Source organism: Pieris napi, chromosome 17, assembly GCF_905475465.1.
Source record: "Pieris napi chromosome 17, ilPieNapi1.2, whole genome shotgun sequence".
In the NCBI taxonomy this organism is placed as follows: domain Eukaryota; kingdom Metazoa; phylum Arthropoda; class Insecta; order Lepidoptera; family Pieridae; genus Pieris; species Pieris napi.
In genome coordinates this window covers 7361443-7505621 of record NC_062250.1, presented here as the reverse complement: position 1 = coordinate 7505621, position 144179 = coordinate 7361443, and the positions used below count along the sequence as shown (strand labels likewise).

The 144179-nt window shown below is 31.9% G+C and overlaps 3 protein-coding genes and 2 long non-coding RNA genes across 7 annotated transcripts in view; 3 read left to right on the top strand and 2 right to left on the bottom strand.

Moving 5' to 3' along the window:
• Positions 1 to 14873, top strand: part of LOC125058048 (transmembrane protein 135-like) — a 20259-nt gene extending 5386 nt beyond the window's left edge. For both annotated transcript variants that reach the window (XM_047662056.1, XM_047662055.1), the window contains exons 2-10: positions 5143 to 5312; positions 6136 to 6269; positions 8960 to 9086; positions 10160 to 10311; positions 11218 to 11308; positions 11574 to 11726; positions 12837 to 12977; positions 13828 to 13994; positions 14659 to 14873. In XM_047662056.1, the coding sequence (XP_047518012.1) occupies positions 5154 to 5312; positions 6136 to 6269; positions 8960 to 9086; positions 10160 to 10311; positions 11218 to 11308; positions 11574 to 11726; positions 12837 to 12977; positions 13828 to 13994; positions 14659 to 14713 (1179 nt within the window). In that variant the 5' untranslated portion in view covers positions 5143 to 5153 and the 3' untranslated portion in view covers positions 14714 to 14873. The remainder of the gene's footprint in view (positions 1 to 5142; positions 5313 to 6135; positions 6270 to 8959; positions 9087 to 10159; positions 10312 to 11217; positions 11309 to 11573; positions 11727 to 12836; positions 12978 to 13827; positions 13995 to 14658) is intronic.
• Positions 14874 to 15766: 893 nt separating this feature from the next.
• Positions 15767 to 19722, bottom strand: LOC125058049 (BPTI/Kunitz domain-containing protein-like). Its single transcript, XM_047662057.1, has 4 exons — positions 19583 to 19722; positions 17926 to 18114; positions 17376 to 17530; positions 15767 to 16150 (listed from the first exon to the last, which is right to left on the bottom strand). The coding sequence occupies exons 1-4, from the start codon at positions 19689 to 19691 to the stop codon at positions 15980 to 15982; spliced, it is 624 nt and encodes a 207-aa protein (XP_047518013.1). The 5' UTR covers positions 19692 to 19722; the 3' UTR covers positions 15767 to 15979.
• Positions 19723 to 27397: 7675 nt separating this feature from the next.
• LOC125057715 lies at positions 27398 to 140668 on the bottom strand. Of its 2 annotated transcripts, none has more exons than XM_047661549.1 (6): positions 140639 to 140668; positions 47733 to 47941; positions 41533 to 41668; positions 31580 to 31713; positions 30542 to 30743; positions 27398 to 29227 (listed from the first exon to the last, which is right to left on the bottom strand). In XM_047661549.1, exons 1-6 carry the CDS (start codon positions 140640 to 140642, stop codon positions 29067 to 29069), a joined length of 846 nt encoding a protein of 281 aa, XP_047517505.1. In that variant the 5' UTR covers positions 140643 to 140668; the 3' UTR covers positions 27398 to 29066. The 2 variants fall into 2 exon arrangements, with proteins under 2 accessions (XP_047517505.1, XP_047517504.1); XM_047661548.1 differs by lacking the exon at positions 140639 to 140668 and adding an exon at positions 133810 to 133949.
• LOC125057717 lies at positions 102993 to 103624 on the top strand. The gene is made up of 3 exons (XR_007118252.1): positions 102993 to 103033; positions 103137 to 103389; positions 103580 to 103624. It is a non-coding gene; the product is annotated as an uncharacterized LOC125057717 (long non-coding RNA).
• On the top strand, positions 105031 to 106391 carry LOC125057716. The gene is made up of 2 exons (XR_007118251.1): positions 105031 to 105260; positions 106362 to 106391. It is a non-coding gene; the product is annotated as an uncharacterized LOC125057716 (long non-coding RNA).
• Positions 140669 to 144179: the final 3511 nt, after the last annotated feature.

Genomic DNA, 144179 nt, shown 5'->3' with positions numbered 1-144179 from the left:
CAATAAGACAATTTGAATTTTATTCAAGTCCATAATGTCATTTTAGTACGGAGATACAGAAATAATTTGAAAATATTTAATCTTAATTTAATCTGATAATATATCTGATATCTGAAGGATTAGCTTCTATTTGTTATTTATTATGATAAAAATATTTATATTTACTGAATTCTGATGCAAATTAGCTACCTAAAACTTGGTATTTGTATTTAATTACATTTCAAAGATAATTTTATTTTGTATGGATATTGAAAGATAAGAATACACATTTCCTATGTTTAACGCGTAACTTTGCCTTTTAGCACTATTTTGTAGAGTATTAACGTACCAAGGGATATTTATATAAAACCTTTTCCGCCCTTATATTTTATAGTAAACACATATAAAGTGGAATATGCCGGAAGCATACATACTCGTAATAGCTTTTTGGTGTAGAATCGTGTTATTGTAGGAAACATAGGGATGTTTAAGAAGTAAGTAAAAAAAAGATATAAACGCCTGATAAGAAATTCCTTAATTTTATAGCAGTTTTAGCCTCTACCTCTACCCCCACGCAATTCTATAAAGCATAAGGATTCTAGCTATAGCTAGCTTCACGCCTGGCGTTTTACCCTAGCTGAGAATAAATGGAATATATATATATACGTTATAAAAATACTACATATGTAACATGTATGGTCCAGGAATATATCGCGAGAAAACCAGAATACCTAAAATCCAAAAATCTATGGCGTGTGTCAGGCACAGAATACTGATCATCTGCCGGTCTTTAAAATCAAACGATTTAATAACTGGGGGTTGTAGCGTCACTTTACAGACAATAGTCTGTGATAATTTATAAAGTACTACACAACTTTCAAGTTATGTAGCCACCAAAATAAACATAAATTTTTAACGTTATAAGGATCGATCAAAATGAATAAATCTGGCGTCTATGATATTATAAAGAGGTGTATTTCTTTACCGCGGTATTCCTCTATCTTGTTTTACTCTACATTTGGATTTTTTAATGTAAGAGGAGGCAAGCGGGCAGGATGCTCATCTGATGTTAAGTGATTCGGCCGCCCATGGGCACTCACATTACCAGAAGGTTGACAACTGCGTTGCCGACCTTTTAAAATTCGGTACGCTCTTTTCTAAAAGGACCCTTAGTAGAATTGGTTCGGAAATACTTCAGTGGACAGCTTGTTCCACATAGTGGTGGTACGCGGCTAAACTGCCTTGAGAAACACTCAGTTCTGGAACCACGTCGCGAAGTGACGTCCGGATCCGGACGTCCGTATGGATGGTATCTTGTATTCTGCCTTGACGTCCGATGATGAAACCGCGTGAGGGAGTTTCTGTTAGTTCCGCACCTTCATATTTATTGAGGTGGGGGGAGTCTTACCGAAAAACAACGTGAACCCATTGCATCACTTCACGTTGGTTTTTTGAGAGACAGTATTACTTCCCCGGTCGTGCCTGCCCATTTGGCTGAAGCCCACAGCATGGCACTCCCACTAGATAGGGGTTGACTGATTGCGCTAGTGAGTGGCCGATGGGTCGTCACGTCCCGACGCCGTGAGATTGAATATAATATTTCATTTTATACAAACTTCCTCGAGTTCCTAGTATACAAGTTTTATGTTAGCGAACAAAATTCTAAGAATTTGCAACATCAGTTACTGAATTGAACTCAAGCTATTTACTGTAGATAACAAATTCTAGTTAAAGAGCTACTTAGCTTATAAACGTTTATCTACGATGTAGTCACTACTGCTTTATTTTTTTTTTTATATGCGAGGTAGAAATTCATTTACATATCCCCTGAGGATTTTATATTCCTCTTCTAGCTCTCATGGGGTTCATTGCACGCAGCCCTCTTACTGAGCAGGTTTCTTCTGGGATAGAATATTATAAATTAAAGTTAATTAATATGCGTAAATATAATTACTTAAGAAGTCATGTGGAACATGGAGTAATGGTTGCAGCTCCAGTGTAAAACAAAAAGCTTGGCGATTAAAAAGGGTGGCGGAGTATTGTCAGTTCTTCTATTCCGTTCTTGCTCAAACGCCCTTGATTTGAGAACTGGCAGTAAATGTAAAATTAGAAGCATTAACATGTATTCCTGTTTTGACGTTCATATGTGTACATTGTGTTGCCATTTTGACTTTTGTATGAATGGCGCTAAATACACAAATGGAGCACGATCACAGATTAGTAAAAATTATAACCAATTATAATTAAACCAATAATAGAAACTCCTATGTTATATAAACTTCGTGCAATTAATTGATACTCTTTATTTTAATAAACCTAACTTTAATTAAATTTGTTTGAGCTAATGAGTAAGAGCAAGAATTAAAAAAAAAATATATTCATAAGAATCGACTACAAATGTAAAATAATTATTTCCTGTAGAAATAAGTGTAAATACGACCAATGCTGTTTTTTAGTACCGTCAAAGCACCACCGGTAGAATGCGGAAACGTACCCGGGAGACTCTGAGCTACCCGAGGTCAAGCTGTAGCAGAGGTTTTATCTGTAGTGAATGGAAACGCACAGATTAAGAACGTCAAATGCCAGAATGATAGTTGCCATGTTTATTTATGATTGCAATAGTAATGCCACCACAATACTGAATCAAAATTAAGTATGTTGAAAATGTAAAGTCCAATAAAGCCTTATAATTGTAAAAGTCTTTTTTAAGTCCAACTTCACACAAGTTGTTTCAAAAGTATGCATGAATGGGATGTAGAATTAATATTAAAATAACCTATTTTAAGTAAAATGCAACACCCTCCTGAGTAGAAGAGAAATAAATTACGTCATTAAATTCAAATTCAAAAAAATATCTGTTTTGGTTCTAATTAAATACTTCTACTATCGTCTTTTTTTATTTCTGAACAAGGTCAAGATTTTCTTCGCCTTTTATATATGGCATATCGTTGATACTTTTAATTGCATGCTTTTCAAAAGAACTTGAAGAACTATCGATCTCAGTACGCACGCTTTAAAAGTGAAGTGCATGTAAATTAAGGCCACAACCTCGCTATTTTATTGCCCGGTTCGAGTGCACTTAAGACATTTATCATTTACGTCACTGTACATGGTAAAGGAGAGAAGTTAAGCTATCTGATATCTGTAACCATGGTAACAGAGATAGAAAATTACCGATAAATGTATGTAAAATGAAGCTTTTTACAAATAGATGATAGTGTGATGATAAGTATCAAAATAAATTACTTTGAACTTTATAATATTGCCAATGACTTCATGACATTGATGCGAGCACATGCGAACTATGTGAGCTATTTAATGATAATTGATTTGTTACATAATCATCATCATCAATAGCTATACAGCCCCTTGTGGCCTTAGCCTCCTCAATTATATTTCGTCATCGCATTATTTTTGGTGCTTCTTGTGTCCAACATCGATCCCCTATTGTTTCGAGGTCCTTGACAACGCCATCCCACCAGCGCCTCGGTCTACCGGGTTGATTTCTGTCATCCAGAATTCGGTGCACAATTCCCCACCACTTGAGCCTGTTGCATTTTATGAATTGGACGATGTTGGCGTTGTCAAGGATGTTGTAAAGCGAATACATTTGTCACACATTGAATATTATTTACATTTAATGTATATCCAATAAAAAATTTATTATATACCAATTTAATGTATATATCCTATTAAATTTTTTTTTACGCAAAAATTTATATTGTTTATATTATCGTCTTTAAGCGTTTAAGGTATAAGTTTTAACAGTTTTATTTAATATATTTTCAGTCCGAATTCCGTGAATTTTAACTTTTTCAATAATAAACATTAGTCAGCCTAGGCTTAACATTTAGAGTTTTACATTTAATAAAACTCAGCAATATGTATTATATTTTTATCACAATTTTTTTTTATAACAATATAATTAAGATCTTTTTTAATAAATTGAACAATCGAATATATCAATAATCTAGCTTGATTAACAATGACGATTAAAAATGTCAATTGACTTCGCACAGATTGAATCTAAAATAAAATATCAAAATACAATTTTATATATAGACAGACTTAAATATAGTTGAATTACATATAAGTTTTTAAGTTGTAAGAATTTCCGAAAGTACAGTAGCTATATAGTTTCCTGCAACTACTTTGGTACACAAAACTTAAATGTATTTACGATTTAAATGTATATTCCTATGTACCCCAGGAATTATATTATCTATTGGCTATCTATTGGTAAGTCTATGCGAGTAGAATTCTTCTCAAGAACAGGTAGTTAATAATGAATTTAAATATCCGCAATATATATATATAATATTCCAATAATATTATTGCACTAGAACTCCCGAGGCATGCACAAGTTAGCGGTGACCCAGATGTGTAATAGTTGCACCTACATCTTCGTTAGTTCAATTACTCTGATGGAACAATCATCCACTCTGTTCCCATTTTGCACACTTTAATGCTTACGAAAGTCTATGTTTTTAATTACATTTTTATAAAACAATTATAAAATGTATTATCCGCGCATTACTTAACTTAATTATAATATATTTTAACTAAAATTGTGATTCAACTGTATAACAAAATTAATTTTCGAGGGAATACTTTGTTAATATTGATCGTTAAAAATATATATTTAATAATCTTATAGAAATGTTTTACCAAACCATCAAATTTTGTTCCTCTATCAGATTAAACAGTGGACTTTGGATAATAATTATCAAAGAAAGATCACCATAGCAACTAGAAAAATTCACCTTGACAACCAACAAACGTCTAGAACATTTTAACAAGAGGAATTAATATTAATAGCAATAGAGTGACAATCTATTATTGTGATATGTCTTTGTCGAATTGGAATCATTTCTTAACAGTACTGGTGATTTCAAATTTAAGCGCGTAGTATTTAAAAAATCACAATTCGCGCGTTCTGATAAGTTTCGGTCTATGAAAATGTTTTACCTAGGTTTTTTTTTATTATTTCCTTAATTATTATTTATTGTCGCACAAACATGCAATTATGAAGCATATTATAAAAATAGTTACAAACTATTAAAAGACGTAGCAGAGCGATTCTTAAGGTCGAAAAATTTAGAGCCAGCGCCATCTTGTCATAGTTTTTCTCGTGATAATTTACAATTTTAAACTTTGTTTAAGGTAACCTGAAAATGGCGGAGATCAGCAAACACATGTTCGAGAGTGCGTGCCGGGACCTTCACTGCAGTGAGATTTTACATCCATGGGATAGAAGCTGCTGGTCATCATCAATACAGACATACATAGATTCGTTTATTGGTAGCGCTCGGTTTTACGCTGTTATACACTTGGTATGTACGGTTTTTCCCACAAGAACAAATTCTATGGTACCCCTTACATATTCAAAAAGTAGCCTCATGTTAGGAGTGCATCTGTGCCTTCAATAAATGGATATAAGAACAATATTAGCACTATAACCCTTGGTCTTGGCTTCAGATTTTTGTATGTGTTTCTGTGAAAATTCTAATAGGCAAGTAAGTGATTTTCCCTGCGATTCTGTAACTCACTTTTCGAACTCACACAGCGGTGTGAGCTGAGCTAGAGCGGTGTGATAAACAATAAACTACAAGCTCCCACCTTTTCAGAATGCCAAATCATAAAATGACTGCTTCACGACTGATTTGAGAGCGACCGCCGATGCGAAAACCGCTGTGTGAGTTCGAAAAGTGAGTTACAGAATCGCAGGGCTGCTTTCTTGCCTGCCACACGCCGTCGACTTTTTGGCTCTAAATTATGCCGCTTTTCTTCATTTTAAGTGTTAAATGTGCACATAGAAAGGAAAATCCCGGTGCAAACCCGGGGTTTGAACCTACGATCTTTGAAGTAAGAGGCGCACTCTCAATCATCTTGACCAACACTACTTCTACTGACCAGATGTTATTATAATTTTTCTCGTAAATAGCCATTCTCAATAGTAATGTTTTTTATTATTATGATTCATTATACTTAATTAATCAATGTAAAGAGAAATGTGTTTAGAATGTTTTTAGATGATTAGACTCCATAACAGGCATTATTTTTTCCGTATATAGTACGTAGGAATTACCAGAGCTTAAACCGCTAAGGTTTTATTTCTGTTTTAATGTTTTTAACAATTACATATTCTTATTCCAGGCTCAAAATGCTTTACGCGGAAAAAAGGTTCTGGAAAAGAATGAGCTGATAAAGGCTGGAGAGTATTATATTAGGTCAACGATATTAGGGGGTCTCATCAGTGGAACATGTATATCACTTAGCTGCTTTCTTAGGTAAGGTATATCTAATAAATAAAATTCTCGTGTCGCGGTGTTTGTGGTTAAACTCCTCCGAAACGTCTTGACCGATTCTCATGAAATTTTGTGTGCATATTGGGTATGTCTGAGAATCGGACAACATTTATTTTTCATCCCTCTAAATGTTAAGGGATTTATTTTTTTATGATACAGCATTAAAAAATACATACAACTCCTAATTTTCACCCCTCTACGATCAACCCCTATTTTTTATTATAAATGATAAACGTGGCAAAACGACGTTTGCCGGATCAGCTAGTTATATATAATATGCTAACTAATGAATGGGACTCGCAATGAAGTTTGTACTTATGTATGTTTTCTTATTTTTCTTTAACATCGTTTTATACTGGTGCTTAATCGACAGACCCACAAAGGTTAACAAAATTTAATACCGAATTTTCTTTTTAGTTAATAATATGCAAATATGACGTTTTCTATTAATTTAAAATAGTTTATCTATTGTTCTAATCATACCAACCTATGAATAAATATAGGAATGATTTAGAACGTAGAAACTTCGTTTCTTTATGTATTTCCCAAGTGAGTTTTCAGTATTAGGTTAAACACACACCCGTTTTATCCTGCGATACATTTTCCTATTTCAAAAAGAATCCGTGCGATGAAAATATTTTTCAAATAAAACATAAGAGGAAATTGATAACTAAAAATATAGCATAATATTACCATAAAAAAACTGAATAGAATCAATAAATAAAGATCAAAATATATGGCGGTCGTCATTTGCAAACGTTCGCTTTAACACTTTGTAAATGGGATAAAAATATTAAATACCGTTTTAGTATAGTAGTGTAGTAGTGGTATCGCCCTATACGGTTTCCTATTTAATCTCCGGAGAAGTAGGTCTTAAATAATATACCAGCATCCCTAAGGAGTATTGTTTTCTGATTTGTTAGTCTCATCTTGTCAATTGCGTAATAATAATACAGATGTTTGGAGAAATTTTAATGGATTTATGGTACAAGAATTACAGTGAACCCCGTTTTTCTAAAGACTAAGTAAAGTTTGACTAAGAAAACCGGCGAAGCCAGTGAGTTCTTTAACCGAATTCAAAAAACCCCAAGTAGTAGATTTTCAATACTACGAGGTTCTGTTTCGACGATTTGCTTTTGCTTTAAAATTTGGATAGATTTCATAGTATGTGAAATGTGAACGCTCTAGTGGCATCTCCGCTAGGCGTTGGGCGTAGTAATTCAGTTAAGAAGAAGATCAGATACAGTAATTTAAAGATTCTATAAAGTGCACTTTATAAGGCGTTCACTACTAACATAGCACCTAATAATATATTGTTACTAAGTAATAATAACTAAATAACTAGGTAATAACATAGATACACAAACATTTTATACAGGTACTATTTATAGGCCCCCAAGGGCCCCATTAAAATACCACCTACCTACCTAGATATTTATGCTATCGTAGTTTTTCCAAGGCTAAAATATTTTGGACAGAGCAATAGGTACTTCTGAGATAAGAGAAGTTACTTTTTCAGCATTGCTTATTTCACATCGTAATCACTATGAAACCTTATGACGAACAACAACGTTCCTACGTGTCTTTGAAATTATCGAATAAGGAACGTACACTACACTAAAAAAACTTAAAATAAATTTTAATAGTTCTACTGTCTCTTGTTTTAACAAAATAATTCCACTGTAGCGATACACAAATCTGCGCTTATTACAAATAAGTGCGATGACTTCATACAGTTAGTTAAAGTACATAAAGTTAATCCGGCTGCTAAGGATATGTACTACTTCTGGACCTTAGCCACTGGGGTTTACTCTGCACTACTCACTCCAGTGAGTTACCGTCCTGCCGACGCTATTTGCGGACGAAAGCCCATTCCGGCCCACCTACGCTCGCTAAAACAGCTTGAGCTGAGCTGTCAAAGCCCTTCAGACCAACAGCGAGATTACATTCCTAAAAAATTTTTTACCATTGGGGCCTTCGGGCCGGTCATTCAGTGGTTGTACTGGTCGGAGATCCTCCCTTTAGGCTGGAAGAACAATACACCTTCCTTCTTGGTCTAAGATCCCGATATACAACGACTTTCACCGAGATGCTTATTTAATGAAACGTATTTTATATTTAATTTAATATGACAATAAATATAATCCATATGGGTTGCCTAGCTAATTTCAGTCCAGAGTATTTTAATTAATATTAAAAAAAAAAATGTTTTAAACATTTCACCGATATGATTATTAGATAAATTCTATACCAATCGAAAGTATGAAGCCCATAGAATATGCAATCGTTAGGTTGTTTTTAATCAATTAATTATTTATGTGTATATTTTTTATGTTACACTAAAGTATATATACATCTTTAGTAAAAAAGAAAGTTATAGTGATACATATATAATACTACCCTGATTAAAAATATTGATTGAAAAAAATTAAAAAAATTACTACATGCAAATTATAAAAAAATTTTTTTTTTTTAAATATTAATTAAACATACTCTGGACTGAAATTTGCTAGGCAACCCATATGGATTATATTTATTGACATATTAAATTAAATATAAAATACGTTTCATTTAATAAGCATCTCGGTGAAGGTCGTTGTATATCGGGATCTTATACTATCTTCCACCCTACGAGTGTAATAAAGATATCACGATACAAATTTCTTTTTCAGATTACTAATGGGAAGAAAGATAAACTACTACACATATCTGATGATTCCTAACATGATAAACGGGGTATTTATTCTTCTAGAACCTCCATCAAGAAGAGGATTAGTTATCAATTTATTTAGTAATTTGGTAAGTTAATTTAGCAATTTTGACTTACATATATTATAACTTAGACTTAATTAAAAGTTGTTTCTAAAATATCCTATTGATATTATAAACGCGAAATTTTGTAAGTATAGATGGATGGTTGTTACTCTTTCATGTAAAAACTACTGAATGAATTTTAATGAAACTTTACAATAATATAGCTTATACATCAGAATAACACATAGGCTACAATTTATACAGATATTGTGTAAATTGGCCAAAGAAGAAGAAATATCAAGTAAACATGCGAGCTATTCTATGCTATGTAAACCCCGCCACAGTATATATCTATATCTTATGTGTAAGCCATTATAGCCAAAATAGTGAACCATACAATAAAATTTAGAATTTATTTTAAATGTACATTTGGTAGTAATAAATTGATTCCTAAATGATAATAGATACTTTTATCGCTTCTGGTATTTAAAGTAGATAAAATATGTCTTTCTACATCATTTGAGCAAATATTATTTTAATCCAGCCCTGCGATTCTGTAACTCACTTTTCGAACTCACACAGCGGTTTTCGCATCGGCGGTCGCTCTCAAATCAGCCGTGAAGCAGTCATTTTATGATTTGGCATTCTGATAAACAATAAACTACAAGGTCCCACCTTTTCAGAATGCCAAATCATAAAATGACTGATTCACGACTGATTTGAGAGCGACCGCCGATGCGAAAACCGCTGTGTGAGTTCGAAAAGTGAGTTACAGAATCGCAGGGCTGCGCAGACGAAATCGCGGGCACCAGCTAGTTATAGGTAAATATTTTTATATGATTGGACAATTCACACCAAATGACCTAGTCCCATTAAACTGGTGAAGCTTGTGTTATGGGTACTAGGCAACGGATATACATATATATTATAGAAAGATAGACATATAAATACATATTTAAACACCCAAGACCTAAGCACAACATCAAATGCTCATCACATCGATGTTTGTCTCAGCCGGGGATCGAACCCGGGACCCATGAATTCGCAGTCAGTGGTACTAACCACTAGACCAATGCGCCTTCAAATATATAGTAAGATATTCAATATATAATTTTCAGGTTATAGAGTACTGGCTACGGAGCCTTCAGCGTTCTGGATACATATCACTCGGTACATCTAAACAAATGCTTCTCTTCTCCTTGGGTAGTGCTCTCCTCTTCTATCTCATGCGTTTAGAAGGAGAGAAGAAGAATCGAACACCGTTACTTTGGTAAGTTATATAAGCTCATAAACAATTGTATAGGGCTGTGTTCATCGTCCACAATTTGTTCTCGGTCTGTTGAAATATTCTTCTATACTAATATTATAAAGAGGAAAGATTTGATTTTTTGTTTGTTTGAAATGAATAGGCTCCGAAACTACTGGACCGATTTCAACAATTCTTTCAGCGTTGGCAAGCTACACTATTCCCGAGTGACATAGGCTATATTTTCAAAAAAAATAGGGATGCTTACTAAAACTTGAATAATCTAACCCAGGTGTAAAAAAATAAACAAAAAACTTCCTTCAATCGCGTGCGCTGCGAAAACTATTAATGATAGAACAAAATGATGTATTACAATTTTTCAGGACACATCACTATCTATAAAAAAGCACGACACGACAGCATGTCTCTATCTTTTATCGTTACGTCACAATACCTTTTAATATTTTTTTTTATTAAAATACCATCGCTAGCAAAAGGCTCTTTATTCGTACCTAGGAATTGATCCTTATCAAAATAAATACCAACGTTTCACTTTAGCTACAATTTAATGGCATAACCACCAAAAAAGCATGGTGGATTGGTGTTCTCCTGCCGTTTCTCTTGAATAGTTTACTACTATGTAATATAACAAAAATCTTAGCCACAGCAACGCTTGGCCGAGTCTACTAGTCGTATATAATTAATTTGGTTTTGACCGGAGCTTGACTGTTACGGGTAGCATGAATTTTTGTTTTTCATTTAGGGTGGACCCTAAGGGCATAGAATTTTTTCTTTATGTACCTAAATTAGTGGTTCTGTTCTAAAATAAAATAAATGTTGAATTACCGGGAACCAAACACAGGACCTCAGCATACTGGTCATATCGGCATAGAATTATGAATATAATATTTAGACTGCTATCCTTTTTAGGTTATTTACACCTGAAAAAGTAAGAAGAAAAACAGATGATACAAATAATGTTTGTCCACACGACGGCCCGTGTTTGCAATATATATTTAAGGTGAGTTTTGTTAGAGATAAGAGAATACAATACGAACATTTTACATTTGCGTTTGATTCACGGCTATTCACCAACGCCTATGGCATGTCTAAAATTTAAAAATTAATAGCATACAAACCTGAACCAATACAGAAATGTTTAACTTCTATAATTATTTATATACAGCCAAAAACATAATAAACCTTCTACCTAATCGCAGTCAAAACATTTTCACGAATTTTGATATTAAAATGCAATGCAATACATTCTTAATGCATATTTTCAGGGATCAGCGAAATACTTCTCAGCCGGACTAGCCTTTACCTTTGCAAAAACAATTTTGCCGAAACTTCGGACGCCATTGAAAGCTCTGTCGGGCATTCGGGGCAGGCACTTTAGCATGGCCTTATTCTTCGGCAGCTATATCGGTATTTATAGAGTACGAAATATTTTGACTAGTAAAATAAAACTATGGGAGAGTTGAAATAAATGGGCTACTAACATTTATATTATATTTAACCTTATCATGCAGAGACTGCCTAGTGCCTCTGTGGATTCGTGGATAACAAACATAAAACCCCGTGATTCTAGTGTTGATTGGCCAAACAATCATTTTGTGATGAGACAGACACCGGACTCTCAAATTCTTAGAATATTTTTAAAAAAAATTATAATTTTCAAAAATATTTAAATCGATACTTTATTTATGTCATCGACCTACCTATAAACAAGAAAATAGCCCCAGCATTTTATATGAAAAGTCGTCGACTATAATTTAACTTTGGTATTATTTTCTGTTGGAACACATGTGGCTTCATAATAAACTGTCTCTTCAGACCCCATAAATATAATTCACGCGATAGCAGCCTCTAAAATATATATGAAAAGCTGTTATATAAGTATATACTAGAAATGTTGACAAAATATTTTTTAGTCTTCAACTAGATAATTTTAGGAAGCAACATCACGCATAGACTGGTTACTTATTGAAACAATATTTTTTTCGAGTCTAAAATATAATTAAATATTAAGTATTAATTGTCGTTTGTGGAATGTTAAATTTCGGTTTTCTTTTATTTTTTCTTTTTATATATTAATGTACTTACTTATGTTTTCTGTTTCATATAGTTTGTTTATCTATGTTATCTGTTTTGCCTTTCTATATTGTCTAAGCGTTTTGTTTAATAATATGTATGTTAGCTGTAAGATTACTAATAAATAAACAAAAGAAAAACATTAAAACAAACGCAAAGGTCTAAAACTTAATTTTCGTTGTATACCGAATTTGATTAGGATTTTTATAAATTAATTATTACATTTGAAATTCATTATTGTCAGTATAATATCTTGTCAGATAACTTAAATAACTTTGCAATTAATATAACAAAATTAAGGCATTTGACGCTTATAGTACATTACTTTTCACCTAATATCCGTAAACTTAAAATTTGGCTCCATCCAACACAGTTGGTAAATTTCAATAAAAATTATTTTAAAACTATTAGAAATTATTTTATTATAATATTTAATTGTAAATCTTCTATTACAGGCTGTAATCTGCTTCTTATGCCGTAAGCGAGGTTATGATTCAGCATTGTACGCGTTACCTGCCGGTTACGCAGCCGGCCTTTCGTTCCTCTTTAAACCAAACCTTGGTTTTGCAATTGCAGCTCTGACAGGCGCTTTTAAGGTAATAAAGTAAAAATCACTATAAGTTGTATTAAATATGGATATTGAATTCTATAAACGCGATTCATTATGGTTTTGCCGGATGAAGGTTTATATATACTCGTATATGAACATATATGTCGGAGAGTATATCGTCACTCCATCGATATGGATTAGCTCGCAAAATACACGAATTAATACAGGATTTAATTTAGATTGATTCGTTTTCCAGCGGGTTCAAGGCACCGATCTCACTTTTAATCACAATTTAATCAACCACAAATTACATAGACCCATCTCGGTTCAACGACTCATCTCCACAATGTTCCACTGAATACTCAATCAGAACTACCCTGCGTTCACTGAGCGCACTGTCCAAAGTCAAGATGGCGCCTCGACCCCGTTCAAAGCATTTGCTCGGCTCTGATTGGTCGTAACAATATTCGTACTTTTATTCGTTAGGTATTGATTCTAAATTATGAAACAATTAAATAATAACAAATCAAATCTAATCAAAATAAGTTATCATTATTTTTAGTAATAATTATAATAAAAGTAATAATTGAGATTCATTCTATTACGTTAAATAGAAGGAATCTCAATTATTAACCAAAGCAACAATAAAAATCAACGGTAAATTGACTCGATCAGAACATTTCCCGATAATCGGACCATTCCCTGACATATTTATTATATATATAATCCATAGTAAAACCGTAAATATATAAGCTTTTTCACGTGAACAATAGTCACATAGGTAATAATTCAGGCAAATAATCTTGGCAAAATACCCGAAGTTAAAGCGTATAAAGTTGGAAGCTAGTTTTTTAATAGTATTTAAAATGCTTTCTAAAATTTTATATTTTTTACAGATATACTCAACAACGTTATATGAAAAGAAAATTCTATCGGAAAAGTTACAGTTGCCTCTCATCATGTACTGTATTTGTCAAGGAATACTTTTCCATACGCGTTTCATGCACCCGGATGTGTGTCCGTCCTACGTGTTTAATCTAATGAAGAGTGTTACTAACGGACGGTATGTAGTAACGTTTTTTGGCGGTTGATCATCGCATACTAATAGTTCTTCTAAGCTTTAAAGTATTATTTGTTTGTATGCGCTAATTTTAGGAACTGCTCATGGCGCACCTATAAATCTAATATATAAAATTCTCGTGTCACAATGTTGGTTCCCATACTCCTCCGAACCGGCCGATTCTTATAAAAATGTGTATGCATATTCAGTAAGTCTGAGAATCGGCGACTATCTATCTTTCAAACCCCTTAAGGGTTAAGGGTGGGTCCACCTATAATTTTTCATTTTTATGTTTTAGATAAAAAAAATTGTTTTTACTTTTTTATTAAATATAAAAATACTCACAACTTCTAAATTTCACCCCTCTACGATCAACCCTTATTTTTTATTATTGTAGATAGTTATTTTTATTCAACTAAAAAATGTTTCCTAGAAATAATATACGTGGAAAAACAAACGTTTGCCGGGTCAGCTAGTTAACAATATAGCAGTTATTCATGTTTCTAAAATCAGTGTTCAACTTTTTTACTATAATCTAATAATTGATACAAATGTATCCTCAAGTCGCTATACTCGTACTTCGTACTCGTACTCGTACTCGGACTTGGCACAGGAAAAACAGGCTTTTTCCAAAATCACTTAAAATTATATCTATTTTTTTTTTCAGATCTGATAAAATTTACAAACGACTACTAGAAATATTGAAAATAGCTTCGGTGTGAGAATTAAGATTTAGCTTTGGATTTAATGGAATAAAAATGTACGCCTAAACATGGCGTATGGAAAATTAAGCATTTGTAGTTAAGTAAGTTTATGGTACATGGTAAGATAATTTGTTTTGTGCCCATGTGACGTACATTAAAGGTGACTGTGATAATGTTATTAGTTTTCTCATTTTTACAATAATGTCGAGTCTTTTATAAAATGTTTTTGCGTAATTGTGGTAATATCCTTGAAGCTGGGCTGCCGTTTTAATAATGGTGCACATACATTTCTGTTAATTCATTTTAATTTATACAAAGCATTTGGCTGAATGTTTGGGTTAAAACCGGGGAAATTTTAGTTATTATTAGTAATAGGATCAACGGCATATTAATACTTAATACTACTTAAAATTGTTACCAGTTAATCGGTTAAGCTAAGATTTTACGGACAAATATTGTAGTCAGACTGTTCATACTTCGTTAAGGCGCGAAACATACAGAAAAGGCGTAAGGTGAAGGCGCGGCGCAGGCGCAGAGCCGGCGTGAAACAGATAAGGCACGGATGCGACTTAAATTATATCAAAGAGGCGAAGAGACGGCACAAAGAGTCATTAACGCAGGCTGACTTTATCGTGATAGCATGTCTTCCTCTTCAGATGACGAAGATGCGCTCGCTTTGCTGCTACTCATTAATGTGCAGAGACACCGAAGATATTGGTGACGTGCCTGTGCCACGACGCTTGAGTATAATTAACAACGTGCCTACGTACGACTGTGTGTTTCGCGCCTAACACAATACTAGATGTATTAATAGTTAATTTACGTTAGAGTCATAAATATTTTTTATCCATATTATGTATTACATTTTCTCATCCGCTGTAGACCATTTGATTTGAAAACTGACAACAAATGTAAATGAAGAAAAAAAAAAAAAAGTTTTCCTGCATTAATAAAGGTTTATTCATTTCTACTCATTTACTTTTACATGTCCATACAAAATAAACAAATAATAAGATTAACTACGAAATTTAATAGAAATAAAATAAGAATTAGATCCAAGAAAGAACTGTAGTGTTTTTTATGTTTTGTTATGGATGACCCCAAAATACTGCGTGTTATTCACTACATTAGAAGAACATAGTATATTAGAAGAAAAAATAACTATAACACGATAATAGGCTTTGAAGGATTACAGAAATAGAAGCAAAGATGTTAAGACTTATTTTTATCTCATGTAATATACATTTCGAAGCTCCCTTTTGAAAATGATTTTCATAAAGTTCTTTATTGAGTTTTATTAGCTGTTATATTCAAGAGTTTAGTAGTACTTCGCTGAGACTTCCCTCGCTTTGATGTAGCTCCTATAGGGTTTATGATTAGGATTTTCTTAACTCGATCTTTCTTCTTCCTCTGAGTTTTCAAAACACCCGTTTGATAAGTGCATATCGATTCACACTGAAAAATATTTCATATACAGTAAGCGAACCTTCGAATTTGCCATATAAAAAAAAATCAATGATGCCTTTTATGTCTCGACCTCAGATTTCTGTATCTATTTCGTGATCATTTGTTTTTTGAAGTGAAACTTCTTTAGGCGCATGAGGGTAAAATTTTTACGGATGAATGATGAATGAACACGGTAATAATAATATTGGCATCACGAAGATGTGCAGCGTTTTTGTCGAAGAAAAGGGAGACCGATTAAGAGAGTGAGAAAGGCGAATTACCTTATAGAATTTCTTGATGGGAATTTATGAAATATTAGTATTTTATATTTTATGCAAAATAATTAATTGAAAGTGACAAATTGTAAATTAAAATGCCACGTCTTTTTATTATCGAAGCAATAAATAAAAAAATAAATTTTTTAATTTGTATTAATTTTCGACACTTTCAATATTTTAATGACAGTTAAATTCCTAACATAAGATATGTTTTCCCTCCTTTTTCCCTCCCTCTAAGTCTCGGAATTCTAAAGTTTTAGATTTTTATAAATATGAACAAGAGTTAAAAAATTGGTCTGCCAAAAAAGTTTCACTTGTGACATGTGTACTTTTTTAATAGGAGAGGTGATCAGCCTTCTATGCCTGACACGCCGTCAACTTTATGAGTCTAAGGCATGATATTTTATTTCACCCTACAAACGAATGCACAGTGCACACCTATACAGAATCCATTGGTACACAGCTGAGATCGAGCCTACGACCTCAGAGATATAACCTCTGAGGCCAACACTGCTCTTAAAATACAATATATAAATTAATCATTGTAAAAGTCTCGCTTAATATCAGCTATATGCAATCGCCATGATACCTAATTAACCCTATTTGTATTATTGCAAAAGCTAACAAACAATTTTGGACTTAAATGAAATACTAATGTATATTAATTAAAAATCATGAGAGAATGTGTTATAAAGCCTAACACTTATGTTAACATTCACTTGCAGTTCAGTTTTTGTTTCAAATTAGCACTATTTTTATAGTGGCTAAGTATATAAGTATACTAGGAAAATCAAATAAATTTTAACATATGAACATTGAACATGCTTGTGAACATTCATGTGTTGTAAATGATTGCTGCAATATAGTTGTTGGTCATGGAAAGTGGGCTATACAATGTAGCATACGAGAACGAGTAACTATAGAAAAATATTATTATTGAACTGTTTCTAACCCACCTGTTCTTTATTATAGAAGTTATTTCTATTTCCACCACAGCCCGAATATATTCGCTCTTTACAAACCTTCCAAATGGGATCATAATACCACCGCGTGAGGGATCCGAAACAAAATCCATAGTCAAACGTGAGGCTGCACCATCTCGGACGTTGTCCTGGAAAAAGTATGAAAACGTTATATTATGAACCGGTTTTATTTAGTTATCACAGCCTTGCGATTCTGTAACTCACTTTTCGAACTCACACAGCGGTTTTGGCATCGGCGGTCGCTCTCAAATCAGTCGTGAAGCAGCCGATGCGAAAACCGCTGTGTGAGTTCGAAAAGTGAGTTACAGAATCGCAGGGCTGCAGTGGAATTTATTTTAATGGATTTTGTTTGAATAAAAGTATGTTTATTTCGGAATATAGACCTGATTGTTCCATACTTAAACACAAATCTTTAAATAAAGTGAGGAATGCAACTAAGATTAAATTGTTTCAATATATCTTAAATTAAGCTTAATAATGTTATGATTTGTAAAATCAATCCAATATAAGTTTTAATACGCACGTCTACCGTCGGGAGCCCTCAAACAATTTTGAATGCAATCGTATCTTGAATCGAATCTATTTCCGTTGCCTTGACAACCACCCCAAAAAAATTTTGAGCAGTCTTTGGTTTTTGGATCAAAGTAGTACATAATGATTTCACCGCGACACGGCCCTTTGTCTGGGTTTAAAAGACATGTTTTGTCGATCACTGAAAATATACAAATTTATGAAACTTGGGTTCAGTCAATCATGTAAGGTTGACTGAACCTAATGAGTTATTGGAGTCGACTTCATATTCATTTCCTTACTTTAAATAAATAATAGTTTAGTTGCTCGATGGACGAAAAATATGGCACAGAGCGCCCCACGCTTTTTCACAATAATACCAGTATTTTTTTTCATTACCATTTTCAGCCTAAATTAGGAATTATTTTTCACTTTTTAGTTTAATGTGCTTTAAAAGCGTGTGTTCTAGTTTTTTTAAACAATTTTTTTTTCCGGATTATTGCATTGTCATCGATCTTTGACAGGTGCGCAAAGTTTGAATTAAATCTGCCCGTTAAAAGTGGGTCAAAATCGAGTCCGAAGGAGTCGGTTACATACATACATACATACATACATATCTACAGGTGAAGCTAATATAAAGCGCGTAAAAACAGGGAATCTGTTTATCATTAGTGGTTGTCTTACTATTTACTCGTAAATATATATTTTATTCTTGTTGTGCACAAAATATCGTCACTGTAAATCTTGTGTTATCTGACAGGGTTTCTGGACGCCGGACCCAGCCACATTAAGTTGAGTAAGGGGCTTTCTAGTCGTACGTATGTCCCAGAACAGATACAGAGGCCGTGGGGTAGACATATATTTACTTTTTTTATAGAACAGGGGGAAAACGGGCGGGTGGCTGACCTGATGTTAAGTGATACCGCCGCCCATGGACACTCTCAATGCCAAAGTAACACCAAAACCGTGTCTGTTTTTATTTGTTCAAATTAGATTAAAAAAAGAAAATACTTTAAAATAATGTTTGCCTCTAGTAGTGGAGGAGATAAATACCTACACGTAATTCTACTTTATGAGATGAAGTTATTTTTTGAAAGAGGTGATATAAAGATTTTTTGACGTGACAACGTCTTATAATTCTAGGGAGCCGGCTGCACGAAAAAGCATGACGCATGCGGCGTTACCTCGCTCTGAGGCGTTCTATTTAAAGCTTAAATTGCAAGCGAGAGCGCGGAACGAGCGACAAAGGCACAATCGGCCTCCGCGTTCGGCAGCGTTCGACATCTTTATTGTATATAAAGTATATATCGTATTATTATTATATTGTAATCGATCAATTCAATTGTGATTTCTATTTACCTCCTTCTCTATATCCATACAAAATATCTATCAAACGAATAAAATAATTTTTTTTTTTTAAAATGCATCAGTATTTTCCTATGACGTTGTCACGTTCAACTATCGTCAGTAAACCGACTTTACAGACAACCGATATTTTGCCAGTGCATTGGCGGTCTTTTCTTGAAACACTCTAAGTCCAAGACACAAGGACACCTGGGGAGTGAGACTATTAAACTTACTTTGAATCCTCGCTCCCATCCGAATTCAAAACACACTACTTTGTCAAAAACGTCTACTATTACTATTATTTATTTGTTATGTTACCTTACCTTCTGATACGTAAGGTGTCACACGTGTAACCGGTTCTTTGTACGTATGATATCTTTGTTTAAGCGCCAAAATATTTTGAATGAAAAGCGTTATTAAAACTAGCAACATTTTTTAACATTTCGTGCAATTGAGTTTATTGTTCGAGAAAATTCAAATAAAATTTTATGATTGTAACTATATTGCTTTTTATTGTTATAAATCAAATATTCATTCCTTGTATTAAAATACTTGTGACATTTTTGCAAATATAGGAAAATACATATCTATATATAAATAAAAATTAATCACAATATTTGTTGCTAAGTTCAAAAATCGAAGAAGGCTGGACCAAATCGAGTATTTGATAATATGATAATCTGCACAGATTTAATATAATCTATGTTATCTTGGAGGTCCTATATTTTTTGATACATTAATTTTTGTGACCTATTTTAATAGAGAGTTATTACAAGTAAGAATCATTATTCATGAAATGTCTTCCTAGGATATCGCCCATCATGTGTGGTGATTTCAACATGGGGAACTATAACTCAAGATAACGATAAAAATCTCTAATAAAAAAAAGTGCGTACGTACAAAGTTCACATGTCAGAAGTGAAAGTTCTTTGGCAAACTAATTTTTAAGTCTTGTTCATATTCATACAAATCTAAAACCTTAGATTTCCGAGACTTAAAGGGAGGGAAAAAGGAAGATATGTTAGGAATATAATGTATTTAATTGTCATTAAAATATTAAAAGTGTCGAAAATTAATATAACTTACAAATTTTATTTTTTAAATTCATTTCTTCGATAGTAAAAACACGTGGCATTTTAATTTACAATTCGTCATTTGAGGTTTCAATAAATTATTTTGCATAAAATATAAATTACAAGTACATATTTCATAAATTCTCTTTACTAAGTATCAATTTAAAAAATAGAATTTCTATTAGGTAATTCGCCCTTCTCACTCTCTCTCAATCCGTTTCATCCGTAAAAAATTTACCCTCTAGCGCCTAAAGAAGCTTCACTACAAAAATTAACTATACTATGAACGGGAGTTCGTTTTCACTTTAAGAAAGGATTGGTGAAAACTTAATAACGGCATTCAAGTATCTAAGCAACATTGAAGAACACACTTCATATGTTATTACACAAAGCAATTCGCTCGCGAGTTCTTGAGCAAATCTCATAATTTAGTCATGTGAATGTAAATTAAGAGAACCCGTGTAAAACCTAACTTTCTGCAAAGTTTTCTTTAAACAATGCGCGAGAATTAACTTTGTGCTCATAAATTAAGGGAGACGTGAAATAAGTGGTGTGCCCATATCTGATGTGGGTTTTGTAATATAAGACTGTTTACATAATATACCTACTAGTATCTACATTAATATCTACGAATAAGAAGTTTTGCTTATATTCTGGATCATAACCGTGGGTCTTGGGCTAGCATTCTGTAACTTCTAATAGTGATAGCGATAGAAATCCTTCCTTGAAGTGGCGTCCATGAGTTGGGTTACTAAAAAAATAAAACAAAATAAAAATGTATATTCATTTCAAGTATGCGTTATAATCATGGTTCCCAGCTCATCCATAACAAATATCTTTACAAGAATTTGTAGAATTTAGAAGAGTTGTCTCTCTCCCTACACTATAGCGAAGGGGTCGATGGCTGACCATGCGTCGTACTCGAGAATGGGTGCTACTTGTGGTGACTGGCCAAACTTGGATCGTTATATATACGGCTACGTATTATAATTTTTTACCTTGATATACATGATATAACGGTTGCTTACAAACTTTATAAAAAGGGCATTGGTTATTGTAAAGGAACGACTAGTGACGGAGACTTTATTTTCAGTTCTTCTACGTTCTGCGTCCTTGATTTGACATTAACTCACCTACACGAATAAAATATTGAGCTTTTGCAACCAATTTCGGTATAAATTTCTTCAATATCCACAGATAGTCATGATATCTCAGATATAGGACTAAAACCCAATATTGGAGTCTGGATATCGCTTTCACTTTTAGATCCGCCGCTGGCCGAAACTCCAAATTAATAGAACAGAATAATATCAAAAAATTCAATGAACGTAACCTGCGTGCATTTTTTCAATGCTGCAATCATTAAAGTGTTTCTGTTTATAGATTTATCGAGAACATTAAAAAGAAATAGCAACACAGATAGAAATAATTAATAGTATTCTAAAATATAAATAAGTAAAATAGGGTAATGAATATCTGTTAATTCTAAAAGGTTTTCCTCGGATTACCTCAGATTTCTGAATTAACGATAAGTTTTTCACATGATAATGGTCACTCTTATGACACACGCCATTGATTTCAGGTCAAAGTCCAACGTACGCCCAGCAAGCGTTAATTGCGTAGAATTGCCCAATTGAAAGTAAAATCTATTGGTTTACAATTGTTAGACGAACAAATAACCTATGGGGTTTTTCTGAGGTTAGGGTCATTGCTCTTAGGAATTTCATCGCAACAACAATATAAATAACTTTATATACTATCTTAAATGTATGTTTCCATTAAAAATTGTCTAAGAGTGTAAATTTCTTTGGCTTTACAGCTGAGGTTTCCTAAAACTCCATTACCATATGTATTCGGCATGAAATTCAGAACAGCGTGGTTACATTTGCATTGTTAATGTGTTGGCTGAACTTACATACGACGTAAGGGCAGTTTAGTACCTGCATAATATGTTTAATAATTGGCTTTGTGTAAGAACAACTTTGTTTATTTCATAGTGACGGAAATGGTTTCATGTTACCTCATAAATAATTGACTACTTATAGTATTTATATATATTATGAATATGAATTTCCGGCAACGCATTTGGCATTTCTTTCTTTGTGTATTGGAATGCATGTGTGTGTGTAATGTGCATTTGGAATGCTTTTTGTAAAAAACTCTCTTTGGCTTTAGAATTTCTCGTCTTGAAGGTGACATACGTATATAATATTTATTTGAGAAGTTCGTTAACTATTATACCCCAAAGTTATTCGGGTTATACCAGCCAACTTTTTTTTTGGTAATAATATAAAATACTTATAACCCTTAATTTTCACTCTACTAAACACCCCCATTTTTAACAATGATTAGTTCTTTAATAATCTCTAAGTTCGTTGTTAATAATCTTCTTGTAAAAGATAAATTTCCTTTGAATAAAATCAGTGGCGCTACAACCTTTTTTGGTCTGGGCCTCAGATTTCTGTCTGTTTCATGATCAATTGTCAATCTAATGATGATAAGGTGATCAACTTCCTGTGCCTGACACACGCCGTCGACCTTTTGGGTCTAAGGTAAGCCGGTTTCCTCGCGATGTTTTCATTCACCGAGCTTTTCCAAAGTTCATTGCTGCACAGCCGGTGATCGCACCTGCGACTTCAGGGATGAGAGTCGCACGCTGAAGCCACCAGGCCAACACTACTCATTCCCTAAACCACCTTCTATTTCATGTCAGAATAAGCTTTAACATTCAAACACCAAAATAACAATCCTCGACTCAAGATGTTTCAATAAAACGTAAAGAAATCCTAAAATAACCCATACAATAGCAAACCAAATCCGTATTTCTCCGAGCGAAACAATTCAGATGCCAATAAGGAAATCCAGGTGTCAAGCTGTATTTTGCAAACACCTGGAAAAATTTCCCGACGTCTTTTCTAGATAAATCTCTTTATTTTAACATAGAAATAAAATCCGAGGTAAATTCAACCAAGCTTTGACTATGCCGCGTTTTTATCAAAGAAATAGTAGTGAGGTAATTCTATAATTTAAAAGAAGAACAAAATATGCACTTTGATCAAATTCTATCCTCGATATTTAATTATTTGATTGCGTAAGGTTATTTATAAAGGGCAAACGCGCGCAATATTCCATTACTCGCAAAGGCGAAGCAAGCCAACTAAAATATGGCATACGTTGTAGCTGAAAATGTGCAAAGTAAATTTCATATTCAAAGCGATCGAAACCTTTCAAAGCGCAATGACCCACTCCAGGGCGAGCATAAAATTCTTAGCTGAACTTGTGGCATGCCGCGCCGGAAGTCGCGGCGACAAACTATGCAACTACGGAAGGAGCGCTTTTGCGTAGTGTAGGTTGTGGATAGAGACTTATTACAAATACAATAATTTATTTGATTATAAACTGTTAAACACGAATTCCCAGGTTCTAATCATCCATTGTGACTCCATAGTCGACCGAACCGTTTAAACTTTTGGCACTAGCTGATTCTGCAGAATATATTTACTATTATGTGCCTTGGTGTTAACCAGCCAAGCTTGCCAGAATTTCATGACTGCAGCAAGCCCTTCAACGTGGTGGCGATACTGTGAGAAGCTCGCAGACCATATTTGTGATTTCGTGTGAAAAAACTAACGGTGAAACGTGGGGCTTTTCATTTAATGACTGACTGATCATTTGTAGTGACGCAGGCGCTGCGGTAAAGCTAAGTCGTTAATATTTTTGTGCTTCGTGTGACGTCTCCTGTATTATGTACTTAATGTACAAACGTGACGCTAGTATCGAATAAACGAATTTAACTTTGTATCATCTCACGACACTGGCGAAGTACCTTGTGCCCAGTTGGCACAAATAAAAGCCATTAAAAAAAAAACTTTGTATTAGACCTGTCAAAACAAAATTTTGACTGCAACAGCCCTGAACTTGGTTTTGTCTTAATACGTAAAAGTACGTTACATTGTTAGAAGTTCGTATATATATTTTTTTATGTTTCAAAACGCTTTTTTTTAATATTTCATCTGCGTAGCTTTGTTTTAAGTTGCCATTAAAGTCATTGAGCATATTTAAAGAAATACCTCTGTAGTGAGGTTATCTTACGTCCTACAGGGAGCCAACTCATGGACTATGTTTGTTCATTAGAGGTTTAATTTGATTTTTCTAGCGCGCTCCTAATTGCATTGCTTTTATAATTCTCGGCTCATTTATGCGGAGACGCTGGGCACAATTAGTTTGTTCTATTTATTTTATGGTCCCTCTAAGAGTTCTATACTGAAAAATAAATAGTACTCCATAATTTATTTTTCAAACGGTTACAACTGGCGACATAGTGCTAATTTGAGATAAATTATTTAAGTTTTAAGGAAGAATAATTATTATAGTTATGTAACATTCAAAAAGTGTAAGTATGTATAGAACAAAAGTTTAATATAGTAGAAATATTTTTGGGTCTCAAAGTCCCTCAAAATTGTTCATTAGAGACAGATACTTAAACCGTTTGTAACAGATTTCAGAATAGATTCAATAGAAAACAAAAAGTCCTGAGTTGTACAGTTCATGATGTATATTTTTCATATTTTCTGATAGTTCATACTTTTAAAATAAATAATAAAAAGTGGGAAGCTCAACTTTTTACGCGTTGCAATATTGCAATTTTCGCCAATGCAATTGCAATCATGCTTTTTTTACTGAAAAATCTAAATGCAATAAAAACTGTACGTATTTAGTAAAAGTTATCTATTGTTTTGTCTTTTAGTATTTAGTAGAAGGATAAAGGCCTCCTCCACAACTTTCCATTTAAATATATGCAGATTTATCATCCTCATTTATCATCCCTATATAAAATTATATTCAAATTAAATTAAGAAATTGTATAAAATAAAACAAAGGTTCGTGTCAATTTTATTTATTTGCACTTAATATATTTACAATTCGATTTCTTAGTAATAAAGTTGAATTCCTTATTCAATAAAAAATCCATATAAAATTGCCATATATAAAAGATTCGTGCAAATCATACATATATACTGAGTGTAAACTACGTTGCATCTTAGTCAGTAATAAGCAAAAATTAAACGTTTTAAAAAAAATAAGTCAAAACTACATATCAAAATCACAGATAACATATTTTTCAAATGATCGTGAAACATTGACATTCATACATTGAAGGAATAGAAATAACTACTACACACATATGTAATACCTTCATAAGCTTATATGACGCTATTAAAGTCCCCAATTTATCGATTCCTAACCTAATGATGTCATTAAGGCTTCGTTGACGGAGTTGTCAAGTGTCATTCATTTTTATTAAGCATGGTTTTAAATTCTACAGCGCTATGATGACATTATTACAAGGTTTAACACATATAAACATTGAGAATTTTTGAAAAAATATAGTTAACTAATATTCTACTGAATAATAGGTACTACATAGGAATGTAAATAGGTACTACAATACTTATATAATCATAGCTTTTAAAAATCCATATATACTTAATACTCGTATATGACAACAAATGCAAGACACATACTACGAGTAATAGTATATTAAAATCCAAAGTAATATAGTAACCGCCTTCTAAGCGTTATTCACGTTGTTTCATTTCACAGGTATTTTTTTCCATGGGCTTGTAGTCTATAAATAATAATATACTTGACAGAGGCGTCATTTGTTTAAATTTTGTGAACTGTACGGAAATTTTGAAATATTCAAATTCAAATTCAAAAATCATTTTATCATATAGGTAACACAATGTACACTTATGATTGTCAAAAAAAAATGAAATGCTTTTAACTTTACATTTAGTGCCAGTTCCCAAATCAAGGGCGTAGAACGGAAGAGTAGAACTGGCAATAAACTCTCCGCCACTCTTTTTAATCACCATGTTTTTTTTTTAATTGACTAAATCCTAACAAGATGCAACGCACTTAACCAGGGGCATTAGGCAGTGACATAAGCAGTGAGTCGTTGGAACTTATTTCTAGAGATTTATAAAAAATACAAGCATAATTTAAAATTGTTTGTCTATGGCCGTTGACCTGCTGAATTGTATGGATTGTTACGCTAATGATGCATGGAACATACATTACTCCGTTTTCGTGTCACAGTACTCAAGTTAGAAACAATACGAATTATTATTTATCAGGAAAACAAATCCAGGACCTAAGTTTGTCAATTTAATGCAAACAGCTGACCCGGCAGATAAAATTTAATAGTGCCAAAATTAGAGATTTAATATTTTTGTTTCGACAAAGGGATGATGAGGAACTTAAGAGAACTCTTCTCGTACCAGGCCTACTCTATAAATAAATCATGGCGCTACAACTTTTTTAGGTCTGGGCCTCAGATTTATGAATCTGTTTCATGATCATTTTTAAATCTAATAGGCAAGTAGGTGATTAGCCCTCTGTGCCTGACGCACGCCGTCGACTTTTTGGGTCTAAGGCATGCCGGTTCCCTCACGATGTTTTCCTTCACCGTTCGAGCGAATGTTAAATGCGCACATAGAAAGAAAGTCCATTGGTGCACAGCCGGGGATCGAACCTACGACCTCAGGGATGAGAGAGAGAGCTGAAGCCACGAGACCAACATATTCGTATGTTGTATATGGAATTACGAATTTTGGTTCATTAGATATAATAAGTTATCAATTTCCGCCCTTTGAGTGTCAATAGAAGGGAATAATTTTAAATCGTTATCAGTTTTACAGAATAGCCCTGCAACCAAAAATCCCTTCTGTGTAATGCTAAAAAAGTATATGCCATAAATTCTTTAAAGGTTTCACGCACGCAATGTACATCGCTCAATTTTTTACGTCATCATCCCTTATAGTTAAAACATCAAGTCGACTTTAAAGGTATTATAAAAATTTATTTAACAAAAAGAAAATTAAAAATATAATGATAGCTATGCTACATAACCGTATCAAATAATAAAATTCCTTATTTAAAGAGCTTAACAATTTTTACGACATTATTTTAAAATTATTTCGAGTTTGAAGCAAGTATTTTGTATGATTTTCCAATTAGATATGCCCTTTGTGTAAATTATTAAAAACGTTTTTAATTTAGTCTGGTAACTTTTCGACCTTCAGACATTAATAGTAGACTCATTTTAAGATTTATATTATTTACGAAAATTACTGTACCTTAGTACCAATGTATTCTTACTGCAAAAGGCAAATCTTAAATTGTTATTAACTTATACGCTGTATTTACAAAATATGTACACCATTTTAAATTAAGAATCATTACACAGGATAAAAATAATAACAATATTTTGATTAATGTAAAAATCAGTCATCTCTAAACGTAAACTTAGAAATTACGGCGTAGTATACAGGCTTTGACAGTTTAGTAATATTTGTCTTCCAATAACTCGGTGCATAAGGTAATTATAACTTTTTTATTTATAATAGAGAGCGACCTGTGGACGTAGCCAACATACATAAAAGAAAACTACAGCAGCCTTTGGACTCCCATTATTAGTAGAGACGTAGTCGGCCGTTACATGTTTTTCAGAAAGATAAAGAGAAAACACGGAAGTGTTATTGTATACCTATTTGAGTTGCACTGTTCACTTATTTTCATTAGATATGTACCATTAAATAAAGTTTAATAGAGGACTCTGTGTGCATACGGCTGATTTATTTGTAGTTTTCGCTCTCCAGTCAGAATATTACTCTTAAAGACAAGTTTAAGTACGAGTTAGTTCGTGGTCAAAATTCAATTATTTCATTGGACGAAAAGTTTTTTGACGAAAAGGTAAATTAAATAATTAAATTAAAGATATATGCGATCAGTACACAATATTTATAGTTAAAAGTCAATACATCAATTAGGCATATACCTACGTCAGACGCGTCAGGTTTTCTTCCCACGGGACTGTCCCGGTCTTATATAAAATCAACTGTTCGAAACCGAAACCTCCGCAAATGGGAAATTAGGGGAATGAAGGATGTTCCATGTACGCCATAGAGATCGAGTCAAACTACTTTTTTTACAATTCTATTAGCATTTGCTTCTCAAACCCAAAAATTGGTGACATGTGTCAAAAACAGAAAGCTTATCACTTATTTTTTCTCTTAAATAAAAATGATTGAAGAGATGCAATTTTCGTGACCCATTTAACAGAAATATGTATACAATTTCGTTTGTCAAGAAATCTTAGCAATATTGCAGCCGGATCACGTTAATATATACTATATTTTGCCAGCCATTATACTACGCCAACTAATTTAAAACGTTCAATTAATATAGATACGATACAATGTGTTTATTTTTAATAATAGAAGACAATAATTGAAAAAAATCATATAATTAATAGTACATTCTGACAAAATTTCCAAACATCAACTTTAAGCGATTGCACTATATTGCGTTTAATTATCACAAATTAAATTGATGTTATTTTTGCATACTATTATCTTTTACACTGAGACCTTACATTCGAATTCCGTCGGTGTCATTTGTAAATTCATACTCTATACCGATATATTAACTCATTATACAGTATACAGTATTATTTATATGTGTGTGGTATTTCACAGACAGAAATGATAATTAAGTTCATTGAGGCCAAGATTCTTGGGCCACAATGTAATTGAATTTATGTAAAAAGGTTCATCATATTTCACCTTATATTGTGTGAAAAAAATCGGGTGATTTTTAAAAAATAATTGTGGTAATTTATCGCATTAAATCCGTAAAGTGATAATATCGTAAATAATAAGTTATATATTTATATCCCAAGTAAAGATACCATGGCATCGTCTTGATTAACATCAAAGTCCTCATAATATGACAAATCGTAGTCCTCCGCCATTACCATTGGAAGAAAAAAGAGCAAGATGAGTAGAAACCAATTTAAGAACGTCGTCGATGCGCCACCGTTGAGCGTTACTGAAACATAAATTATTTATTAATAAATATGTATTTATAATATTGAAATAACTAAAGTTAAGGATATGCATATGAATTAATATTATTTTAATCATACGATGAAAAAACTTATCATGTAAGTATTTATAATTTTTCCTATCGGTTGACACGACAGTGTTCATACATAAAGATCACTAACTTGTCTTAAAAAAACGAAATAGAAATGCGTCTCCCTCATTTAATTGAAGAGTTCCAAAAATACAATATTTTAAAATCCTTTGTGAAATTCAAGATTCAAGTAGCATTTGTCTAAAGTAAAATATGTGGTTATGTTCATAATAATACAAGAAAAGTAAACAACCTTATGTTAATAAAATTCTCCCTGTTTAGTTAGTTAGTTTAGCTTAAGGCCGATTTACATTATCTAAACACTAAGATAATGTAAATCGGCCTTTAGTGTTTAGGAGAGTGCTTTAGGATAGTACTTTAGTCGAAACATGTAAACGCTACTTGCTTTAGTAAACGCTACGCTAAAGAACTTGCCTTTCAAGTTGTACTAAAGCACTCTCCTAAACACTAAGATAATGTAAATCGGCCATTAAGTATAACATCGTCGCTTTGTCACATCAAATTGCAGAACTTTTATTTAATTTCAGCGCCATCTATGTCGACTTAGACGAACTAGCAAAAGCAACGTTTACCAAAATAATGGTTTAATTCGCAGTTCGACCCAACGAAAATGGGGTCGCATATATAGTACAACACATAAAATTACGATTAATAAAAGACCTTTGATCGAATGCTTACACTATGAATAGTGAATTTTTATCATTTTTCAAGGAAGATTTATTTATTTTAATATTACGTTATAAAATTGTTAAGCTTTTTAATTAGAGCAAATAATTAATATAAAATACCTGTTTTAATTTTTTTATAGTACCAAGATCTGTCAAACTATACTGATATAAGTGAAGTCTACATTACAATAAATTTAAGCACTGCTGCGAACTGAAATCCCACGACTCCCGCATATCAAAATCCCATACCTTTTTGCACGCAATATTACCCTAAGCTGTATGTTATAAATATATAAGATGTTAAAATTTCTCCTATATTTTATGTTTCGTGCTATAAAATCAAATTTGAAAGTCAAGAAGAAATGTAGTCACAGTTTGTTTGAAGTACAGAAATTGAACATTGTTCAAGACTAATATTTGAGGAATAGGTACATTATATTGTTTTTATTCGGTACAAAGATAAAGGCTATTATTACAAAAGTATAACAATACACAAAGATTTTGTATAACAAAAGCAATTAAATGTCCGTCAACTTACTTCTTTCTGGCCTCGGATCGGTCTCCGGTGTTAGAAAGTCCAGCTTGGCAGACTTATTATAAACGTTGTATAAAGTAGCATAGCATGCCAGCCTAAGCCGACCACCAGGGAACAAATCCGGGGTGATCTTTTGCTCTATATTCACTTTCGTTGTGAAAAGGCCGACATCTGATGAATGAAGGCTCGTTTCTGTTGCTCGAACCTGGAAAAGTTTATTTATTTATTTATTATTTATTTATTAACACTTTGTTGCTTAATTATATAAAAAAAAATTTAACAAAATTACAAGTAACGGAAAGGCAACTGGCGGCCTTATCGCTTTCGAGCGATCTCTTCCAGGCAACCACTGTGAGAAAAGAAAAAAAGAAAATTTATTAAATTACATGAGGTAGGCAAAAAGTGCAAAATACATGTATTACATATACTTGTAAAGAAAAAGAAACTAAACAGGAACAAAAAAAAAACAAACTAAACTAATAAAGGATACATTAAAAAAAACAAATTATACTAATAATAATAAAAAGTGCACATGAATCATTTTACATTTAATTTACGATCAGTCTCACGTCGGTTAGTTAGTATTATTAAAGTGTTTATAAATAAACCACAGATGAATGAAATGAATCAGATATATTTTAACAATAAGGTTTTGTTTCATCTAAGCGTTGGTACTTTTCCAGAAGACTTAAGTGAGGTTGCAAATCTCAATTCTTATCACTCAGTAAGAGTTGGAGGTGATTAAACCCTTGGCCTTGACTCGATGAAAGTGGTCCAGCACCTGATTTCCCGATAACCTGATCTGATTCGAACATTTTTGTCGCATTGGGCGATGAGAGCTACACTGTCAGCACCCGACCTTTTGTACTTTATTTTCTACATATAGCCAGTAGTTTATAGAGAATAGCCACCGGCGACTAATAGGAGGTAGAAAGAAACATAGTAAAGATTTAATCTAATATGTAGGTTACACTTATTCAATAGGTATATTTATTTTCTAACAATACAATTTATGGTAAATATTAGTTTAATTATACTAACCGCTTCCTCATTGACATATACAGTAAGGTTTGCAGAAGGTCTAGCAGGTGGTGAGGTACAGTTTGCTCGCAAAGTTTCTCCAGGTTGGTAGCGGTCCTTATCTGCTTTGAGAACTGGTATCGAAGTTGGCAGCGCTGAAATTATACATATTTTGAAAAAATTAGCTAAGTTAATAATTGACTTCAAAAAAATCCGTTTGTATAAAATTAACCGATCTGGATAGTTGAGGAATGCAAATGATTTAGATTTTCAGTTTAGACATAAGGTTTTATCGTTGCAAATACACGTTCTATATATCTACCCATTGGATATATTCTCCTTATAAGTTATATCATATATGTACAGGAAAAAATTGTTATTAAATACTATTTAGTGTATATTAGAGTATTATTTTTCTTTAAAGCAATGCATAGTAGGTACATATTTTCAGTCAGTCAGTTCCCCGCTATATCCACATCTCGCGGGATAGTTTTTATATGAATTTAGTACTGATTTAAAACTTATTTTTAAGTTTCATCCATTGTAGGTCCTAGTAGAAGACAATCCCTCATGAAGACATCGCAAACAAACCCTTTAAAACACCAAATAATTGTGAAATCATGACGATAATAATGTAACTGTTTCTTGTGACTTTTCGGTAAACATTTACCGAAAAGTCACAAGTCGAATCACGGCTCCACATTAAAACAACTCCAAATTTTTTTCTATCGTTCTTTACGACTTGTATGTGGGTACTACTTGTAGTACCACAGCCACGCGCTTCCTATATATTACTTGTAATATATAGGAAGCGCATGGCTGTGGACCTCTTAAAATCTTATAAAGCTGATAATATTACATTCATGATTTAAATGATATTATCTCAGTTCCGAGGAATCATTGGGTTAGGTTAATTTTTTTTTTTAGAGCCGTGATTCGACAAATTTACCGACTTTTCTATTTTGTAATAATGTATATTTTTTCCCTAAAACCGACTGTATATATAAGCTACTTATAAAATTGTGTTAATTGCGGTTTATGAAATAATGTTTTATAATAGGAATGCCTGTTGCGCGTAATTTACAACTGACATGATTTTTTGTATCTATCGAATAGGAATACGTCATTGACTTGTAATACAAATCTAAAATCCGAACATCACAAATTGTCCGTAAGTCATTGTGTAACAAGGTAGTTAGGAAGTTCGTAGTTCATTTGGAGATAGCGACGCTAACAATATTACTATAACTCTATTCTGTAATCAAGATAGTGTCTTAGTTCAAACGCAATGATTTGTACTGTAACTTGGGGGTAACAAGAGTCTTGACCTACCTTAATATAAATTACGATTTTCACCTTCAATTCCGCTTTTAAATTGGCCTTGACCTGTATATTATACATTTTATGAAATATGTGCTGAAGAGTTAATATAAATTTCTTTGAAATGTCGTCTGTAGGAAATATTTTTTAAAAAATAACAGTTTTTTGTATGGTTAATTTCTATTATCTTAGACTGTCTCCTAAGGAGTGATCTAAGAAAAATATTTTACATTAACTCTTCGTAATAAACTCACGTAAATAAATGATCGAATGCGTTATGCACTGAAACTTGAAAATCGTAGCTACAATTGCCATTTTTTAATGTAAAACTTTAGATTTCCGAGACTTAGAGGGAAGGAAAAAGTAAGAGAGATTTTAGGAATTTAATGAATTTAATTGTCATTAAAATTGTCGAAAATTAACACAAATAATTAGTTTAATTTTTTAAATTTATTCCTTCGATAGTTAAAACACGTACAAATCAATGCATAGGTACATTCTCTAAAACTAACAACGCTTACAAAATTGAATGATTTAGAAATTAAAAATAAATAATATTATAAATATATAAAAACACACATTGGTTAAAATATCGTCAACGATTCATCCACCATTGACAGTACTTCACTCTATCAGGAAGCACATCGCCTGTCAAAGAGATTGTAATAAGACTACAAATATTATATTTTATCTTGTAAATCATTATTTAGTTTTGTATCTATACGTATTGTACTTATACTTAATTATACTTTTAATGACACATTTTTGTTTCAGATAATTTTGAATTTAGAAGCATATTTTTTTTTACTTCCGTTAAAATTAATGAATTACGAATACACGAATGTAGCTGTATCGTCAGTTTCTTTTAGGACGACAAAAAATTAATAATAATTTAGAATTTATTAAAATTCATAATATTTATTCATTAATTATTGCTTTTTATTAGTAGGAGGAAATATTTATAGATGTTATTGTAAAAGTTAGTTATATATAACTACGTACGCGTATTATATTATTTTTTCAGTGTTACCATTTTAATTTCTTAAAAATAACTAGCAATGTGAATACGTTAATAATGTTTAATTGAAACATCTTAAACATGTTAATGTTATAATAGTTTTGTTTTAATTGTAATGGAGCGTTGCAGTTTTTACCAAGTTTGATCAGTTAATAATATGTATATATGTATGTATTTGCGATGCCCCTTGATCATAACACATTGTTTTTTATGTTTAGTAGTTTGTTGGATTAAAATATATTTGTTTTTGAAACGGAAGAAGAAGAAGAAGAACAAGAAGAAGAAGCTTTCGCAACTTCTTTGTATATATTTACAAATATTCAAATCAAATACGAATTGAAATCAGGCAAAACAAACAATAATTGACGATGAAAATTATTGTTGGCATACTTTTTAAAATAAAAACTAAAAAGAATAAAATAATTACTTCATAAACGTTAAATAGGCAATTGTAAACGTAATGAAAGCGTAAATAAACATTAAAAATAATAGAAAGATATGAAAGGACAAAATAAAGCATGTTATTATGCTTTCGCAAATATTCAGCAAATGAAATTTCTCCACAAAAGATACACATTTCTCTGTAAAGCATAAATTAGAAAAGGACATATTATTTTTAACAATGCGACGAAGGAGACCCACGGACAAAGATTTGTAAGGACATTATGAGTTTTGTATGAGAACGGACATTTTATTAAAAAAGTTTATTTTAATTATAATAATGCCATAAAGGCATACAAACTAGAATAAAATTGTTATATTGTTAACAACAATACTGTACTAAATACTTCTTTTTATAATTAAAAATTCGTGAGGAGATTTTACCACAGCTATGTGTGAAGTCTGTGAGTTCAGGGTCTGTTTTATTGGTTATTTTTGTTCATAGGCATAGAATAAAAAAAATAAAAAAAATATTTTTATTATGGAACATAAGATACAGGTATCACTTTTTCCACGTCATTAAATTTCAATCTGTAGGTATCCTTACTCATCGGCAAAGAAGACAGAGGGTGTAGGCAGAGAGAAATAGCCGGCGTAAAAAACTCTCAGTATTCTTTTAAAATAGCAAATCATCAAACAACACTAATTTTAAAACAAAGTATTCCAACATACGACGACAATCGTATAATACTAGGCTTAAAGTTATCTTTAACAATTCTTACTATAGTGAGGTTTGCGCTAAGATGCTCAAGGTAACTCCATCGACAAATTTCCGTAATGAACCACAAACTATAAAGGATGCGGCCGCGTCTGTATGCTTAGATCAGAAAATAGTATCTCTTTCTTAGTTCTTCATTCACCAGTTTTAAATAAGCATTTTTATTTTTATTGTTTTTGCGTTTATCTTTTATTTTATGAAAATTACAACTTGTAACAATGTTTATGGCAACACTAGACCTCGATCTTACCATGAACGTGTTTTAATCTACTTTGATACAAATGTATTCTGAGAGTGCGACAAAGGTTATCTGAATTAAAAATTAAAATGTGACGTCAACTCAAGTGAAGTTTGACCTATTTATTTTTGATGCATATTGATTAAGACTGCATGAAAAGCTTCAAAAGATTTCGCATAGTAACAAATAATATAAAGGTAATTACTGCAGATACGGTGACCTTTAAAATTATGTTTAGATAAAATGTTTTAATTAGGTAACTAATAAAGTAAAATTTGTAGTCGCAGTTTTAAGAGATGTTTATCTGATGAAATAAACAAATATAGCCTTTATTGACAATCTTGTAAGGAACATTTTATCTTATTTTTACATAGTTATGAACGAAATTTAGTTAAAGTAACTGTAAATATTATCTCATTATTTCCTATTAGACACCGGTTTCTTGATTGTCTTGCTTTTCAGCATAGGCCTCCCCAAGTGTTCTCCAGAAAGATCTATCTCTTGCTTTCCTCATCCATGTCGCTCCTGCCACTTAATATCTTCCCATCTACGATGTTGTCTACCTTTACTTCTCGTTTTATGTCAAGGGCACCATTCCATAACTTCTATGGTCAATGTATTTGATATATCTGATTCGAGGGCAATTAATAATCTGTTTAAAATTGAATCACCTACCTACCTGCTAATATGGTCTAAATATATAGGATTTTTTTTCGTCATACGGATCATCATAGTCGTAGCATAAATTACTAATTAATTAATTGTGTATGGGGCTGTTTCTTAGACCTCTCTGCCATACACTAGGGATGTTATGGAGCTCCGTAACCGTAACCGAAACAATCGGATATCCGAAATAAATATATATCCGTAACCGTAACCGAAACCGATATAATTTTATTCCTATATCCATATCCGTATCCAGATCCGAAATATCATATCCATAACATCTCTACCATACACCAATAAGAGGGGCCCTCGGTGTTCAAATCAAAATACCCAAGGATGATACATTATGCCTGAGTAACATAGACTATATTTCTTTCCAAAATATTAAAAATTGTCAACTGAAAGAACCTGAACAGGACAGCAAGCGGCCTCTCCATATACCTAGTCCAAATTTGCCACGAGGAAACGTATTATCAAAGTAAATTTAAAATAATTTGTTTTGGTTCTTAAGCGGATACAATAATAACAAGATAACGCGAGCACGTAGCGTTCTTAGAATTACTTCGTAGCACGTAGCATTTACAACATTGCTACGTTGGAAACTATATCAGAAATATTAGGTTCTATGAAATATAAAATGGAATTGAACAAACTAATATTAGTTTATTAGTTAGTTATTAGTTAAATATATTAAATATTGCAAATCATGTATGTTGTCTGAGTCTTTTAAGGAAAGGAATACCTAATGCAGTCATAACCTAATAGCGACTCACGGCTCTTAACATGTTCACTCATGTTTTAGAACCAAAAATTGTTGTATTGGCACAAAATAATTTTTTGTTGTCTATGAAGAATAAAAATCGCTTAAACAAATACAGATATCGATGCTCGTATTCGAACTTCGAATATAGATAGTGATATGACATGTTTGTATGCTATTTTGATGTAGTCATTTCTGTATCCGTGTAGCGCTGTCGCAAGCATGGTAGTCGAGATAGCAACGATAAAACCAATGACAAATCAATCAATCAAAATACGTTTATAAAATTTAGATGCGTCTTCGGGCATGCTTATGAATGTCAAAAACGTTTACAAAATTCGCGAAAGAGCAAGACTACGCCATCCGTTCGCAAAACTACCAAGAGGCCTTGTTCTGAGAAGTACGGGCAAGAAACTCAGCAAGTTTTACCCTTCCTCTACATTACAATTTTTCAAAGGAAAATGTCATAAACCACAACGTCATGATAGTTACATAAGTAAAAAAAAAATCTGATCTGTGATTTACCACATTCACCATTACACACATATTCACAACACTTCAAAGATAACAAATCAAATTATAAGAATATAATTAGAACTATTGCCAAGCGTTTTTATCTTCTAGGCAGTCATTGACTGGGTAGTACCCTTTACATTCTCGGTTTATCACCTAAAAATATTATTCCATCCATGTGAGAGTATATTAATTATATTTAATAATTACGCGTAGAAGAAAGGCACCCATTTATTCACGCAATAACGCCAACTGAAATTTAAATGCAATCAAATTTCGATAATATAAAATTATGAAGCATTAAAACCAATTACTGGCAGCTAAATGAAAAAAACACTGTTCAACGAATAATTTTGAAAATGGAACGTAATTAATTTGAAACAATTACATTACTTTCATTGTTAGATATTTGGTTGCAGAATTTTCATATTTATGTTATGTATTAATTTGAATGTATTAAGTTATAGAATTTATTTTGATATGCGTTTCCGTAACAATCTAGGTATTAATTCCTACTCATAAAACTGAATTCCATCACTCCTCGTTTACTGTGCAAAGTATCCTGCTGTGGAACTCCTTACCTCTTGAAAGCAGACGAGTTCAGTCTTTAAATTAATTTGAGAATCTCGAGCATTTCTCTTCTACCGTGTAATTAGCTACTTATATATATATTAATTTTAATTCAGTAACCTTTACTATCTTTAACTTTTCTAATATTTTTAGAATTTAGTTTAATAACTCTTGTGTAACTTGTAATTTTATTTTTTATTAATATAGTTTATCCACTTCTCAATAGGTATTTCTTTGTTTTTCCTTACTAGGGTTAATAGGAAGAAATCGCTTGTTAGCGATAGAGGTTCTAGTTTATGTAACGAAGTTTTTTATATGTGTGTTTAAGTGTGTCAATAAATGAATATGTTCAATAAACGATATTAGGAAAATTATGAAGTCCCATAAAACAAAGAAATATCTACTACACATTCCTATAGAGCATCAGCAGATTACCAATCAGCCTGTAGATTTCAACCCGAAGCAATTATTCTTACCGGAAATCGAACCTTCAACCTAGGGCTTAACCAACTTAGTAATGAAGGTGAAATTACTTAGGTATATTCTAGATAGCTTCTTTATCAAAACGAAAACACACAAGAAATTTAGGACTAAAGTTAGTCACACAGCTATTATAAGAAACTTATTATTATTACTATTATTCGCACCACCACTATGTGGAACCAGCTGCCCACTGAAGTATTTCCGAACCAATTCGACTAAGGGTCCTTCAATAGAAAAGCGTACCAATTCTTGAAAGGCTAGCAACGCACTTGCGAGCCTTCTGGCAGTGTGAGTGTCCATGGGCGGCGGTATCACTTAACATCAGGTGAGCCTCCTACCCGTTTGCCTCCTATTTCATTAAAAACAAATTGAACATTACTTTTAATGAATTCTCGAAAATTACCTAATGTACGAAACGGTACACACCATATACAAATTATATTATAAAGTACTATATTCTTAATCAAATAAGAGGACAACAATTACTATAAACAACACTTTGTGAAAATTTACTTTAACGAAAATATTTTTTTAAATCTCGCTATTAAGGGCCTTTACAGCTCAGCTCAGGTTGTTTTGGCGAGCGTTGCTTCGCCGAAATGGGCGTTTTCCCGCGACTAGCGCAAGGGCGTCTCCTGCGGAACTCGGGTATGGGCTTGGGCCGTCGCGGGGTGGTCAGTCGCCTGAAGGGCAGGACGGATGCTCACAAAAGTCAGCGAAGTACGTAGTAAAGGTCCTTTACTACGTAACGCACGGTCACTCCCTATCCGGTGAAGGCGGTTTTTTACCCTAATCTCATTTTAATTTTCGTTAGTACGTTGATTTGTTTGGACATTTCGGGGCCTCCTACGGGCCTTTTGCGGGAAGGGCAACAAAAATAATTAATCCTAAACATTATTCTATTGCATCATTTTGCTATTGCGTCTTTCACATGCACAACGCCATCTATTAATTAATAAATAATAAAAATGAAATGATGAATTTAGACATGTACTATAACTTTCAATAAACACACACGTCGAAATCGGTATTTGCTTCACTTGCTATGTTTACTCACATTAGTTGTAGATACGAGAATAATAACTAAACTTGGCACTAAAATAGCTTTGGGAATTTCACTGCTTAGATAACTATGAAACTGTTTACTGAAAACACTCTTAAAGTATCGAAGTTTGACTTGAAAATCAAAATGCTTGGAAATTATTGCTCGTATATATTACAAATCTTAAAATTTTTAAATAAAATTTAATGTTAGCAATAAAAACCAAGTGAATAACACGAAAATAACTTTACTATTTTTAAACAAAAAATAACTATTATTTGAACAGTAATAATAACAAAAGGTAACGTCTGAGTATCAATTATGATAACCACATTTTTCAGCTCAATGTAGTATAAAATATTCAATCTCTGTCGGGTTGTCTGGAAGAACCTTAGACGTAAGATGCCTATGTCTTTTTCTTTTCGACGTTTTATTATTACCTGTTTTGTGTTAATGTTTTTGACGTAAATAAATTGTTTATTGCTATTAAAATTTACGTATTACAACTACAAGAGTTAAATATATTACAAAATCTTGATCCTTGTTATATATCTAGTATATGCCATTGCATGCAGACTATTTTTTGATAATATCAGAATTATAACGTGATTCTGTATCTTGGGTCAAAGCTACTTCACGTAGCTCGGCTTTGGTTGAAGATAGATGTCTTCTCATCAATCAATCGCTGCGTTCCGCCTCACCATAGTTTGCGAGTGAATTTAACAGTTCACATTTACAATTGATCCCTTATACCCACAGTTTAGAAGATTTCCAATATTTTGCAATAATCGTTATCATTTTGCTCACTTATTTTGTATGAGATATTTTCACTTTTTAATTATTTGTTTGTACGAAGCATGCTGTATTGGCTTCTTAAAGGGTATGTAGGTAGTTTTTGTTTTTCATTTTGTTAACCTTTTTTAAATAAATATATTTAACGTCCCAAAAGTATACACATCTTTGGAAGATAACATGCCGTACTACTAATATGTAGTCCGATTGATAAATTTTAAAAATGTCGAGGCGCGCATGTACTGTGCCTTAAACATAACTCACCCATAAATTCACCGGTTCTATTAAAGTAAATATTACACCATAAATTTATTTTTCATAAACATTTTCTTCATAACTCATCGTATATATTATATTCTTTACTTAATCTTTGTGCGATGGAAACACTCGCATGCTGTCATTAAAGACATTTTCGTGTTTTGATTATGCAAAAGATTCATATATCGCTTGCCCTGGGGAAGAAAAACTACTACGACTGTTTTAATGTTTTGTCATTTTTGATTTCCTGGTGTACTATAACTGTAATATTTTTCAGAATTTTTACAAAACATTTTACTATAAAAAATACGAGGATGTCTTTATTCTTTTGAAATTATTTAGTGCATAATGTTCGCATACCTAATTTTACTTCCACTGAAATAGATCGCAACAACCATAAATATAGTTTTAGTTTAGATTGTAATTCTACCAAATAACGATAAAAAGCTAAAGCTCATTTTAACAAAGAATAAAGAGTGGTAATAATGGATCCCTGTTTACCAAGGTCATAATATTTCCGCGAAAAGAATAGTAATAGATTATTACGTTCTAATTTCTAAACTTTCGTCAAAATGTGCCGTCGTTATGTGTGGTAACTATGTTGTCCGTAATTATGTTTAAACAGTGAAACAATTGTAAACGTTTTTGATCTTCAGTCTAATTAGACGAATTACTGTTATTTACATTTAGTTATTTTTTAACTATTTACACTAAATACATAACAACAATTTTAAATCGTCGAATAGAAAGAATAAGCTTTCGTTTGATATTGTAATTAGTATCCTAGTAATAATCGCATTACCTTCTTTCATTTTTCCTGAACAATATATGATTTTGCTATTACGACTTTGTTCCCCGGGGCAAGCGATATGTTTATTATATTATCTATAGCCTAGCGGTCTTATTAAGTGGCAGCTAGATGAGGGGTAACGGGTTCGATTCCCGGTTCGAGGGAAAGTTTTAATTTAATTTAAAAATTTGTTCTCGGCCTTTGGGAGGGTTGTGCGGTACCGGGCGAGTGCCTAAACCGTACATGGAGGACACGGTCGAAGTTCTAAGGCAAGCACGAATTATAAAAAAAAATCTTATACTTGACGCTGGCTAATGCACAAACCGTGCCAGAGCCATAAAAAAAAAAACGATGACAATACTTACCAATTACATCAATATACTTCGTGGCAATCTGCGTTACAAAGGACGGCGAATCAGCTGTCACTTCACAGCTGAAGTTACCAGCCAGACCTAAATCCATTCTTCGTAGAAGAACTTGGGAGCCGTTTGAGCGGTTCATCTGAAATATTGTGAATAAAAAATCAGTGTTAAGCAAATTAGATTGGCCATACCATGGTATATAATTATAAAATAATAAATATATTATTTAATAATACATTATTATGCAGAAATATTAAATAATCTATATTTATTATACAGGGCGTCCCAAAGTTATGGCACATGAAGGGAAAGTACCTTAAATATCGTAGATAGGGTGTTTTACCGAAAGAAGACTTTATGTTATTTTTAAAAGTTAGTAATTCTTCATTCAAAGATTTTCTAAAAATTACTTGCCTCGTCTGGGAATCGAACCGACTTAAATTTAAAGAAAAACACCCCTACTTTTATAATGTCAATCGAAAGAATGGCCTTAAACTAATAACTCTTCTTAAGTAACATAGTATTTTAAAAGAAAGGAACAGCGTAAAATTAATCATTCACCCTTCATGTCCCATAACTTTGGGACGCCCTGTATATACTTCCTGTAAAACGAAATTAAATTCTTAAAAAAAACCCTTTTCAATAATTGAATGCATACTTATATGCCTGACATGCAATTGCTAGGTAAACTATAAATAAGAAGAGATACGGAAGCTAAAGCTACGAGAAAAATCTTTCGTAGCTTCACTTTATATTACAACTAGCCGTTTCGCGCCCGCTTTGCTGGACGAATTAAAATAAATTTTATGTTTCATTATTTTATTTTTTTTCATATTTTTATTATTCTTCTTTTTAACTTCCCGCTAAGAAAATTGAAATATTTCGAAAATCGAGTTTTTAACAGAAGTTGACGTTTAGAGGTTCTAGGAAGCCTCCCCGAATGTTTCCGCGGTGAAGTCCGTATGGATAAATTTTCATAAAAGTAAAACAGCAATAAAAAAATGAAGGAACGTTGGAATTTAATAAATAAATAGCCATAAACCATCTAGGAAAAATTCATCGCATCGAATGGTGGTAGTTTCATGTCGATACGATCAGTGGTTTAGGCGTGATTGAGCCTCAAACGAAGACCATTTTCATTATATATATATAGATACATGAGTGTTCCTGTAAGCCTAATGATGTCTCTAACATTAGCTTTGAGCAATATTTGAGCCAATAATACATTTTAGACCAATATTTCCGCGACACTCGAGTCGCAACCGAAATGTCAATTTCTTCTCGTATTGAAACACTTTGATCAGAAATTTGATACAAACCGTGGCAAAAGAATATAGAATAAAAGACCGAGAATATTTTGAAGGAAAATAATGTACTTTTTGCCTTTGAACTCCGCTTTGGGGTTCATGTTATGAAAATTCAATGAGATGTACTTTCAAAACTTATTTTTGTATGCCTACGCAGTTGATAAGTTAGTAGACATAATATACTTAATGCTTACGCTAGAGACTAAAATATAATGAAGATTAGGCATCGTTCAGGCTTACGCTCATGGTGTAGTCGCAGGTTATAGGTTCGATCTCCAGCTACATATTATTTTCAACGAGTTTATAGGGAAGGCTCTTCACCTGCCCTAAAAAAATAAAATGGCTAATGTAGCATTGTGTGCACATATTACTCAAAGTGATATTGAATATGTATGAAATTTTGAAATTAATTAAACTTGGTACAATAATAAGTTATTTTATTGTAAATACATGGTACTTGTATATTGGAATATGACAGCTAAATTAATTGTCTAGTCACTATTAAGTTACCAAATCCAATATGTTTTCAATTAAATTGTGTATATGCAATTATCATAGCACGTTAAACGTAATTAGGCAGTGTTACCGCACTTCAGTACAGCAGTTTTTAAAGTACAAAGAGGAAATAGGAGAAATGCACACCTTGGGAAAACGTGAAATAAAAGACAATCGTTGTTTTTTATTGTGATTGGTCACGGATATTACGAGTATAACACATCAAGTAGCATGTCGCGTGTTTACGAGTGTCAGACTAGAGATGCTGTTGACCCGTCCAACCACACAAGGAGCACAAACCTTTCATGACCCCAAACCCACACGAGTGCGTTATCGAAGAAAAATTTCAATTTTAGAAACATAATATAAAGAAAACACTTTTTTAACGAATTGATGCTATGTATTATTTTAAACTTATAATTATTTTACATAATTTTAAAATTTTCCCGACGTTTCGCGTGCCTTACAGCGTGCGTGGTCACGGTGACTGAAGACAAAATGGTGTTGGATGTCAAAAAGTATCACAACTGTAGAAAAGTTATATTATCTGGATTTATTTCACCGGAGTTGACATAATATAAATTATTATGGCTACAAAATTGTCGTTTACGTAATTAATTTTTTTCATGTTTAACGTAGAATACCGTCGCATCGCTCAACAATTTAAAATGAGTAAATAACGCTTTAAAAATACATGAGAAAACATTAAATAGCGTAATTAATGAAGAGATTAAATGTGTTTCTAATTAATGTGAATGCAGCTTTTATATTCTAATTTGGTTACATTTATGAATGTTGTACTAAAGTCAAGGTTTTAGTCCCTAAAGGTATAAATTAAAAGCAGTATTAGTTTAGTAATGAAGCATACGATTCTCGACCAGAGTTGTGTTTTTGCATCCAATGCATCATTATGTGGGACCATTGTGTGAAGAAAAATTATCAAATACATGCAGAAATCTAACGCTAAAACCTTTGTAGTAATAATGCATGTAATAAGTAAGTTTAAAAAGTAGTAACATAAGGATAAGTTTAAAATACTGGTTTACATTCATTATAATTTTACTAGATTTAAATTTCTTTAATAATAACATTTGCAGTTATGAACGATAAGTTTAAATTTAATGTATTACTTAGGCTTTCATGCGTCGAATTAATTTGCACAATTTCGGTCGAAAAAAGCTTCCAATAAAAGTAATAAAAAAAACCGAACACAACCTGTCTATTGAAAATAATGACGATATAATTTATTAACCACTACCTATATTGTACAAGGATAACCATATCTCAAAAACTAATAAAGCGATTTTTAAACTTGGACTGCTGTTATATTCTTTTTTTAATTGATATAAGTTTCCGATACATTTGTCAACAAACATATCTATATATACTTACACATTTAAGTTCACGTGTTTGTAATCAGTAATTTAACAGTGCATTTTTTTTTTCAATTTGGTAATTATTTTCGTGTTTTGTAGATTATGCATAAATATTTTGATGAAAATACAATTATATGCACATACTTTAATGAAAAGTTCCTACCTGAAATATATTAGATGGCGTTCGTTGTTCAATGTAAGACGCTATGATAGGTAAAATAAATATAACTAAATTCAACGAACATTTGGTTGTTTTCGATTGATTTACATTAGTTGAAGTCCTTAGGGCTGAGCCGTTTTGCAACAATAATATGTACCTGAGCCGAATCAATTCCTAAATCCCAATTAATGAAAACTTAACACAACGGACAATGCGTAGACATGCCTATTACACAATACGTGAGAGAAAACTTTACACTTGATTGGAGTGGTCATATACGTATTTTCGTCATCAACTTCCATTATTTCATATTTAATAAACCTAATAAATAAATAAATAAATATTTATGTTAATTATTTAAAACTTTACATTACATTACAATTTGCATTTATTCAAAATATTTGATAGTATGAAAGACCTGTTATTAGTATTCCAATACAATATTTTTATTACTAAATAAATAACATAAAGTCTCTCCTATTAAATCCTGAAACGCTATTAAGTTATAGTATCACTATAAACAAAGTTTATCGGTATCGTGTGTAGATAATATTGAGTCAGACGCTCAACTACTTACGTGGATATGCTATTTCAACCTATCCAGGCATGTCAGAGACAGGTATAAGGTAAAACTAAAGAATTCCTTTGTAAGAATTTAAATACGATTATCGTGAGAAACGTTTTTAAAACATATTGCTGCGTTGAATATACAAACACTTAGATCCGACGTTAAAAGCATTGCTGAAACCCAGGGTTTGATTGCGGGCGAATCATTTGACAAACAAAAAGTTAAAATTCTGTTTTCATTTGCAGTACAAACAGGAAAAATTATCAACTACTTGTAACAATAGAAGTTAATGTGGAGGTTGTACCTATGTAGTGTAGATTAGTTTTTTGAAGCATATGGAAACTTTGTGGTTTTAAAGTACTAAATCGTACCTCAAAAATGTTAATGTATAATTGTAATACATAATGAGACCCATAAAAACAAAATTTTGTATATAAATTTAAGTGTAATTGATTAGTTTTCATAAAATAAATTGAAAGCGATGATCAGTGTTTACGAACTTGAGAGAATTTCCTTTTAAAGCAAGTGTTGTTTGGTATGGCTTGATCAATGCGGGGTTTAATTTTACATAAATCGTTTTCAATTTTCATTTCAGTAGTAATTATTTTCGTCGATATTTGCACATTTTCAGGCAACTGGCGATACAATTGATACAATGACGAAATATCCTGTGTGATTTTTGTTCGTATCATCTTTGTGTCTCTCTGCGTCGACTTTTTGGGGTCTAAAATATACCGGATTTCTGACAATATTTTTGCCAAACAATGTGTAATATCATACATGGGGTATGATTACACAGCAGGCTAACAATGATCTTGGAAATCTTCAATGATAGAAATTCTCTTTTATTTCTTGAATCTTTTACTATTTAAAATATCATTTATTTTTATACGTAACACAATGTACGCACAATGTGTTATAAAGTGGTTTAGGAACGTTATTTATATCTTTTATGATTTGAGATAAGAGTTAGTTTTAACATCTATTTCATTAGTGTAGAAGTGGAAAATAAATTGTTGACGATTTGTTTTGTGAATTAAAATGGTTCGTGATAAACGATATAAAATCTTTAATTAAATCGCGAAATAGCTTACGTTTTCTAGAATTACTCTTAAATACCTTTGTTTTAGTTCTAATGCTTGAGTAATCAAAATAAAATAAATACGATTTAGAATTTTTATTTAAAGTTAAATTTTGTTAGCACCATAATAAGCTTTTAGCATAATTCAAGAACATAAAGAGTTTTAGTCAAATTCAATAGGAGGAATATATATTATATTACATTAAACTCATGTACACAAATATACCCATTGTGAGTTATATGTGAGAATAAGTGCTCACTAAGCCGTGTCAGGAGCAAAACATTTCACAATTTCGTGTAAGATGGAACTTGAATTGGGCTTTGTGGTTTAGTTCTAAGTAATTGAATAGTTCTTGGGAGTTGGTTGGGTCTTTTTCAAAGATTTTGGGTATTAAAAGAGTAACCCGATAGAATAGACAATTTCAAACGGTGTGTTATTTATTAATAAAAATAGCATTTGAAAGTAGGTTTAATTGTGAGAGGTGTTCTGACAAAATCAATTAAGAACCGAAATATTATGTCTATATATTGTATATGTGTAGGATGAATAAATAAAGATACTTAAAATTAATTCAGAGATGACCCAAACTATTCGTGTTATAGTTTGAGTAAACCAACACCAACCACTGCGAATTTTAAATTTATCCTATACACAAATACAAAGTACAAAAAAATTATTTGTTACGTTTCTATGTACAAACATCTCGATCATAATGAGGTTTATGTAGGACCCTAGAGATATCTTATTATTGTTCCAGCAACGGAGAGTATAATTGAGAGTAATCTTCGTTTTAAAGTTTATTACGTTGTACTGTGTACAATTTTCATTTGTGGTGGTATTTGAAATAGGACTGTATGCGATATTCTGATAGAGAAAAAGTGGAACAAATGGATAAGTTCGTTTACTTAGGCTGTGTGTTTCAAACGTATCAATGATTAGCAGCCGTTAGTTGGATATAGAAAGTAACCATGGATGGTGAAGTCGGCGTTTTCTACATACTAGAGAGGAGGTACTAGAGAAGGGACAAGTTAAAAGTACCCATCACCGACGAGCATGCATGCTGAATGGCACAAAAGTGTGTCATGACCAAGGTATGTCAGAAGCGTAGCAAATGGACATCCGTGGTTTCTACCTACCCCTTCAGAAAAAACGCGTATATAAATAAATAAAATAAGGCAGTGACGGGCAGTCGCTAGTATATTAAAAGATACTTACATCCACATATATCCCTGGTAATCCAAACACCCTGGTGTCGGGTTCCTCCATTGGTGTGAATCTGTAGAACTCGTGATTTCCTCTATACCATTTGACAGAGTACAGTGGCGCCCCCTGCATGTCTCGAGAGCAGATGAGGGCTGCTATACCGCCTCTCACCACAGTTGTGGGTTCTACGAGAAGTCGCACGTCTCGCAGGCTGGTAACAACTGAAATAACAAATTAAATCTAATATATAAAATTCTCGTGTCGCGGTGTTTGTGGTTAAACTCCTCCGAAACGGCTAGACCGATTCTCATGAAATTTTGCGTGCATATTGGGTATGTCTGAGAATCGGACAACATCTATTTTTCATCCCCCTAAATGTTAAGGGTAGTCCACCCCTAAATTGTTTTTTTTATTTTTTAGATATTTTTTTTATGATACAGCATTAAAAAATACATACAATCCCTAATTTTCACCCCTCTACGATCAACCACTATTTTTTATTATAAATGATATACATGGCAAAACGACGTTGGCCAGGGCAGCTAGTATTATATATGGATAAAGAAAATAATATAGAAGATATGAAGGTTTAGATAGACTTGAAGCAAGAAACAAATCAGAAGAATGGTTGCAGAAAAATATGTATTTAATTTATAAGAAACATTGCAATTTGTACTTGTGAAAGAACTTCGGGTTATAATAAATAAATTTTATCCTAATTCCACGGAAACAAAATGTTTAAGTGAGGCTCTCGGGTTGGTTTCGCAATTAACCGGGCCTTCAGCGATTTAAGTTATGTTGCTGCAGCATTCAAAATATTCGAGGACGAAACCTTTTCTTAGAAATTATGTAATTTAAGGAATACCAACAAATTATTAAGGAACCAATTTCTTACTAGGACTAGGACTAGGACTTCAACTCTACTTAATTACTTATTTGTTTGTACACTGGCTGAGTTCACAAGAGTTGCTTCCTATATTATTAGTTATAAGATTTAGGTACATAAATATATATTTTTTAATGTTTTTTATTTAGGTTAGGTAAAAATGTTATTATTAGTTTCTGGTTTAACAATATTTATAGCTGGGGTTTCAACTGTTTATGAAGTTGATTTAAAAAAAATAATCGGTGTGGGTAAAAATATTGTGTCGTTCTATCGAATTAATAATTACTGTAAAGATAGAATAATGATATGGGATAAATAAATAAATAAATAAATTTATTAACAAAGACATAAATAACGTAAATAGATACGACACTTAATGGCATCATAAAGGTACATCGTACAAGTGTGAGTTATTATTATCATATTCATTTTTAGATGGTTTAAGTCTTACACTAAAACCTTTACTACAATAGATTTTACAATATCATAATCAAAGTACTTATCATTTATCGACAATTAAATATTCACGTGGGCTCAGACAAAAGCTGACACTTTGATTAACCAGACCCATTAAAAGTTACTAATTATGGCTAGCAACTTTGTTATTAACCCATTCAATAACTCACATCTTTCAGCGAAACTCAAGCTTTACCTAAAAGCTATATCTAAAGAACTCTATTAAATTATTCAAACTTCAACCGCGTCTATTCATTTTACTGTGACTTTTGAGTTTGAACTTTAAAACAAACTAGGGTGTAGGTTTAAGTTCATTTTCATATAAATTTATCTTAACGAAGCAGCTTTAAAAAGCGATAGATTTTCCGTCGCTTACGAGTTATAATTATTATTATTTAGTATTTACTGAAATAATTGTTGCTTATAAACTTACTATTGTAAACGCTTTTGTTACCAAGTGAAGTGTTATAAACCTTTCGGGGCTTTGAATAAAAAAATTAGGTATACAAGTATTTTTATATAATACAATTATGAGATAATATAAACACTATATTAAAAACTAATTACCGTCTCCTTGGCCTAATGGATAACGCAGAAGCATCTAGTATTCGATTTCCGGAAAAAAAACATTTTTAATATATACCTACTATTAAAAACACGACCTTTTTACCCGTAAAAAATAAAAACAAATGAGATATGTTCGCTAAGCAACTATAAAAAAATAATAAACTATAATCTAAAAAAAACATAAATTATAAGGTTCATAAATCTTGATTAGTTAAGTAATTGTAATAATATAATATGTATAAGTAATTGGTTCGACAATACAATAAAAAAAAGAATAAGAAAAATAATATAATAGTCACAATTCTTGTTATATAGGATATATATATTAAGTCTAAGTCTGGTTCCGTTAATCTTAGACATAGCTCAGAATAATGCCACATAACTCAGATTCAGGATAGAATCAGACAAATCCTTTCTGGAAAGGTCTTATCTCTTGCGAAATTTGACCTGTAATAAGGATTTCCATAGATTTATAGAAGTTTTCTTGTTGATTTAGAATGTTTGGTATAAATGTGCATTAATAATTTTATAGATGAATAACTATTTTGTAGGGCAGTTCCTCATTAAAATAGTGAAAAATTTAAGCACTTATTAATCAATTTTATGTTTACCTGTGGGAAACAAATATTTGCTATGTACAAATCATAAATATAGGGACATTTTAAGTAAAAAGTCCGCTATATTTATATTAAAACTTGTTAAAAACGTTTTTCAGTTCCCTTTTAGGTACTAAAGATTTAAATATTGCATTCAAATGTCCCATTAAGATTTCTACGAGCCGTAAAAAGCGCAGATCGCAGTTAAAATAACGAAGATTACGGCATAATTTTCCCGCCACCAATTTCGCTGAAATAGTCGTTTTTTAGGGCATTTTTTTGTTGAAGATAAATATTGATTTTATAAAAATAATACAAAACACGATTCAGGCATTTGAAACAATATTTCATAATACAATTATAATTTAGAGGAAAACGGTTATAGAAAAGCGGAAGAGGAAAACTCTTCCACTTTTCTCAACATCTGAGACACCTTAGTGTAAATCTGTTGAGATGAGTATTGGGAGGCTATACAAACATAATCGCTAGAGGAAAATTCATTTTATGCTACATTACACAGGCGGTGTGGTTACCCCTGTGTGGAATACTTACGTGGTTCTATAGAGCATTGATCTATAGGACACGATTTATATTGAAAATCTCTTAAGGAAAATATTCTACTTTTATTATTTGAGTTTAGTTAAAATCTTTAGACTTGATTGAAGCCAATACAGGACATAAATAGTAACTAAAAACTTTAACTTAAAAACTTTCTAATCATACAATTTAGTTTAGTTACATAGTGTCAAATAGTGTTCAAAACAAATGTTGATATTGATTTAAAATAAAGAAAGTAAAATTAATTTTAAATTACAGTTTCGCTGTCCTTAATAATAAAGTAGAGCAATAGATCGATAAGATTCTAGTTTTTAATCTCGAGAAAATATGTCAATGATTCTACGCCATCAGAGCGTCAGATTAATACATATACAATATTACATGACTGATTAAAAACTATCAAACTTAATGCTTTTAACCCTCACAAAAATCTTCAAAACTTTATTTAGATAGTAGAACATTATAGCTAAAGGTAACATTGTTAAGCACTAAATAAAAATTTAAATCATTTTGAATATACATAATGAAGAGCGTTTAGAAAAAGCCGGAAACATACTCGTATGGCGTTGCAGGTGGCCAAAGGCAGTTGTAAGCATTTCTATCTAAGTGCTCACCTGCTCATTTGTACCCCGTCCCATAAAAAATATAATGGGCGCTACAGATAGGCATATATTTGCAGATAGCAATATCACCCCTCGTCCGTGGCTTAAAATAAAACCTACACTTAGGCACTTGATCTTTTCAACACCGTACGAGCCGTACGACCTCTAAATTTCACCAACATCATCTTGATGGTTGGAGGTCTTCCACAGTCCGTTTCACAAGGCATTTTCTTTTGCGAACTAGCGAACTGTGGAATCGACTCCCTCAGAGATACGACCTCCAAATGTTTAAAAAGCGAGTGTACTCCTCCCTCAAAGGCCGGCAACGCACCCACTAAAAATGGGTGTCTATGGGCTGCGCAGACTGCCCTTTTTGGTCGTCCCGCAAGCTCGTTTGCCCCCCTATTATATAAAAAAAAGGCAATATACGTAATATACGTAAGTATATTCTCTTTTTACTGATATCCCCACTTCATTCATTGTATATCAAAAACTTATAGAAATCGCTTAAACATATAATCAGCACTACTACAGACTTTAATTTGCTATTAATAGGATCAGCCAGTTACGGAATTTTTTATGGACTTCACAGACAAAAAACGTTAAGGCCCTTAGACGCGCTAAAACTGTGCAACGAGCTCTTCTATAAAAATAGTGAAATTCATAAAAATACCAAACCATCCAATTTGATTTTGTTGAGAGAATGACGTTTTAAAGTACCTCAAAAGCCTACTTGAATACATTTTACGATTCGCAAATTAAATTCGAAATTTAAAACAGACAAATTTTTACTTTTTGTACATTCAGTTTGTACCTGTAGTTTTGGCAGGAACAGAATAAAAATACGGGTTGACAGTTTGTAAAAAAATGGCGCAAAAGTTTAGTTTTTGAGTGGAGTGACTTTTGCCAAATGTGTTTTTCGTTTACAAACGTTAAATTTGGAGTGCGTCTAAAATTTGTTGAAATTCTATATACAAGTATCTTTTGTAGTTCAATCGTAACCGTATATGACGCGCTATGTTTGTCCGTAGGTTGGAATTACGGAAAATAAAAATATTTACAGATTGTTTTTTTAATACGTTGTGTAGCTATATTATTCGACAGGTAATATCCAATTTTGTTTGTTAATTATTTATTGTCTGCACAAATAATATCTTAATATATATAAATTACGTGTCACGTTGTTTGTCACGCTATGGACTCCTAAACTACCGAACCGATATCAATCAAATTTGAATACCATGTGCAGTTTGATCTAACTTAAAAGATAGGATAGCTTAAAATTTTAATTTATACCCGCAATATTATTTTATTGCAAAATATTTGTTTATTATTTTATAGTCACAATTCTAACAGATGGCGCTGTGTTGAAAGTACCAACTGTAATGTCCTGCTTCTTGGAGTGTTTTACGGCTCACCAACACCACAACACTTGTACAAACTTCCTACACACAACCGCTCCGTTCGGGTGTCGGATTACGACTGACAGTCTGACAAGTGACGTAGGCGCATGAGACAACCAAGCAACACTTTATTTAGTCAATACACTACATCCCTTTTTTGTTTTATTTGTTTTTATTGATTATATCTCTCTGATTACTCATTAATGTAATTTGGATGTAATGTGATGGATTTTACATGAATCAAACATAATTAATGAAATTAAAGTTTTATGCTGCTACACTAGGGTTAAGTTCCGACATTGATTTCCTCGTCGTTAACTTCATTTCTTTTTAGACATTCCATTCCCCTTGAACTCTTTTCAAATGTACAACGTCCCTTCTTCGAGTTTGACCGGTTTCATCGTTTCTTACCGTGATATCTCCTCCTTTCGTGATTTCCACCGTGTGTGTTTCTGGATTTATTTATTTTATTTTAATTTATTTCCTTTATTCATATTTTTATATACACTATGTCTCCTGGTATTAAATCACATTATCCAGCCTTCCGTTTATCGTATCCGATTTCTTTTCCCATTTGTTTTCTTTTTTTTTTTTTCTATCCTTAACCTCAGTGTCTTGTGATGTCCTCTCTATTGTATCGTTTATCATAGGTAATTTATCTCTAAACTTTTGAAGAAAAGTTCTGATGAGGTTCTTCCAGTAACAGAATGTGTTGTACATGGTTAAATATTCCAGTAAACTTTCCTTCCAGTCTTTATTTTCAGCTATACCAATTTTAAGACGTTTAAGTATGACACAGTTTTGTCTTTCGACCTCTCCGCTTTGTCGCAGCCAATATGGTACTGTATTGAAAAGAATAATGTTTATCTCTGTTAGAAATGATTTAAACTCTTCGCTGAGTAACTGTCTTCTATTATCTGCAGTTATTGATTTCCTAATCGATTCCTTTAAGTTTGGCTACAATTTCAGTAGAGGTAATTTTGCGACAAATCTTCACTTCTTTATAATATGTGGTCACCACTTGTAATGAATTGCAATATCAATCCAAAGCACTTCTGGAAACTCACGCCGTTTTATAGGGTTTGGTGGACATGGTGCAGATACAAGAGTACATCCTTTACAGGCTTTAACAATTTTATCAGCCTCTGTCGCATCTAGGCCACCAGACTTTCGTACGAAGTCTCGCCTTCATTGACACGATACCGGGATGTCCCTCGTGAGATGCATCCAAAACTCTTTTACGGAGTGCCGAGGGAACCACAATTCTCATTCCTCTCAATAATATACCCTCATGAAAACAAAGTTCATTTTGTAAGATTTTATACAACGTCACGTCGTCGTTCCATATGTTCCGATATAAACCCTCTTTCACGTTTAGTATTTCCCTATAGTCGGCGATATTGGTTTTCCCTGGTTGGTAAACTATTTTATAGTCGTAAGATTGTAAGCGCATAACCCATCTCTCTATCCCTGCATATGGTTTAGAATTAGGACCAAATATTACCTCCCACGGCTTGTGATCTCTTATAAGTTCATATCTTTTACACTAAAGGAATATGTGGAAATGTTCCACCGCCCACACGAGAATTAACGCTTCTTTTTCTGTCTGGCAATAGCAGCGTTCACAGTCAGTCAGATTTTTGTGGCCATATGCAATAATCCTGGGCTCACCTTTGGAATTAGTTTGAACTAAAACTCCACCTAAATCCACAGGACTAGCATCTGCTATGACAATCGTATGATCGCTAACATTATAATACCCTAAGCTAGGAATATTTGTCATGATTTCCTTCAACGACTTAAAATAGCCCTTTTTGTTCTGGTCCCCAGTTGTCGGTTAAATGATATGCCAAACATGAGTCTCTTGTATCTGAATAAGCCTTTACTGGTTATAAAGGTGGTTGTTTCTTGAAGCAGGATCTATTTCAAGTTGGTGAAATGCGTCTTTAATATCCATAATATTTCCTTTCAGCACCGGCACTACAGGGTGCCTATGTTTAAGTTCTTCTTCCTGTCGAAACGACCTTTCTTTTGTTCATGTCTATATTATTATAATATTTCCACTTTTCGCTTCAACGTCTGTTTCGTTCGGTAGTATTGTCTGAAATGCCCCATAAGACCACACTTTAGGCATTCTTTATTCCTTGCTGAGCATTTTGCATCATTTCCAGCATGTCTAGGTTTACCACATCTACCGAATCCATGTACAATTACATTCTTTAATTTATCAAAGTTCCTTTTCAATTTACTATCCATTCTGTTTACTTCTTGATTCTCATTTGATTTCAGTGGGTTTTTAAACTCGTCTAATTGTTTAATAACTTCAAGAGTATTTGCTTCGGTGATTACTTGCTCTAATGTAATTTCATCTCCAATCTGTGATATCGTTTTTCTCAGTTCGGGTAGATAACATTTTTTCGTTATTTGGTCGATAATGTTTTCATCTCTGTCGGCAAACTGACATTTATCAGCTTGTTTTCCCAGTCTCACCACAAATTTCAATTTTTTCGTCAGGTTCTTGTTTAAGGAGCCTGAATATATGTCTCTCGTATACTTTGTTCTGTTTTGGTGCAAAGTAGGCATCAAGTTTAGATATTGCTACTTCAAACACGTCTTTGCCTTCAGTTGCTTCGACATCAGCTTCAGGAATGTTGTAAAACACTTCCTGTAAGTCTAGCCCGCCGAAATGTAGAAGAGAGGCCCTTTTCTTTACGTCTTCGTCAATGTTAGACGCTTCGAGGTAAATGAATAGTGCTCGTTTCCATCGCTCCCATCGTGCACCCATTGAGGTAGATTTACCGTCACAGTCGAGCTTTTCCAGTGAAAGGAGTGACATCTTTGGGGCAGGAATTATCAATTTAATGATTCAGATATCTATGTATCTGCAGTTAGATTTGATCTCAGATGCTTCCATCTCGTATCAATTTAATGACCGGATTATATTTTTATCCGCATAAAGCTACTTAAGCCGTTCATCAGATTTTTAATCTGCTAAGTTAGTACCCACTAACGTACAATAATAATTTTATTGTAAAGCTTTTATTTTATTTATTGTTATCAATTTAATGATCAGAATTTTAATCTGCTTTTATTTTTATTTACTGATATCAATTTAATGATCAGACTTTTAATCTGCTTTTGTTTTTATTAACTGGTATCAATTTAATGATCAGATTTAATCTGCTTTTTGTTTTAATTTACTGGTATCAATTTAATGATCAGTCTTTTAATCTGCTTTTGTTTTTATTTACTGGTATCAATTTAATGATCAGACCTTTAATCTGCTTTTGTTTTTATTTACTGGTATCAATTTAATGATCAGACTTTTAGTCTGCTTTTATTTTGATTTACTGGCATCAATTTAATGATCAGACTTTAAGTCTGCTTTTATTTGTATATACAGGTATCAATTTAATGATCAGACTTATAGTCTGCTTTTATTTTTATTTACAGATATCAATTTAATGATCAGACTTTTAGTCTGCTTTTATTTTTATTTACAGGTATCAATTTAATGATCAGACTTTTAGTCTGCTTTTATTTTGATTTACTGGCATCAATTTAATGATCAGACTTTAAGTCTGCTTTTATTTGTATATACAGGTATCAATTTAATGATCAGACTTATAGTCTGCTTTTATTTTTATTTACAGATATCAATTTAATGATTCAGATATCTATGTATCTGCAGTTAGATTTGATCTCAGATGCTTCCATCTCGTATCAATTTAATGATCGTATTATATTTTTATCCGCATAAAGCTACTTAAGCCGTTCATCAGATTTTTAATCTGCTAAGTTAGTACCCACTAACGTACAATAATAATTTTATTGTAAAGCTTTTATTTTATTTATTGTTATCAATTTAATGATCAGAATTTTAATCTGCTTTTATTTTTATTTACTGATATCAATTTAATGATCAGACTTTTAATCTGCTTTTGTTTTTATTAACTGGTATCAATTTAATGATCAGACTTAATCTGCTTTTTGTTTTAATTTACTGGTATCAATTTAATGATCAGTCTTTTAATCTGCTTTTGTTTTTATTTACTGGTATCAATTTAATGATCAGACCTTTAATCTGCTTTTGTTTTTATTTACTGGTATCAATTTAATGATCAGACTTTTAGTCTGCTTTTATTTTTATTTACAGATATCAATTTAATGATCAGACTTTTAGTCTGCTTTTATTTTTATTTACAGGTATCAATTTAATGATCAGACTTATAGTCTGCTTTTATTTTGATTAACTGGCATCAATTTAATGATCAGACTTTTAGTCTGCTTTTATTTTTATTTACAGGTATCAATTTAATGATCAGACTTTTAGTCTGCTTTTATTTTGATTTACTGGCATCAATTTAATGATCAGACTTTAAGTCTGCTTTTATTTGTATATACAGGTATCAATTTAATGATCAGACTTATAGTCTGCTTTTATTTTTATTTACAGATATCAATTTAATGATCAGACTTTTAGTCTGCTTTTATTTTGATTTACAGGTATCAATTTAATGATCAGACTTTTAGTCTGCTTCTATTTTTATTTACTGGCATCAATTTAATGATCAGACTTTTAGTCTGCTTTTATTTGTATATACAGGTATCAATTTAATGATCAGACTTTTAGTCTGCTTTTATTTGTATATACAGGTATCAATTTAATGATCAGACTTTTAGTCTGCTTTTATTTGTATATACAGGTATCAATTTAATGATCAGACTTTTAGTCTGCTTTTAGTTTTATTTACAGATATCAATTTAATGATTCAGATATCTATGTATCTGCAGTTAGATTTGATCTCAGATGCTTCCATCTCGTATCAATTTAATGATCGGATTATATTTTTATCCGCATAAAGCTACTTAAGCCGTTCATCAGATTTTTAATCTGCTAAGTTAGTACCCACTAACGTACAATAATAATTTTATTGTAAAGCTTTTATTTTATTTATTGTTATCAATTTAATGATCAGAATTTTAATCTGCTTTTATTTTTATTTACTGATATCAATTTAATGATCAGACTTTTAATCTGCTTTTGTTTTTATTAACTGGTATCAATTTAATGATCAGACTTAATCTGCTTTTTGTTTTAATTTACTGGTATCAATTTAATGATCAGTCTTTTAATCTGCTTTTGTTTTTATTTACTGGTATCAATTTAATGATCAGACCTTTAATCTGCTTTTGTTTTTATTTACTGGTATCAATTTAATGATCAGACTTTTAATCTGCTTTTATTTTTATTTACTGGTATCAATTTAATGATCAGACTTTTAGTCTGATTTTATTTCTATTTACTGGAATCAATTTAATGATCAGACTTTTAGTCTGCTTTTATTTTTATTTACAGGTATCAATTTAATGATCAGACTTTTAGTCTGCTTTTATTTTTATTTACAGATATCAATTTAATGATCAGACTTTTAGTCTGCTTTTATTTTTATTTACAGGTATCAATTTAATGATCAGACTTATAGTCTGCTTTTATTTTGATTAACTGGCATCAATTTAATGATCAGACTTTTAGTCTGCTTTTATTTTTATTTACAGGTATCAATTTAATGATCAGACTTTTAGTCTGCTTTTATTTTGATTTACTGGCATCAATTTAATGATCAGACTTTAAGTCTGCTTTTATTTGTATATACAGGTATCAATTTAATGATCAGACTTATAGTCTGCTTTTATTTTTATTTACAGATATCAATTTAATGATCAGACTTTTAGTCTGCTTTTATTTTGATTTACAGGTATCAATTTAATGATCAGACTTTTAGTCTGCTTCTATTTTTATTTACTGGCATCAATTTAATGATCAGACTTTTAGTCTGCTTTTATTTGTATATACAGGTATCAATTTAATGATCAGACTTTTAGTCTGCTTTTATTTGTATATACAGGTATCAATTTAATGATCAGACTTTTAGTCTGCTTTTATTTGTATATACAGGTATCAATTTAATGATCAGACTTTTAGTCTGCTTTTAGTTTTATTTACAGATATCAATTTAATGATTCAGATATCTATGTATCTGCAGTTAGATTTGATCTCAGATGCTTCCATCTCGTATCAATTTAATGATCGGATTATATTTTTATCCGCATAAAGCTACTTAAGCCGTTCATCAGATTTTTAATCTGCTAAGTTAGTACCCACTAACGTACAATAATAATTTTATTGTAAAGCTTTTATTTTATTTATTGTTATCAATTTAATGATCAGAATTTTAATCTGCTTTTATTTTTATTTACTGATATCAATTTAATGATCAGACTTTTAATCTGCTTTTGTTTTTATTAACTGGTATCAATTTAATGATCAGACTTAATCTGCTTTTTGTTTTAATTTACTGGTATCAATTTAATGATCAGTCTTTTAATCTGCTTTTGTTTTTATTTACTGGTATCAATTTAATGATCAGACCTTTAATCTGCTTTTGTTTTTATTTACTGGTATCAATTTAATGATCAGACTTTTAATCTGCTTTTATTTTTATTTACTGGTATCAATTTAATGATCAGACTTTTAGTCTGATTTTATTTCTATTTACTGGAATCAATTTAATGATCAGACTTTTAGTCTGCATTTATTTTTATTTACAGGTATCAATTTAATGATCAGACTTATAGTCTGCTTTTATTTTTATTTACAGATATCAATTTAATGATCAGGTTTTAGTCTGCTTTTATTTTGATTAACTGGCATCAATTTAATGATCAGACTTTTAGTCTGCTTTTATTTTTATTTACAGGTATCAATTTAATGATCAGACTTTTAGTCTGCTTTTATTTTTATTTACAGATATCAATTTAATGATCAGACTTTTAGTCTGCTTTTATTTTTATTTACAGGTATCAATTTAATGATCAGACTTATAGTCTGCTTTTATTTTGATTAACTGGCATCAATTTAATGATCAGACTTTTAGTCTGCTTTTATTTTTATTTACAGGTATCAATTTAATGATCAGACTTTTAGTCTGCTTTTATTTTGATTTACTGGCATCAATTTAATGATCAGACTTTAAGTCTGCTTTTATTTGTATATACAGGTATCAATTTAATGATCAGACTTATAGTCTGCTTTTATTTTTATTTACAGATATCAATTTAATGATCAGACTTTTAGTCTGCTTTTATTTTGATTTACAGGTATCAATTTAATGATCAGACTTTTAGTCTGCTTCTATTTTTATTTACTGGCATCAATTTAATGATCAGACTTTTAGTCTGCTTTTATTTGTATATACAGGTATCAATTTAATGATCAGACTTTTAGTCTGCTTTTATTTGTATATACAGGTATCAATTTAATGATCAGACTTTTAGTCTGCTTTTATTTGTATATACAGGTATCAATTTAATGATCAGACTTTTAGTCTGCTTTTAGTTTTATTTACAGATATCAATTTAATGATTCAGATATCTATGTATCTGCAGTTAGATTTGATCTCAGATGCTTCCATCTCGTATCAATTTAATGATCGGATTATATTTTTATCCGCATAAAGCTACTTAAGCCGTTCATCAGATTTTTAATCTGCTAAGTTAGTACCCACTAACGTACAATAATAATTTTATTGTAAAGCTTTTATTTTATTTATTGTTATCAATTTAATGATCAGAATTTTAATCTGCTTTTATTTTTATTTACTGATATCAATTTAATGATCAGACTTTTAATCTGCTTTTGTTTTTATTAACTGGTATCAATTTAATGATCAGACTTAATCTGCTTTTTGTTTTAATTTACTGGTATCAATTTAATGATCAGTCTTTTAATCTGCTTTTGTTTTTATTTACTGGTATCAATTTAATGATCAGACCTTTAATCTGCTTTTGTTTTTATTTACTGGTATCAATTTAATGATCAGACTTTTAATCTGCTTTTATTTTTATTTACTGGTATCAATTTAATGATCAGACTTTTAGTCTGATTTTATTTCTATTTACTGGAATCAATTTAATGATCAGACTTTTAGTCTGCATTTATTTTTATTTACAGGTATCAATTTAATGATCAGACTTATAGTCTGCTTTTATTTTTATTTACAGATATCAATTTAATGATCAGGTTTTAGTCTGCTTTTATTTTGATTAACTGGCATCAATTTAATGATCAGACTTTTAGTCTGCTTTTATTTTTATTTACAGGTATCAATTTAATGATCAGACTTTTAGTCTGCTTTTATTTTTATTTACAGATATCAATTTAATGATCAGACTTTTAGTCTGCTTTTATTTTTATTTACAGGTATCAATTTAATGATCAGACTTATAGTCTGCTTTTATTTTGATTAACTGGCATCAATTTAATGATCAGACTTTTAGTCTGCTTTTATTTTTATTTACAGGTATCAATTTAATGATCAGACTTTTAGTCTGCTTTTATTTTGATTTACTGGCATCAATTTAATGATCAGACTTTAAGTCTGCTTTTATTTGTATATACAGGTATCAATTTAATGATCAGACTTATAGTCTGCTTTTATTTTTATTTACAGATATCAATTTAATGATTCAGATATCTATGTATCTGCAGTTAGATTTGATCTCAGATGCTTCCATCTCGTATCAATTTAATGATCGTATTATATTTTTATCCGCATAAAGCTACTTAAGCCGTTCATCAGATTTTTAATCTGCTAAGTTAGTACCCACTAACGTACAATAATAATTTTATTGTAAAGCTTTTATTTTATTTATTGTTATCAATTTAATGATCAGAATTTTAATCTGCTTTTATTTTTATTTACTGATATCAATTTAATGATCAGACTTTTAATCTGCTTTTGTTTTTATTAACTGGTATCAATTTAATGATCAGACTTAATCTGCTTTTTGTTTTAATTTACTGGTATCAATTTAATGATCAGTCTTTTAATCTGCTTTTGTTTTTATTTACTGGTATCAATTTAATGATCAGACCTTTAATCTGCTTTTGTTTTTTGTTTCTTTGGGGCAGGAATTATCAATTTAATGATTCAGATATCTATGTATCTGCAGTTAGATTTGATCTCAGATGCTTCCATCTCGTATCAATTTAATGACCGGATTATATTTTTATCCGCATAAAGCTACTTAAGCCGTTCATCAGATTTTTAATCTGCTAAGTTAGTACCCACTAACGTACAATAATAATTTTATTGTAAAGCTTTTATTTTATTTATTGTTATCAATTTAATGATCAGAATTTTAATCTGCTTTTATTTTTATTTACTGATATCAATTTAATGATCAGACTTTTAATCTGCTTTTGTTTTTATTAACTGGTATCAATTTAATGATCAGATTTAATCTGCTTTTTGTTTTAATTTACTGGTATCAATTTAATGATCAGTCTTTTAATCTGCTTTTGTTTTTATTTACTGGTATCAATTTAATGATCAGACCTTTAATCTGCTTTTGTTTTTATTTACTGGTATCAATTTAATGATCAGACTTTTAGTCTGCTTTTATTTTGATTTACTGGCATCAATTTAATGATCAGACTTTAAGTCTGCTTTTATTTGTATATACAGGTATCAATTTAATGATCAGACTTATAGTCTGCTTTTATTTTTATTTACAGATATCAATTTAATGATCAGACTTTTAGTCTGCTTTTATTTTGATTTACAGGTATCAATTTAATGATCAGACTTTTAGTCTGCTTCTATTTTTATTTACTGGCATCAATTTAATGATCAGACTTTTAGTCTGCTTTTATTTGTATATACAGGTATCAATTTAATGATCAGACTTTTAGTCTGCTTTTATTTGTATATACAGGTATCAATTTAATGATCAGACTTTTAGTCTGCTTTTATTTGTATATACAGGTATCAATTTAATGATCAGACTTTTAGTCTGCTTTTAGTTTTATTTACAGATATCAATTTAATGATTCAGATATCTATGTATCTGCAGTTAGATTTGATCTCAGATGCTTCCATCTCGTATCAATTTAATGATCGGATTATATTTTTATCCGCATAAAGCTACTTAAGCCGTTCATCAGATTTTTAATCTGCTAAGTTAGTACCCACTAACGTACAATAATAATTTTATTGTAAAGCTTTTATTTTATTTATTGTTATCAATTTAATGATCAGAATTTTAATCTGCTTTTATTTTTATTTACTGATATCAATTTAATGATCAGACTTTTAATCTGCTTTTGTTTTTATTAACTGGTATCAATTTAATGATCAGACTTAATCTGCTTTTTGTTTTAATTTACTGGTATCAATTTAATGATCAGTCTTTTAATCTGCTTTTGTTTTTATTTACTGGTATCAATTTAATGATCAGACCTTTAATCTGCTTTTGTTTTTATTTACTGGTATCAATTTAATGATCAGACTTTTAATCTGCTTTTATTTTTATTTACTGGTATCAATTTAATGATCAGACTTTTAGTCTGATTTTATTTCTATTTACTGGAATCAATTTAATGATCAGACTTTTAGTCTGCATTTATTTTTATTTACAGGTATCAATTTAATGATCAGACTTATAGTCTGCTTTTATTTTTATTTACAGATATCAATTTAATGATCAGGTTTTAGTCTGCTTTTATTTTGATTAACTGGCATCAATTTAATGATCAGACTTTTAGTCTGCTTTTATTTTTATTTACAGGTATCAATTTAATGATCAGACTTTTAGTCTGCTTTTATTTTTATTTACAGATATCAATTTAATGATCAGACTTTTAGTCTGCTTTTATTTTTATTTACAGGTATCAATTTAATGATCAGACTTATAGTCTGCTTTTATTTTGATTAACTGGCATCAATTTAATGATCAGACTTTTAGTCTGCTTTTATTTTTATTTACAGGTATCAATTTAATGATCAGACTTTTAGTCTGCTTTTATTTTGATTTACTGGCATCAATTTAATGATCAGACTTTAAGTCTGCTTTTATTTGTATATACAGGTATCAATTTAATGATCAGACTTATAGTCTGCTTTTATTTTTATTTACAGATATCAATTTAATGATTCAGATATCTATGTATCTGCAGTTAGATTTGATCTCAGATGCTTCCATCTCGTATCAATTTAATGATCGTATTATATTTTTATCCGCATAAAGCTACTTAAGCCGTTCATCAGATTTTTAATCTGCTAAGTTAGTACCCACTAACGTACAATAATAATTTTATTGTAAAGCTTTTATTTTATTTATTGTTATCAATTTAATGATCAGAATTTTAATCTGCTTTTATTTTTATTTACTGATATCAATTTAATGATCAGACTTTTAATCTGCTTTTGTTTTTATTAACTGGTATCAATTTAATGATCAGACTTAATCTGCTTTTTGTTTTAATTTACTGGTATCAATTTAATGATCAGTCTTTTAATCTGCTTTTGTTTTTATTTACTGGTATCAATTTAATGATCAGACCTTTAATCTGCTTTTGTTTTTATTTACTGGTATCAATTTAATGATCAGACTTTTAGTCTGCTTTTATTTTTATTTACAGATATCAATTTAATGATCAGACTTTTAGTCTGCTTTTATTTTTATTTACAGGTATCAATTTAATGATCAGACTTATAGTCTGCTTTTATTTTGATTTACTGGCATCAATTTAATGATCAGACTTTTAGTCTGCTTTTATTTTTATTTACAGGTATCAATTTAATGATCAGACTTTTAGTCTGCTTTTATTTTGATTTACTGGCATCAATTTAATGATCAGACTTTAAGTCTGCTTTTATTTGTATATACAGGTATCAATTTAATGATCAGACTTATAGTCTGCTTTTATTTTTATTTACAGATATCAATTTAATGATCAGACTTTTAGTCTGCTTTTATTTTTATTTACAGGTATCAATTTAATGATCAGACTTTTAGTCTGCTTCTATTTTTATTTACTGGCATCAATTTAATGATCAGACTTTTAGTCTGCTTTTATTTGTATATACAGGTATCAATTTAATGATCAGACTTTTAGTCTGCTTTTATTTGTATATACAGGTATCAATTTAATGATCAGACTTTTAGTCTGCTTTTATTTGTATATACAGGTATCAATTTAATGATCAGACTTTTAGTCTGCTTTTAGTTTTATTTACAGATATCAATTTAATGATTCAGATATCTATGTATCTGCAGTTAGATTTGATCTCAGATGCTTCCATCTCGTATCAATTTAATGATCGGATTATATTTTTATCCGCATAAAGCTACTTAAGCCGTTCATCAGATTTTTAATCTGCTAAGTTAGTACCCACTAACGTACAATAATAATTTTATTGTAAAGCTTTTATTTTATTTATTGTTATCAATTTAATGATCAGAATTTTAATCTGCTTTTATTTTTATTTACTGATATCAATTTAATGATCAGACTTTTAATCTGCTTTTGTTTTTATTAACTGGTATCAATTTAATGATCAGACTTAATCTGCTTTTTGTTTTAATTTACTGGTATCAATTTAATGATCAGTCTTTTAATCTGCTTTTGTTTTTATTTACTGGTATCAATTTAATGATCAGACCTTTAATCTGCTTTTGTTTTTATTTACTGGTATCAATTTAATGATCAGACTTTTAATCTGCTTTTATTTTTATTTACTGGTATCAATTTAATGATCAGACTTTTAGTCTGATTTTATTTCTATTTACTGGAATCAATTTAATGATCAGACTTTTAGTCTGCATTTATTTTTATTTACAGGTATCAATTTAATGATCAGACTTATAGTCTGCTTTTATTTTTATTTACAGATATCAATTTAATGATCAGGTTTTAGTCTGCTTTTATTTTGATTAACTGGCATCAATTTAATGATCAGACTTTTAGTCTGCTTTTATTTTTATTTACAGGTATCAATTTAATGATCAGACTTTTAGTCTGCTTTTATTTTTATTTACAGATATCAATTTAATGATCAGACTTTTAGTCTGCTTTTATTTTTATTTACAGGTATCAATTTAATGATCAGACTTATAGTCTGCTTTTATTTTGATTAACTGGCATCAATTTAATGATCAGACTTTTAGTCTGCTTTTATTTTTATTTACAGGTATCAATTTAATTATCAGACTTTTAGTCTGCTTTTATTTTGATTTACTGGCATCAATTTAATGATCAGACTTTAAGTCTGCTTTTATTTGTATATACAGGTATCAATTTAATGATCAGACTTATAGTCTGCTTTTATTTTTATTTACAGATATCAATTTAATGATTCAGATATCTATGTATCTGCAGTTAGATTTGATCTCAGATGCTTCCATCTCGTATCAATTTAATGATCGGATTATATTTTTATCCGCATAAAGCTACTTAAGCCGTTCATCAGATTTTTAATCTGCTAAGTTAGTACCCACTAACGTACAATAATAATTTTATTGTAAAGCTTTTATTTTATTTATTGTTATCAATTTAATGATCAGAATTTTAATCTGCTTTTATTTTTATTTACTGATATCAATTTAATGATCAGACTTTTAATCTGCTTTTGTTTTTATTAACTGGTATCAATTTAATGATCAGACTTAATCTGCTTTTTGTTTTAATTTACTGGTATCAATTTAATGATCAGTCTTTTAATCTGCTTTTGTTTTTATTTACTGGTATCAATTTAATGATCAGACCTTTAATCTGCTTTTGTTTTTATTTACTGGTATCAATTTAATGATCAGACTTTTAATCTGCTTTTATTTTTATTTACTGGTATCAATTTAATGATCAGACTTTTAGTCTGATTTTATTTCTATTTACTGGAATCAATTTAATGATCAGACTTTTAGTCTGCATTTATTTTTATTTACAGGTATCAATTTAATGATCAGACTTATAGTCTGCTTTTATTTTTATTTACAGATATCAATTTAATGATCAGGTTTTAGTCTGCTTTTATTTTGATTAACTGGCATCAATTTAATGATCAGACTTTTAGTCTGCTTTTATTTTTATTTACAGGTATCAATTTAATGATCAGACTTTTAGTCTGCTTTTATTTTTATTTACAGGTATCAATTTAATGATCAGACTTTTAGTCTGCTTTTATTTTTATTTACAGGTATCAATTTAATGATCAGACTTATAGTCTGCTTTTATTTTGATTAACTGGCATCAATTTAATGATCAGACTTTTAGTCTGCTTTTATTTTTATTTACAGGTATCAATTTAATGATCAGACTTTTAGTCTGCTTTTATTTTGATTTACTGGCATCAATTTAATGATCAGACTTTAAGTCTGCTTTTATTTGTATATACAGGTATCAATTTAATGATCAGACTTATAGTCTGCTTTTATTTTTATTTACAGATATCAATTTAATGATCAGACTTTTAGTCTGCTTTTATTTTGATTTACAGGTATCAATTTAATGATCAGACTTTTAGTCTGCTTCTATTTTTATTTACTGGCATCAATTTAATGATCAGACTTTTAGTCTGCTTTTATTTGTATATACAGGTATCAATTTAATGATCAGACTTTTAGTCTGCTTTTATTTGTATATACAGGTATCAATTTAATGATCAGACTTTTAGTCTGCTTTTATTTGTATATACAGGTATCAATTTAATGATCAGACTTTTAGTCTGCTTTTAGTTTTATTTACAGATATCAATTTAATGATCAGACTTTTAGTCTGCTTTTATTTTGATTTACAGGTATCAATTTAATGATCAGTTGGGTTCCAACTGCTTTGAGTAGATACTCCCTTTTGTTTTACAGTATTAATCACAACCACATAGTTTTAATTAATTTAGTGAACCAGATCCAATTTAGGGTCTTTGTTAAATCTGCGTTAGTTAGGTAGACAGGTACCTACCGATTTAACGGTCAACGGTTGTAAATAAACCTTGCTATTATTTTTATTATTATTATTTTTTTTTTTTTTTGTAGACAAATAGAAACATCACTAAACACAAGCATAATCTTAGTATATATAAATTACTGGTCACATTGTTTGTCCGCTATGGACTCCTAAACTACCGAACCGATATCAATCAAATTTGCACACCGTGTGCAGTTTGATCTAACTTAAAAGATAGGATACATCTCAATTTATACCCGCAATATTATTTTATTGCAAAATATTTGTTTCTTATTTAATAGTCACCATTATAACAGATGGCGCTGTGTTAAAAGTACCAACGTTTCATATAATTCTTTCAACGTTTCTACAATTTAATGGCATAACCACCATAAAGCATGGTGGTCCCCATGACTGGTGTTCTCCTACCGTTTCCCTTGAATAGTTTACTACTTTGTAATATAATAAAAACCTTAGCCAAAGCAAGGCTTGGCCGGTCTACTAGTACAATATATTTCTATCACTATGTAGGTAGGTGCTACAAAACAATCGTACATTCAATGTAGGAACCCGTAGTTTAGCTTAACTGAACCTATAGGTAATTATTTGTGTATATCCTTAGCTCACTAATTGCAGAGGTTTGTTGCTTACTGTTTAAATGTAGGTACGACAATATTAAATATTGTAATACAAGCAAAACATTTATGAAATATGAAAACAATAAGTACCTAAGTGCTGTTCATATTTCCCGTCAACAATAAAATTACCTACATTCGTTCAGAAGTCAAGATGCAACTGTTTCTGCTATCAATAGCTAATGATTAAAACAACCGGGTCATAGTAAATTATAGGCAAAGTAATTTTTTTTCCTCGTCGCCACATGTAATGTCCTGCTTCTTGGAGTGTTTTACGGCTCACCAACACCACAACACTTGTACAAACTTCCTACACACAACCGCTCCGTTCGGGTGTCGGATTACGACTGACAGTCTGACAAGTGACGTAGGCGCATGAGACAACCAAGCAACACTTTATTTAGTCAATACACTACACCAACGTTTCATATAAGCTACAATTTAATGGCATAACCACCAAAAAAGCATGGTGTTCTCCTACCGTTTCCCTTGAATAGATTACTACTATGTAATATAACTAAAACCTTAGCCACAGCAACGCTTGGCAGGTCTGTTAGTTAAGATATTAAAAATTTCGGGGACCAACTATAATCTTAGACGTTTTGATTCTAAGTCGTAACACGTATACGATATCCACGGGTCATCCATGAAGATGTTGCACTAAAAAACCTACTACATCTGCAAAGATTTACGACCAACCGTAGGACGAACATAAAAATCGTAATACTTTTTATTAGCAGCCAATACAAATCGGCGAACGTAACAGCCTAATCTCAAATGTAATGCTGACAACTTAAAATGTTTTCTTATCTCCAATTGCGTACTGTACGAAGGGTGTTCAATAAATAGTGATAATGCGATACATTCTCCTTGGAAAAAAAATATTGTCAGACTAACCCCAAACATTCGATTTATAAATAGTAAAAAAAAGAAATAAAATCTCTTTTGTTTTTTTTTTAAATAGAAGTCATTTGTTTTTCCGTGTTGGAACGTGAGACCGAACGGTATATGTGGTCTACATATTATGATTAGAATATCTAAAATGAAGTTGTCTGCAACAATCAAAACCTTTTCCAATATTATATTTTCCTGGTAACAAACAGAAACTGGGTAATAATAGAATATCCAAACGAAGTTACAAGAATTCCATATTTCATAAACAATTTATAGTATTAAAATATTATTTAACATTAAGGCCATTTAATTCAAAAGTATAATTACTAAACGTGTTTTTCTAGTGAAAACGTTGCGTGCAACTTAAATCTATTTCATTATATAATACATTTATAAAGCAAAGAGTTCTACTACGGCATCAAACTTGCAGCGTAGGTAACTTGGCAATTTAAGTTTAAAACTGTCTCGAAGTTAGCTGCAGCTAAAGGTTAGTTAAATGCTAGTATATTTCCTTTTTAATTTTGGCACAAGACACGAACTACTAGCGAAACTATTTTCGCAGTTGGAAATACGACTAAGTTTTATAGAACGATATTCATGTCGACTCGATTGTATTCACCGCGTCATATAATAGCCATTATAGATGATAAACTAAGATTGATTATTTCATAATAAAAATGACTATGAACAATGAACATATAGATTGAATGAGGATTTATTTTAGATTATTTAACACACAAAATATTTTAAAGTTATTTTTTTTATGTACTTTTATGTATTTGTATTTCAAGACAGTCCCCGGGCGGTAGAATGTTATTCAATGTGACCAGCCTGCTCGTTTACTTCCGGTCCCATAAAAAAGGCCCCACCCTATTTAAATGGAATGAAATACAATTTTGATAAGTAAAATATAACAAAACTGGTCGAAATAAAGCTTTCGAAACTGGCGTTCCAAATATAACAACTTTAAAAGTGAAACAGACGTAGAAAAACCTCATATGAAAGGTTTATTTAATAATTTCGACTTGTATTTCTCTACAAATAAAATTTTTACTCTATCCAATTTAGAACATAATTAATGTTAATGACGGCAATTTAAACGCGAGTCAACTTTGAACGTAAAGCGCGCAGTAATTTCGGTATTTCAGTGCAAGTCGATTCCGCGTGCGATGCTGGGGTTAATATTATACCTATTATCTGAACAAATAGAACTTTGTGCAATTATGTACGTATACGTGTATGGGTTGTATTATGAGAAATAATTGGTTCTTGTAAACGTTAAATTATATTAGCTTTCTGTTATATATTAAATTGTAGTCATGATTTATTTGTTATAATTATTTTAACTTAGAATATTACAAATTAATTGATGTTTGTAAAATGTTGATAGAAAATGTTGTTGTTGTCGTATATTTTCTAAAGTTCTAAACATCAATCTAAAATTTCGAACGAACACGAACATGATATAATATTTTATGGTTTCTACTCATACACTAATCTAAGGTGGGTATTAAAAAAGTAAAAAAAAAAAGGAAAACAAAATCATTTAATCATACAGGTAACATAATGTACACTTATGACTCGTCAGTAAAGAAATACATATTAATGCTTCTAATTTTACATTTACTGCCAGTTCTCAAATCAAGGGCGTAGAACGGAAGAGAAGAACTGGCAATAAACTCTCCGCCACTCTTTTTAATCGCCATTTTTTTTACACAACGTTTGTAAGGAGCTGCAACCATTAAACCATGTTCCACATGATATATAAAGTAATTAATAATAATAACATAAATTAAAAAAAAACAAAGACTTGTCCTCTATCAGCAGGAGGCATGGTGAAATAGGAGCACGCACTTACATTCTCGTGGGAACAACACGCAAACACATAGTTGAAATAACTAACATCACCGCATACACGAATTCAAGTACGACCCGTCACCATTATGTAATATTAATAAAATAATACAGAGGTAATAATTTTATACGACCACGTAATTGCAATTATTAATTAATTAACGATACATTTCGCTAATTATTTTTTTTTAAACTATCTCATATTTGAATATTATTGTCAATTAATTATTCTATTATAATAAAGGTTTATATATATATGCAATACTCACTACAATAAGCTTACCAAGAAAACTTCTTGAAATTTTAAAATTTTCTGACAAGAAAATATGATTCCGTAATTCTGTTCCCTAATCCTGTTGTTACTGTAGGTCCATATTTTTCCTAAATCTCGAGTAAATTAAGCATTTTTTATAGGGACGTAGCACTTTGTCTGCGACAGTTAAAGGATGGTATCATATTTTTCATGACCTATTCTTATACATTTTAGTTAAACTTAATACGTATAAGAATAAAAGTAAGTTTTATTTAGTTACATAATGATTTACCACAATATTTGTCTGCAAAGTTTTAATTTGAAAAATTTAAGAAAAGTGAAAGCATAAAAATCATATAAAAAAGCTCAAAGCTAGGATTAATAAACACTACTAGATAATAAATATTCAGCAATATTATAAATGATAGTATAAAATATCATTTATACCTATCAAGTTTAATTACTTTCCTTGTCTTTATGAGAACTCAACGTGCCAAATGTCAATTCAAAACCATTGAAATTCAAAATACTACAAAATCTCATCAAACATTTTGACGATTTATCTTCGAGTGCGCGATATTAAAGTGTCGACAAATAACAATGTTAGAACCGGTTCACATTAAATCGTGGCTATAATTATCTTCTGTCATCTCAGACTGGCCATAGACAAACTTTATGATCTGAATGAATATATTTTCATAATACTATAAATTTAATTAATGAACTGTTTCTGTATTTGTTTTATCACGATTAAATATTGAGCTTTTTTTAGTTCGTAAAATCTAGTTATAAATACCACGGCCTCTGTATCTTAGTGTTTACTTAAATTACTATATCTCGGTTGGTTGTTTGAAGGGTAAGGTAAATAGTAAATCGCAATAATGACCTGTTTGCTTAAGGCGAAGACGGGTGAATAATGCTCAATCAATGAAACAGACGCAAACATATATCACCTGTATGCGTATTTACGAGCTACGGCCTTTTCGTTAGTCTTTGTGTGTCGTAGTTACGCTACTCTAACTATATTCTGGAATGTTATTTCAAATTAAGTAAAACAGTTGTAGAAGTTAAGTTAATCAATTGTCATTAAGGTTTATATTTTTCATTTATTTACATTTACGATAGTTGAAATGTATTATAAATAGCTTTATAGCTGTTTGATTAGCTTTCAGGAAACATAAGTGTTAGTTATTTAAAAATTACATCCTTCAATTCATTCACACACATTCACAGTTGTCAAGAATCTATTAAATCGATAAAAAGTGCAAGTTAGTAGAAACTAAAATGCTTGTCAGAAAGTGATGCTATGAAAATCGTAAAATCGTAACGACAAGTTGTGAGCAGGTTTTATCTGTCGTTTTAACATACCGACAGAATTCGTTAAGCAACTCTAATGACTGCAACTTTTGCTTTTCCTCGCTGTGTCACTGAAATTTGTTTCTGCTTATTTCTGTTTATTCAGATTTTGTATACCGCCGAGATTTCATTTTGCTAACATATTCATGTTTCCTGAATCGGTCCGGTTTCTAATCTTATTTTTATATAACGGTTTCATGTTAAATTTAATTAACTTAACACATTTTTAGGAGCATTATAGGTTTAGATATATATCTGATAAAATAACTTGATTATAAACATAGAATTATAAAAATTTAAATTTCGATACCAATTTTCAAGTGATTTCTTCCTAAAATCTATTATTTATGTTTCTTAAGAAAACAACAATTTTTTTAATATTAATAAAGATGTATGTTACAATTGGTATCGCACAAAAAAGTTGGAAAATACTGATTTAATAGGTAAGTGGGTGATCAGTTTCTATGCCAGCCTTGCGATTCTGTAACTCACTCGCTCGCTCTTAAATCAGAATGATAAACAATAGACTATAAGCTCCCACCTTTTCAGAATGCCAAATCATAAAATGACTGCTTCACGACTGATTTGAGAGCGACCGCCGATGCGAAAACCGCTGTGTGAGTTCGAATAGTGAGTTACAGAATCGCAGGGCTGCTAGAAATAATAATTGTATCGTCGGGAATAGAGCTCAGCATGAGGCTATATGTGCGTTGACAAGGTTCAGAGTTCAAGAGGCAGATTTAATTTAAGCTGACTTCAAAAACTATACATATTTTGTTCTTATAAACATTCACCTTCTTTGTGAATACCTTGTCTCCTCGTGACAAGCATTCTTCCGGTTTTTGAGAAATAAATTGCCTCTTGTCTTTTCATACAAAGAACACTTTGCTATGTTCTACAAATTATTTACACTAAAACAATTCAGTTAAGAAAAAAATGGCCAAATAATAGACTAAGTTTTTGAAGTTATACTTCTTTAGGCGCGTTATGAAAAATTGATGAGAGTGAAATTTTACGATGCGCGCGCACCGTGACACAAAATTAACAGAATGAAGTTGCCCACGGAATAATAATAGAATTTATGTTACACTTAATGTAAGAGAATAATAATAATAATTTATTAATTTAATTTTTCAAATGATAACTAACTTTATTGACTATAATGACTCCTTTTCCAGTCTTTGATTATTTAATTGTAATTAATTTTTTGCGTGCAATCAAAAACTATTTTTAATAATGCCAAAGAAGTATAACTTCTTACGCGCGTAGATAAGTACACGCACCCTATTTTTTTAATACTTAGCATTCTATAATGATTAAAAAATAGAATATACAAGAAGAATCAATCTATGTATATTTCCTAAGTATGTGGCCGTTTAAACCTTGGATTTAAACAAAAAGCTCAAGTATAGTCAAAAGCTAATACGCGCATTACTGAGTTCGCGGCGTCTAATATAACTAACCCAGATTGCTTCCTATCTCAAAACACTTGATTATGCATCAACGTTTAACGTTTATAACCAACAAATTAATCGACTAGTTGGTTATTAGGCTTACAATAAAACGTATACTAATATTATAAAGCTGACGAGTTTAAACGCGCTAATTTTAAGAAATACTGGTTGTAATTGGAATATCATTTGTGTGTTATAGAGGAAGTTTATATTACACACAGTGTTTATAGTCACACTACTTCCGAATTAATACGGATAATACCGCACCGGTATTGCAAGATCACCTTAATAAAGGTCGCTTGTAGTAATATTTATACAATAATGAAAACGTAGGTATGGCATTCGAAAGAGGTGTCAATAGGACGGTATGTGATATTCAGATAGATGGTTCAAAAGTGGAACAAGTATATAAGTTTGTGTACTTTGGATGTATGTTTAGATGTAGGATAGAAAGTATGACGATAATATAGAAAGACGAGACTTTCCTTAATGTATAGCCAAGAAATCTCAAACGAGGCTCAACCGATCGTACATAGGGAAGTGCTTATTCCGACGATACGGTAGTGATTGTTGGGTGGGAATTAAAGTGGAGAGAATGAATGAAAGTAGAATAACTTCCGTGGAAATTAAGTTAAGAAGTATGTCTGGTAGTAAGTAGATAAGTAATAGTAATATTTGACCAGTTTGGGTTACAAGAGGCCGTGGTGACAAGGATATGAAAAGGAATGCTTAGGTGGATTGGTCATATAGAAGAGAAACGGTTAACATATATAATATATAAGGCAACCGTGGATGGTCAGGTTCAGTAGGCTTTGTCGTATATATTCCTAAGCCAAATTCAGGAGATACTAGAGAAGGGACAAGTTAAAAGTACCTTTAATCGGTCATGCATGGTGAATGTCATTAAAATAGATGAAGCGAGAGAAGTAAGTCAGGTCCGAAGCAAGTGAAGATTCGTTTTTTTTATTAGAAACTTAAAACAGCTTTCATAACTCCGGAGACGTTAGCCAAGCGCAATTTCATTTGCCACCATTTTGGCACCATTTTGGCATCAGAAGATACGAAAAGACGTGAAAGAAGTGAACTTAAGGCTTTCATAATTATACTCCTGTTATACTTTCAATTCCAGATCATATACACTAGTCGTATCCTTCTATTGGTATGCTCACATTGGATGTATGACACATCTGACCGTAAGTGTTATACTAGAACTATTTCGTCTACCCTCAATGTGAAAAATATGTAAATTCGAAATTTGAATTAAATTTTCACTACCCCATATTACACTAAGCTTAGAGATACGTTATATGTAATAAATAAACTAAATTTAAATTATTACTGTAAATATATTAATCATCTTTATCCAATAATATTTTATAACCTGCATAATTGGTACACCGCTGTGACGCAGAATTAACGTAAATGCACTAACTACTAACAAAATTAATGAACACAATTATACTTCGATCATATTTCCAGCTAAAACTATGCTTTATTCAATTAATAATAGATTTTAATAATTGTATTTAGCTGACTACTAATGAGCAGTTGGAAAATTATAAATGAAATTTAAAGTAAAGAGGTGAAATAAAATTGATACAGTGAGAACACCAATTAAATTTAATTTACATTATCATTTAGTTTATTAATATAATGTATATTACGAAATAATTAGAACATTTAAATGTGTAAACATGTTAATTAAGTTTACTCAAATTTTTGTTTGAATAAATGCATTAAAAAGTACAGTTTTTTTATGCTTCCCATGGATAACCGTGTAAGTATTTGCTAATACTGAATTTAATTAAAGAGAATAATTATTGAAGTTTTTTAAGGTAACAGTAGTAATATCAGTTATGTAGTTAGATGTACGTATATGTTAACGTAAAATTGTAAAAACCGTTAGATTGTAATCTATCTCGTGAGATTATAAACTGTCGAAAGATTGTGAACCTCAGCGTACTGCTAACAATTTAACGTATTATTATTCGGTAGATTGTAGTACACTAACTTAGTTATCAATCAAACTTCTTTGGTCAATTACAGATTAATTTTACTTCTCAACAATTTCATATAACTACCGAATAATAATACCTTAAATTGTAAGCAGTTCGTTGAGGTTCACAATCTTTCGACAGTTTACAATCTCGCGAGATATATTACAATCTAACGGTGTTTACAATTTTACGGTGACATATACAAACTGTAAAAAAGTATGACTAACTTATTAGCTTTACAATTCAGTAAGCCAATATTCTGCTAGCCTCTATAATATTATTGTTAGTAACAGCTATATGAGATCAGTGTTGGTGTTGGTCTCTCAACCCTGAGAAATTGGTCGATTCACGTCTAGGTACCAATGGATTTTTCTCATGTGGCCATTTAACCATCGGCCTAAGGCCGTTTCTCCACTGCTCCGGTCCGGCAAACGTTAATTACCGATCCGATTTAGAAACTCACAACAGTACTTACGTGCTTCTCCACTACTCCGGCATCCGGTTTTTAACGATCCGATAACTTGCTAGATCGGAACGCGGTGTTTTATCGGTCCAAGTATATCCAAGAGGTTATAAATTGCTATACATAGGTTTATTTATTTATAGTTATATTATATCATAAAGTATTAGTGAACTATTTATTAAGTAGATTATAATATTTCAAGATAGACAATATAAAAAAAGTAATAAACTAGCCAGGCAATAAAATATTCAGAATTTAGAACGTTTTATTAATAAAATAAAGTATATGCGTTTTAGTTAATATCAGTGTTGCATGATAAATAATAAATATACAAGTATCGGTTATTGTCGGATCGGATATAGTGGAGAAGCGCAATCCGGCTTTCCGATATTTTTTTAATGACTCATTCCGGCTTCCGACGCCGGACCGGAGCAGTGCAGAAAGGGCCTTAGACGAAAAATCGACGGCGTGTATCAGGCACAGAAGGCTGATCACCTACTGGCGAAAAATAATAATTTAGAAACATACAAAAACCAGTGGCCTAAACCTAAAAGGTTGTAACTTTATATTTTACTAGCTGATCCGGCAAACGTCGTTTTGCCATGTTTATCATTTATAATAAAAAAATAGGGGTTGATCGTAGAGGGGTGAAAATTATGGGTTGTATGTATTTTTTAATGCTGTATCATAAAAAAATAAAAATAAAAAAAAATATCTAAAAATAAAAAAATAGGGGTGGACTACCCTTAACATTTAGGGGAATGAAAAATAGATGTTGTCCGATTCTCAGTTAAACCCAATATGCACACAAAATTTCATGAGAATCGGTCAAGCCGTTTCGGAGGAGTTTAACCACAAACACCGCGACACGAGAATTTTATATATTAGACTAGCTGACCGTGCAAACGTCGTTTTGCCATGTATATCATGTATAGTAAAAAAATAGGGGTTGATCGTAGAGGGATGAAAGTTAGGGGTTGTATGTATTTTTTAATGCTGTATCATAAAAAAATAAACAAAAAAAAAATATCTAAAAATAAAAAATATATATTTAGGGGTGGACTACCCTTAACATTTAGGGGGATGAAAAATAGATGTTGTCCGATTCTCAGTTAAACCCAATATGCACACAAAATTTCATGAGAATCGGTCAAGCCGTTTCGGAGGAGTATGGCAACGAAAACTGTGACACGAGAATTTTATATATTAGATAATAAAAAAATAAAGCTGTAACTAAATATGTGGAATCGGTTTTTATTTTATGCATGTCTAGACTTATAAATAAAACTCTGGAACGACGGGACAATCATGAATCAAGTGCACTTATAAATGAATGATGCGCTACCCTTTTAATATGTATGAATAGTTTGTAGATATGCAGGCGAATCCATAATAGCATCAATCATTGATCTTCTGCGTATACCTCGGAATATATATAGCATGAAATGGCCTTCCGTTGATTCCATTTCATACATGAACCAGTGCTTTCACCATTCAATTTGAATCATTTCAAAAATCTACGAAGTATGACTCTTCTCACCCCATATTTATCACTACACGAATGGCCATAGATTTCACCAGTGGTTTTTTTTTTTTTAGACAATTCACACCAATTGACCTAGTCCCATGCTAAGCTGGTGAAGCTTGTGTTGGGTACATGGGTACTAGGCAACGGATATACATACATATTATAGATAGATAGACATATAAATACATATTTAAACACCCAAGACCTAAGCTCAACACCGAATGCTCATCACATCGATGTTCGTCTCAGCCGGGGATCGAACCCGGGACCCATGGATTCGCAGTCAGGGGTACTAACCACTAGACCAATGAGTCGTCATGGTTTGCAAATGACATTATGCCGGATATTTACATTGCAACTGTACAGTACGTTTTATGATAATATTGAATCAAGATCTATTCAAGACCTATCTTAGAGTTAAATTTATGCGTCCACTCTGAGGATATCGGGCAATATCACAGAATGGCTCGTAAAACCAATCGACTTGAAAATTACACCATCACAGGTGCTCGAGTGTTTACTGTGTTAGGATAATTGGAGTAGTGGTTTCTTGTAGTACAAACACGTATGGCCTATTATAACGTACAAACGATTGTATATAGTTAATATATTAGACATTTTTATAATATAAGTATAAAACTTAAAAGTATTTTTGCTACAAAAACACTTTTCCCTTAGTTAACTCACCCTTGGAACTCTTAGTACACAGTTCTTCGGGTAATTAATTTATTTGTATGTAATCCCGTAACCCTAAAACCCTTCAACATTGCATTGAATTCTATGTTAATTTTCTTTAGAAAGACGATCAGAGCCTTACAAACGTCGATTTTTCTTCTTCACTAGCAGGGCACACATCTTCTTATTTAACCATCAGTGACAACTTATTCTATTCGCAGTAACTTAAAGGAACATATACAAACTTAAGTGACGACAAGAAGCCATATATCAAAAATAACTAAATCTATAGCGTATACCTTTCAGGATTTAATGAAATACCAATCAATCTATTAGCAATGTAGCTACTAGCAATTAGAAGAGCTTGTTCAGTTCAATCACGAGATCTGAGGATCGGATATGACAGAGTATAGAGTCAATAATAGGTCACGTTACAGAATAAATATATATTCGGTACGTAAGTTAATATTTCAATATGCAATACACATTAGGAACTATCACTCAGTCTCTACTTGACTGGGACTTTATTTTAAATATTTTCGAATGAAGCATAAACAATATAAAAATCGTTTTCAGTCGTATTTGAGTTGATTCATATCAAACAGAATTTTAACTTTTATTATTATTATTAGAAGCGCAAACCAAATGTTACTAACATCAACTTATACTTGTAGCCAATAAATTGTTATACGTCAGTTTAGTAATAAATGTGCCCTTTAGTTTTTCATACTTGCATAAATTGTAATATAACATTCTCGTTACCGATAATGTCCAACAGGTCGACTTCACTTATATTGAAGTGTCACTTAGATTTAAGAACCCTTAAATAAGTCAAGTTAGTTTTTTGGTCGCAACCCTAATATAAAATCCAAATTTTATATTAGTTATAAGCTCATGTTCTAAACGATTAAAGGCAGTTGATACCCAGCTTCAAACAAAGAGTTTCATTTCTTTTAACAACCGCCTCTGAACTTAACTCTAGTGAAAAATTATTTTTCTAAAAAGACAAAAATCATGAAATATTTCTTAGACAGGAACAGTTTTTCTTTACAAAAATACTTTTTTTAGAATTGAATTTCCATATTTCCTATCTATCTATCACAAATCTATTTCATAGTTATAACGCCGTGGACTTCCAAATCAGGCTCGGTTCTCTATAAGCGATACCGATGACAAATTTTTTATATGAATTATCTCATATATCTGTAGCGACACCTACATTCTTCGACTACAATCACTGCGATGACGTCATACCCTGAAACGCGCTAACAAAGTTGTTCCGACCGCTTTAGAGCGAATACACATTAGGCGTTTTGAAGCGCGTGCTTTAGTAACCCGCTTTTTGAGAACCAGTAGTTCTTATCTAGGTGTACTCACGCAAGCGCGCGTTGGGAGGGCGTTAGCCGCGCGCTTCGAGATACATGAGCCGCCATTTTGTGGTACATTTGAACGCGCGCTTTCGTGTACAGTGGACGCAATTCACCAAAATGGAGACCGAGCACTTTGATACAGACTTATCGACTTAACGCCGTGCTAAGCGCGCTGTATGTACGCTACCAGCGCGCGCCTAACGCAACGCCGAGCGCCTAATGTTTACTCACCCTTAACGATAATATACACAACTTCTGAAGCTTAGCCACTGGGGCCTTTGGGCCGGTCACTGGTTGAGACCGGACAAGGATCCTCTCTTTAGGTTGGTGGAACTGTTCACCATCCTTCCTTCACATATCTAATAGATCGTGCAGTACAAAAACTTACATTAAAGTCGCTAAGGTTATTTTGATTTCCAAAGTACCGGTGCAGTTATATTAGTGTCGTTGAGAGATTATATAATTCATAATGCACGCAAACAAAGTCAGTGATTGCCGCAAGTTAATATTACGAACAAGAACTTAATTGCATAAGCATTTATATAATGTGGGTACTTAAGACTTTGAAGGGTACGTCAAGAGTCAAGTGTTACGTCATCAACTGGATGATTGCGAGAACGACGTAATTATTAAGCTTATACGACCAGTGGGGTAGGATTTCTTGTTGAGTTATGATAATAGGGTATTTGACAAGATTTTAAAAACAATTTCAGATTATTTATTACTAAAGAATTAACACATTTTTTTTAATAAGTATCAGCTTTAAAAACTTTGATTACACTTTGTTAATTTAAAGAAGCCGTAAAACGCTTTGTCGCAACGGTCCCTGTAACGTACCAAGCTTGTAAACACGTTAATAAACGTCTAACGTAAAACGTTAAAATACACATAATATATTATTGTTCGATCAAAAACAGTCTCCATCGAAATTAAACTCCAAAATATTATAAGGATTAGATTGGCGAAGAAATGTTATTCACTATGGTACATCATCGTCGATTTAAGTAATCTGTGACCGTGTTGGGTAACGTGACAGACGTATAAAAACTCATATTTCAATTATAGATTTTTTAAATAAATAAATAATTATTTACTAGTTATTTTACTCCATACTGTCAAATAGCCCATTTAATTTATCGACCATAGCAGCAGGGATAGTCGTCGCCATATTATATTTATTTTGGAATTTGAAAACCTAAAATATGTATTCAATTCCATATTCAATATCTTAAGTTCATAAATAAGATGAATAAGAAGAAAACTACTAGACCGAGGAAGTATTTTTCGCTACAGTTGATAAAGGTCAGTGTTTCCACAATTCCAACTACAACAATAGTTGAATTCGCTCAAGACGTCTCGAATTCTCAAGATGTTGTAAGCTAAAACTTTTGCTGATTTATTAGGAATTTCTGTCTAAATTCAGATTAAAATAATTTTCATTGAAATAATAAAGTAATGAAACTAAATAATTGTTTGTACTTCATCAGTCTTTACTAAACTTATCGCCTCTGTAGATTAGGCAAAACTAGCTAATTGGTTACTTGGCTTGGTAAATCTTCAGAAGAAATAACTGTAGATTTATATAGTGCACAAGTGGACCCGACAGACGTTGTCCTGCATGATATTTCAAGCAATTAGTAAAGCAAAGTATGAAAGTACCGACGGCAGCGCCGTCTGGCGGGCTGATTTGTGAATCTAAACCATTCCCAGATCCCCTTGAACACACACAAAAAATTTCATCAAAATCGGTCCAGTCGTTTGAGAGAAGTTCAGTGACATACACACTCACAGAAGAATTATATATATAAAGATTAGCGAGTTATATAAAAATATTATTGAATAATATGACTATAATGATAAAAGATCAGTCAGCAAACTCAGTCTGAAAACACAAATGTAATATTTAGTTTTTATAGAATTTACCTTAAGCTTATAAAGAAACAAAAATTTTAGATGCTGACTGAATAGTGAAGCTCGCGTGAGTAAACCACGACGTCCGTGCCGACTTTAGATTATGTAAGACGTCATGACTAATGATATGTTAATATTATAGCATATCTTTATGAAAACTGGGTACATATATAATATTTAAAGCCAAAAGTAAATTAATTTTGTATATAAATCCATAAGCCGATATTGAACAGCAAAATTAAAGTCCGTCAATGTTTCAATGAAACTTTGTAAAAAAGTAGCTTATTTTTAATTATTTATGCATTGTTTGTTGAAAACTTTTGGTACTTGAGTTGATGAAGAGTCAATTATACAAGTTGAATTGTCATTATGAATTAAAGTCGCTTGTTGTCCCTCTTTTAATGCAATTTTACATAAATATCTAGATGACAAAAGCATTTGTGAGTGAAAAATTACAGGGAATACGTAAATAACTTAATGTCATCCAAACAGTTGAGGTAAAATTGTCGATAAATCTAACTCATCATTCACAACTAACTCGACGGTCAAAAACGGCAAAGTTGCGTATTGGCGAGCTAGTAAGGTTAGATTAAATTAATTCCTACGACTGGGACAGTTAATCATAAAAAAAACAATCTAAACAAAAAGTTACTATTCGGGAAGTGGCGATCCCATCGCCCAATGGTGAAATAACCTACCAGGTTATTTCACTAGGGAAATCAATCAATCAATGGTGGAAGTACCATGCTGCATTTGGGCTTCAGCCAAATAGACAGACACGACCGGGGCAGTACCACGCTATCACATAAAACCGGCGTGAAGTGATGGAAGATAAACCACCTTATTGTACTCTCGCTTCGTGTGGTGCCCGTGGAGATTCCCGGAGCCCATACCCCTCCAACAAATATGACGATGCAGGAGATACAGAGATTACCCCAGAGGGGTACCACACGCGCTCGCTTGGAGAACACCCCGTCGTCCGTCCGTCCTCCACCGAGACGTTCACCCGGAGGCGAACACCGAGTCTGTCCTTTGTATTGTTGGGGGAGCAACACTGCGCTATTTCCAGTCGACCACCTACCTACTTAATGTAGTAGAATACTAGTCTATCAATGGAGCAGATTAGCAAAGGCACCCCTCTACACTCGTCGTGGACTTCACATGTGTGGGGGCACAATTTCAACATCCATGCTGTCCACTAACATTTAGGTACTGCGAAGCCGGCCTTCTTTTTTACAGAGACTCAGATATCCTCCCCGGCTGATACTTCCTCTCCTACCTTCGGTACAAATTGAAACATTCAGTTGTGCCACGGGTGGGAGTTTGCGAGTACTTCAGGGAGGATGTCTGTTCTCGTCGCCACAGGACACTCAAAGGAACGGTCTTTACATTAGACGAACCTTCTTCCTCCTGGTTTCACAGGTTGCGAATGTTGTGAATATAAACCGAGGTAGTTAATAGTAAGTAATATTTACATACGGTTAAGATTATTATTTTTTATTGATATAAACCACATTAAAATCCGCTTCAGTATATAAAGTACCTCTAATCCCTATACTCAATATAAATCTTGACACGCTTACATTACTCAAACAAATTGAGTTATTAATACCAAAACGCCTTAATTTCCTCTCAAGATTTTATTGATATGGAAATCATGCTTTCAATATGTTCAAGATAAACACGCAAAGGGGAAACCTAATGAAAATTATTCATTGGATGAATTTGCGTAATATTATGTATTAGTGTAGCGATGCCTGTGGTGTACGCCTAGTAGTCTAAGGCGGCGTCCTAATTGGGAGCGATCGTACGATGGCGCGATGCGTTTTTCATCTCACGATCAAAGTGGTCGTGCGATGACCTAACAGGTGTCCTAATAGATCGCGCGATGTCCATCGTCCGCGCCCCTCGCGCGTCGACGCATCGCGTAGTAACCGATTAGGACACTCAAAAGAGATCTGTTGCTTTGATTACATGATCGCACGATCAAACGCATCGTACGATCGTTATTAAAGCATTCATGTGCTCGCACGATTACTTGCGAGGTTCAAATAGGACACTCTGATGAAATCTGTATGTTTGAACTCATCGCACGACGAGACCGCATCGTGTCATCGTGCGATCTTCGCCAATTAGGACAACGCCTAAGGCGACGTACGACGCCCGCGTTTTCACGACACTAATTTAATTTAATTGTAAAGTAAATAATTATGAGAAAAGTATCGATAATGAATTATTCCTTTTTTTTTTCATTTTGCTTCAAATTTTACATTTACTGCCAGTTGTCAAATCAAGGGCGTAGAACGGACGAGAAGAACTGGCAATAAACTGTTTAGATTTCTATCAAATAACTATACCTAAGTGAACTACTCGTCGCATTATCATTTATTAATTAGTATCACACATTTATTTAAATTAGAGACATTTTAATCAGCTGGTAAAAATAATTAGTACACTTTTCTATAGTAATTATAATTAATCATTGAGCGATACGATACAATTTCAACGTACCTGGGTCACGTGATGCGCCATGACCGCTATCACCTCCTTCAATTAATTATAATGGGTAAACGGCGTGTAGATGAAAAAAAACATGGCTCCGTACTGTTGAAGTAAAACAGTTGCTGCATCTGGCACAGGACAAGATACGCTACACGAGAGTGACGGCCAATCTCCAGTAACGGAGAGGCACCAAAAGAAAACAGAAAACAGATTTTTGTACTGAAGGTACAAAAGGTAAATGGCCGAATGAAACAGACAGAAATCATTTTTTTTTCTTTTGAAATAGGATTGCCTAGCTATTGGAACGAACAATACGTAAAATGAATAGCTACAGTAATAGAAAAGTAACATTTCACAAATTTAATATAATGGTATTCTAATGATGTATAAGAAACTATATGTATAAATATATATATATACCAGTAAATAATTACAAGTATTTATGTGTCCTTTTTAGTTGTTCCCTGCCACGCTTCTCTATGGCTCATTGTGATTTGAGGTTGAGAAATGAGAAACAAAACAAAGAAAACATTTCATATAAGTTGAATTTTGCAATACTTGTGGAAAAAAAATAGATAAAAACAATTCTTGATGCGGAATATATATCACGCTAAAATTCCAGCTCGATCGGTGCAGAACTTTTTGAGTTTTTGAAGCGTACACAAACCAACATAACATTTATATATATATATATGTATATGAAATAATAACAAATATAAGTGTCGAAACTATCGTAAAGTTCGTGCTAAAACCCCTTTTACTTCCACTCGGCGTTCACTAGGATCTAAATTATGCCAGTTTTCTTAAAATGTAAAATCTATAGAAAAAATACACCCGAAGTTTGAATAAATCACGACAGAGTTGAGAGATGCGTAAAGCCCAACACTGCTTTAAAATTTCAATTGTTTTTTACGGTAAACTTTATATTGCAGTTTAACCTTACTACAAAATTCCTTGAAGTAATTTCAATCAATTTACTGTTAAGATAAGATCTTCTACGTAAAAAAATCGATGTAATTTAAGTTATTAAAAATTATGCTTCTCCGAAAAGAATATTGAAGGCAATCCTTAGAAGCACTCGAGCAAGTAATTTTATTATTTTTATCCATACAAAAGATGAATACATAAAAAGTTCCTGACAAGTAAAATACTTGAAACAATATTAAGTTTTTTCAGTACTACAGAATCGTTTTGCCGTGTGTAAATAGTGCTTTACGATTTTAAGTGGAACATGGTTTAATGGTTGCAGCTCCTTACAAACGTTGTGTAAAAAAAAAACATGGCGATTAAAAAGAGTGGCCTAGAGTATTTTGCCAGTTCTTCTCTTCCGTTCTACGCCCTTGATTTGAGAACTGGCACTTAATGTAAAATTAGAAGCATTAATATGTATTTCTTTACTGACAAGTCATAAGTGTACAATGTGTTACCCAATACCCATATGAATATTAACACTCAATGAGTTTTAAGGGAATTGGAAAAACTATATTTAGCCGTTTTTACTTACGTCAAACGGGCTTGTTAAAATGATTTCCCAAGAGATTAGAGTTAGTAACTGAGGTTACTAGAATATAGGTTTAATATACATTCCGAATTAATGCGACATGGGTTTCCGGAGCTTATGTAAAAAAGTATTGGTTCTTTTTGCATAAATAATATACCTAATGTCATCCTATTCCTAAAGGAATCCACTATAGATTCCCGTAAAAAGTAATGAATTCCGAGATAAACAGTTTGCTTATTTCACGTAAATAAATTTTATAATCGTCTCTGCTTATTCTTTTAAGTTCTAGAACAGGCTTCAGGCTTGTTCTAGAACGCTCCTAAGGATATCAAAAATAAACACATTCAGTGGGGTTTCTTCCAATCATGCATGAATTAATGTTTATTAATTAAAGCTTTTTCAACCCCACCACTGTTATTAGAGTATTTATCACTAGTCTTGGTAAACAGCCTAATTGTTATATATTAAAACCGCTTATATATTATTAGCTAGCTAGCTTAGCTAGCTTATATATATTGATGATTTGATATTTTAAAAGAGTACCGAGAGTTTTTTACGCCGGCTTTTTCTCTCGGCCTACACCCTCTGTCTTCTTTGCCGATGAGTAGGGATGCCTACAAATTCAAATTTAATGACGTGGAATAAGTGATACATGTATCTTATGTTCCTTAATAAACATATTTTATTTTATTTTATTTTATTTTATGAGTGTGCGTGTACTTCTCTAAACAAAGACTTTAATTAAACGGAATCATAAACTAGACTAGTCTAGACTCATATTTTTAATTAATTTAAAAAATCCATTCCATTATAAACCGTAAGAATTATTTTCAAATTATTTAGTTGATTGGAAACGAAATGAAAGTACCAGCTTTGTCTTGATTAAATTCTTAAGGCTTGATTCTCAGGGTTGTTGCGTCAATATGCATATTTTGCAAAGTACACTATGAGTTTTGATGATTTGTTTAGGTTGATTCTAAAAACAAGTACGCTGGTGGTTCACTCCTTCGTTGTTGACATCCCCTGGTGCTCCACTGCATGATTTAAATCGAAGTTTCTTGGAAAAACATTAAAGGAGTGGAACCCCTTCCATCTTCGTTTAAAATTAATTCATCTAAATATGAATTCATTTAAAAAAAAAAGAACTTTAGTATCGATGAAGCTGTATTTAGCAGTGAGACGAACCTTTATTTATTATACCCTCTGTGGTCAGGGGGATGTGTAAGACATTTCCTTGGAAAGCTAAAGGTATACTGTGTAACCCACAAAACAAAATGCGTACAGGTTTCTTTTCATCTCTTTTCACATTCGTTCTTTAAAAGCAACTTATTGTGTCATTGAAACCCTATTCTTTATTGTCATGCCCTGTACTTTGTATAAAGAATAAAACCAACAGGATGTGGCTTTCTAGGTACGCTTTTTGCAGTGGAAATTATAATTTAAAAGCAGTTATTAATATGTTTCTTTTGTTTTTTTTCTAAACAATGCATCTTATTATGAATGCATCACCGGCATAATTAAAATGCATAAATGTTCAAAAGACTATGGACATAATTTAAATTTTGTTGTCAATGCTTTAAGTTCACTTCTAGATGTATGCTATCTATGCTTTAATATTTCTAATTGTTGCCCTATTTGCAGTTTTCTATTTATTATTTTCTCTGGCTAGTTTGGAGAGACCACCCAATTATTTAACTTTTTAAAAATGAGGTTGAAATTATAACTATATGTCAAATATGTGATTGAGACGATTACTACGAGATGTTTGAACCTCTCAAAGGTAAATAAATAGATTGTTGCAAATTACGTTCACTTTTATTATCAGTTCTCTGTACGAAGCAGATTATTGTATCGAGATTTGAACCTTGTCCACTACGTACATTTGCGATCCGGAGGAGAGTTAATTACATATTGTTAACTAGCAAACCGGCCCAGCGTTGCTGTGGCTAAGGTTTTTGTTATATTACATAGTAGCAAACTATTCAAGGGAAACGGTAGGAGAACACCAGTCACGGGGACCACCATGCTTTTTTGGTGGTTATGCCATTAAATTGTAGCTCATGTGAAACGTTGGTACTTTCAACACAGCGCCATCTGTTAGAATTGTGATTATCAAATAATTTGCAATAAAATAATATTGCTGGTATAAATTGAGATATAAGCTATTCTATCTTTTAAGTTAGATCAAACCGCACGCGGTGTGCAAATTTGATTGAAATCGGTTCGGTAGTTCGGTAGGAGTCTATAGCGGACAAACAACGTGACACGTAATTTATATTTATATTATATATAGTATATATTTAATATATTATTATTATTTTTATTTATATCGTGTAATAAACTATTAGAGGAAACTCTTTGGTAATTTGCATACATATTATATCGTCATAGTTCGTTATTTAAAGTTGGCGTTGCTATGGTCTTGTTATGTTTTTATATTGTCAATTATTTTAATAAACTGGACTGCTGCACGCGACTACCGCTGCACACTTATAACCCAACAAAGGTTATGGGCCCAGTCATAGTCCAGTAAATTAATAAAAAAAAAGGGGGAACTAGAGTGCTTAACCTAGTAACGATGGCGAGTGTGCGGATAGAATTATTAAGCCGTGATAATTACGACTCATGGCGAATCCAGGCCCATGCTCTATTGATTAAGAGCGATGTGTGGGGCTATGTGGATGGTAGCATTAAGAAGCCAGCTGAGCCAGCAGAGGCGTTGCTTTGGGAAGCGGCGGATGCAAAGGCGAGAGCGGAGATTATTCTCTCAATAAGTCCAGGTGAGCTACGACACATTAAGGGGACGAGCACGTCGCGAGAATGCTGGTTAAAATTAGAAAGCATCTTCGCGTCTTCGGGTCCCGCTAAGAAAGCGACACTGTTAAAGCAGCTCATATTACACAAGATGTGTGAGGAGGACGACATGCGTGAATATCTGTTAAGCTTCTTTGAAGCCAAAGAAAAGTTACTAGACATGGACATAAATATAAATAATGATCTTGCATCTATTATTTTACTCTATAGTCTGCCCCCAAGTTATGAGAACTTTAGATGTGCGATGGAGACTAGAGATTCATTGCCAGACCCGAATTCTTTGAAAGTTAAAATTCTTGAAGAAGATGCCTCTAGGCGACAGCAAAGGAAGGAGACAGAGAGGGGGTCGTCAGCAATGTTCGCTAGGAGAAAAACCACGAAGAGTTCTACATCTAAAAATCCGCAGAATTATAAACCGGATCAAGCGTTTAAATTTAAATGTTACAGATGTCATAAATTTGGGCATAAAGCTTCGGAATGCCCGTGTAAAGGAACAAGGCAGGACTCAAAATGTGTTAGTGAGTTAGGTGCTAGTGAGAATTTTAACTCATGTGTTCTATCTGTTTATCTGTTTCAGAGTGTAACGGAGTGATTGGTTCGGGATGTGGAGGAAACTGGCTCATAGATAGTGGGTGTACATCGCACCTTTGTAGATCGAAAGGAAAATTTGACACCTTGACAAATTGCAGTAGTAAGTTAAGTTTGGCCACTAATGTGAGTACATTTGCAAAAGGTAAAGGAAATGTGAGTTTGAATGGGGAGGTTCCGATAAAACTATCAGACACTTTATATGTTCCCGATTTGCGATGTAACTTAATTTCCGTTTCTAAAATTACAAGCAAAGGTTTTACTGTAACTTTTAAGAAAGATTCAGCTTATGTAACCGATTCTGAAGGAAATATTAAGTTCATAGCAGATCGAAAAAACAACCTTTATTATATGCGGGAGGGCCATGCTTCTGTTTCTGCGATTTCCGAAACTAAGAACGATTTACTATCCTGGCACGAACGTTTAGGTCACTTAAATGCGAAGGATTTAATAAAAGTTAATACTTTTATTAAATCCTTCGCATTTGACCTAATGGTCATGTGGGCATTAAAGTTGATATGTCAAATATAAATATTTTATACGACTGTAAGTATTGTGTGCAGGGTAAGATGACTTCTTTTCCATTTTCCAAGTCGAGTGGACCATGTGACGAAAAACTGTCCATCATCCATTCCGATGTAGTTGGGCCAATTCGAAATGAAACTGTCGGTGGTGCAAAATATTTTGTCACGTTTATTGACGATTGTACTAGATGGTGCGAAGTTTACTTACTGAAGAGTAAGAGTGGTGTTCTGGAATGTTTCAAAGAATACAAGAGCTATGTTGAGAACCTTACCGCTAAGAGAATAAAGTATTTACAAACTGATAACGGTGGAGAATACTGTAATAATAAGTTTGATCAATTCCTGAAACAAGAGGGGATAATAAGAAGACTGACTATACCTCAAACCCCACAGCAGAATGGCGTAGCAGAACGAATGAACAGGACATTAGTTGAAATGGCTAGGTGTATGTTACTTTCATCTAATCTCTCAGCAGGTTTTTGGGGAGATGCTGTATTGGTGGCATGTCATATTAGGAATCGTTGTCCCACGAGTAGTTTGGGTGGTACAATTCCGTACGAGAAGTGGTTTGGCTCTCCAGTGAAGATTGAGTATCTTCAGAAGTTTGGAGCTGAAGTTTATGTTCTAGACAAGAGTCCAACCAAGGACAAATTTGCTGCCAGAAGTGTCAATGGAATATTTATTGGATATCCAATGAACCAAAAGGGATATAAGGTATGGATACCAGTAGACCATAAAACCATTATAGCTAGGGATGTGAAATTCTGCAAGACGAGGCTCGATACTAATGATGACAGGAAATCGGCAATTACTCATGATCCTTTTCAGCTAGATCAATTTTCTGCTGATGTTGATACACCGAAGCCGAAATATGTAGAGGTGGACGTAATACCAAGTACATCTTATTCAGGAACTCGAGAAATGATCGTGGAGACGACTGATTCACCCCTTGGTTCACCTTCTCTATGTCATGAGGAAGATAGTGAAATAGCGCAAGCTGATACAGAGGTAACGTATAAGAGAGGTCCCGGAAGACCAAAACTTCAGAAAGGCCAAGTTGGCCGACCTAAGAAGGTCTATAAAATGATACCCAATGATAATAATGGCCGTGCAGAAGAAACTTTACCTGAGGATGTTGCGTTGACTGTGGAAACTTCCTTAGGGGATGCCCTAAGTAGCGCTGAACGTGCTCTATGGGAGGAAGCAATATTGTCTGAGGTCAAAAGTCTTGTAAAAAATGAAACATGGGAAATTGTTCAAAAGCCGAGAAATCGAAAAGCGGTAGGATGCCGATATGTATTGACAACGAAGCTTAACGAATTATGTCAAATAGTTGTAAATTTATAATAATAATACATAACTTTAATCCGGTAAAAAGCGTTTTTCTTTAAATGTGTAAAGGTTATGTAAATCAAAGACAATACAACGAAGCTTAACGTTGACAAAACCGAGAAGAAGAAAGCACGGTTGGTAGCCAAGGGCTACAGTCAACGATATGGCATCGATTACCGAAACACTTTTTCACCTGTCGTCCGACTAGACACGATAAGACTGCTTACAGCGCTCGCGGTTGAATTAGACATGGAGATACACCAGTTGGATATCAATACTGCATATCTGAATGGATATCTTGACGAGGAAATTTATATGGAGGTTCCAGAATTGTTGACAGAGTGCTTAGGTAGAATTATTAAAGAAGAAAGAGACGAAAGCTTAAAAGAGCAGGCTCGTAAGATGTTAAATGATCTGAAGACAGGTGGAGATGTATGTCGATTGAAGAAATCACTGTATGGCTTGAAACAAGCTGGACGTCAATGGAACAAAAGACTTGACAATAAATTGAAGTCAATGCATTTTAAACAGTCTTTGAAGGAACCGTGTCTCTACTATTTGGACGGTAACTCCATTGATACGTCTATATACTTAGCAGTTTATGTTGATGATTTACTGATAGTTTCACGCAATAAAGGTCTCATACAATCTTTCAAAGATGAACTTTCCAAAGAGTTTGATTTAAAAGACTATGGACTGGCGAAATATATTTTAGGCATTGACATTGTCAAAAATGAGTATGCCACGAAACTGTCACAACAAAAATATATTAATGATTTGATGATAAAATTCGGCATGGAGAATTGTAAAGAAACAGTGACCACACCGATGGAGGTGAATTTTAGACCCGATGGTACAAATTCCGCTGGAGAAGGAATGTCCATATAGAGAATTAATCGGAAGCTTGATTTATCTTTCAGCAGGAACTCGTCCGGATATCACACACGCCGTGACAAGATTAGCAGCGTTTTGTGATAATCCTGGACAGATACAGTGGAATGCGGTGAAAAGATTACTTCGTTATCTTAAGAGGACAGCCGATTATGGACTGATTTATCGAAAAACAGGTAAGAGCTTAATTGGTTATTCGGATGCTGACTGGGCAAATTGTCCTATAGATAGGAAGTCATACTCCGGGTATGCTTTTTTGTTAGGAGGGGCTGCGATTTCATGGAAATCCCAGAAACAGAAATGCGTAGCAACTTCAACGTGCGAAGCCGAATATATTAGTTTAAATTTGGCGATAAAAGAGGCAGTTTACCTGAATAGTCTTATGAAAGAGATAGGGTTGCGCGATTTCGGGAACATAGTGTTGTACTGCGATAATCAAGGTGCCTTATTTCTATCGGAGGATCCAGTCTTCCACGCCCGAACTAAACATTTCGATATTCAATATTATTTTATAAGAAGTGTTTTAAGGGAGAATACTGACATACAATTATCGTATGTGTCTACCGAGGAGATGGCGGCGGATGTGCTAACAAAAGCTTTACAAAGACAGAAACATTACCGCTGCATCTCAATGTTAGGTGTAGATTAAGATTGCATGTCTGTATATTTTTGTAATGACTATTTAGTACATATTTGTTGTTAAATGTGTATGCAAATCAAGGGGGTGTATTAGAGGAAACTCTTTGGTAATTTGCATACATATTATATCGTCATAGTTCGTTATTTAAAGTTGGCGTTGCTATGGTCTTGTTATGTTTTTATATTGTCAATTATTTTAATAAACTGGACTGCTGCACGCGACTACCGCTGCACACTTATAACCCAACATAAACTACTCGCAATATCATTTTCTGTTCAAAGACAAATTTGAAAAGTACCTATTAAAAAGTTGTGTCAATTGAAATGTCTATAAGAACGTGTCTAAATTATTTCTGTATTACACATGACATCAAGTAATTAGTTCAATTGATTTAATTTGATTTTAAAACACCAACGCGTCTTGTCATAATAAACTTTCTCTTCTTAAAATTAATTACTTTACTCCGAAATCCTTGATGGCGTTCATTTTGTTTGTTAAGTTAATTAAATAAAGTCATATATCGAAATTAAAATTAACTTGTCTCTACATCCTAGAGATACGGAATAATATTCTCTTTGCTCATTAAGTTTTTTGGATGTGTGTATAAATTTTAATTACATTAATTCCTGTTCACTGAGTCACTGACGGCCCCCCGACAAATGTTAGTGCCATGAGACACACCAACACGAATTCTATTGGTACGATAGCCCCTTACCCTAAGTTTCAAATAACCAAATTTTAAGTTCGGTTCGTTTGGTTTCTTAGCTTTAAATCAGGGTGCATTAAACATGTTTTTCAACCAAGCTTGGGTGTCTATGAACTGAGCAGAGTACTTACCAGCAAACTTACAAAAAATTAGAGTTCTGGCAGCACACACAATAGCTCTATAGTTCCTGATAGTTTTTAGACAGAGTTCTGGACTCCCAGCTCCACTTTCTAGGCAATACAATTAAAGCCTAGGCCAGAACTCTTCACTTTCTCTCAGCAGATCTTCCATGTCTGTACAATATGTTTTTTTTTAATTCAGTAAAAGTTTGAAAAAAGTAAAGTGCTCATTATTTCGTTTTCTCTCGCTCTTTTTTATAACTAAACCTTTATATTTTTGCATTCAAATGATAGGGAACTGTTACAATTGAATTCTTAATGAGAACTTTTTTATCGAAATCGATAAGAAATGCTCTGCTGTGATCGGGAAGCTGGCAGAGCATTTTACCATTTAAAAAAAATCTGAACTTAAAAGTCCAGAACCCTTCTAAAAACTATCAGGAACTATAGAGCTATTGTGTGTTCTGCCAGAACTCTAATTTTGTGCTCTGCTGGTAAGTGCTATGCTAAGTTCACAGACACCAAGCTTGGCAACCATAATATATATTATAATCATATATGGTTCTGTATTCTATTCCCTATTGAAAAATATATCGAACTTAACTTATTCATATGCTGTAAGTCTCAAATAACTATTAAATTTTTTGTGATTCTCACGTCTAAAAAAAAACGCGTTTTAACATTAATTAACTAATAAAGGCTTGTAATATGATTGTGACAAAAAAATACAGCAACATCTATCTCATCTATCTAACATGCGTTATGATGGATATTTTTTAATAACTCATTTATTCATTTAATTGTTTATTAATACTATATGTGAATAGAATGTTTCGTTTCAGCCTATTGACGTCCTCAGCTGGATTGGAGGCTTGGAGGACTCAGCGACTGAGTGAATGACGGCTTATTGGTCTAGTGGTTAGTACCCCTGACTGCGAATCCATGGGTCCCGGGTTCGATCCGCGGCTGAGAGAAGACATCGATGTGATGAGCATTTGGTGTTGTGCTTAGGTCTTGGGTGTTTAAATATGTATTTATATGTCTATCTATCTATAATATGTATGTATATCCGTTGCCTAGTACCCATAACACAAGCTTCACGAGCTTAACATGGGACTAGGTCAATTGGTGTGAATTGTCCAATCAAAAAAAAAATGCAAGAAATATGTTAACTTCATTATAATTGTACTAAAATAAATACACCAACTATTTAAATATAATAATTTTTATTTAATATACACATTTGTAATATTATTCCTACTAAAACATGACAAAGGTACTTGATAGCACTTAGAAAATACTCAGTATTAAATTTCTGTAATTAAAAATTCCGTTTGCTATCTTGAGCTACTTTAATTATGTAAAATCAAAGTAAGTGGCTCTTAAAAGAAGGAATTCTACGAATACGCATTTGTATTTCTCTTTAATGTAACAGAATCAATTAAATAATTTCGCCTAATATGTTGTAATGTAATGTTTTTGTACCATATATTAAGTAAATACAAATTACTAAGGATCCAGGTCTTGCGTAACTTATATGATAAAATAAATACGTGTATTGTGTGAATGGTAGACTATGTGTGCGTTTGTGTGTGTGAATGAGTAATTTTACATAATAACAGTTATGAAATCATTTACTATGATCAGAATGTTTTTTACTATATCCTAATGTACATTTTTATGCTAAAAATACAATATCAAAGTTCATGTAGAAATAAACTTCTGAAAATCATAACTATATTATATAAAAAATAAATCATCTACAACCTCTTTAGGTCTTGGCCTCAGATTTATGAATCTGTTTCATGATTATTTTTTAATCCAATAGGCGAGTAGGTGATCAGCCTCTAGTGCCTGACACATGCCGTGGACTTTTTGGGTCAAGACATGTCGGTTTCCTCACGATGTTTTCCTTCACCGCAAATGATAAATGCGCACATAGAAATAAAGTCGCACAGCCGGGGATCGAACCTACGACCTCAGGTATGAGAGTCGCACGATGAAGCCACTAGGCCAACACTAATATTATATATATATATATATCATATAATAATATTGTAACAAAAATCTAGACCTTGAATTATCAACAAAATATTATGTAAATTAATTACAACTAAGTATTTGAAATGGTTTGTATTCATTCATTGAATGGTTAAGAATAACATTCAACGGTACAGTTTAACCCACTTTCATTCATTGCAACGTCACGGACAGGTCTTAAGGGGTCCTTTAGACCGGAAACGAAACAATATACAACTAACGAGGCCTCCCGTGACGGATGGTGTCAAATTGGTTCCAAACCAACACATTGAATTTACGGTTGACTTTAAACCCGTGTTTAATTATGTAATATAATGCTGGTGTTGACGTTTATATGGAAAATGGTTTCAGGTATAGCGGGTTATGACGTGACTTAGGAAAATTGTATAATCGTAGGAGTTATTTGGATTAATATGCTGAGTTTGATCAACGGCCGTTGAAACATAATTGAAATTGTACCCATATGCCTCGATGTCCGTCATTCTACTGAGCACATCAACTTTATAGGGCAATTTTAACTCGCACTGTGACCTGCTACTTTCAGATAAAGCTGTTGCTTTTGCAGATCAGTTAAAATAAAAAAAATCAATAAAATATGTTTATTATGGAACATAAGATACAGGTATAACTTATACCACGTCATTAAATTTGAATCTGTAGGCATCCCTACTCATCGGCAACGAAGACAGAGGGTGTAGGCCGAGAGAAAAAGCCGGCGTAAAAAACTCTCGGTACTCTTTTAAAATAGCAAATCATCAAACAACACTTATTTTAAAACAAATATCGCAAATTAATTAGAAGTAGCTTGCCAGTAGCACTAGTCCCATGCCCATTTATCAACTAGATAATCGTTAACTTTATAGTAAGCCTTTTTACACAGCTTTCCTTTAATACATTTCTTAAATTTATTAAAGAAAAGCTAGGTGTTTCCGAACCAATCCGATATAATATTCAAGAAAAGAGGGTAATAATAATCTAATTAATAATAATATGCCCTACAACGTTTATTACAATACGATACATCGTTATTTCATGATAACACTTTACTGGGTACGTGACCTAATGTGTATAGTATGCGGAATGGTGGTACAGCAATTCCAAAATATGTGTATTTCATAAAACAAGTGTTAAAAAATCTTACCTAATCGTTATTGAAGGGAATGCGGGTTGCGCCGTCGATCCAACGAGATGGACCAATGAAAAGGTTTGATCTGTTACACGACGAGAAAAGAAGTTTGATAGAAAATGGTGAAGGAAATTCCGCTCAAAATAACACTCTGCTACAGAATTCGACATTAAAATATAAGTCTAAAGGTCCGAAAATGAATAACCGTGATATTAAAAACACGAACTTTGTTTTCCCCGTAACCAGCCCTATCAAGTACCTTTGGAATTTTTCCTTAATTTAGAAGAATATGTCGTGATTTTGAAAACACATAACCATACGTGTATTGCACGTAGAATGGCGATACAGTAACGTCATTCGAACATGAAAAATTGTGTTGCATAATAATCAAAGAAAAAATAAATAAAATAAAAGATATAATTATATCATATATATAATGTATAGGAATTTATAATTAAGTTTGTTATGGAAGAGCTGGGAACCCTGACATAAGTATTTTTTTACTTAAAAGGGTTCCCAAATCTTACACATTGTAATGCATATGTACTAAACACATTTTTATTTTTTTATTTTATAATCAGCTAAATTTAATTTTTGGAATACAACTTAACATTTATTTATATACCTCTTTGATTAACTTCACTCTTTCGTGGAAAGAAGCTTCATGCCAAGTTTTTCGACGTTTCGTTACATAGTGAAAAATATCGCTGAACGTAACAATATACCTAAGTTATAATAATGCCCAAAAACTTGTAATTGATGTCGGCATTGAAGAAATCCTACAAAGTTTCATGTATTTTACAAGTAGTGATCAATTGCGCAGTTTTCGATAAATATATGTATTTTATTAAAAAGTGTTAAAAACCTAATCGTTATTGAGGGGAAAACGGGTCGCACGTCGATACAACGAGATGAACCAATGAAAATGTTAAAACTGTTACACGACGAGAAAAGAAGTATGACAGAAATTGAGAAGGAATGACCGTGATATTAAAAACGCAAACTTGGTTTGGCCTGAAACCAAACAAGTACCAAGTACCATTGGTTTTTTTTTAATTTAACAGAATATGCCGTGATTTTGAAAAAAATTATGGTGGTGGTGACATGGGAAAGCCTGGTGAAACGATAAGGCAAAAATGTGCCTATTAGTACCGTTAAACTAATAAAATAGTAATGTTATATAAGGAATTTAACTAGTGGTATTCACCCGTAATTTTCTTTCAAATTGTGTACTATGTGATGATAGTTTGAGTTAATATCCAACTATTTCATGACATTATGAATTATTTTCGCAATTTTATGATAACTTCTAGCTTTGATAATGGTTACTCCTCTGTGTTTTATTTAAATGTATTTTATTAATGGTAAACTAATTATTGTATATGTATTCTATAACTATAGGCACTAAACACATATAAAAACTAAGTAAATAATTCCTTCCAAAACGTCCCTCATGAAATGAACCTTTAATTTTAGCATAAAACGCAATGCAAATTTCCTAAATCATATTAAACTTTTAAGTCATATGGTAATTTTAACACAAACAAAGAACTCATTAAACTTAATTTTGGTAGGGGGCATTCAACTTTGAAAGGAGCTTGAATCTCAAAAGTTCCACATTAACTTATCCTTATTGAGAGAATCTAAAAGCTTTCGTTTTACATTCCATTCACTATTCTATTTAGTAAAATGTGTGTCCATAAATGCTAAACATTTTATTAATTTTCAATGTTTTGATTTAGAATATATAGTGTAGAAGAATGGCAAAAGGGTTTCATGTTTTAGAAATATTAAATAACTAGCTTCGCTTGCGCCGAAACAGTATTAAAATAATACTTTATTTGCAACACAATAACACAAAACATGACAACATAAAATAAAAGACGAAAATAAAAAGCAGTTTCTTCCAGACAATTTATTATAATATTATAGGTAATGTATATTAATTTGAAACCGCGTGAATAAATAAAAAAATTAATATAAAAATTAACTTCGCTCGCCACATCCTTTATCTTAAGAATTATCTGTACGCGATATACGATTGTTTATTAATGATATGGGATTACTTTAATACATTATAATAGATCAGCTACCTAATAAAATTTTGTTTTAATATTTTATAATACATTATTACGAATTCAATATTTATAGCGAATGAAAAAGTCATGAATAGCTTATCAAATGCCGTCAAAGCCTCTTCAACGGTCACAATTGCGTGACCAACCCAACATTTTTTTAAGTTAAATAGACGCCGACATTAACTTTTCAGTTCGCAAATAAATTTTGAAAACCACATTCAACAAAAACGAAAAGGCTACTTTTGGTTAACGCATTGAATGTTTTAATATATTAGGGATAAGTTGTACACGTCTTCTTTATTCTTAAATTAACTTCAGTTTTTATATAGAACACAAGAAACGCTTTATGATAATTCAAGAATTATAAAGACCTGGGTTCATTTTTATCTTCATGAGTCGTTTAAAACGTCGAAGGCAACTTGTATATAAAATTAACCCGTAAAATCTTTGATTATGAAAAGACAACTACTGATTATTCTGGTTTTAACCCAATTTTTACGTTCTTCTTCCATCATCATTCATCATTTAGACGCTGGAAGATAAAATTTAGTAACTATAAGGCATATCATTTTTAATTATTTCATTTATTTGTATGGAGTATTTTATTGTTAGCTGCAACTACATGATATGTATGGTTTTCATATCATAATTACAATGACATTTGAAAAATAAATTAAGACAAACGTTTTTTAATTATTTTATACTTTACAAATAAGTATTGCAATACAGCGAGGAAATGTTACCAGCATTAAAGATCTCAAGGAATCTTCTAAAATTTATTTTAGTTTTCTATTTATTAATTTTAATTATTCTTATTTCGTTTATAAATAAGGTTATATGCTGAAATAATAAATAATTATACGATTAAAATAAAAGAAAACATTAGGTGAAAGAAGAGAATGAAGAAATGCCTTCATAATACATATTTCTCTCAAAATCTTTATCAGTTGAATTTAGTACGAAAATGTGAACGAAATGCAGTTCTCGAAGACATTGTTGGAATTCAGCAATTGTATAGATATTGCACCGAATCATCCACTTAACTGCTATCATTGAATTGCTTAAACGTTTTGAAGAAGCAATTTTGATGTCAGCAATTTCGTATATCCTGAACCGTTACCGAGTTCAACTCTTTGGTTTTATTTGTTGAGAAGTCAAAACTCTTGAAAGTAAACCACAATATGAAAAAAAGAATACTGTACTGTGTTTCTTTTATTAACGTTAATTTTGATTTGTAAAATTAAAATAATTTTCCTATAGCAGTACTTAGCGATTCTGAACCGTAAAGTGATTAGGATATCAACTGTGCTGATTTTAAGTAAGTAATATAAGCTCATTATATAGCAATGAAAACCTTTGAAATCTGGCATATCTAAGGTCCATATTTTAATTCGTAAATAAATATTCAAGGGCAAGCTGTCAACCGCACCACTTATTGGGGATAAAGCTGGAGGACTACACCCTTCTTTGTTCAGCAGGCCTCTTAGACTTTTACCAACCACAACATAATTATTCGCCACCCAGGGGACACTCTCAAACGCCGCGAGGGCCAGGGCAGATGATATACCTGGATTTATTTAAAGTATTTCAAGTCACAATCTCGTCTTAAGCGCTATCAAATATGTCAAACTTAATACAGAGAAATGGTTTGACAGCTCCTGAAACTAGATTTATGTTTGATTGAATGACTAGAACACGGGCTTATATCCTAAAGCGAATCAATAAAACAGTTGTGGAAATTAATATATTTTAGCCATTCAAAAATACTATTTATTCTTTCACCATTCTCTTAGATCGATGAAGAAGAAAAAGGGCATACAGAAATAATTTTCAATCGCATCTCTGCTTTAAAAATTTATCCAATTATATAAACACAATTTATTTCCGAAAGAAATTTCATTAAGTTTCCTGGCATTTAATTATAAAAATCTAAAATCACACAGACATTGTTAATGAGAGCCCAGAATCTAAAGGAACTGTGACCTGTTTTTCAAGCAATTTTGAAAGTCAATTTCAAGCGCCTTAGCGTACTTAAGTCAGAATGCTGGAAAATTGCAAGTCAATCGAACTTATTTATACTTATAAATCATTACCCACTTTCAAATGTTCAGATCCAACGTCAAATCGGTGCTGCTCTATGGTTGTGAAACATCACCAAAGACATCTCACACTGATTCCAAGTCTTCATCAACCGCTGTCTTCGCCGTATTCTGGGCATCTACTAGCCTAAAATCTAACGAGCAACCTTTGGAGCGCTGCTGATAAATCCCGATTATCCAGCAGATCAAGCGACGCAAATGGAAATGTATAGACCATACAATCCGAAGCGATCCCAAATATATTCCCAAGCAGGCGCTTGATTGGAACCCGCAAGGAAATTGGAAGCGTGGCTGTCCCAGGCAAACCTGGCGCCTGTTGCAGATGAGGCAAAGAGAGCTGGAAAGACTTGGAATGAGGTGAAATACGAGGCTCAAAACCGAACGCGATCGAGACTCACTGTCCTTTGTCCCATCTAGGGGTTAGAGGACGTCAATTCAAGTTAGGTCAAATGTGCAAAAAGGCCAGTATCATAAAATATATTATATTTAATAGATAATTAATACTTACAAATACTTTGTTTTAATAAGGACAGTATTTGAATAAACTAAACAATTTTCAGCGCCTTTTTAAATGATAACTTTTTATATTGGTAGTCCATGACTTTATGACGTAAAACCCGGAAAAGCTAAAGCTAAAGCCAGCTAAAGTTTGAATCCACGACGGATTCAAACTTTAGCTGTGCACTAATGATTTTCTTTCTATGTCTTTTATTGACACATTAAAAAGAAAAACCTTTGCATTAACTCAAAATCACTGACATAAATGGCGCAGAAATGTGTCTGCTCTACCCTATAGAAATTTACAAAGATAAAATAATACTTCCATTGGATAACCCCTACAGGCTAGAACAGTTAATATTGGAGGCAATAACTTATTTCCAACGTCCAACCCGCACTTTTATCTACTGAATATAGTGTCGAATGTATGTGACCCATGCAGTGGTTTTTAACATCATCTATATTTAAAAGTCCACTTATAGTTCAAAGAAACTATATTCGTATAGAAAGAGAAAGAAATATTCTGGACTAACGTGTATATAAAATCGCCACCAATTGCGATTACAATAAATTAACCATAATTTTTTTTCTATATATTTCTAATATTTCAAGTCTATTAACAAACATATCCTCTGACAAATTTCTGTACATTATTTTAAAGTAAATTAAGGCAAAAAAGCATTAAAATAACATTAACAATACAAAACATTTGTATTAGGGTTTTTTAAAAATATTTCAATATATAAGTACCTACATAAAAATCCCTTGTAATGGATTTAAGGTCATGACCTCCTCCTGGGACCTTAAGAAGAATAAGTAATGTGTTATGAAAATATTTCTGATTTTAGGATCTACTAACTTTGAAAATAAAGACGCGGGGGCTAGATCCGCTCTTGCTTGACTGTAGAATTTGCGTATGGATGTGTAATAAACAGTAGTAATACACGTAAAACTAATTATTACCAAAACTCAAGGCTATGCCGGAAAACCATTCAGATATATAAGCATCTGGCTAAAGCCGTGAATATCGTGTGGAGACTAAACCAGCAAGTGATCGCGACCGCGTAGACTGCCGTTTTTGAACCAATCGTAATCGGCCGCGGTGAAACTAAACCATCTTAAGTCTAACTAAATCTTAAGTCCAACATGTACCTGCTAAAATGGCGAACAAACCGTAGAACATGTGCTTATACATTGCCCTATATTCACACCGTACACGCACCTGCCCTGCGATTCTGTAACTCACTTCACACACCCTCAGCGCTGATTTTTGCTGTCAAATCGTTCGTTTCGGTGTCATGTTACAATTTGGTATTCTGTTAAACAATAACCGCGACAAAAGCGCCGCTCAAATGAGATTGTTAACATTTGGAACTAAAATTTGGCACTGCTACACTTACGCTCCAAAATTGTTGGTATTTGGTATTCTGATACATACCATTTGACATCTCATCTCACTTAAATGTACATTTTGTACGACAATTGACAAATTAAAAGTTGCTCTTCCCTCGCTGAAATCGTCATTTACCAGTGAGTTAGCCATTTTTAGCGAAGTTAAAACTTGTTTTATGTGAAAATATTCTAACATAGGACAATCTATATGTATCTTGGGGTAAGTTTATAAAATAATATTTATCAATACAGCATTATTTTACGAAAAAAATTATATATATAAACATTAAGCTTCGTGAAATTGAACTTTGTTATTGTTACAGAAGGCCCGTTTCCACTTTTAAAGTTTAAACCTCTATTTCAAGAAATAAATGATGTAATCCATTAAAAAATACTTAATATAATATCTATAGATGGCGAAGAAAATGTAGGCACGAAACGACCAATTGGTTTCTCGGCGTTGGTTATTATCGCTTTCTTCCAATACTCAAGAAATTATATGGTATTGACGAAACCTAGAACATATGCTGCTGAGATGAACGAAGAGTCTAGTAAATACTAAATAGATGATCTAAGGTAAACATTTTGATTACTTTAGCATTAAAAATATAATTTTTATCCAAGAACCAATTTTTCGATGCAGTCTTGATCATGTCTTGTCTCCAGCAGAGATAAGTCGAACAAAAAACGATAAATAAGATAGGTAAATATTGTAATATATTTGTATTTTTCTACTATACTAAAATTATAAATCTAATAATTTCAGAGATCCCCAAATGTTCAAAATTCCTGATAGAAAAATACATTCTGCCTTTGAAGAAGAAGAATATTACATGTGTATCATACAACAAGGCCCCTGGATATAAAAAGACACAATAGTGCAGACATTTTCAAATTATTGAATTTCGACTATCCTTCAATTTATAATAAATGATAACACAGTACAATTTCGGTTCCTATATTTTTATAAAATATATTGATATAACATTAAGGTTTTGGATAAAAACATTATTCTGCTTTACACAAGTATGAAATACCATCATTACATACATGATGGTTTAAGTACTTATTAAGCTTTTTTAAATTTATCGTTCATAACTATTACTTTTTACAAACTAATTAGAAAATATATTAAAATAAATATATTTATCTACAAAATAAAGTAGATGATATTGATTAGCTCTATGTGAGGCTGTGTTTTAATTAGTTTTTATTATACTTAAGTTTGTTTTACTGAAAGTTATTTTGTAGTGTGTTAAAAGTTTACTATAATCATTAAATTAAATGTTTAAAGTTATTATATTGTTCTTTTATTCACCTATAAAGTAACATGGCTTATATATTTTTCGTTTCGGCTTAGCTATGTATTTAACTCGGTTACTACGTTTTCTATAGGCAGTCATTAAATAAGTGGTAGATTTAATTAATCATTTTATTAATATAATATTATTAGATACAAAAAAATTATTATGAAGTACACAATTATCTTAAACACGGTAATACAATTTTTCATATAAAAATCATAGTTGTCCAAACTGCATTCAAAATAGATTAGTGGTCTCGGTTTAATATCTCTTCTTAACATTTCAATAATTGGTCATTTTCTTCCTCATTCTTGACAACTACCACTGATGGCTGTAATACAATGATTATCTGTTAAAATTGTAAATAGGGAAATGTGGTAGGTCACAGTACTGACACAATAATATTGCATAGCAATTTAATTATTGTAAAGTTAAGGTAAATAATAAAAAAACTTGCATAAAACACACAAAAACTTATATATGGGATATCTTTGTATTTCTAAGTAAAGTATCTTAAAAACATGTTTGATAATATTATAACTAAGCCAAATATTATTAAAAGTTTTATGGTAACAAGGCTTAGTAATTTCGCACAGTATTTGATTCAGTACTATGAATAAAAAAAATCTTGAGCAAACCTATATTTAGACTCAAAAATCCAAATCCAAGTATGTACTTTAAAAACAATTATTTATTAATGAAACAAATCCAAGACCCATAAAGGGTATGTTTAGTTTTAAAGTGTAGTCAGCAGCAATAACTATCTTTTGATTGCTTCATTAAATAAGTTATGGCAATGTTGTTTCCAACATTTAAAATTAACGTTGATCACTTGAAATGGTATGAATTTGAGCAATTGAAAGCTTATATATTTGATCCAACATACCTAACATGATTATACGTTTGAATTAAAAAAAAAGATAAACCGACAGAAACTTAAAAATATTAATTATGTTTCAGCACGAAACAAGGGATACCTAACATCTGGATATATTGTAAAAAATTTAAGAATATTATCTTAACAAAAAGATAAAAGATGATGTCACGCTAAAAGTGATTCTCTCAGCAAATGGGCTACGGATTCAAAGTAAACAGGATGGATAGGTGTTTTAAATTTTCAAAATGTTACTAAAGGTAACCAAGGTTAATACCAATGTTTTCATATAATATTTTGTTGAGTAATTATAAAATAAAAGGGTACCTATCTATAAAGAAGAAAAATTAGTGTTTATATATTTATTCATTTGTGTAAGTGCAAGTGTTGGTACTTTTTAGATGCCATGAAACTACTATTGCAACCTTTTTAAGTGATTCAGAGGTCAAACACACAACAACAATATTACCTATGTTTTTACTAACACTCATAAAAACTGAATTCTATTAAAACTATTTTAGAAATATAATAACTATCATAGTAAATAAATAGGAATAAGTAGTGACTAGTAAAACAGTTAACAAAGTTTGTTTGTTTGATGGCAAATTTGAAGTCAAATGTAATAGGTTAAATCGAAGCGACATTGTAAAGAATAATGAAATTGTTGGTTAAAAATGTCAAATAAAAAAATATTTTTAGGTTTCCTAACTTCAAATTCCATTCATGAAATATAAGAAGTATTAATTTTAACTGATCAAGTTGAATTTAATTTAATTGTTCAGATTTCAGAATACAAGTATAAATAATCATGTTAGGTATGTTGGATCAAATATATAAGCTTTCAATTGCTCAAATTCATACCATTTCAAGTGATCAACGTTAATTTTAAATGTTGGAAACAACATTGCCATAACTTATTTAATGAAGCAATCAAAAGATAGTTATTGCTGCTGACTACACTTTAAAACTAAACATACCCTTTATGGGTCTTGGATTTGTTTCATTAATAAATAATTGTTTTTAAAGTACATACTTGGATTTGGATTTTTGAGTCTAAATATAGGTTTGCTCAAGATTTTTTTTATTCATAGTACTGAATCAAATACTGTGCGAAATTACTAAGCCTTGTTACCATAAAACTTTTAATAATATTTGGCTTAGTTATAATATTATCAAACATGTTTTTAAGATACTTTACTTAGAAATACAAAGATATCCCATATATAAGTTTTTGTGTGTTTTATGCAAGTTTTTTTATTATTTACCTTAACTTTACAATAATTAAATTGCTATGCAATATTATTGTGTCAGTACAGTGACCTACCACATTTCCCTATTTACAATTTTAACAGATAATCATTGTATTACAGCCATCAGTGGTAGTTGTCAAGAATGAGGAAGAAAATGACCAATTATTGAAATGTTAAGAAGAGATATTAAACCGAGACCACTGATTAGTGGTCTAAAAAAATAGATTTATTTTGAATGCAGTTTGGACAACTATGATTTTTATATGAAAAATTGTATTACCGTGTTTAAGATAATTGTGTACTTCATAATATTTTTTTTGTATCTAATAATATTATATTAATAAAATGATTAATTAAATCTACCACTTATTTAATGACTGCCTATAGAAAACGTAGTAACCGAGTTAAATACATAGCTAAGCCGAAATGAAAAATATATAAGCCATGTTACTTTATAGGTGAATAAAAGAACAATATAATAACTTTAAACATTTAATTTAATGATTATAGTAAACTTTTAACACACTACAAAATAACTTTCAGTAAAACAAACTTAAGTATAATAAAAACTAATTAAAACACAGCCTCACATAGAGCTAATCAATATCATCTACTTTATTTTGTAGATAAATATATTTATTTTAATATATTTTCTAATTAGTTTGTAAAAAGTAATAGTTATGAACGATAAATTTAAAAAAGCTTAATAAGTACTTAAACCATCATGTATGTAATGATGGTATTTCATACTTGTGTAAAGCAGAATAATGTTTTTATCCAAAACCTTAATGTTATATCAATATATTTTATAAAAATATAGGAACCGAAATTGTACTGTGTTATCATTTATTATAAATTGAAGGATAGTCGAAATTCAATAATTTGAAAATGTCTGCACTATTGTGTCTTTTTATATCCAGGGGCCTTGTTGTATGATACACATGTAATATTCTTCTTCTTCAAAGGCAGAATGTATTTTTCTATCAGGAATTTTGAACATTTGGGGATCTCTGAAATTATTAGATTTATAATTTTAGTATAGTAGAAAAATACAAATATATTACAATATTTACCTATCTTATTTATCGTTTTTTGTTCGACTTATCTCTGCTGGAGACAAGACATGATCAAGACTGCATCGAAAAATTGGTTCTTGGATAAAAATTATATTTTTAATGCTAAAGTAATCAAAATGTTTACCTTAGATCATCTATTTAGTATTTACTAGACTCTTCGTTCATCTCAGCAGCATATGTTCTAGGTTTCGTCAATACCATATAATTTCTTGAGTATTGGAAAAAAGCGATAATAACCAACGCCGAGAAACCAATTGGTCGTTTCGTGCCTACATTTTCTTCGCCATCTATAGATATTATATTAAGTATTTTTTAATGGATTACATCATTTATTTCTTGAAATAGAGGTTTAAACTTTAAAAGTGGAAACGGGCCTTCTGTAACAATAACAAAGTTCAATTTCACGAAGCTTAATGTTTATATATATAATTTTTTTTCGTAAAATAATGCTGTATTGATAAATATTATTTTATAAACTTACCCCAAGATACATATAGATTGTCCTATGTTAGAATATTTTCACATAAAAACAAGTTTTAACTTCGCTAAAAATGGCTAACTCACTGGTAAATGACGATTTCAGCGAGGGAAGAGCAACTTTTAATTTGACGTACAAAATGTACATTTAAATGAGATGAGATGTCAAATGGTATGTATCAGAATACCAAATACCAACAATTTTGGAGCGTAAGTGTAGCAGTGCCAAATTTTAGTTCCAAATGTGAACAATCTTATTTGAGCGGCGCTTTTGTCGCGGTTATTGTTTAACAGAATACCAAATTGTAACATGACACCGAAACGAACGATTTGACAGCAAAACTCAGCGCTGAGAGTGTGTGAAGCGAGTTACAGAATCGCAGGGCAGTTTATCTTTTTTTTAATATTATTAATTTTATTTCAAACGTCGACCATTTTGTTCTCTATTTTGTTTTATTAAAAATATTTTGTTTATGTATGATGAAAATTTTGACAATTTACTCTTTTTATAAAATAAAATGAGTCAATTGTCACGATATTAATAGACAACAACTTACTAGGTTACCTGCCTCCACTTATCAAGACGTAATGTAAAATTTCTTAACAGAATACCATGAGATTCCAAAAATTACGTCAGTGACGAAGGGAGCGCTGTTACTGCGTAGTGGACTCACGGATTAACAGTGAGTTACAGAATCGCAGGGCTGGAGTGACAAACACAGATGACAGTAAACCGTAACGGCCTACAGGACACCTTAACAAAGCACAGACCGTGCCTGGAACGGTTATGCGACAAAGTAATGAAATATGTGAAGGAGGCAAACAAAAATGCAAGCAACTGCGCCCCAGATCGCCCATGAATATTGTAATTTATAATCTATATATATATAAAAATGAAACCCGTTTTCCGTTGTCACGACATAACATGAAAGCGGCTTGACCGATTTTGCCAATTATTTTTTTATAATATTCTTTGAAGTACGAGGATGGTTCTTACGGAGAGAAAAATTATAAAAATTGAGTGAAAAAGTCTAAAAACAACACTTTTCTATATTACCATACAAAATATTCGTAATAATACTTAAAATTCAATTTGAACTTTAATACCATATCATAAAGTTCAAGTGTTAGTGGAGGGGTTCCGGGAAGGTAAATTTTTATTTTTTGACATAATGTATTTGTCTTATCAACTTTCTTTTTTTTATCTTAGCTAGACCGGTGTCCCGAATAGCAGAATAAGTATTAAAAAAAAATAAAGAATCGACTGTTAGGCGGTACGACGTTCGCCAGGCCAGCTAGTATTTAAAAAAATTATAATAAGACTCGAAATCAAAAAAGTATAACTCTTCAAAGGGTATAACGAACGTAACCATGGGTAAGGTCAATTAAATTGTTTCCAAAGCCTCCCAAGCAAAATGATTGTCTTCACTCAGATCGAACTTGATTTCCCTTTAACAAGCATATTGCCGTCTCATGCGCACAGCGAAGTTCAAAACGATATCACACTCAACTGAACTCAATGACCAAGACAAATTATTCATGAATATCGAAGCAAGACTGCGAACTTAATTATACAACTCATATGAAATTTAACCTAAAGCTTTTGTTTGTGGATCCGATTACAAGATTCCTTCGCCTGAAGACCGATGTTAATTTTGAATAGAATAGAAATATAACACAGGCATTTAAGTCAACATTAAGCTTCTTAACCTGTCACCAAATAAGCTCATCTAAGCTGCGAATAATCACCTTCGGAGCTAAGTGGTTAAGCATATGTGGTTAATCCTGGGTCCATTGAAAAGATATCAAGTTAAGACTTCAAAAGGCTGAACATACATGTGAAGCTAAATATATAACTGTTTTAGCATTGTTAATATTTATAAACAACTTAATATGAGTGGTAAGCTTAGGCCTTCAGCATGAAACTCTCATCACTGAGGTCGTAGGTTCGATTCCCCGCTGTGCACCAATGCGAATATAACATCCGCTCGAACGGTGAAGGAAAAAAAACATCGTGAGGAAACCGACATGTCTTAGACCCAAAAAGTGGTCAAGTCGATGGAGGCTGATATAACCGACTTTCCTATTAGATTGAAAAATTATCATGAAACAGATTTAGGAATCTGAGGCCCAGACCTAAAGAGGTTGTAGCGCCACTGATTTAATTTAAGCTTATAAAAAATCTATGTAAATTATAATTACAATGTATACTAGCAGTAACTGAATAACATGTCATAGTAAAACTTATTAAAGCGTCCAAATACCAGACTGGAGGCCAATATTAGTTTCCCATTACAATAAGCGTTTTGATAGACATTGTAGTTTCACAGAATCCATATGAAAGATTAACAAATAGCGTTTATTCACTGGTCATTTACAAAACAGAAGCTTAACAAAGCTGCATTGTATATTAATTGTTAATCAAAGTTCGGATTCCATAGATAATACATTCCGTATTGAAACGTTTAAGTACCATTACTATAATGTGTGTTAATCTGTGTTTGGAATTGAGATTATTCAATTAATATACCCGACTCTACAGCAGCTAATACGATTATTGTTATAGAATGTAAGCTTACGTAAATTTGAATACATCTAATTTTAGAAGACGCCATAACATACTAATTTGGTTTCATTATTGCACAAGAGATTTTTAGCGTCTTATTTAGAATTATGTACCAAACCCCTTTGGGAAACTTTGATAGCTAAAGTTAAATTATGACGGGACCGACAATTCTTTCCCTTTATAAACCGAAGTTAGTTTTAGTAACAGCAAAGTGTTTAGTCAAACCAACTCATGGTCAATGTAGCTCATTGGCTATGTGTTGGTTGGTCGCATACGTTTAGACTTTACGCAGATGAATTGCCTAATATAGTCTTTTAACACTGGCAAAATATCCTTGAGTTGCATGAGATAGAATAAATCATCTAAGAAGTCATCAGGATTAAGGCATTCTGGGATTCTTAAGAGAGGCCTCGTGTCAATAATTCTTTATTTAATCAATTACTTTATTTAGTCAATAATTAAGGGCAGTAATCGCAGCCCATAGACACTATTTTTAGTGGGTGCGTTGCCGGCCTTTGAGGGAGGAGTACACTCGAATAGTTGGAGGTCGTGTCTCTCAGGGAAGACCCCCACCAATTTTTTGCGAAGATATTTGTGCTTGTAAAAAAACATTATTTCATAGAAAGCTTTGACATTCGACTTCGAAAGGGTCAGTAAATATTTTATTGACACTATTTTATTTTTTAATTACTCATTCCAGCTAACAGGAATATTACTGTCATATCTCGAGTAACATTGTAGCAAGCAAATTATCGACTTCCACTTCAATACTCTAGATTGTTATAGTCTATCGAATAATTGTGTAATAGCAAGTCATCCCATCTGTATTCATGTACTGTAAAACTATTTAATTTAACTCTGTGATCCTACAAACAATAAATATAAATGATACACGCGGGTCAGTTGGTCACATAATTCAATTCAAGATATACGAACTAATAGCGACGTTTTCAACTTCCTTATAATTTTTAATATTTCTCGAAAATATATACTTTTAAATCTTGGACTTTATTTTGCAAGTCAAAATGCCTTTTGTAGAAAAATGTATTTTCATATATCAATTTTGTTTTATTTATTAATCTACATACGTATCATTTGTATTTACAATTTTCTTAAGCTACAAAGTAAGTAAGTTTTCATATATTAGTGTTTCCTTGTAAAAAAAACAAGTCACAAAGGCAAGGATTATATTAGAAGAAGTTTCGAGACGGAAAAATAATTCTTACGGTGACGATGCAAGTTGCGTTCCAAATGAAAAATTGGTTTTGTGTTACTGTTTGTTGAATCATTAATTTAAATTTGACAAAATGTGTCTAGAACTGACGACCTACAATTAAAAGCTAGTTTAAAGATAGTACCAGCTTCTAGTTACAGCTGTTTATATACAATTACCTATTTTGTATTGATACTCAAAAATCAACCGACACACAGCATATATTTTTTTTATTAAATTACTTCGGAAAATTGTTAAGTCCTAGTGAACGGAGGACTAAAGAAAACTCAATGAAGTATATCTTTTCCACCATTTGAGTTGTATTTTTTTTCTAACCATAAAGCCTACAAAACGAATGCGACATATGAATAACAAATAGCCTTTAAGAAATAAAATAAACATTGAAAAGAATAATTACTTTGATTTAATTTAATACAATATCTGTATTTTGTAAAAGGAAATTCATATGATGTAAGAAAACACGCTCTTATAAGCTCTTGTAATCTTTGTACCTCATCAAGATGCAAGCTGTAAACTTTTAATTAGCGAAGACCTCGTTTTTAAGAATCTTATTTAAGTATGTTATTAGTGCCTTTTATTTTGACTTATTTTTTAACGGAAGAGGTTTACTATTCTTCAACATCGTATTACAAGGCTGGACTTATTGTTTACATTCCTATTGTGTTAAGGTTTACTTCCCAGGTGATTATAAAACACAAGTTTGTCTATAGGATATAGATGGGATCTCATCCAAGAAACCAAGTTCTTAAATAATAAGCGCAGTTAAACGATTTGGGTATTTTTATAATCTATCGCGTGCGTTTTCTTTTTATTATTAGCACAAGTTTATGGAGTTGAATTGAATTTTAAGAACCGTAGACTCCATCTTTTAAATGTCATTACATCGGTCATAGCTTTATTAAAAGGAATTTGGTATTATTAGGAATGAAATTAACCTAAGTTTGATAAAATTTGCCGTGTTAGTTATTAAATATTTAACTTTAGAGACCATTATTTAATAAAATTATATATTTTTAATGATATTGTCAGTTTAAGTTTTTAAAACTATTGTTAAAAATAGCAGTTTATAGCCCTATGATTGTTGTTTCCGTAGCTTTCCAAATAATTATCCACCTGTCGATCTGTGTCATTACCGGAAAATTATATTGTTACGTAATTCAACTCTAGGCCTTTAGATTATGTTTCGCTTTACAAACTAAAACAAAGAGACTGAAAATTTCCCTATACAAACAGTTTATAATTAGTACCCACGTCATACGCGTTATAACGCCACTTAAGAAAGGTTGTATGGAGATTTTCTTTACACTACATATCGTAATAAAAAAGTTCTCTTAAAGTATACTTGTTATAAAACGTGATAAGGATAAATTACTCTGATTTTGAGTGTATAAGTAAGGTATAAATATTATTTATACCAACAATTTGGCTTTTGGCAACGAGTTTCAAAGCATTTATCAAAGTATAATTTAAATATAAAAATCAGTTAAAAACGCATAGTGTTTCTAGTTGTATAAACATATTCAATTTATGCCTTTAAGAAACTGCTAGGTTAGAGAATATTATTTTACTTTATGTTAAAATAGCGGAGAAGTCTCGCAACAACTATTGCATTATCAACTCCACATGACGATCGTTGGTTTACATTAAGATTACGGATATAAAAGCACAAATTTAAGTCATTAATTGCGTAGTTTAATGTATACAACCCTTAGGCTTTTTTTTATAGAATAGGGGGTAAACGGGAGTGACGCCCAAAAAGTGCAGTCATTGCATTCCACGGACACCCATTCTTAGTAGGTTTGCCGGTCCCAACACGGAATAATAATAATATTTTTAGGCTTTTTAGGAATGACTATAATAATAATAAAATCTAATAATTGTGTGTGGTACCCTCGTGTTGACCTAGATTTCTGAAAACGCACTTTAAACACCGACCAATATAAATCACATAAAAAGTTTAGAAACGGCATGAATGGAAATAAAATCACAATCTTTACATTTTCCATATTTACAAGAAAGAATTATATAAAATGTAAAATCTCCAATTAGACATTTTACATAAGAAATGTAAAGATCCTTATCATCAAAGAGTTTTGAGCCTTTTTTATAACTGAAACATTTCAAAGCATTTCCTGACCTAATTGCTCATCCGGAACGGTTAACCAGTTTAGTGCGGACTAATATTAACGCTAAAGATCAACATTCGTTTGGGCCGTACCTTGTAATAATATTTATAATAAATGTTATACTATTTACCAAGTTAATACTCTTTGTTTGACTTACATATTTCCTTCAATATCATGTACTTATAGATTATTTATCAAGAATTTGTTCTAACCCAATGAACACAACAAATACCTTACTATTAATGACACCTAATTAAACCTACATTAACTTATGTTAACATCCGCCTCTTTCCGTCTTTCATTATTTTAGTGAAAAAATACTTTAGTTGTTATAAATACAATAATATTTTAGCGTTGGATACATTAAGTTGTTATCTGAAATAGCCATATAAAATATCGTTGGTGGTGTTTAAATATGAATGACATCAACATTCTTGCAGTTTTATCGCATAATCAAAGTAGCGATAACTAGTTGATAGCTTGTATACAGTTTTAGGACTTGAAAATATAAAACAAAAAATGTTTTTAGTTGATAGTAGTTGATGATTGATTAAGAATGTTAAAACATAAAATGTATGAGGTTGGTTTATTGTTTGATTTAATTATAAAGTCTACAACAAAAACACAAATAAGTTTTCATATTTAACATTAAGCCATTAAAACTTAATATCTTCCAAATAACATTAACTTTAATTGTCATTTGCGCCATCTAACATTTAAAGCAGTCAACTTTTAATGAGAACTAAGTTCAGCGCGATAACTTTTGGCAAACACGTTGTCCATATTGCAAGCGCCGTTTGGCGTTTCCAACCACTCGTTATTCTATATTCACTTGCCCGTTTCATAAAAATTGCTTTCAGCCAGGAAATTAAGTGGTTTGGACGCTCACCAACCAACCGAATCGATGATAGCGACTTCCGAATGGTTTAAAACATGCGGTATATTTAGAGGAAATTGTTTTGGCGGGTTGTTTGACGTTTGCTGCCACAACGTAAGCAAGTTTAGAACTAATACTTCGTCTGGTAATGTACTCTTAAAACTTTTACGATATCCTTCTAAAGATTCGTCGCGTGATACAGACGATATTTGCTCGAATAATTATAATTTTAATATACAGCTCTGCGATTCTGTAACTCACTTTTCGAACTCACACAGCGGTTTTCGCATCGGCGGTCGCTCTCAAATCAGTCGTGAAGCAGTCTTTTTATGATTTGGTATTCTAATAAACAATAAACTACAAGCTCCCACCTTTTCAGAATGCCAAATCATAAAATAACTGCTTCACGACTGATTTGAGAGCGACCGCCGATGCGAAAACCGCTGTGTGAGTTCGAAAAGTGAGTTACAGAATCGCAGGGCAGTTATGATTTATCTATAGATATACTGTCACAGTGCAGACAGGAATGGCGGCATTTAGAGGAGTCCTTTGCCAAAAAAGGGCACACAGATCCCTAAAAAGAATGAGATAGAAATATAAATGTGTTCAAATGTATCTGAAATAAAAGGCTATATATTATTATAATTATTATATTTAACTGTACATAAATAGTTCCTTATTGATACTATTGTTAAACAATTTTTGAAAGTTAAGTATGCGTAGTTATAATTATAACATATTTAATCACAATATTTGAAATACCGTAAACATTCTGTATATTGTTTAACATCTACGAAATATCGCTACGATGCTACGTAGAGGAAGCTACGCAGCAGCTGAATATGGCTCCAATACTAAAATTAATATACAGTTCGAGTTTGCAATTTATAAAAGAGGATTTGTCTACTGCCAAATATAATATCAAGATAAATTAGATTCTCGATCAAATGAAAGAGATATATTATCGGAAATTTATTTAAACTTCAGTTTTATTTACAAAAGAGCAGGGATTACTCGCGTTTTAAGCTGTAGTGAGGGGTAGATATTCAAAAGGATATTGTATTGAACTGATAAATCCTCAATAACGTTTGGCTCAAAGACTTTAGCAATAGATTTAGAAAGCATTTATGTGTATACATCGAATATTTTAGAACAAAACTGTAATCCTATAAAACAATACAATACGATTATTATTAAACTGTGCAATAATTAAACAAATGTAATGTTACTAACATCATCACACTCCTAAAACATTATACATTTTCTAATGTTACATTTTAAATATAAATTTTAAGTAACTGTAACTGATACGACAAATTATTTTTAACTAAGGGTCGATTCGACCAAACAAGAGTAAATCTTAATCTTAGAATAAATCGTCAGTTAATCGAGAGTAAATCAATTTTACGTTTTACCAACTACAAATTCTAAGAATAGTGGGCTTATTCGGGAATTGCTACTATACCGCCGTTTCGCACGGAATAACAGCTATTCCTAGAATAATTTAATGGCGTCAGTCAGTCCAATCAGCTGATTTCTGTCATTTCACAAATATGTATTCTGTGTTTTAATCCAACGCACTAAATTAATAGTCTAGCATTGTATAATGAAACGTTTAAACAATTTATTATTTATTTATTTGTTTTAGATTTTTTATTTTCTATAATATTAGAATGTAATTCAACTGGGCTCAACAGAAGTTCCTTTTTAGACGAAAGCCTCAAACAAACAAGAAATAAAAACTTTTTGTTGTCGTTTGACACCTGTTAAAAGCTACTTTTTCACACTATAATACGGCAAAATCGAGTTGACATGATGTATAGAGCATACACTGTCCCTTTGTAGAACAACATTTATTTGCCGAGTTTTATTTTCGTTCACCATTCTCTTGCTATTCGCGTATTGTTATTCCTAGCACAATTATACTATCGATTACGTGGACAAACGACTATGGATTTACTTGAGATTAAAATCATGGAATAGATTATTCTTGGTATAGTTACTCGTGTATAAATTGAAGTTTGGTAGAATCGACCCTTAATATACTAGTAAAACTAATATTTTCCTTCAGTCAAGCGTTAAAAAAATATTATCAGTTCACAGTTAATTATTCTTAACAAGGTGGACCTATTTTTTTGTACACTGGCTGAGTTCACAAGAGTTGCTTCCTATATTATTAGTTATAAGATTTAGGTAAATAAATATATTTTTTTTAATGTTTTTTATCTAGGTCAATTAGTGTGGGTATAAATATAGTGTCGTTCTATCGAATGAGTAATTACTGTAAAGATAGAATGATATGGAATAAAATTAAAATAAATAAAATAAAATTCTTAAGATATATTATGGATTTAACAAATCTAAAAATCGAAATGTCTAGCAAAATGTCAAATTATACAAAATTAAGCATCTAACATGGGTACACATTAGCATTCTTTTGCATTATTATCACATATCATTGTTTTTTATTTTTACCATTTTTGTTTATTTATTTATCATTCATTAACGAAATATAATTTTAAAAAAGAATATTCAATTATTTACAGTTACGATAACGTAAATGTCGCAACCCTGCTTAAATTCTTAGCGAATTTTCTATTAATCTTTAATACTTAATCCTTCCAGTGACGCCAGCGCTTTCAATTGCTTAATGGATTCCTGATAAATGATGGATGTGGGAAAAACAAAACACTTTTGAGATATTGATAAAAATTTCGAACGTATTTTTAACCATTGTTTGCTATGAATAAAAGGACAATTATTAAAAAGTATTTTTCAGTATTTCGTTTGTTTGCCGCCCACGCGTAATCTAGGCTGCACCTTGGAAAAATTTTTGATTAACAATATTCTTACATTCTTAGTCTTTGTTATGAAGGTTCTACAAACACAGCCAGGCACATTTATGTATGTACTCCAACCTCCTTATAGATGACTATGACCACCATCTTCATGTAGTGTTTTCCGCTCGAATTCATCATATCTTAATAAAAGTAGAATATATAAACAAAAGATTTCTAAACAATATAAGATCAATGAGGTGTTTCAATGGATTGTGTTTGGACTGGGAGACATAGGGGGACTTGTCTGCCTGGATATCAGAAACTATAAGCAATTTCAATAGATACAAATCCACAAGACGAGTCTAGTATGCAATACTTTCCCGGTATTCGAACTCTAGACTCTAGCATTGTGTTTGACAAGAAAAACAACATTCTATTACATTAGAAAAAGTAATGACCTACTGCTATTTCAGTCATTAAAGTTAAAATTACCATTATATCAGTAATACTAATTTTCTAATGTCATTTTCCATGTTAAATTAAGGTCATTAAATAATTTTCAGCTTAATTAAAATTCCAATACTGTCTTGTGAATAATTTTAGGGCTGTCACAATGTAGAATTGTATAAAATCCAAAGATCATTTGATTTCCGATATTTCACACATAATAGCTTGTCTAATCTACTTAAGAACACCTAAATACATTTTTCTATATATTTTATACATTTCAAATGTAAATATTAATACAAGTTCAATTACAATCAAGTACAATCAACAAGTACAATCGGTAAAATAAAGAACTATAGTCATTTCCAAAAGATTGTATAAAAAATGTGTTTCCACCAAAAGTCATTCAAACGTTAATCGCGATTTGAATTGATTGATTACTTATTGAAACCGAGCCTCTTTGTTCCCTATCGACTTGAAAAGGCGCTTTAAAATAAATCTGGTCCCATTTGATAAAGAAAATATTCATTCAAATCTATACAAAAAATAAGTGTGCGACTAAGAGCGTAGGTATTTAAGATATATATTTACAAAATAGTTATACTAAGTAATATTAAGAGACAAACCTTAACAAAACATGTCAATAGTCATTTTAAAATTCTTCTAAGTATTTAATGAGATTGCGACCAAGAGAGATTTTCTCACCAGATTGATTAAAATACAATCGTTCTATACAATTGAATTTAGAGGAATACTTCTCACTAGCTACTAAAACAAAATGTAGACCTTATTGCATGCGAAACTGTCAATGTCATTAATAAATCTTTTAGTAAAAAATCGGAGCATTAGATTCAAATACTTAAACGATAAACCAAAACAACATTTCCTCGAAGCCGTAATTTATGTAGATTTACAAAATCAAATTTTATTTTCGCGCCAACCCTATTTCAGGACCGTATTTAAACGAATTATTATAATTTCGCGTCACTTGTAGCTGTGATAAAGGCCGACTTCAAACGTAACCTGAATACTAATTATATTTTCCAATAAATTATTGTGCGTGTAAGCTCGTATGTATTTATATTTTATTAAAATTATATAACTGTTCATGTGTTATTAATACAAAGTAATAATTACCTTTTCTATATATTAATTTGTTCCTCGCGGTTAAACTTTTCGTTTGATAATTTCTCATTAAATATATTGCATATATATTGGCAGAAATTATTATTCACATAGATTTTGGGAACACTTTTTCCAAATAACAGTTGAATATCGAAAGTGACGTCGTGCGGCCTACGGAAAGAGTACATTGCAGTGTGAATATAGTCATTGCTCACACACACAAAACAATTTTTATAATGGAGCGAATTTTGATAAAATTTTAAATTATTTGATTGTTTTGATTTATGAGGTATACATGCGATATTTTTGTATTGAATAAATGAAATATAATAATTATTGTTGCTACATTGGTTATTAACTTCTAGAACTTATGTTATAAACTTATTACGACAGTTATGTCGTAATAAGTTTTAAATTAAGTTTGAAAACCTATACTTTATGTGTTGGCGAATCTTTGAAATAAAACAATTGCAATCCGCGGCATTGCAGTCGTAGAGTAGAGATAAATATATTATAAGATCAATATAATTTCAATATCTTGTAGTAAGTATACAATTATTTCATGTTTTTGTTAGTTTAACACTAAATTAAAATAGAAACGGCACTTGACAATAAACAAAGTAAAAACAATTATTCCTATTAATTTTCTGCATCAACAAACATGTTTTGAATAAATACAGTTAATTAATCGTAGACATCAAAGAGAAAAATACTGAAATTTTATACACGCTCTCACGTTTTCCTAATTACCCAACCATAAAGTGCAATACACAGCCCAATTAGCCGAGTCGATGTAAAGTTGTATGTATGTTTTAAAACCATACATACAACTATATACATTATATAACCATCGGTTAAATAGTTTTCTTTTATCACAACCATTTTTTTTTTAAATATATAATGGGGGGCAAACGAGCTTGCGGGACGACCAAAAAGGGCAGTCCACGCAGCCCATAGACACCCATTTTTAGTGGGTGCGTTGCCTTTGAGGGAGGAGTAGACTCGCTTTTTGAACATTTGGAGGTCGTATCTCTGAGGGAAGACCCCCCCCCCCCCCCGGAGCTGATTCCACAGTTCGCTAGTTCGCAAAAGAAAATGCCTTGTGAAACGCACTGTGGAAGACCTCCAATCATCAAGGTGATGCTGGTGAAATTTAGAGGTAAATTTATATTTAAATATAGCTCGTTTATACCATCATATAACGTTCGCCTTCGATCGTACTCGTATTTTACAATTTACGAGGTGATTAAACGTCGGATTTTAATTTGAAAGATGAAAAAAATAATTAAGTTCCACTGCAATCTAATGAAGTCTTATTCCATTATTGATAAATGTATAAGCATAAAATTGTTTTTCCCAATACAATGCGAGAGTAACACTCCACATTTTATCGAATTACGGCTTATCTTTATACCTACATATAATTCTACTGTACATGTTAAATTAAAATTAATTATTAATTAAAAATCTTTATTCGTTATCTCAAAGATTTTACAATAGCTGATAAGTGATTGGGACCTCCTTTTAAGCGCATAAGCACTTGTGTTAGGAGAACCCGCTCTTCCATTACATAGGTGTACTAACTAATTATAATTTAATTTAACACGTATAGCTAAGCTAAGTATTACAATTTTACAATTTACTAAACATAATCTAAGGTTAAAATGTGAATAATGATATATGTGTGTATGTGTATGTGTGTGTGTGTGTTTGTGTGTTTATGAGAATGAATTTTCATGACTGATTGTAGAAGTTGACTATTTACTAGTGTATTATGATTCATGATTACCTACAAAGGCTTCAGTGTCTTCATAGCTAAATGTTTCTAGGATGTTAAGTAGCGACGTTTTACATTCATGTTTATTCAATGTGTATATATTTAATATTTTATTTAATTTATTATAAAGTTTAGCAGCTTGGCATTGAAATTGTCTCATAGCAAAAACTGATTTAGATCTCTCAACAGGAGCAACAGTATATTTGCGTCTTTTGCTCAGTTTGCGACCATCATATTTAAGAGACTTGTGCAATCTTAAGGTAGTGCAAAAAATGTACAGTTGCCTGACCGATAAGACACCACAAGAGGCATAAAGATCAGAGGTGGAAAATCTATAAGGCTTAAACATCATTACTTTTAGTAAAATTCTTTGTGCCCTCTCCAGTTCCAGGAACTTCATCTTTGTAGCACCCCCCCAAACTGGGATACAGTACACTAAAATTGACTGAGCCAGCGATGTGTATATCTGTATTAGTAGATGTTTGTCAGCGATGTGCCTTAGGGTCGATTCGACCAAACAAGAGTAAATCTTAATCTTAGAATAAATCGTCAGTTAATCGAGAGTAAATCAATTTTACGTTTTACCAACTACAAATTCTAAGAATAGTGGGCTTATTCGGGAATTGCTACTATACCGCCGTTTCGCACGGAATAACAGCTATTCCTAGAATAATTTAATGGCGTCAGTCAGTCCAATCAGCTGATTTCTGTCATTTCACAAATATGTATTCTGTGTTTTAATTTCAAGTCAACGCAACGCACTAAATTAATAGTCTAGCATTGTATAATGAAACGTTTAAACAATTTATTATTTATTTATTTGTTTTTAGATTTTTTATTTTCTATAATATTAGAATAAAATTCAACTGGGCTCAACAGAAGTTCCTTTTTAGACGAAAGCCTCAAACAAACAAGAAATAAAAACTTTTTGTTGTCGTTTGACACCTGTTAAAAGCTACTTTTTCACACTATAATACGGCAAAATCGAGTTGACATGATGTATGATCTTACACTGTCCCGTTGTAGAACAACATTTATTTGCCGAGTTTTATTTTCGTTCACCATTCTCTTGCTATTCGCGTATTGTTATTCCTAGCACAATTATACTATCGATTACGTGGACAAACGACTATGGATTTACTCGAGATTAAAATCATGGAATAGATTATTCTTGGTATAGTTACTCGGGTATAAATTGAAGTTTGGTCGAATCGACCCTTAGAGTTTTAAATGTCCAAATAAGCTTTCGAATCCTACTTATAACTTGTTCTAGGTGCTCATGCCATGACATTCTTTGATCAACTACCACTCCTAGATATTTAGTGTGATGAACTTTATTTATAGTTTTACATGTACAGTTTACTCTGGTGCTACAGTTATGTATTTTTATTTCTAGATCTGTTTGAGGTTGGGCGCTATTGTATTTAGTGAAGAAAATGTAGTTAGTTTTACTTACGTTTAATGATAATAAGTTTTCTCTTAACCAGTTATCTATTTTGGAAAGCCCTATTTCTGTATGTCGACGCACCGAGTCAATAGTTTTCCCAGTGAAGACAACAGCAGTGTCATCCGCGTAGGAGTAGACTTTCCCACTATCAATTCTTAAATCGCATAAGCTGTTTATGTAGATTAAGAATAAGGTCGGCCCCAGAACACTACCTTGTGGGACCCCATATGTGACGTCAGATTGTTCGCTGATGTATTGACCTATTTTAACTGCTTGCTTTCGTTCACTGAGGTAATCAGCGAACAATGTGAGTGGAATACCCCTAATACCAATGTTCTCTAGTCTCTGCACCAGAATAGGGACAGAAACCGTATCAAATGCCTTTTTTAAGTCGATAAAAACTGTGATACATTTATTACCTTTATCAACTTCATTAACAATATGACAAGATAGTGAGGTAACTGCATCTTCGGTTGACAGACCCTGTCTAAAACCGAATTGTGAGTCTGAAAGTAGACTATACTTCTGGAGGTAGGTAATTAGTCTTTTATTAATTAATTTTTCAAGTACTTTTGATATGGCAGTGAGAACGGAGATTGGGCGATAATTTGAAACATCTTCTCTGTTACCATTCTTGTACACAGGTGTAATAATTGCTTGTTTTAGCGCAGGTGGAAACACTCCCTGTCGGAAGCAGAGATTAACCAAATGAGTAATTATGGGCACAACTAGCTCCCTAGTATATTTAAGAAACTTGGTGCTTATACCATCCCAGCCAGGAGCACTGTCAGTTTTGAGACTCACAATAGTCAGGTATACTTCATGAGGGTCAGTTTCTAGAAGCACAAAAGACGAGACCTGGGAACAGTTGGGTCTAATCACATCTGTTCTATTATGTAACGTCGTAACTGGAATTATCTCTTTAGCTAAGTTTTTACCAATGTTTGAAAAATAATCGTTTACCAAATTAACCGAATTTTGAGGAGAAACATTTAAATTTAGTAATTCTAGATTTTGCGTTTTAGGTTGGTTACGATAAGTGAGGGTATTTATTGTCTTCCACAAAGTTTTCGGGTTTTTTATACTCTTAGCAAGGTCTTCTTTTTCATATTTACGTTTGACTTTCTTTATTAAACTATTGCAGAAATTCCTATATCTCCTGTATGTAATTTTAAGAATTTCATTATGAGGATCAGCTCGGAGTTTTGCTTGCATAGCATTTCTATTACGAATACATCTAACAATTCCTAAGGTAATCCATGGTTTAATAAGGCGTTCCTTATTCGGGATAGCTCTAGTGATAGTATTGGATTGAATACACTGCTTTAAAATAGATATTAATTTATTAGTTAAGATTATAGGGTTATTATAGTAAATTAGATCATTTATGTTGCTGTTTTTTAAATAACTTAAAGCGCCTTCCATGCTGATTGAAGATTTAATTTTCGAGGTATTGTAATTCGACTTAGCGAGGTAGGATAGTTTTAAGAATAACATTTTGTGATCAGTAACTGTAGAATCAATAACGGTAATAGACGCACACGTACCTATGCACCTATCAAGTTTTAGTATGAAATGATCTATGCAATTGCTATCTCGAGTAGGCAGTGTATGACCCGGGAGCAGGCCATGCATGGCTAGCATATTGAGGTAATGTAATCGGTTCGAGCGCTCCTGAGATGTTTCACTGGATTTTTGTATTAGATTTATGTTGATGTCTCCTGTTATTATAATGTTATTCTGAGTTTGTAAAGTTACTAAGTGACTATTTAATGAATCTATAAAATTTTCAGCGTTAAGGTTAGACGGGGAGCGATAAATACACAACATGGTATAGTTACCTACTTTGACTTGTAAGCAAGATGCATGTTTTAAATTTATTTCTTGAACGATAGTTTTATGGTTGCATTTTATGTAGACAACTACGCCATCACTACGATTTAGATGGCGGCTTGTAACGAAGTGAGTGTAGTTATCCATTTGGGGTATAGGCTTGTGTGGATCGATCCATCCCTCGGTCCCAGTGTTATTACATCAGCTTGAAATTTGAACTCAGATAAAGTTATTAAAAGATCATCAAAATTATTGTAAATGCTTCTTATATTTTGTGATATTATCGTGAAATCAGATTTTTGTATGACTCCTGTAGACATCCTCCTTGTAGACATGTGTATGTACTCCTTTTGGATGGACCGATTTGAACGATTTTTTTTGTATGCGTTGCGGTGGCGCATACTTTAATATTCTAATCGCTTGAAATATCATGCAGGACGAAGTCTGTCGGGTCCGCTAGTAGTGTATATATTAAGTTCGTAACTTAATATAAAAAAAGTCTAATCTGTCTAAAGAGCAGTGCTGGCCTAGTGGCTTTAGCGACTCTCATTCCTCAGGTCGTAGATTTGATACCCGGCTGTGCACCAATGTACTTACTATCTATGTGCGCATTTAACATTCGCTCGAACGGTGAAGGAAAACATCGTGAGGAAACCTGCTGACCTTAGACCCAAAAGTCGACAGCGTGTGTTAGGCACATTGTCTTTTGATTGTCAAATGATCATGAAAAAGATACAGAAATCTGAGGTCCAGACATAAAAAGGTCTTTCTACAGTATGCTTAGTGAATCTACTTACATCGATTAACACTTATACTAAAGGATCCAATACAATATGATTGGCTTTATTTTGAATCTTCGTAGTAGCCCCGTCAAAAACTTTGACAACCTTTTATTTACACTTTATACGCGACTACTAATAAGGTTATAAAACTTTATAGGCTCAGCAACAGTGCCGCACGTGCCTATAGCTACGTCATGTTTTTTCAATCATATGAAATTTACATATTGCCTGAAAAGAAATCAAAGGCTTTTTTCAAGCTTATTTTGGTGACAACATACACGATTACTTAAATAATTAAACAAAGCACTATGTTTACAAATATAGATATATAAAAAAGTATAGTATAGTAATATAGATATATATAAAAAGTTCAGCTTCTCTTTAAAATAAAATCTCTTTCCATTATAATAAAATAAACGTACACAGCACTGTGTTACCATACGTAACGCTTATATTTATGTACAATAATATCTGACGTGAATAATGTAATATTTATGATAAAGTTGTTGTCTGTTTCATAAATTATAATTATCTAGATGTGTTAGATAGCATCACCCGCGTTAGTAAATTCGTAGATAAGGGTATGTTTCACAATGTACGGATAAGTTCTACATACGTTCCAAATTAGCTATTTATTAGTTATTGGTAGGATAAAAATTATTGTTGCGTTTCACGACTGTCAGATAGCGCTATTCGTCACATAAAGTCCATCATAAGTTATGAGTCCGATGAATGTCAAATAGCACAATAATTTATCTTCTCTCTACAATAGCGTCTTGTAGCATTTTATTTAATATTTCCTTATGGTTTCGTCTTAGATATTATTCAACTAGTGAATTAAGATTTCCATGACCTCAAATTAAAGCAAAAACCACTTTAACTTCAGTTTTTAAACTTCAATTCAGTAAAAGAATCTCGGTCCACAACTTTGTTAGAGTTGAAATGATCTATTGAATTCTAGATGCTCCAACTTGCAAGATTTGAGCTCAATTGGAGCATACTGCTGATGAAACTTATGATCCTGCCATCAATTGAAGGGGATTATTAGAATTTTTCATTCTTTTTTGAGAACAATAGTCTAGTATATTGAAACTGTGCCAAACATTTTCGTAAATATTTTTTCAGATATATAATTACTTCTCACTTACAAGTATTTTAAATCATGTTATGTTATATTTACTTTCTAATTTATTAAATTAATTAACATCTAATTAGACTGAAAAATAATTGGGTTATTTGGATTCTGTTCTTGAATTAAATTTTGAACTATTACAGATTGGACTATATTCCAATTTTTTTAATTTTGAAATGTTCATAGAATTCAAAATGAAATAAAATTATAAAGTATTAATATCTTATTTGAATTGGTTTTTATTATTAAAGAAATTAAGAAAGAAACAGATAAACAAATGAAGCAAACAAGCTTCTGATATTTTTTTTCAAGTCGCTCACTCCTCGGTCACAAACGAACTTACTAAAGATAAACGTTTAAATGCAAACCTTCCATACGGGTTATTAAAGTTATATGTAACTGATACGAACGCTATATTATCTTTGCTTTAAAATTAAATAAGTAAAAGATTGACGATTTTCAACACGACGTCTAGTTACCATAATTAGTTAAAAACTTTGCTGAATTGCAAATTGTATTGATGAAACTCATAATGTTCCGATCTATTGAAGCGAAATTACTGCCAGTATTTGAATTTGATCTTGAGACTCGAGAACGATGGTATTGGACGGAACTGTTTTAATTAAACATTTATTTGTAATATTTATACATCAAAGCATATTCGTAAAGAAGTAAGTCAGTACCACGATCATTATAAGCAAGATATTACTTAGAATTTTCCTTAATTGTAATGGTTTCTTTGTTGTTTTTTTGTGCTTACAGTGCGATAATAATGTTATGGCTTGGTAAGGTAAACCCGGAATTAATGGAATAATTAATGTATTTACAAAACATCAAAAAGGCTCTACCGTTTACATATGTCTGCAAACGAGCGTCTTAGAATTATTACTATTCATTGTCACATAATGCCTGTTGTAACATCGATGCGACCTACCTGCACTTTTGTAACAAATATGGTACATATTGTTAGAAACTAATATTTTTATTTTATATAGTGTATTTTCAAATAATTTCATAACACGATGTACATAACTAACTTACTCTAAATTTTCTCGATAAGTGAATGTAATTCTTTGAGAAATAAAGTATCTTTGTACCTAACCCTGAGATGACACATATTTTAGTTAAGATATATATGTATTTTAATTTTCGACATATTAATTTTAATCACGCCAAGACTACTCGCCTATTATAAGGATAATGTGCCTATAATAGACAAGTAATAGAGCAAATTATTTTATCAAACAACAGTGACATATTTATCATATAAATGTTTTATATGTATTGTACATTTATCATATTTACGGAGAAAGAGGTAATCAATAGGATAAGACCCCTATAGCGGAGATTTTAAAAGACTTACCAACAAAATCTACGTTATGGGAGGGAATTTCCAGAAAATATCTGAGAAACGCAATTCAAAGCTATGACTCTTAAAAAATATATATATATATATATATTATATATATATAATAAAAAAATATAATTGAATAAATATAATTGTATAGATAAAGTACTAAATAGCTTATATGCACACATAAATTATTTGGAAGATAAATTGTGATATTTGACATTCATCGGACTCATAACTTATGATGGACTTTATGTGACGAATAGCGCTATTTGACAGTCGTGAAACGCAACAATAGAGTTTTTCCTACCAATAAATAATAAAGAGATAATTTGGAACTTATGTAGAACTTTTCCGTACATTGTGAAACAGACCCTAAAACTTGCAATTTTTCCAAGTAACAGGAGTTTTAGTATTGATAGAATAAATTCACCCAAAGGAGATTTATTTTTTTAAGTTTATTACTTTTTCGTTCTCCGCTATCATTTCTACAACTTTTATGTTTCTAAATACATTTCAGGTAATAAAAAATATTTTTATACAAAACAATTGTAAGCGATCTAACCAATAGAAGTTGTTTAAACAAGCCGGCTCTCCGCTTCGGTGCTCCTGGCTCAACTTGCCGAGACTATATATATGAGCTCAGTTACAAACTACGTAATGTCATAGTTTTGTTATGTGCACTTGCTATTTTAATTACAGGTATCAGGTATACCAAAGTTTTCATCGTTCGAACATTATTAAATTAAACACTAAACTTTTCGCTTCTAACCGATAATTAAAAAAGTAATCCTTTCTTAAACGTGTCTATGGGCTGCGGTAGCTGCGTTTTATGGCTGTTTCATAGGCTTATTTGCCATCATATTTAAAAAATACTATCTCCCTTATGCACATAAATTACATCAGTCCATTTACACCGTTTTTTATGAAGGACTCACCTGTCTCTTTTCGTCACAGCGTAAACATAATTTGGCAAATAGAGACCAAAGAGTACTTTAGCTAAAGAGTGCAATTACTATGTTAGTTTATTTCATCTTCCAGTTTTTATCGACTTTCTCTATTGTATCCACTCTTAACTTTTATTTGTACCATAACATAGTTTGTCACATCCCAATACTATCATTGCGTTAATATTAGATAACTTTAGTTGGACTATTTAAGGTTCATTTTTTTTATTTTTTGATAGGTGTTAATCATTATAGATTTAGAATTTAGATATAGCATTCAAAACGAATGTACCGAACAAAATCATAAATATATAAAATTCATAAAGCAATAAAAAACTTTTATCCCACATAAATGAAAACCAATATTCCATTCATTTAATATTCTATATGCGTTTTATTTTGCCGCGTTTTAACAAATGTTTACATATGTAAAAACCATATGTACCAATGTATTTATTATTCACTTTCAGTACTAAATCTTAAGTTATTAATTAAATGGTAAAGAAATTTACATAAATAAATGCATTCAATTAAAAAAGTTATCAGCGTTAAATTTAAAACTAGATCAATGAAAATAAATACACACAAGAATAAAATGAAGTCACATATTCAATATTACTGGAGAAACAAAAATTTTTTTGAGAGGATAGTTAAATCCGCTGACCTAAAGATACATTATCATTTATCACTATGTGTGTAAGAAGCTGCAGTACTCGTATATAATTCAATATTATGTATTAGTTATCTAAGAATATACCAAAACTTCATTCTTCAGTTAAAGGACCGGAACACAAAGTGATCGAAAGCTCGCGAATACTGAGTGATCCCTTGAATACTATTGAAAATCAATTTTCACAGAATTGTTTACAAAGCTGTGCCTCTAAAATTATTGGAAAATAGCACCAACTATGTAATACATTTTCTATAGCTAAACATGTGCAAAATAATTGACACATTCATACATGTCTTGAAGTCAACTTATTTAATTTTAAAAACAAAAGCGCCGGAGTTGTGTAATTTGACGAAGGCACTAATGTATCATATCGCATGTATGCGCGCCTTAGGCAAGAAATGCTGTTAACCAATTACAAACAAACGCGCCATCTTTTGTTTTACATTTTCATCCTCCGGAAATGTTTTATTAACGTATTCGCGTGGCTTACAAGCTCCAACTCCGCATTACGGTAATAGTAGATATCTTATCAGGTATTAACCCGTATAGAAACAACAATACATTTAAAATTACTCTTTCTCAGATTTGTGTATTCGTTTCATTATTCTTTGTTTTTTTCTAATAGGTAAGTAGCCTTCTGTGCCTGACACATGCCGTCGATTTTTTGGGTCTAAAGCATGCATGCCGGTTTTCTTACAATGTTTTCTTTCATCCAACGAGCGCGTGAAAAGAAGCGCCTATAAACCAATATTATATTAAGTCTTTTGTAAAACTGTGCCTTTTTAAAAGTCTTCTTTCCTGTCACTAAGGGTAAGATTCAGAGCCTTAGCGTTAAATTAAATCCAATACATGTTTGAAACTTCCGAAATTTCTTTGAATAATTCGTTTTTTTAATATAATATGTTTATTGTTAAGGTAAACGGGAATCATACGGGAAATAGCGGAACTGTTTACCAGAGTGCAGAAAGCAAGCGAAATGGTCCTTTCTAATAATAGGGTAAAGACAAAAGTCATGTTAGTAGATCGGGCTGGACTCCTCACACGTTCTGGAGAACTGGCGTAGTTTCAATGTATGGACAAATTTGTATTTTTAGGATCACTCATAAGCAACCAGGGAGGATGTGATGGGGAAATCCATAGGCAAACACAGATGGCTACGATGAATGAGCAAACTGAACAGGATATGGCAAAACAGAAACGTGTCGAAGATACGTCTACCAAGAGACGGCCCGTCAGAACTTTGGTATTTTCCATATTTTGTACGGATTTGAGTCCTGGGTAATTCGTTCAGCGGATTGAAAAAAGATAGAGGCATTCGAGATGTGGTGTTGGAGGAGAATGTTGGGAATACCATGGACTGCAAAAAGAACCAATAAGTCCTTTCTCATCCAACTGAAAATCACCACAAGACTATCTCTTACTAATGGGTGCTTAGCTACCTTGGCCATATTGCCAGGAAAGAACCAAATATTCTCGACAAGTTAGTAATGGTAGGGAGTGATGGCAGGAGAAGTCGGGTTATATCACCTACCAATTGGTGTGACCAAATAAAAAATTAATGGGTCTCGACACTCGTAATGCTCGTAATGACCAGCTGAGGATAGTGGTGTGGAGGCAGCAAGTCGACATATGGGATAGGGTTTTCACGACCTTCAGTAATGAAGATTACAAAGAAGAAGAATTGTTAAAGAAAGAACGTTTGCGTTATCTATTATATTGTAATTGAAGATTTCAAACCTAGCCATCTGAGAACAAGACTGTTTGTATATCGTTATTCAAGCGAAACTCTCCGATGCCGATTTGCTATTTATTTAATAATGATATGTATTTGAAATAAATACCCATGCACTTTATATAAAGGATAAACTAACAAAATTATTAATTGTTATTAGAAATATCACAGATAATTTGTTCAAATATACTTTTATAAATCTAGATTACGAAAGTTCAATTAATATTAATATCAATTTTATTCGTATAGGACGAGGTTTCGATTCCTACGATTTTCAAATATTAACACTAAAGCTTGCTTTGATGCACGTATATAAACCAGTAATCACCATGGTTAGCCGAAAGCCTTTCATAGAATATACAATTTGTCTACATTTATTGTAAATCAAACATACCAGGAAATTCAAACAGCAAAGCGAGCCACAAATTATGATATCACTCAACTCCTGTACTTCAATACTAAAAATTTCCAACCTATATTTTTGGTAAAAGCGTGTTTAGAGTAATTTTTGTGTAAAAACATCGGAATAACGTTTAACATAATGAATTTAATGTTTTCATATATCTAATATATAAAATTCTCGTGTCGCGGTGTTTGTGGTTAAACTGCTCCGAAACGGCTTGACCGATTCTCATGAAATTTTGTGTGCAGATTGGGTATAACTGTTTGTACATCTATTTCTCATCCCTCTAAATGTTAAGGGTAGTCCACCCCTAATTTTTTTTTTAGTTTTTAGATAATTTTTTTTATGATACAGCATTAAAAAATACATACAACCCCTAATTTTCACCCCTCTACGATCAACCCCTATTTTTATTATAAATTATAAACATAGCAAAACGACGTGTGCCGGATCAGCTACCTAGTTTGTTTATAATTTATGTCTATTCCGATACTTATTTAAGTAAAACATTAATCCTATATTCTATAACATAGCTTAGCATATTCAGTATAATATATTAGTTTGTGTTCTAAGTGCTTTTTCATATAACATATAACATAACGAAAGCTGGTTAAGCAATAAACCGCAACAAACACTGAACATTAAATTACCTGTACGGATCACTGTAATATAACTAGGTTTTTGTTATTACTAATGACACTTACTTACAAAAGTCAGGATTTATTAAAGTATTCATGGAATCTGAATAAAAAAACTACTAAATTATTTTTCTATAACTTTCATAAGTATTTGATAATATCCACTTAGAATTGCACAGTTAATTACTGATTTGACTTATTGTGTTATTATTGTAGTTTTTGTTTATATTTATAATAATTTTATTACTTAATAATTGATTACTATATTCTATATTTTAACGATTATTAACACATTTTCGCGTATATCGTCTTCTTGTTACGTTTTGAGTACAAACGTTTTATTCATAAAATCTAAATCATTATTTTTGCACCGTTTTAACTTGTAAGTACCCATCTGTATCTTTCCATCATAGTGTATATATACAATTTCACAGAGAGAGGGAGCAAAGTTAAAATAGTGCAAAACGAGTTATATAGTTTTCATTAATAAATAAGTATTTAAATATTTAAAAAACTGTAAATTATTGATGTATAAAATAAGAAATTTAAATTCACCTTCATTTTTATAAAGAAACTAGCTGACCTGGCAAACGTCGTCTTGCCATGTATATCATTTATAATAAAAAATAGGGGTTGATTGTAGAGGGGTGAAAATTAGGGGTTGTATATATTTTTTAATGTTGTATCATAAAAAAATAGAAATTAAAAATTTTGTCTAAAAAATAAAAATAAAAATTTAGGGGTGGACTACCCCTAACATTTAGGGGGATGAAAAATAGATGTTGGCCGATTCTCATAGATACCGGATGAGCACAAAAAATTTCATCAAAATCGGTCAAGCCGTTTCGGAGGAGTATGGCAACGAAAACTGTGACACGAGAATTTTATATATTAGATAAAATCAGAAATGCCAATAACTGTAATAATATTCATTCTTAATCCAAAAAGCGAGAATTTTCATCATACGAGTGAAATTAAATCAGTGTTGCATATTGCAAATTGGTTGATATTTGGTTTTAAGTCGGGCTGGGCCTGTCATGGCAGTTGATTGAGATTAAAGAATGAAAGGGAAAATGTCTGACAGCTTAGCGCACTTCAAAGACTTTCATATATAGTGAAATGAATGTTTAATAAAATGTTGCGTGTAAAGATAAATAAATATGTAGTGTACAAAGATACAGTAAATTATAAAAATACTACAGGTCAATATGCACGTAAAAAGGTCTAACATTAAAACAGTGTTTGATGGTAAGATATTTAAATATAAAAAATTAATTTAAAAAAGATATAGTTCCCTATTAAAATTACTTTATTAGATGTCCGAATCATAAGTCTTAGTAGGTCATGTATACATGATAGACCTACAAAAACTATGAATATTTCATGGTTTCGTAACTAAGTTAGGTAACAACCCGGCTGTGGGTTCGATTCTCGACAATTGCTTTGGGTTACTAGGCATGAACATGGTGTAATAGTTGCAGCTCCTTACAAACATTTTGTAAAACAAAAAACTTGGCGATTAAAAAGAGTGGCGGAGACTTTATTGCCAGTTCTCTTATTGCCTTTAGGTACTGGCAGTAAATATACAATTAGAAGCATTTAGTATGTAATTGACGTTCATAAGTGTACATTGTGTTACCTATATGATTTTGAATTGCAATGGTAGAAGATGACATCTACTTTCAGGATGAACAATAGATTCAGAAATGTCTACATATCCACGTCATTTTGGCTTTAAGTACCATATAATGAGGATTGTCAGAAGCGTAGTATTTATCTGAATATATCTTTAAAATCGTTATCCTTCAGTTTTCTAGCTTAAACTAGGGTTAGCAACAGATATTATTATTTTTTCCTATAGTAAGGCTTATCTATAATATTTCTCAATTGGCTTAAAATAATTATAAAATAATAATATGTAAGTATTACTTAATCAGATTAATAAAATTAGAATAAAACAATTACGTACAGACCGCACAAATAGAGGTAAATTTCAAAATCCAAGTTTCAATTTTAAATTTTGTAAAATCATAACCAATCTAAACTTTAATAACCAGCTTTATTTAAAGAGAAATTGATTAAAACTTTTAGAACTTTATAATACCTATACATTTTGCTTATTCTATAAAAATATTTTCCACTCACCCTGAAAAGTGAAGAACAGTTGAATAAATATCGTGAACATTTCATGCATCTTGAACACACACTATTCACTTTAATTTAATCCGTGTGACAAAACATCGCTACATAATTCATTTAAATCAAGACGCGTCCGTCCTATACCGCGACTTTGAGAACACTGAAACGCCAGTGCCACAGATTTCCCAGTCACTTTAGTGCTGCTTGCTTCATTTTCATAAAGTTAATTGTGATTTTCGTACTCAGTGACATTTTTCCTATAATTTCAATGAACGTTATTCAAACCGTGCGGAGAATTTCTTTGTTTTAATATGTCTCATTGAGTACTATCGATCTCTCATCTAGAGTATTTTCGGTCAAGTGGACTTTACTATTATGAAAATTTTCAGTTTCCGTTTGCAATTTGAACAGAGAATTTATTTAGTTCTGTCAAGATTTTGTGGGTCTGTTTTATGTGATTTTTGTTTCCTGACGCACTCACAACACAGAGATATCTGTAGTGTGAAAACTAGCGTTTTACAAATAGCAAACTGTTGCTCCAAAAAAACACACTGGTGTTTTTGTTCTTTAAAAAATATTCGTTATTATTATTATTTACGTGCCAGTTCTGCCGTGATTTTTGCGATTACATGTATTTTTTCCTATTATTCTGCCTATTTTTATTTTGTTAAACTAGAAATTTGAACTCGAGACCGTCATATTATTTCGAAAAACAAATATTAAAAACGCTTTAAAATAAATAGGAAATACATCTGTTATCTACTTTAAAATATAAATAGGAGTTCAAAAGACAATAAATGTTTTATTAAATTCCTGTAAATAATAAAAACCCGGACACTGTTTAAGGCTGTATAATCGAAGTGTAGTTAAAAGAAATAAAGCCATCCCAAACATTAAAATTAAAAACAATACGTTACAATAAATTAATATAAAAAACAACGTTACTCATTTTAGCGTAAAGTTCTAAATGTACGTTTTGTTAACTTTTTAAAATAAAATCAATTTTACTACAAATAAAAAAGCTGACGATCAAATGAAATGAAAATTCATACATTCTCGGCCAATTATACTGAAAGACAATATATAACATTACTTATTTGACTTATTAACTTTTACCTGGTGACAGCTGTCATCAGTCTATTGATTTTGAAATCTGACATTTGATTTTCGCTCTTTCCGTCATCGTCAATCGCCTTAAGCAAATATAAGGACCACGTTGGAAAAGCACTATTTCATACAAATCGTATTATATTACACATACAAAATTATACATACTAAAACAAAACAATAAAGGTTTCGATACAGATATACTGCACTCGTATTTTCAGCGTCATCAATTACTCCCCTGATTCTTATCAAAATAATTTTAATACTAAATCATCCATTGACATCTTGATTATAAATAAGGCTTTGAAGGAAATAAACATTTTAAGAATGTAATCATTTCTAAATGATTTCCACGTTATCGATAGAAATAAAATTATATTTATATTTTATATATATACATATATAATTTTATTAATAAAACTATCCTTTATTCTTAAAATTTGGGAAAACATCAGTTGAACAAATTAATTTATTATTTGATGAGTCAGAGTATCCAAAACATGACAGACAAATTGTTATACATTATGTATTATGTTTATTTACTCAAACTGGAACGCTTTATCATACCTAAATAAACAACCCTCTGTTCTTCTTGTCTGCATTATTTTATGTTTGTGAAAATATTGTTCACATGTAACATACAAATATCACTTTATTTCCCTGATTCATAAAAGTGAGCATTGATAAAAAAAATATGGTCCTCCTAAATGGCGGTAATATTTCTATGTTAATTATACTGTCACAGAAAATAAACTATAAGATAGTTGACGTATGTAAGAAGACCCAAGGTAAGGATACATTTATTTATTTACACTTCGTTACATTTAAATAAATAAAAAAAACGTGTGGCACTCGGGGACAGCTTCGGTATTGCTATTGCATAGCATTTTTTATCAACTTATGCAGTTATAATTATTTATTTATTTTTCTTTGATATCAATTCAAGTTTTTTCTTTGATATTATTTCAATCTACCACTCTACCAGACTCAGACTAAAACGCCTAAATAGTCTGTCTCACTCTAACGCGTACCGGCTGCACCGGCCGCGCTCACGCTACGTCAGCGATCTCGTCAGAGAGATGGGAATGCGCAGTATGCCTTCTGTCCCACTCTTACGCGTATTTGCCGCACCTATCGTGTGTTAGGTTTTTTTTCGTTATGGAATTTCTTGATTCGGTCGCCGCGCTCAAAGCCCGCGATAAAATCTATGCAATAGCTTAAAAATAACATCAAAATTAAGCAGGGATGCAACGGGCAGATCTTTCATCTCTTTCCTTGTCACTCTATACGTTACGCCTGCGTGAAGGAAGATACAGTGCTACGTCCAGAAAGAGACTGAAAATGACTGATGTTGGTGTTCGTGTATCACAAAGTAGTCAAAATCATTATAGTACCATCGTCACTGTAGTACATAATAGCTCTGCGTAATCGGTTAAATGTGACGTGTAATCAGTGGAGTGGACTCGCTAGTAATTTGCTCGCGATACGATGATTTAATATGAATTCAGTGGCATGCAGGCGTGGCCGGCAAATGTAAAAACATTATTCTCAAATTACTTGAATTTAAAGCATTTGATGCGTATCCCATTGGTAAATTATAAGTACTATTATTTCCCTCCTGTATTGCACATTTATACACGGTAAACATCTTCCACGTGTCCAGAAGGCAAATAATATTATTGTAAATAACATTTTCTTATAAACGTCGCCCTCAGGCAATGATACTTTTAAATATAGTTCTTTCAATATCCGTATGAAATCTTACGGTACCATAACAACATTGAAATTGGCACATCAATCGCAGTACTGTATCGGTTTCACTTACCATGTTGAGAGGGCAATTAAATAATAATAATAATAATAATAATAATAATAATAATTAATAATAATAATAACAACAATAATAATAATAAAGCCCGTTTAATTTCCAATCAAAAAGAAATGGTAATATACAGCTTAGATTTTTTACATTTTATATATTATTTTTATCTTGTTATCCTATGTATCCTATTAATAGCTATCAGTACCGTCGATCGGAACCCCTTCACGGGTATAGGCCTCCTCCAGCTTTTTCCAACTGACTCTGTCTATGGCTTTCTTTCTCCATTCTCTTTTCTTCTATCCACCTTTTGTCGGGGCGCCCTCTTCTCCTTCTTCCCCTTAGGCCTTTTTTGCAATTATTGTGAGCCCAAAAGTATATAAAGTATCTCTAAATTATTTTCTACCAACTTAATAATGAAAGCCTATAAAACGTTCATACATAATATCTCAAGGAATATACATTGAGGTACGTCCCATAGGACACGGCTTAAGCAAATAGATCATTATATTTTGTCCTCACCTTACACACGCACTGGTTATTTTAAAGGGTTAACCCTCGATGGGTCATTCAAAACAAAGTTATAGAAATTTCAAGTAAAACGCTTGATTCCACATGCAACACCAAATTTGTCACTTATTTATTTGTAAAAATAAAAATGTCATAACTATCGCTTTCACTCACACTAAAACATAAGGTAAATATACATTTTTCACATAATGGCAAATCAAATTATATATTTTAAAACATTCATTCATCGTTTTATTACAAGGGGGAGGAGCCGAGGGAGATGTTAAAACGTTTTCATATAAGTATAATCCTCCGGAATTGATTAAAGGAAGTCCAGGGTCTGAAGAATCCAAACAATTTTCATCGGTCGCCTTAACGGTGATACATATCCCAAAACCAAGATGGCCACAATATTTTGCTAAAATCGCCGTTTGTGGACCCTTGTGGCGGAAATTTTGCAAGGCGTCGTTTATTTGCCCAGCACATCAATCAATATAGGCAGTATAAAAATTACTTAATGGCCGAAAAAATACGTTCGCCATAAGGTGGGAACTGACCAAAGTTACGAGGTGTAATGTAGCATTCGCATCGAGCCTGTTACGCATCGAGCATGTTACGCTGTGTTCTAAAATCGGCGTAACATGCTTGTCAAAACTCTGTGCTCCGCTTTCGCCGCCAGTGTTCACGAGATGGCCGACAGCAAGGACGTGTTGATATCTTTCATTCTATTTAATTATTGTTTCATCCAAATTAAGAAGAAGAAGAAAAAATTTTACTGGACATCAAACTTATTTAAAAACACAGGCGTACGTGGTGGTATGTTATTGATTGCAATATTAAAAACCAAATGATTACTGGACAGTATAAAAACTTTGTACGCATGTCTCGATTTTGAAGAACTGTTGAATTTAATGGGACCAAAAGTACTTACAAAAAGACACATATTATAGAAAATCATAATCATTATCACTCGCGACGTGACGACGACTCACAGGATTCGCTGAAAAACCGACCGCCTGGTGGAGCACTCAAAGCGAGCAACGAGCGGCTCGTTGCTCGCTGGTTTCCCCGTAACACGACGTACTGACTGCACGAATGCTCGCTGTGTAACGTGTTACATTACACCTCGTAACGTTGGTCAGTTCCCACCTATACAAGTAAACGTAAGCGTTCCACTCACGACCCAGCTAAAGATTGATTTGTATCATTAATCAACCCGTGTATTAAATCTGTAAAATTTGTCCAGACCTCTGGTTTATATTTTCCATAGAACCTCAAAGCGGTAAGAACTAATCAAAAACGTGGGGATGGTTGAATTTTTTAGATTTAGTTTGTTTTTTTAATGTATGAAACACCCTATACCACGGAACGCCCGATTCGACCAACTTGTGATTACCGGAGCGGTGTGAAAAGGTGCGGTGTGGTAGTTGGAATGCAAAAAAATCAAAATGGCCGAAAAGAAGATGGCTGCCATACAAAGACTAGACTTGAGTGTATACCTGAACGCGGAACGCTAATTAAATGGTACTTAGAGGCATTCATACTTGTATTACAATCACTGATTTTAAAATTAACATAAGGCATATTGTCACCATTTTAAGATAGTTGAGTATTGGCTTGCAGGGCTACCTTTACCTCTAGAAATATGGTTGGTATAAGCTCGTAAAACATTTTTTTGGTAATTTAAACTTAGTTTTGCGAAATTTAAAATCTTCAGGCTGTCACTGTCGCTGTCACTTTAAAATATTCACAGTTGGAGTTGTCAAAGATTAATTTGACAAAGGCTCGGGGCGTGCGAGCTGCGAAGCAGCGATGCGCACCTTGTATCTCAACTTGATAATTTTGCCAAACGCCTTTAATCTGTATTGTAGCACATTTCAAACTGTAAAGTGTGAGCACTACAAAATTCTGTCGGACGAGGTCTGCTCGCCAGGCATGCTTTCGAAAAGTACTAGTATTAACAGCGTATTTGAGCGAGGTAGACTATATCACACTCTATACTCTCTATATCAGCAGTACGATTAAGATAGCATTTTATGTTTCATAGATAAATTCTAGTTATAAAATTATAAACATTTTAGACACAAACATTAGATTTCCTGCTATTATATTTACCTTCTCCCACTCTATTAATATTTATCCTCTCCTAATGATATTCAACCCTTTCAATGTCTATAGTAAGATAAACGATCCACTTTAAAATTAATATTCATTCGCACAACTCCCTAATCTATGTTACTATGACAGTATTAATGTGGGTCCTTCGGCGACAATTGGGAATACTTTTCCGCCGTATTTTCAAGCTGTGTGTAGATTAAAGTTGTTCAAAAATTGTACTGGAACCAAATGAACACAGAACAAAATATGATCTCAGACATCACGGTAATTTATTTAAAAAAAAAATTCATTAAAACCTTCAGAACCTTCCTAAACATTGCTATACATAACAAAAAGTTATTTAAAAAATCATAATATCTACAAAACTCTTTATTAGTTATTACTACTAAGATAGTAATACGTATATACGAGTATATGCACGTACGTTACTCAATACCTCTGAGGACAAAATAGTTTAGCAGGAAATAACCACATGGGTTTAACTATTTTCTTAATTATAAACTTACGTTAAGATTAATTAATATATATTGTATGTTGTACAAATTATATCATATATTAATAAAATTAATGAAATCTTTGAGCTGCTAGCGAGAACTTATAAATACTGTACTCGTGAATGCGAGGTGATTACTGTCTTACTTGTGCAATCTAATTTATGAACAATTTTTCGATGAATTTCGTCGTGTTTTTTTTTTGTTCAGTCCCAATTCAGTCTCATTTTTTAATTAATACACACCTATTTAACGTTTGTTTTTACTTTTACTAAAATTGTATTGTTCTAATAACATTTGAAAAATAAGAATTGTACGCGTAAGACATAAAACTTATACTACCATTAAACGTGTAAATAATTATAACGGTCAATACGATAGAACATAGTGTAAGTTAGAGTGATGTCTAAAATGGCAGGTATGGATTTGAAACAACGTAGACATTTCGGCACACTTGTGTAGACAGTGCCCACCTGAGCAAGATACTCTAATATATATAGGAGAGTAAAGGAGGCCGTATAAAATAATTAGCTAGCTCAACTATAACGCCGTGGTCGTGCGTTTAAACCACGGCGCTGTAGCAAAGTACTTTTCTATCTATAAATGCAATTTATTGTCATACACAGTAAGGCTGATTATAAATAAATATAATGGATCAGCCTTGCGATTCTGTAACTCACTTTTAGCCGCTGCGAAAACCGCTGTGCGAGTTTGAAAAGTGAGTAACAGAATCGCAGGGCAGAAATCTGAGACTGAGGTTAGTTTTTTGTATATTGAAAAGAAGACTCACCCATTTTAGCAGAGGAGACCTTTCGCGTAGCCATATCACTCGATAATGAACAATTGTAGTATTGAAATAGGTGGGAGTGTTGTGTGGTTTGCGTTAGCTCCCACTAGGATTACAATCAAATTTGCGTCGAAAATGGGACTCTCATTACACTTATATAAACGAAGCCTTTGTTTGGCATTCGATTCAAATACTATCATGTTTTTTTATATCCCAAGCTATCAGAATTTATGAAGACTAATTCAGTCATTACTGTTTTAACTAAAGTAATTGTAAAATGCCAAAATGTTAGAGAATATCGCCCACGCGATCGGCCATGTTTGTTGATAGACCAAATCACATTAAGCCCGCAAGTTTAAAGTTTTTAGTTAAAACAGTGAAGTTTTCATTTATACTAACTACATTATATAGAGGTAAAGTTTTCAAGGTTGTGGATGTAAACTACTGAAACGATTTTGAAAAGTCTTTTAATATATATCGTTTAATTGCAAAGAAAGTGGTACATTTAGATCGATTAATTATAAAAATCCGCACAATCCGCCATATAAAAGTAGGCATGCAAATGTCATATAAGAACCGCTAGTTTATTATAAATTGAATAAGTTCGTTACAGTGGTAATGGCAGTGGAATAAGGCGAGGCGATATTGAGGCTATGCAATTTCTTGATTCAACGGAACTAAGGGAGAAGAGTTAAAAGGACAAAACCATTTCACTAAGTGATTAGTGTTGGTGCACGTTAGTTTTATGAGCAGTGCTAAAGTGAAAAAAATAACACAGAGTGTCTGTGTATGTGTATATCTTCCCCATAATAGAGACTGGAAGTAGTGTTATGACACGATTTATACAAATATAAGAGAAGATTTATAAAAAAATATATAAATGCATGATTCATTCAAAGAAATTTTGAAAGATACAAAAATTTTCAATCTTGAAATATTGCTTTATATATTATGCTAAACCACTAGTATTCTTTGTCTCCTTAGCAAGTCTAAAACCACTTTGATTATGATACACTTCCGGTGTATGAAACAACATTCACGAATAATTCATATCAGACCCTTTCAGTCAAAACATTACACAGAACGTTGCCTTCCTATCCTTATTTTTCTATTCCCAAATTAGGATATGATGTATCTATTATAAACATGGTTATTTTATAACACATAACAGACAGATCAGGTGTTCGATTCCGACAAATCAATAATAGCTTCATTAGGAAGTGCAGAAGACTGACCACCGACTTGTATACATTATACAAATGATTAGTGAATCTGACAAAGAAATTTGATCCATTTCGCATGAGTTATGTTTAATAGAAATAGCAAATAAAATTATAAATATATTTTTTATCCAGTTTGTATTTTTTTAAATAAAAATTTCAATATAATTACTATCCAATATAAATTATAAAGAGACAATCATGCTTTATGGTTACCCGCAATGAAAATACTTAACTTAACTGGATAAATGCGTATTTGGTGCAATTTACAAACTAAATAGATTTCATTAAACAAAAATCAGTGTGGTACGCATAGACATCATGCCCTCAGTTTTAGGCAAAATCCAGTCTTGAAGTGATGGAAATAATCTGTAAATTACAGTGAAACAATTGTAAAAATTGCTATGCATATAAAGAAGAGAAATGATGTACTGGAAGCCGATGGGCTTTTTTTCCTGTAATAATAATGAAGCATATATACTATTACAGCCTTGCGATTCTGTAACTCACTTTCGAACTCTGACAGCGGTTTTCGCAGCGGCGGTCGCGCTCAAAGCAGTCGTGAAGCAGTCATTTTACGATTTGGCATTCTGATAAACAATAAACTACAAGCTCCCTCCCCTTGTCAAGACGTAATGTGAAATTGCTTAAATACCATGAGATTCCAAAAATGGAAGGGAGCGTAGTTAGTGCGAGGTGAACTCACGGATTAACAGAATCGCACGGCTGGTTTTAAAATAACACTGCCGAGTGCTAATAAAAAAACTCAAACCAATATCTAAGTAAAATATATGTTTCAATTTGCTAAAGTAATAGGAAAAATATTAAATGCTTGTCATAATTGCTTAGTCATAGATTGAAATAAAGCTCATTTGACACATAGAAAAGAAGGGAAATTCCACGACCTGTTAACGTATTACTTGCTCTTTCCTATAGTATTTATTAATTTTCCTTACTAGGGTTGCAGAGAAGAGATCGCTCGCGACCCATTGTCAATTATTTGACGTTACTAATTGTTTCTTATATGCAAAATTAAACTAAATATTCCCCCATTTAGAAATAAATTGACAAAACATAATAAAATAAATCAGTGGCGCTACAACCTCTTGGCCTCAGATTTCTGAATCTGTGTCATGATCATTTTTAAATCTAATAGGCAAGTAGGTGATCAACCTCCAGGGCCTTACACACGTCGTCGACTTTTTGGGTCTAAGACATGTCGATTTCCTCACGATGTTTTCCTTCACCGTTCGAGCAAATGTTAAATGCGCACATAGAAAGAAAGTTCATTGGTGTACAGCCGGGGATCGAACTCACGACTTCAGGTATGAGAGTGTCAAGCTGAAGCCACTAGGCCAAGACTGATCAACAATATATAACGTAATTCCATATAAACTCTTATGGCTTGAACCTTTAAATTTTTGCCAGCACGCAATTTGGGTGTGGACGTTTCGAATTAATTTCACTTTAATATCCTTCAAGGACAGTGTAGCAATTAATATTTTACCCGAAAAGGGAAAATAATTTTTACTATAACATTTAGGAGACACTATTTAACGCTTTAAGACTGTTGCAAAACGTTATTAAATTTGTTATTTCATCGAAATATGGATAGTGGATATCCGAGTCAAAATATCTCAACTAGTGAATTATTTAATTAATTAAAAATATACAAGATTTGACTTATTTTAACTACCACTGCGTGGGTGGTGCGTTCTGATTATAGAACAGGGATGCTACGTCTGCGGCAGGGGTAGTACACTCACTTGTACTGTCGAAACTGCTCTATTAGGCTATGTTCAGATGGCAAAAACTTGACGCGCGTTTTCAAATCGCGCGACTAGACATTGTGGTATTTTCATACAACTGTTCACATGAGCGAGAGAAAAAGTCTCTAGACGCAGGTGATCGCGCGTTGACGCGCGCTTTGATATTAATGTAATGTCCGTTTGCTGTTCAGATGAGCGCGCGCTTTCATCGCGATCGCATGTAATTTTGTTAATTTTCGTAATTATATTTATAACAAACTGGGTCTATTTTTCAAAATTGTATGAACCCAATGTGTACGTTTTCTTTTTTTTTATTTTTCTTTATAATATAACCACAAAATAATAGCCTCTTCCACGTCCATTTTCTACGTTCTACCGAACTAGACTGACGAGTACTCTCGCAACGCGCATTAGCGCTCATCATCTGAACTCTCTTCAAATTTGATCGCGCGTTGACGCGCGATAACGCGCGTTACATGTGAACATAGCCTTACTTCTAATACCATTGTCCATGCTATTCATACACTCCATTGATGTATTGTGTTTTGGGGTTCT

Excerpts from the sequence above, each read along its gene's own strand:
- LOC125057715 (XM_047661548.1), bottom strand. The coding sequence starts at position 133,858 with ATGCATGAAATGTTCACGATATTTATTCAACTGTTCTTCACTTTTCAG. Across the intron at positions 30,744-31,579 it reads TATATGTCAATGAGGAAGCG|GTTCGAGCAACAGAAACGAG; the intron begins GTTAGTATAATT and ends AAACTTTTCCAG. Across the intron at positions 29,228-30,541 it reads CGATCCGAGGCCAGAAAGAA|TAACGCTCAACGGTGGCGCA; the intron begins GTAAGTTGACGG and ends TTTATGTTTCAG.
- LOC125058049 (XM_047662057.1), bottom strand. The coding sequence starts at position 19,691 with ATGTTGCTAGTTTTAATAACGCTTTTCATTCAAAATATTTTGGCGCTT. Across the intron at positions 17,531-17,925 it reads GAGGGCTCCCGACGGTAGAC|GACAACGTCCGAGATGGTGC; the intron begins GTGCGTATTAAA and ends TACTTTTTCCAG. Across the intron at positions 16,151-17,375 it reads ACTTCTATAATAAAGAACAG|TGTGAATCGATATGCACTTA; the intron begins GTGGGTTAGAAA and ends AATATTTTTCAG.